This window comes from Pelophylax lessonae (genome assembly GCF_965119305.1).
Source record: "Pelophylax lessonae genome assembly, chromosome: 3".
Taxonomy (NCBI): domain Eukaryota; kingdom Metazoa; phylum Chordata; class Amphibia; order Anura; family Ranidae; genus Pelophylax; species Pelophylax lessonae.
Genome location: NC_138770.1, coordinates 140,285,222 through 140,429,400, shown reverse-complemented (window position 1 = coordinate 140,429,400; position 144,179 = coordinate 140,285,222).

The following is a 144,179-nucleotide window of genomic DNA, read 5'->3' as shown; positions in this document are numbered from 1 at the left end:
GGCACTGATAGTAGGCACTTATGGGCACTGATTGGAGGCACTGGTGAGCGTGAGCACTGATCAGGAGGCACTGATGATGAGGCACTGTTAGGCACTGATTGGCAGCACTAATGGGCAGTGATAGGTGGCACTGGTGTGCACTGATTAGCAGTACTGATGGGCACTGATAGGTGGCACTGGTGGGCACTGATAGGTAGCACTGGTGGGCACTGATTTGCAGCACTGATGATCACTAAGGGGACCAATGTCCCTCTAACAAAATCTGGTTAACTGCTTGCTTCTTACTGACAGTATGAAGAAAAAAAAGCCGGAAACAGCTGATCACGTGGTAAAGGACCCGCTGTGAATGGGCCTTTACCCTGCTCTGTGATCAGCCGGGTCTCAAGGACTTGGCAATCACAGAGCGCACTTCGGGAGGGGATGCAAGGGAGGGATGAGAATAGGAGGACCTCTATATGCGCCCTCATGGCATTTTAAGCCCCTGCTGTATCCATCTTTCGGCTACAGCATGGACGCAAAGTGGTTAAATTCACATGGTCAATTTTACATATGTATCTGTACCTGTGCAGTATCCATACAGGGCAAAGCAAAAGTATGCTTGCCTTTTGCTGTGAGTTCAAAAGAAAGCACAAACATCCTTATTTATATTGTGCAATCTGCCCATCTCATCAATCTATCATGTAGTGGAAGGGAACAAAGGCAGACATTTTTTTTTTTGCGATAAAGTGCAAAATCTGGTGCAGCTTTGCACAGAAACCAATCAGCTTCCAGCTTAATTGAACAAGCTGAAGTTATACGTTGATTGGCTATCATGCACAGCTGCACCAGATTTTGCACTCTCCAGTTTTAGTAAATCATCCCCTAAAGCTGGCCATTTATAATACAATTTTCTTGTTCAATTTTCCTTTAGCTTTACTAAAACCATATAATATATCAAGCCTAACTGAGTAGACATGCCAGCTTAGTGCTCTACTCCTGAAGGGATGCTTCTGCCATTTTCTATCATGTCCCAGCTCGGCTCCACTGTCAAAAATTTGCTGCCTGACCAGCGATAAACCCCCGCTACCTCAAGTGATGGTTCTCGGATGTACACGCCCGAGAATGAAGCCAAAAAATGTCAAACATGCGCTGGCCCGGGCTTCAGTCAAAGTAGCACCAACTCAGTCCTCTCCTCCTGGTACCTCATGCTCTCCCTCTCAGTGCTCTAAGGTAATAGCTGTAACACAGGAGGAAAATTACTCTTATTCATCAACACAAGCACCACAATTGACATCTTTTACAGACCCTGCTGATTCTACTATACTGAGGCACTTTGAGAAAATCCTTCAAAAAGCCCTTAAACAGACTTCAGATCATATTACAGTTTGACTTGGGAAATTAGAGAATTGGGCCAATGCATTGCTAACCTTGAGTTAAGAGTTGATGAACTGGAAAATAGCACACTAGTTTATATGACTAAGATCAAAAATCTCAAAGAGGAAATTTTAGTCCTCCAATTCTGTTTAGAGGATTATGAAAATAGGGCAGATTCAGGAATTTGTGGGATTCCTGAATCTGTCACTGATTTACAAGCTACAATGCTAGCCTCATTTCAAGAACTACAACCATCTATACCAGTTGAATATATGGAAATGGACAGGGTTCATAGAGCCCCCAAACCACGTAAAGCTGATGGATTGCCACGCAATATAATCGCCAAATTTCACTATTTTCACACCAAAGAACAACTCCTGTCCTGACTGCGGCTAGAGTGAAAGATACGCTGACCTTGCAGGGACATACTTATCAGCTATTTGCTGACCTCTCCCAGATCACTATTTCTGTTTCTAAAAGATGGGCTTTGAAGCGCATATCAATGGGGTTTCCCATTTTCAATTTGTTTCACGCACCAAGGCTCTAAATACGTCTGCCGTTCTGCTGAAGAGCTTCAGCTTTAGAATGCCCTCTCAACCAAAATAGCATGCAAAGTTGATCAGCCTCCCACTCTCTGCAGAAACCAGCGGCTAATGGATGTGATAAAAGTTGCCAGGGGCAATCAAAGCATGGTCGTTTTGCTTTTCCTACACTGGTTCCTGAAGACTCTATGGACTGATCATCTTCATTTCTTGATCCAATGCCAGTTGTCAATATACCTGGCCCATCTAGTCATTTAGATGGCTAAAAATGTATCTTGCCTTATTTGTTTTATCTTGCTTTTTGAAAGTACATAACTGTTATTTGGCTCATATACTTCAACTGCTGGTCTCCCTTTTACTAATAGCAGTATGCTACCAGCTTATATTTTATGCTTTATGTTACGTGGTTGCTCCTTACCCTAATATTTACGCTCCCCCTCTTGGGCTTTTATAGCGCATTTTTAGGGTATGGAAAATACAAGGACGTAGTTATCAACTTTGTATTTTTTTTTGTATTGTTGGCAGTGCTCCCTTTGGAGGTGTCTTTGTGCCCCCAGTTAGCTAATCTCAGATCCCCATTATAATATGTGGGTATCAGACGGTAGTTGGCCTCTGGTGGACCGCTTGTTGCTCCTCCAGTATGCCCCTATGTTTTGTCCTTCACTCTCTATACCATATTGCAAATCTTAAATACCTTTGCTCTACGAGAGCTATTTCTCCTTCTTTTCTTCTATTCTTTCTTCTTTCCTACTTTTCCTGAGGTAGTCACTGTCCCATTATATATTGTTAAACCATCTTTTATTCAGTTCCTAATATCATTTTTATGGCCCCCCCTAAATGTTTTGACTTTAAATGTCCAAGGTCTTAATATACCACATAAACGTACCAAGGTATTTCGCTCTTTTGCTGCAGCAAAAAAACATTATCTTTGTCTACAAGAGACTAATTTTACAGCTCAAGCCACCCCCAAAAGTTTTAGTACTTCTTATCCACAAGAATTTACAGCCTTAGCAGCTACTAAACAATGAGGGGTTCTTATAGCTTTCCACCATGCAACCTCATTTGTACCAACATCTGAAATTAAAGACCCCAAGAGTCGTTATCTCATACTTACTGGATACATTTCAGATGTAGCGGTTACCATAGTGGTAACCATATATAATGCTCCTAATAGACACCCCACCCATGTGGAGATTCAAACTTCTTTCCTATTTAGACAAATCCCCACCCTCCCTCTTCCAGTCCTTGTAAACTTTAATTTCAACAACTTATTTCTAAATATAACTTGTTTGACTCCTGGCGTGAGCTTAACCCAGCTCGCAGATGCTTTACCTACTACTCTCATCTACAAAAATCATTCTCTAGGAATGATCATATTTTCATAAATATTGGTATGGCACCGTAAGTCCTTTCCCCAATCATTATACCCTTTACCTGGTCTGGTCATAGTGCAGTTTTTACTACCATCTCCTCCCCTGTCCCAAAAGCACGAGATACATCCTGGTGTATAAGCAATTTGATTTTAACTCACCCACCCCACTAATTCGATTTCAAGCTCACTCTTAATGACTTTCTCACTGATAACACTTCTCCAGATATTTCACCACTCACTCTTTGAGAAGCCCATAAACCTGTAATCCAGGGTGCACTTATCTGACAGGCATCATTTCTCAAACGTGAACGTAAACTCCTCCTCCAAACATTAGAAATTTAATTCTTTCTACCAATTTTTATGTTTTTCTTTTTTTTTTTGGGGGGGGGGGGGTTGCTTGTGTTTTTTTTTTCTTCGTTAACTATGTTGTCTGACTATAGATCTATGTTTATCCCAAGCATGTTTGAAGCCAACGATTGTTGACTGTCTTACTACCTCTGCTTGTGGTTTATTCCAAGCATCAACTACCCTTTCAGTAACATAATACTTTCTAAGATTAGTTTTAAACTTCCGTTCCCCCTGAACTGGTATTTGGAATTAACCTTTAGCTCATCCCTATTGAGGAGTCCAGGGACCATTGGAAGCCCCAAGCAAGACCACTAAAAATCAAATAAATTTAACATTTGTGAGTAACTACATTTAATTTTGCCAAAATGGCAAAAAATTGCAAAAACCGGTTTTTGACAAAATGTGAGGGAATGAAAACGTTGCTTATCCATCTTGTGTCCCATAATTGACCAGTCAAACATAAAATAAAACATAATAGCAAGTAATACCATAACCTCTCTAGAGGGGAGTGAAATTCAACTAATGATATAAAATATTACAGTTCAGAAGGCATTGTTCTGGTTTTAAATAAATGTGTTTTGAATGCTGAAGACACTATTACATAATTTAATTTCTAGACTGTTACTGTATGAGATCCTTATTTCCTGCTTGTCGGTGTACTATTTTATACACAATAACTATTTTTCTTGCATCTTTTACATGTTTTGATAAAATAATGAAATGCATTGAAAGAGATTCTTATTTCATTTTTGTTCTCCTTTTCTTTTTATATACAATTATTATTATTTTTTTTATTTTTTTTCAGAAAGTCAGTTCCTTTTCGGGGGCATCACCAAGTATGGGAAATTGGGAAAATGTAAAAAAAAAAAAACAACTTTAATTGAACCATAATGGGCTTATTTCACATTCTGTTTTTATTTAGATAATCTCACTTTCAAAGCAGGTTTATTGACTAGATGAATTTCTTCAATTACCTGATAACGATCAATCCTCTTGTGAAACACATGGCTCGAGGCCTTCGCACGATTAATTTGACAAAATTCTGTTCTGTTGGTGGTTACTGATTACCTAGAAAATCTGATGTGTTCAGAATAGGGAAAATAGATCATGTCAGTTCAATTACCAATTATGACTCCTGAGCAAAACAGACTCCATACCATCTGGCTTAAAATAAAAATATCCTTATTGCAGTTTGAAATGTTGCGAATCGGGTTCATCAAATTGGCCTGGATTAGATCTGTAATTATATTTTGCATAATTCAAACAGAGGAAATGCCTTATTTTGTTTTACTGTTAGGAAAACACAGAGATTCAAAAACACAAAAAATCTTTGCAGTTAAACAGGTAGTAGAAATCACCTAGTAAGCTCTTTGTGTAGGCTAAGTAGACTGATAGTAATTACAAAGTAGGGATAGGATGGCATTTAGGTTGTATGTGGTTGGGTTAAACTGCTAAAACGGTCCAGACATGCTGGTCTTCATTAGTCAAAGTCTTGGAAATGGGGCCTCGCACACTGGGTGTTAAGCCACTATTCATGAAATCCTGGTGTATTCATGCGGGCAGAAGGCAGAATGGACACACTGTCCAGCCCCACTGTTGACAACCTGTAACACTCTATGAAAGGCTGAAAGCTGTTGCGACTGGATAAGGCTTGATGTTGTACTAACATAGGGCAGTATGTGCACAGAGACGAATGCCTGGAATGCAAGAAGTCTGCATTTTGACCATTTGCCCCCAGGCACATACTGCCCCAAATTTTTGTACCACTCGAAGCACCATTCAGCCCTGTCCACCTTAGGATAGCTGTATTTTTTTTCCTCAATACTCTTTGATTGCTGAGGCTAGCCAGCTGTATTTTGCTGATAAGGTAAAGGTCGGTCTAGTCTTCAAAGCAATTCTAAGCTCTGACTGGATACAGGATGGCCTTTTTTTTTTTTTTTTGCAAATAGTCTAGGACTCAGTTTTGGAGCTCGTGGTACAAATACCTTGACGGTTACTTCAGAGAGGTTCAAGGGGTATTTTTGTTTTCCGATATGAATTTACAATGGTTTTACTTGAAATAGTAAATGTTTAAAACTGATTCAACAAAGTATGTTAACTTAAAGTATATGTGAACCTTGGAAATTAACATCAGCTGTGTTAAACATACCTTTGAAAGCATTTTGTGGTAAATATGTTCAATAAGTGCATAAAAAATACCTGCTGATCCTGCCAGAAATCTTAGAAGCTGATAACTTCTGTGCTCTTCGCCTGTTTTGGGTTCTCATCAGTTACATTGTTACCAGCTCTCTCTGTAGACTATGGAACACCTCCCTCTATCTTATGAATATGGAGAGGGGGAGTTGCTCTAAAGTCCTAAGAGACTTTCTGTTATAGGGAGACAATGTTGTTCTTCCATGAATACAATACTGTAAAAAGGCGTTCTCTATCTAGGAAGTATGTTATTGGCGCACTTGCCAGATAAAATGAAGGGCACATTGCTTAAAAAGAAGAAAAAAAAATGTATTTGTCACATTAGAGTACTTGTAAGCTGCACTATATTACATTTTTGTTTTTTTGGTTAAGCTATACTTTAAATCAGTAACCAAGTTTGGCCATAATCTCTCAACTTCAAAAACATAAGGGACTTGTGGACACAATTTCTTTTTTTAATATTAAAGTGTCATGTCACAGACAATAAATGCACTCATGTGAGAGGTTTTTAAGCAAACTCAAGAGGGCTGAGCTTGATAAATATTGGCTTTCATGAAAAGGTAATTTATTAAAGTTGAACAAATCAAATTAATGGTTTCACTAGCTTTACAATTAATCACATGAGTTTTAATGTTTTATATGAGTGTTTTGGTTGGCTACAGATAGTGCTAGCCTTATTAATAGTCTCTATTTTGATGGCTACAATCTGCACCAGCCTCATGTATTGTATTGATGCAGACAAAAGAAGATTAAAATATTATTTTGCTACATGTTCGTTTACAATCTTTGATGGTTCTAATTCTCTGATTGTGTAATCTAGAACATTTAAAGTCCTAATGTAAATATGTAAATATATTCTAAATATGTAAATATGTTCTAAATATGCAAAATATTTTTCTGAACACAGTTTAATTTAAATGTGTGAAGGTACCTACTTCATATATGTTCTCCCAGGCTTGTAATGACCTGGGAGAGAATGTACTATTGGCAAACAGTTGCCAATGGTAAATTTACACAAAATATTTTACGTGATCCCATGACAACAAACAAAATCATATTTTTTGTACCTCGAACAACAGGATGACGATGTAGGAAAAAACATGCTGTTACGACTTAAAGTGGAAATTGACAGGGGATGGCTGCGGCAGCATTTGCCAACTTGGCACACAAACATTTGTGTTTGCTCTCTTCTAGTAATGCAAGGTTTCTGCTTCCTGCCACCATTATTATTCTGCTCTTCTTCAAGGTTTAGTGTCATCTTTTTTTGGCAATTAGGTTTCTCCAGATGATATTGCGCCTATGCATGTGTGCTGGCCTTAAATACTCCAAAGCCCGGGTCCATTTTGGCATTTTTTGATGCCAGGAGAGGCTAAAACTTTACACTGCATTACACATGTGCCAGTCATTACAAATACATACAAAAAAAGGGGTGTAAACATTTTTTTTTTGGCAAACAGACATCGAAAGGCTTCACTACCAAACGTAACCTGCTAGCATTTTTTGTTTTGATGCACCTGATTTAAAGCAAAACTAAACCCATTGATTTACCTGTTTAGAAAAAAACTGTTAGGCCTGTTGAACACATGATTTATAAATGCTGAGTTTTTTACTGATCCAAAAAGAAATGCATTGTTGTCTATGGGACATTGCACACAGCTGAGTAACGATCAGTAATACAGCGTTGAGTACAGAGCAGTAAAACAAAAATAGAAAATGTTACATTTGAGTATAGTAATTTACTTGCATCTTTACTCGTTCAATGTTTACATGAGTATAAGTGAGTATATTACAATACTGGCAATGAAAAATAATTTACTCATTTATTCTCATCTTATACGCTTTTACACAATTACTGGCCTATACTCGTCTATACTCAACATTACTCAGGACTTTACACACAGTTTTTGGCCACTTGAACGTGGGCATCACAAGTTCCTGAGTAAACATCAGTAAATTATGACGTTCGTTAAATGGCTGTTGTCATAACTGATCTCATGTGCAGCCCCATGGCAGATAAGACCAAATAGACCAAAAAGGATAGGAGGATTTAGTTCTGCTCTAAACTGAAAGTTCACTTGAGCTTTTCACAAATGGAATGAGTGTGGGCCACACCAACTGTCATGTCAAGGAACACCTGCTAGAAGCAAAGTTAGCTTGTTCAGCTGCAGGGATTAGAAGTGGTTACGAAATGAAGGGGAATCCACATAAAGATTGTGTTTAGAACAGAAATGAAATGACAGATTGAAAGAGTGGAAGCTGTTGATGATATGGAAGTTAGATATTATTGAAAAGTGATGAGAGAAAATGTGGTTCTCTAAAGTACAGAACGTGGGTGGAGAATAATGAAGGATGACAAGATTTTAAAGAGTGGGAGTAGCAAAAAAAATGCTGAAAATTTAGAAAAGGAAATAACATTTCCTGTGTGTTCTGTAACGGACAGTATTCTTTTGTTTGACTTTGGTCATTACCATCTGCTATATATAGTAAAAGTTGCACTAAGAGCTGGTTATTCTGCATAAAAGCTGCACTATTCTGCATAAAAAACACATGGACAGTGTTTACGATTGATTCCACGGGCCCTAGTTCACACAAGTGCTGTGCATCCCTGCGCAATTAACAAAAATAGAACATGTTGCATTTTTTCTGTACGAATTTTTAACAAAAAATATGTGCAGCATGTAAAAAGTTTGATCATGTGAGGTATCTACTTAATTTTTCAAAATATGCCATTTTCAATGTAAAAAGTAGGCTGTAACTGCATTCACCTAGAGGAGAAGATTTACTAAAACTCGTGCACACAGAATCTGGTGCAGTTGTGCATAGTAACCAATCAGCTTCTAAATTCAGCTTGTTCAATTAAACATTGACAATAAAACTTGGAAGCTGGTTAATTTGCACAGCTAAACAAGATTCTGTGTGCACCAGTTTTATTAAATCTCCCCCTGTATGTCACTGTGGCAATTTTAACTGAGGGTAGCTTAAGCCAGTGCCCTTTCTTTTCTGGGGAATTGGTGCCACTTTTCCACCATCTGCAGGGCTAAATCTTGTGCATGTGCACTACACAGCGAGGGATGAGGGAAGTGGTGGAATACTCCAAGATAAGAATTATGTACAACTGAAGACTTGATCTTACTTTCTGAACAAGCTATGATGAAGTCCGGGCTTGTAACAAACAGTAGACTTCAGCTTAAGTAGTCGTACAGCCTCTAGAGCAGTGGTTCTCAACCTTCCTAATGCTACAACACTTTAATACAGTTCCTCATGTTGTTGTGACCCCCAACCATAAAATTATTTTCATTGCTACTTCATAACTGTAATTTTGCTACTGTTATGAATTGCAATGTAAATATCTGATATGCAGGATGTATTTTCATTGTTACAAATTGAACATAATTAAAGCATAGTGATTCATCACAAAAACAATATGTAATTATATATATTATATTATTATATTATATTATATTATATATTAATAATTTAACAATAGCGTTAATAATACAAAATATGACACATGGCTTAGTTCAGTCAATACAGTTCATTAAAGTTTCCTATGATTTACCATTCTGTTGTTTTTTTTTTTACATACCTGTTACTATCACAAGGGGGCAATATTCACATCAAACACAGCTAAATATATAAAGAGTAGACCAATCAGCAATCCAGATTAAGTTCCCATGGTACAGATATTTTTTTTGCAGTAGTTGATGATTTTACAGTACATGATTTTACATTTACCCAGTAATTATAATTCATGAAGTGTTGTTTTACCTCCAATACTGCTGCTTTATACACAGTAGCTGCTCTCTAGTCTCTACACATGCGTGACTGGTCCGCATAAGTACATTATGGTGCCAACCCTGTCACATACACCTGTATTTTTATGTCATCACGCCGGGTACTCGTATGTGGGTGTATCTGCATGTGGGCGGACCCCCTGTAAACGGATAGAGGAGTGGTGTCTCAGTTCCTAAGACCATCGTAAATATGTGTTTTCCGAAGGTCTTAGGCGACCCCTGTAAAAGGGTCGTTCGACCCCCAAAGGGGTCGTGACCCACAGGTTGAGACCCGCTGCTCTAGAGCAAAGTCCTTTTTTTAAGTGAGCAAATACCTGGACAAAGCTCTTCAGGACACCAGCCAGTGTCCCCTTTAACAAACACACAGCTGACTATAATAGGCACAAATGGGGTAGTTAGAGAACAAAGTCCCCAAGATCTTTCAATGTCTGTACTAACAAGGCCCAAGGACAGATGAAGCCTCCTTCCAATCTTCCAACTGATGCATTCCAGTGATACCAGACTGATCTATGGCAGACAGCTCCTCTCAGTGAGCTTCTTCTTAGCACCTGGGTCTCAGCATTCCTCCCTTTAGGTCGCACAACTGAGGGCAGCGTGCCCCTCTCAGGCTGGAATCCTCCACTCTGGGACAAGACCCAGAGCTCTGTGTGCTCCCTGAACAAATACAGTCTCCCAGATTGCCTTTAGAGCCTGCCTCTATGGGATTGGCTGAGGCTGTATCAATATTCATACTGCAATCTGCATATATCCACACCTATCATCCAGAAACTTCTAAAGTTACCCAGATACTGAGGAAGCTTTCCAAAAACACATGACTCACCAGACAGCAGCAGTCTGGGTCATTATATATATCACCTGAAGAGGCCCCTATCCTACATTTAAATCATTGGATATGGAAAGGTTGGGAGACAAGGATTTCGGGCACTAAATTTTCATAAAATTGCTTTTTATTAAACAAACACTTTAAAAACATCTAGTGATACAAGCAGATGAGAGAAATCTACATTGAACATAAGACCAGAAGACGGTCGACAGTATGAGATATAATATTACATGAGGTACTAGACCTTCATATAGTATGGGAACAGTTGTGTACAGAACAAGTTGTATTATGCATACATCCAATGTGATATACTTCAAAGCAGACAGAGCCTGCCGGCGGACACCTCGATGCTCAGGGTGCCAGTCAGCAGGGTCGGCTGAAGTTTACAGTAAACACATGGTATACATTACTCATGACAGTTTGCTCAACATGTTTCGCCTTCTCGGTGAAGGCTTCGTCTGGAGCTTAATAATTGTTTTGTCTGTATAAAAACATAAGTAATTTTAAGGAGACAAAATGTATTATTTAATACATATTCCATAACTGAGAATAATGCATTTTATATGTGATATACAATGTCAATGTAAAAGAAAACGCATTTGACACATATGATATTACTGTTCTAGCCAGCAGGGGGGGGGGCCCGGTGGGAAGGCAAGAGGACAGCCATTGGGACACATGTGGGGACACACACCGTATGAAATAGGTAACACTATTATTTAGGCATCAGTATATATAAATGATAAAGGAAACATATCTGTATAGGATATGAACATACCTGTACAGTGTATATTCTGAACTTTTTTGGTACTGTAACGAGGAGGACTAAAAGACGGTCCTCCTGTATGTTTGTATCTGGGTTGGATATAGAAAGTGCGCTAGTTATAATATGTCAAACCATTATCGGTAGGAAATAGCCACACCCGGTGCATGTTGATACACAGATAGGTGAAGATAGAGTTGTTTGTATATAAAGAAGAAACCCATTGAAGAAAGATGCATGGACATATACCAATCAAGGGGAGGGAGCTTCTACTTTATGTTTTCATGTACCGCAGTAATTAAAGATTTTTATGAGAAGAGTTCTAAAAGGGTAATTACCTAGGCATAAACCGCTTGTATGGTCCTAGATCTCCATACAAGCAAAACATAGGGTACTTGATTCCCTCATGTGAGGTACATCATTATTCGGCCTTGAGTGTATAATGGATTAAAAAGATTGCTTTTGGTACCGCATTTCTCTCAATGAGCCCAGCGGTGGTAGTCCATGCATGTTTCAAGACAGTTTAAAAATCACCAATGACTACATGCGAGTGTATTGGGGGCTCTAATAATTGAACATGCTCACCGGTCCTGCGGAATACTTTGTTTAGATAGGGATAATTAGACCTGCCTTGTAAGTGGCAGACACTATTGGATTGAGAAAGGATTAAAGACAAAGTTGTAAGTAAAGTGGTGTGCATAATCCAAGAGATAGCAAAGATATAAGTTTGTCGGCTTACCCTGTTGAGCCAAATTCCGTCATAGATGTCCTCCCCGGATGGGGAACTGCCGCCATACTCGGACGCTTGTAAGGCGCCCTTTTATGGCGTGGGTCCCGGGCGGTTCGTCAAAACGACGTCGCCACCCCGGCCACACCCCACGGATATGACGATGCGGCGTAGGCGGAAGTGACTCCGCTGCGGCCACTCGTAGAGCTCCGAGAGGATAGGTCAGACTCTCAGAGCTGGCAGGCTCCGGAAAGTCTGATCTGGTGCCACAGGAAACGATGCTCCTAGGAGCGGAAGTCCACTGTGGCTTACCAGGCCGCACATGTATCACCAGATTGGCTAAAAACTCTAGCGTCCCACAGCGCCCCCGGAGGTTACTAGCATGGCACACTTGAATACAAAGCATCTGCAAACACATGATAACAGAAATACATTGATCTGAATAATAATTACAGAAAAAAATATACATAGTTAGATATCAATAGTTAACAAAGAGTGATAAGAACAAGAAGAACCGAGAATATAATGATATATTATATTCTAAAAAAAGATAAAAAGGAAAAACAGAAATGGGGAGAATATGTTAATAAGGGAAAAAAAGGAAATAATAATAATGATATATCTAGCACCCAGGCAGTTTGGTGCTTAAAAAATGGAAGGACGAGTATGAATGGGGGCGTGGCTTGGCACCGGACCTGAATGGCCGCATGGTAGAGGAGCTCTCTGCACTGGGGGATTAAAAATCAGCTTTTCGGTGTCTCATCTTCACCCCAACATGGTCAGATCGGGTCGCAGCGCCTCAGCCAGCCGAGTACCACCCGACCAGACTATCCAGAACTCTGGCAACATTCCAGCGATCTTCAGAGCTCAGCGGGAAGGCCTACGAGCGGCCTCACCATCTCCAGCACCCCGCTCTCCTGAATTGCTGCCTGTCTCCTCCACACCGCTCCAACTAGGGACGAATATGGCGACTCCACTGCCCAGCCTGGCAGACCTACAATCAGTTGCAGCCGACATTAAGCATACCCTGGGATCAGCTATCACAGAGCTTTCAGTTGAGCTGCGTTCTGTAACAGCCCGCCTCACTGAGACAGAGAAGTCTTCAGTCACCCAGGCTACTGCCATTAAACAGCTCCAGCGTTCAACAGATGCCCACACAGCACACCTTATCGAGATCAACAGACACATGGAAGATCTTGATAATCGGGGTCGGAGGCACAATATTCGCCTGAGAGGTCTCCCTGAGTCAGTGGAACCCCCTGCTCTGGTGCCTGCACTGACCGCCATCTTCAACGATCTACTTGAGCGCCCAGCAGACACTCCGGTAGAATTCGAGAGAGCCCACCGTGCCCTCCGACCAAGAGGAGCAGAAACTGATCCCCCGAGAGATGTGGTGGCATGCCTGGTTAGCTATCAAGTGAAGGAGGCTATCCTGAAGAAAGCGAGAGCCCGAGATCACATCTCCTACGAGGGGTCCGAGGTAAAGCTTTTCCAGGACTTATCAACCATCACCCTGCAAAACAGACGGGCTCTTCGTCCCCTGCTAGAAACCCTGCGTTCTAAAGGCATAACTTACAGATGGCGCTTTCCCTTTTGCCTATCTGCATCATTCCGTGGCAGATCTGCAGCTCTCAGAATCCCAGAAGATCTCCCCGCCTTTTGTGAAGCCATGGAGGTCCCGATAATGGACTTACCTGACTGGTACAGCACCTTCTATACTCCGGAACCCTGGATCTCAGTAACATCCTCATCAACTCCGAAGTCCCAGCGCCATCGACACAGACGTCGCCAATCACATCCTGGCTCAACACCCAACCGTGGAAGAGATGACCATCGGAACAGCCCCCTCCGTTCCCCAGCTCAGCAGAGGGAACATGCCGATCTCTGACTCCTCTCTTTCACCCAGCCTGGATGTCTGCAAATGTGAGTTTTTTCTATCTCCCTGCTTTCCCCTAAGATGCCCTTTCCCCTGATTCACAGACCTCCTAACCATTTCATACCTACTATGGATCCTGACAATACTGCTCCCCTGTCCCCTTGCCCGATCACAAGCCCTGAATTCTCCCCATAGAAGCTACAATCATACTCTGCCACATCCACTTGGAGTCCTCTCCCCCCCCCCCCTCCGGCCCCCGCTATCAGTCTGAGCATGAGACTGTCACCGCAGCCTGCCGCTTATTCCCTTACACACACAAGCCACTATCATACCGCACCTAAGCAATAAATCTTATCCCTGACATCCTGAAATACCGATGTCACTGCTTCCAGCTGAACTGATTACAGGACCTGTCTGACCCCAGAGAAGATCTCTAGAAAGCATTTCCAGACCAGATCCTCAAATCTGAAACTTTCTACCGATCGTAGGGGCGGCTGAACCCTGCTTCCTGAACCCCTGCTGTAAGAAGGTTACTGTCCCCACAGCAGGATTTAATGTAAAGTATGATATGGGAATATTGTGCATGCTGGCGAAATCAGGCTTCTACACCTCTCAACTGTGGTTTAAATGATGGTTGGTGGTGTTGGTGTGGTTGGGGGGGGGGGGGAGATATGGATATGAGTGGGATTTTATATTCTGACAGTTAACTGCAGAAAGTGCAATTGTGCTATATGTCTCCTCTGATAACTGTCGGCTGACACTTTTCTATCTTTCCACTCCAATCACTCCATCATCTCATCCACCTCATCCCCCCTTCTCTTTCCCCTTCCCCTCCTTCCCTTCCCCCTGTCCCCTTATCTTTAATTCCCCCTCCTCGGATTCTCACCTCTCCTACTCCCCAATCCCCCTCCTCACACTAGCCCTTCTCTGTCAAACTCCTACTCCTTTAATCTATGGGATTATGTGTGTATATTATGTTGTGCTATTTAGTGTGATATAGTATTGTACTACATTGTGTCACATTATACTATATGGGTTATATATATAGTCTACAAGACTCCTATAAATTCCTATAATCCCCTCAGTGATCTGACCTTGCTTCTTCCCTACTTAACCTTGCTAAATCTCCCATCGGAATACAACTTTACATCCAGGCTCACTAGAACTATACTGCTAAATCTGAGGTACTCTGTTAAAAGTGCATATGTTGATAATAACTATCATCAGGTTAACTAATGTACTGCAACTATTAAGGTGATATATGTCTAATGTCCTAACCTGACTACAGAACACAATCAGACGGCTCCAGAGTCGACACACAATATAGTAATCCAGACATGATATGATCTAAGGTTATGGAATATTGGACCCATAGATTACTTCCCTCACCCTCTCCTCATTCCTTTTTACCTCCCTCCTTTCCACAATCCCCCCTTCCCCTTGTCCCTTCCCTCACCCTCTCTCCCCTTCCCCCCTTCTTCCCCCTCCTTTCCTCATCCCCCCTCCCCCCCTCCCTTATTCCTTCCCCCCTCCCCCAATCCCCCTCCTCTTGTTCTCACCTCCCTACCCCCTAAAATACCCCACATCCCAATAGCCCCCCCCATATCCCATTCATTCCCCTGTACCCTCCTCTGTGATCTAGCTTCACTCCCTACCCGCTTAACATTGCCGGACCTCTCAGTCAACCGCAACTTGACATCCAGGCTCACCAGAACTTCTTTGTTAATCTTAAATACTTGGTTAAAGGTTTATACACTGTTACTATCTTTTGCCAGGTTGATTCAAATACCTTAACTGTTATGCAATTTTTATTTGATGTTACATCCATCCTTACAGTTTAGATATACTGCACTGTTTATATATCACTGATCTGCGCCCATCTTGAGCCGGTCACCGTTTCATTTGACCTGGATCCAATATGGGCGTGGGGGTGTTCACAACCTCGTACTGCACAGACCCCTAGGTCTTCCCGAGACAATTTTCTCCTTTAGGCACTCCATACAGACTCCTAGAAGACCCTCTAATGACTATGGCTCTACAAGACCATTATCTGTATCTGTCACTGTTCAAATCACTTTTTATCTGCTTCTAGAGACACCGAAATTATTATTTTTCTTATCCTTACATTACCCTGCTATCCCCCAGTGCCGTGCAGTCCCACGGTTATCTAGTTTCTGTTCTAAGACCCCTCCCCGCACCACAACGGGTGCCAGTGTTTCACTCCGGACCCCCGTTGACCCCTAGCACCAAGTGCGCATTTCCTCGCCCCTTAGAATAAGGCTTTCCCGGTAATCTTGGTAAGCTTTCTGGGGGCATTTCCTTCTATATCACTTTTCTGATACTTCTAATAACTCCTCCATCTTTCATATCTCGACTTCTTCCTTCTTTATCTTTAATTTCCTGATCTTTCCTTTCTTCCTCACTCCCCCCCCCCATCCCCCCCCTTTTTTTTTTTTTTTTTCTCCCTCCTTTTCCGAATTAGCTCCCCTTTCCATACTCTCCTTTCATCATGACCAACCCCAAGTTAACACAAATACAAAATCGCGTCAAAATTCTCTCGCTGAACGCACATGGCCTAAATGTGCCAGAAAAACGTTCGCAAACACTATCAGAAGCCCATAGACTCAGGGCACAAATTATTTTACTGCAGGAAACCCATTTTCGAACTGGTGACCCAATTTATCTCTCCAACAAACGATACCCTACGGGATTTCACTCCACGACAGAAGGCACCAAATCACGAGGAGTCTCGATTCTACTTGCACGTCAACTAGACTTTAAACTGATTGACATTAAAAAAGATCCTAACGGTAGATTCCTTTTTGTAAAGGGACTTCTTGCCTCCCGCCCAATTACAATCGCAAATGTGTATGCCCCTAACACCAAGCAGGTGGCCTTTTTTCGCTCAACCTTACAGGAGCTTCAAGATTTCACATCCGGCCTTTTAATTCTTGGAGGTGATTTCAATGCCCCTCTGAACCCCTTACTTGACTCCTCCACAGGCAATTCAGTCCTCCCCTACAAGGCTTTGCGACAAATCATCACACAACTTCAATCCCTCCGACTCCATGACACATGGAGATTGACCCATCCAGATACTAGGGATTACACCTTTTTCTCTTCACCTCATCAGAAATTCTCTAGAATCGATTACCTTTTTCTATCCCAACCAGACCTTCCTTACCTCTCTTCCTCCTCAATAGAAACCAGTGTGCTATCAGATCACAATCCTATCACCTTAACCTTGCTGTTTCCAGAAGTGGAGACAAGATGTAAGTCTTGGAGACTTAATACCTCACTCCTAAAAGATGCGGCGGCAACCACAAGGATTCAAAACACCTTGAAAGAATATTTTAATCTGAATGATACCCCAGATACCTCAGCACTGACCCAATGGGAGGCGCACAAGTGCGTGATCCGGGGAGAATTCCTTGCATTATCAGCAACACTTAAACGGGCCCGGCAGAAGGACCTCACGGATCTTTATTCCAAACTCGAAGGACTTGAAAAATCGTTTAAACATTCGCAGGCACAATCCACTCTATCAGAACTAACCGCGGTGCGAACTGAACTGCGAGATAAGTTGGGCTTGCAAGCTCACCGCAGACTCGTTCTTTCCCGCAAACTATTTTATGAGCAGGGGAATAAAAGTGGTCGCCTTTTGGCACGTTCCATACGCCCGCAGCATACATCGTCCCAAGTACACCTCATAAGAGATGCTTCTGGTAAGGACCACCACTCTAACCCTGACATTGCAAAGCAATTTGAGTGCTACTACAGGAAATTGTACAATCTTACTGACTCACTTGCTCTTAAACCCTCTTCAGAAGCCAGAAAAGCTCAACTGGATAAGTTCTTCCAAGATCACGGCATGAGTCCCATTTCTGAGTCCGATGCGATTTCCATGGAAGCCCCCATAACTGGAGAAGAACTGCACCGCGCTCTTAAAGAAATGAAGCCGGGGAAATGCCCGGGCCCGGATGGGCTTACACTTCAGTACTACCGTTCCTTTGCTGATACTCTCACACCACATTTTCTCCGTGCGTTTGGGAGCTTAGCCACATCCCCTAACCACCCACCCTCACTCCTGGAGGCACATATTTCTGTTATCCCGAAGTCAGGAAAAGATCCTTCCCTGGTTACAAGCTATAGACCAATCTCCCTTCTAAATGTTGACGCCAAGCTATATGCCAAAATTTTGGCTAATAGGATACTCCCCTTTCTGCCGTCTCTCGTCTCCTTAGACCAGGTTGGATTTATTCCTGGTAGGGAGGCGAGAGATAATACCACAAAGGCCCTCAACATTCACCACTGGTTGACCACAAAACAAGCCCCTGGGTTCTTTCTCTCCTTGGATGCAGAGAAGGCGTTCGACAGGGTGGCCTGGGACTACTTAATGAAGACCCTGGAGTCCATTGGATTCCGAACTAGGATGCTATCAAACATTCAGGCGCTTTACACAGATCAAACTGCTAGGGTCAGGGTCAATGGCCACCTGTCGGACGCCTTCCGCCTATCCAACGGCACAAGACAGGGATGCCCACTGTCCCCCATCCTTTTTGTTTTGTCCCTCGAACCCTTTCTGAACATGCTTCGCCAAAACCCTAACATTCATGGTATACAGATAAGTAATACCAACCATAAAGTAGCTGCGTTTGCGGACGACATGCTCCTTTTTCTGTCACAACCGCACATTTCTATCCCGAACCTAATGAAAGACCTGGAATACTATGGTTCTCTATCCAACCTTAAAGTTAACCATTCAAAATCAATGGCCCTAAACATCTCCCTTCCTTCTGCTGAGGTTAGTCGGTGTCAATCTAATTTCCCTTTTCTTTGGGCAAACACAACACTCCCATACTTAGGCATACATATCCCTCGCGACCTGTCACATCTGTATGCTTCCAACTTTCAACCCCTTTTGTCATCTATCAATACAGATTTGAAATTATGGACAAACATTCAGGTATCATGGTTCGGAAGGGCTGCTATTCTTAAAATGACCATTCTCCCCAAACTATTATACCTTTTCCAAACAATTCCCATACATATACCCTCAGCCTTTTTTTCTTCTCTACGCACTTCATGGCGGACTTTTATCTGGCAAGATAAACCACCGAGGATTAAATTTTCCCGCCTTACAGCCCCTAAACATAGAGGAGGTCTCAACCTGCCAGATGTGACCAGTTATTATAAAGCTTGTCTTCTCACCAGAATAGTTGATTGGACCCTCCATGCCGACCAAAAAGAGGTGGTTAAGATGGAAAATGTCTGGACAACTACTCCGCTACATCTTCTACCGTGGCTTCCTCTGTCAGACATACCTCAACCTCTCAAAATACACCCTTTTATTGGGCCCCCGCTACTCATTCATGATGCTTGGCGTAAGAAGATGAAAATTGATCCCCGTTGTAGTCCATTGACCTCCCTTAGGTTAAATCCTGCCTTTCCGCCAGGCATGTCTACCTGCTTTTTGCGCTCCCTATGGCCGCACCAGGAAGTTCTAGCCAAACATTTTTACAAAGATGGAGCACCCATCTCATGGGAAAGACTTAACTCCTCATTACCCCCCCCAGGCATACCACTGTGGATATTCTTTCAAGTACGCCACTTCCTCTCCTCCAAAGGCACCCCAACATTATGGTCGAGACCCCGGTCACCATTGGAAACCATATGTGAACGCACCCTTCCTCAAAGACATATAATTTCAGAATTATATGGTCACATTCTTGATGCCCCGTCTGCATCCTCTGCCACTTTTGCCCTTGCTTGGTCGAAAGACCTACAATTATCCCTTTCCGAAAAAGACTGGGAAACGATCTGTCGCTCACCCCATCGCACCTCGATTAATGTCACTGCACAAGAAAATGGATATAAAATCCTTACCCGTTGGTACAGGACGCCAGACAAAATCCACAGATTTGCCCCAACAGTTGACAACACCTGTTGGAGATGCACTGAGTCTCCGGGTACCATGCTTCACATATGGTGGGCATGCCCAATATTGCAACCCTTCTGGGAAAAAGTGCAGGAAACCATAAAAAAAGTCACATCCAGTGAAATTCCATTCACCCCGGAAAAATTTCTTCTTAACTACTCCCCTAGAACCTCCAACTACCCTCAAACAGTATTGGCGCGACACATGATGAATGCTGCCAAACTTTGTGTTCCGTGCCACTGGCGCACATCTGATATACCCTCACTCAAAGAATGGTTCCGCAGACTAAATAGAATTGAAGAAATAGAAGAACTGATAGCTATCTCAAGGGAAGAAATATCCAAGTTCTCTGCGGAATGGCTGGACTGGATCCGTTACAAAGAGACAGACGAATACAAATCCTTCATCAGCTCTCCTTAATTTGAATCCATAGATTTTAATATTACTATGGAGCCGGTTTCCCCGGAGGAATAAGAGCAGGGAAATTATGCTCATATTCACCATTAGATTCACTCCCTCCTGATCTCCTCTCCTGATCCTCATACCCACAAACCCCTCCAATCCCCCTCACCCCCCCCCCCCCCTTTATACCTACATTTTTATTTTTTTTTCTCTCTCACCTCTCCCACCTTCCCAACATTTTCTTCTCTATTTTTCTCTCTTTTCTATTCCTCTCTACCTACCTTTTCCTATCTCTTTGACAAGCTATATTTCTGCACTCCCACAGATGGTTACCAAGAAGCCAGCTCCCTTGTTTCAGACACATGAAGGAAGCAGACTCATGAACCGTTGCGGCAATCCATCTGTCCGCAATAAAACTTGCCCATCAAACTTACTTACTGTACAACAAACGAGATCACCCACCCTATCAGATGGACACTAATCCCCAATAATTTTTTCTCAACACATCTCTCTGCCAGAATATTTGAAGCTTCATCCCTTTCTTTAATAGAGTGCTTCAACCTTATAAGTTTTTTGTTTTGATTATGTCTTCTTGTGTCTGTAACCACGTGATCTCATAAGTTTTTTGTGCTATTATGTATCTTGATATTATGTGGGTTCATTATCTTCCAATTCACTGTATTGTGTACATTTCTTGTTACATCTTGCTTTTAACAAAATAAAAATTTGTTTATGGAAAAAAAAAAAAAAAAATGGAAGGACTAGAGCCGTTAGGCCCAAAAATTGAGGACACTACCCTCAGTAGCTTTCGAACATATGAAGAACTGAATTTGGAAATTATAATTCTCCAGAACAAAATCCCATAAATATCGAAGAGGCATAGAGTCAGCACATGGACATTCATTGGGCTCCATATGATGCGATATTGATTCCTCTAATGATTATCAAAAGGCAAATAGGGGTAAGAGGCAAGGAGGGAAGGGGGGGGGGGGGAAATGGAAAAAAGGGGGTGGAAAGATGATCACGCCAAGCAAGCAGACACCCGTCCTACCATCCACAGATAACAAGCAATAAAGAAGGCAGAAAAAAGTTTTATCTTAAATCATTAAGAAATGCACGGTTTATAAAAATGGTTTGTAAGATTGGGTTTCATTCAAACCCGGTCTAACGGTGGCATTGAGACGTTCAATCCAGATGGTTTCCCTCTGGAGAATTCTTTTGTCCCAGTTGCCCCCTCGTGGGTCCTGGGGGATCACATCCAGGACATAAAAACGTGCTTTTTTTGGGTTGAATCTGTGGTAGAGGTCTAGGTGCCTGCTCACGGGCGTGACCATCTTTCCTCCCTCTGATATGTATATATGGTCATTTATCCTCTGACGGAGCTCTCTAATTGTTTTCCCAACATAGAACATGCCACATGTACAGTGCATGAGATACACCAATCCACGAGTGTCGCAGTTGGCGCGAAAGGTAGGGGAAAAATCTTCCCCATTGGGTAGAACAAAATGGGAACCCTCCTTAATCCATGGACACATGGCACAACCACGGCATCTATACGTACCCCTATTAGTTGTTTTAGAATTTTTTATGGGTTGGTAGTGGCTAGCTGTTAATTGATCTCGTAATGATCTAGTACGTTTAAATACAATTTGTGGGTATTGCCCCACATATTTGCTCGTGATTGGATCATGACTGAGTAAATGCCAGTGTCGTCCAAGGATGTTTCGGAGTACATTCTGGTGGCTTGAAAACTTAGTTATGAGTTTCACCGTGGGTTGTGTATCTCGGTCTTTAACTCTAAAAATTAGGCTATTCTGATCTTGTGAGAAAGCTCTATTATATGCTGTATGTAAAAGGCGTTTACTGTAGCCACGGGCTTTTAAGCGTTCACGTAGTGAATTGGCTTGGATTTTAAAATATTTCTCGGTCATGCAGTTACCCCGAAGGTGTGCGTATTGGGCATAAGGAATACTGCGTATTAGTGCCGCTGGATGGGCACTTGACGCATGCAATATTACATTACCAGATGTTGGTTTGCGGTAAAGGTTCGTGGTCAGTTGGCCATTTTCATGCTTCAATACCGTTAGATCAAGGAAATTAACTTTTGAAACGTCTACAGTACATGTGAATTTTAGATTGAAATTATTAATGTTTAACGCCTGAACAAAATCATCAAATAACTGTCTGGAGCCTGTCCAAACTACAAACACATCGTCTATGTAACGATACCAAACCGCCACATGTGTAAAAAACTTTGATAGAGTCTCATCTGATGTAATGTGTCGTTCCCACCCCCCCAGGTACAAGTTGGCGTAGGCCGGGGCACAACAGGTGCCCATGGCCACGCCTTGCACCTGGAGGTAGTGGGACCCATTGAAAGTAAACCAGTTGTGCTGCAGGATGAACAGGAGTAATTTCAAAAGGAATTCACAGAAAGGCCATGTATGGTGGTTCTGTTCATAGAGGAAGGTACGTACTATCCCGACGCCCTGCTCGTGAGGGATGCTCGAGTAGAGAGCCTCTACATCCAAAGTCACGAGCAAGGCGTCGGGAGGAACGACCATATCCTCAATCATTTTTAGAAATTCAAGTGTATCCTTGACATAGGACGGTAAACGAACAACAGAAAAGAAAGGCCCAAATATTTGGATTTGTGGTTAAATCTGGAAAACTATTTGATTTAGGTTTAAAAGGAATTTGTCTCTCGTTATGAGAGGTGCTAGGTGGAGGTTGGCTGGAGGATTGGGATTCCGAGGGATCCCCTTCCTCCAGTAGCAGGATTAGGTCCCGTAGAGCACGGAATTCTTGCATTGTGTAATTTTTTATTTTTTCAGAGATTTCTTTATCTTGTGCAGTTCGTTTACGTTCAGGATCATAAATATGTTTGTACGTTAGGTTCCTAGCAAACATATAAATGTCTTTTATTGTGTCATATTTGTCCAACGAAGCTGATGGACAGAAGGTGAGGCCCAGTTCTAACACTTCTACCTCTTGTGAGGATAGTTGATAGGGAGTGAGGTTGATGATAGAAAATTTTAAGTGGGTAGATTGAGTGTCGTGTTCAATTGAAAATTTGAGGTTTGTGCCTGTGATGCCGAAAAATGAGAGTCCAGGGTCGTTTGTTTTAGTGTACCTACATAAGGTGTGGTAGTTGAGAGTGTACTGGTCAGTGGGGCGAGTGAACTTGCTCCTAGGGATGAGGTGTGAGGGTTGGGTGGTCCAACAGGTGAAGGAGTGACGGGGTTAGTAGTGGATGGCTCTAGCATTTGTATAGCTTGAAGGGCCAAACCACCAAGATATGGGTCTTGGGTATCCAGGGCCTCATGTGTTGTGATATTATTTAATTTAGATGTGGGTCCAACAGGACCAGATCCAGATATGGGGGGCTGGAACTTGGACCCTTCATCTGGTCGTTTTTTAGAGCGTGGTGTGTACGTGCCATTTTCTTGTGGACCACACTTTCGTGTGGTTGGGTCAGTTTTGGGTCTTGTATCCTGATTAGATCTTGCCGATACTTTAGATCGGTCAGATTGCATGGAGATTGAAGATGAATCCGATTCCCAATCGGTTTCTTTATGTCCTGAATTAGATGGATGGCCACGGGGGCCACGTGGGTAGCGAGATCGTCTAGGACCATTAGGTCCTGGCCATCGATACGCATATCCTTCTGTGAATGCCATTTTGTCTTTAAGAAATTTAGTTTGTTTTTTACATATAATCTCTTTATTTAATTTGATTCCATAGTCCTTTACTAGGGTTGAGCGAACACCTAGATGTCCGTGTTCGACGGGTTCGGCCGAACTTTAAAAAAAAGTCCGGGTCCGTGTCCCGGACTTTTACCGAACTTTTCCCGGACACCGAACCCCATTGAAGTCAATGGGGACCCGAACTTTAAGGCACTAAAATGGCTCTAAAACACCAAAGGAAAGGGCTAGAGTGCTGCAAATGGCAGCAAAACGTAATTAAGAGCATGGCAAGTGCTCTGCAAACAAATGTGGATAGGGAAATAACTTAAAACAACAAAAAAAAAACAGAAAAATAAAACAATGTTCTTCTTCATCTCTGAAGGACGAGGCCCATATGGAGTAGGAGGGAGGTTGAGGTGGTGGTGGATGTGGCGGTGACATAGGCGTGCGCACAGGGTGTGCTGGGTGTGCCTGGGCACACCCTAATCACCTAGGGCACATAGCATTGCCAGTGAGGAGATGGGAAAGATCTCCCTGGGACCTGCTCTGCTCTATTTCTCCTTGCCTACAGGTACATGGCCCCGATACATTACTCTCCCTGCTGGCAAACACATGCATGTGTATTTCAACTTTGGGGTGCACACCTTAATGCAATAGGCTGCGCACACCTATGGGCAGGGTAGGTGGAAGCGGCGGTGGAGGAGGACCAGGGCCGGATTAACAGCATCATGGGCTTGGTGCTGAGGATTTTGAAGGGCCTTAAGGGCCGTGCCTTGCCATGCACCCAGAGGAGGAAGGGTGCAGCCATGCATGCCTAATTCAACATGGGATGCTGTCTCTGAAGCCCATAAACACATCCATGCATCGCCAACTGTCCCTCCTTGTCCGGCCTTCACGCTGTGTGGGGAGGTTCTGAGGGTGCTGCCTGGGGAAGCGAGCATAGAAGCCAGACTTCTGTGTTTACAAGTGACAGAAGAGCGGTAACAGTGAATATGGCCAACCCGGGGCCTATATAAAAGGTAGGGGCCTGGAGCTGCAGCTCCAATAGCCCCTACATTAATCTGGCCCTGAGGAGGAGGACGAGGTAGCCAACACTGCTTCTTTTCAAAAATTTTAAATGAGGGTACACCCCAAAAGAGTGAGAAAGAGCAAAAATGGAACAATGGGTGGGTAAGGTCGGTATCCATTGCTATTCTGCATAAGGTACGGAAAAGTCCCGTGGGATCCATGCCTGGTTCATTTTAATGAACGTGAGCTTGTCCACATTGTCTCTGGACAGGCGGCTGCGCTTGTCTGTTATAACGCCCCCAGCCGTGCTAAATACCCGTTCAGATAATACACTGGCTGCAGGGCACGCCAGCACCTCCAAGGCGTAAAGGGCAAGCTCAAGCCATGTGCCCAATTTGGAGACCCAGAAGTTGAAGGGGGCAGACCCGTCATTCACTACATGTAGGCGTGTGCACACATACTGCTCCACCATGTTGGTAAAATGCTGCCTCCTGCTAAGACGTTCCATCTGAGCTGCTGGTGCTGCTGTTTGTTGTGGCGTGCTGACAAAGCTCTTCCACATTTCGGCCATGCTAACCCTGCCTTCTGAGGTGCTGGCGGTGCCCTGGTTGCGTTGGCGACCTCCTCCTCCTCCTCCTCTGCCTTGTGCTTCCACTGTGGCCCCGCTGTCAGATGGGAATGCCAGCAGCATGGCGTCTACCAGCGTGCGCTTGTACTCGCGCATCTTGCGATCGCGCTCCAGTGAGTGAATTAAGGACGGTACGTTGTCCTTGTAACGGGGATCCAGCAGCGTGGCCACCCAGTAATCAGCACAAGTTAGAATGTGGGCAACTCGGCGGTCGTTGTGGAGACACTGCAGCATGTAATCGCTCATGTGTGCCAGGCTGCCCAGAGGCAACGAAAGGCTGTCCTCTGTGGGAGGTGTATCGTCCGTGTCCTCTGTATCCCCCCAGCCACGCACCAGTGATGGCCATGAGCTGGCCTGGGTGCCACCCTGCTGTGAACATGGTTCCATCTCCTCCTCCAGCTCCTCCTCCTCCTCATCCTCCTCATCCTCCAGAACTGTGCCCCTGCTGGACAATTGCGTCCCTGGCGTTTGCGTGTGCAGGAACCCACCCTCGGAGCCCCTTGCGAATGACTGCCCTGAAAGCCTTGGAAATGTTACCTCTTCATCCTCCTCCTCCTCCTCATCCTGTGCCACATCCTCTTCCATCATCGCCCGAATTGTTTTTTCAAGGAGGCATAGAAGTGGGATAGTTAAGCTGAGAACGGCGTCATTGCCACTGGCCATGTTGGTGGAGTACTCAAAATAGCGCAACAAGGCACACAGGTCTCGCATGGAGGCCCAGTTAAATTAAATAGCGGAATAGAAAATATGATCCAAAAAAAGTGTATGTATATCACACGTACACAACCACACTGGGCCCCAATTACTATTGTTTGTACCCCTAAAAGGCTAGATGAGGAGTAGGGGGAGTATGGAACAGGCAGCACCCTCAAACCTTCAGAAGTATGAGATGAACCCCAACAACTTGGAAAGGTGGATCTCTCTCACACGTACCGACACAGACTATCCCGCAATTCAATTGATCCTCAAAGGTTTTTATTGAATAGCGGAATAGGAAATATGATCAAAAAAAGTGTATGTATCTCGCACGTACACAACCACACTAGGCCCCAATTACTATTGTTTGTACCCCTAAAAGGCTAGATGAGGAGTAGGGGGGGTATGGAACAGGCAGCACCCTCAAACCTTCAGAAGTATGAGATGAACCCCAACAACTTGGAAAGGTGGATCTCTCTCACACGTACCGACACAGACTATCCCCCAATTTAACTGATCCCCAAAGGTTTTTGATTAAATAGCGGAATAGAAAATATGATCCAAAAAAAGTGTATGTATATCACACGTACACAACCACACTAGGCCCCAATTACTATTGTTTGTACCCCTAAAAGGCTAGATGAGGAGTAGGGGGGTATGGAACAGGCAGCACCCTCAAACCTTCAGAAGTATGAGATGAACCCCAACAACTTGGAAAGGTGGATCTCTCTCACACGTACCGACACAGACTATCCCCCAATTTAACTGATCCCCAAAGGTTTTTGATTAAATAGCGGAATAGAAAATATGATCCCAAAAAAGTGTATGTATATCACACGTACACAACCACACTGGGCCCCAATTACTATTGTTTGTACCCCTAAAAGGCTAGATGAGGAGTAGGGGGAGTATGGAACAGGCAGCACCCTCAAACCTTCAGAAGTATGAGATGAACCCCAACAACTTGGAAAGGTGGATCTCTCTCACACGTACCAACACAGACTATCCCCCAATTTAACTGATCCCCAAAGGTTTTTGATTAAATAGCGGAATAGAAAATATGATCCAAAAAAAGTGTATGTATATCACACGTACACAACCACACTAGGCCCCAATTACTATTGTTTGTACCCCTAAAAGGCTAGATGAGGAGTAGGGGGAGTATGGAACAGGCAGCACCCTCAAACCTTCAGAAGTATGAGATGAACCCCAACAACTTGGAAAGGTGGATCTCTCTCACACGTACCGACACAGACTATCCCGCAATTCAATTGATCCTCAAAGGTTTTTATTGAATAGCGGAATAGGAAATATGATCAAAAAAAGTGTATGTATATCACACGTACACAACCACACTGGGCCCCAATTACTATTGTTTGTACCCCTAAAAGGCTAGATGAGGAGTAGGGGGAGTATGGAACAGGCAGCACCCTCAAACCTTCAGAAGTATGAGATGAACCCCAACAACTTGGAAAGGTGGATCTCTCTCACACGTACCGACACAGACTATCCCCCAATTTAACTGATCCCCAAAGGTTTTTGATTAAATAGCGGAATAGAAAATATGATCCCAAAAAAGTGTATGTATATCACACGTACACAACCACACTAGGCCCCAATTACTATTGTTTGTACCCCTAAAAGGCTAGGAGTAGGGGGAGTATGGAACAGGCAGCACCCTCAAACCTTCAGAAGTATGAGATGAACCCCAACAACTTGGAAAGGTGGATCTCTCTCACACGTACCAACACAGACTATCCCCCAATTTAACTGATCCCCAAAGGTTTTTGATTAAATAGCGGAATAGAAAATATGATCCCAAAAAAGTGTATGTATATCACACGTACACAACCACACTAGGCCCCAATTACTATTGTTTGTACCCCTAAAAGGCTAGGAGTAGGGGGAGTATGGAACAGGCAGCACCCTCAAACCTTCAGAAGTATGAGATGAACCCCAACAACTTGGAAAGGTGGATCTCTCTCACACGTACCAACACAGACTATCCCCCAATTTAACTGATCCCCAAAGGTTTTTGATTAAATAGCGGAATAGAAAATATGATCCCAAAAAAGTGTATGTATATCACACGTACACAACCACACTAGGCCCCAATTACTATTGTTTGTACCCCTAAAAGGCTAGGAGTAGGGGGAGTATGGAACAGGCAGCACCCTCAAACCTTCAGAAGTATGAGATGAACCCCAACAACTTGGAAAGGTGGATCTCTCTCACACGTACCAACACAGACTATCCCCCAATTTAACTGATCCCCAAAGGTTTTTGATTAAATAGCGGAATAGAAAATATGATCCCAAAAAAGTGTATGTATATCACACGTACACAACCACACTAGGCCCCAATTACTATTGTTTGTACCCCTAAAAGGCTAGGAGTAGGGGGAGTATGGAACAGGCAGCACCCTCAAACCTTCAGAAGTATGAGATGAACCCCAACAACTTGGAAAGGTGGATCTCTCTCACACGTACCAACACAGACTATCCCCCAATTTAACTGATCCCCAAAGGTTTTTGATTAAATAGCGGAATAGAAAATATGATCCCAAAAAAGTGTATGTATATCACACGTACACAACCACACTAGGCCCCAATTACTATTGTTTGTACCCCTAAAAGGCTAGGAGTAGGGGGAGTATGGAACAGGCAGCACCCTCAAACCTTCAGAAGTATGAGATGAACCCCAACAACTTGGAAAGGTGGATCTCTCTCACACGTACCAACACAGACTATCCCCCAATTTAACTGATCCCCAAAGGTTTTTGATTAAATAGCGGAATAGAAAATATGATCCCAAAAAAGTGTATGTATATCACACGTACACAACCACACTAGGCCCCAATTACTATTGTTTGTACCCCTAAAAGGCTAGGAGTAGGGGGAGTATGGAACAGGCAGCACCCTCAAACCTTCAGAAGTATGAGATGAACCCCAACAACTTGGAAAGGTGGATCTCTCTCACACGTACCAACACAGACTATCCCCCAATTTAACTGATCCCCAAAGGTTTTTGATTAAATAGCGGAATAGAAAATATGATCCCAAAAAAGTGTATGTATATCACACGTACACAACCACACTAGGCCCCAATTACTATTGTTTGTACCCCTAAAAGGCTAGGAGTAGGGGGAGTATGGAACAGGCAGCACCCTCAAACCTTCAGAAGTATGAGATGAACCCCAACAACTTGGAAAGGTGGATCTCTCTCACACGTACCAACACAGACTATCCCCCAATTTAACTGATCCCCAAAGGTTTTTGATTAAATAGCGGAATAGAAAATATGATCCCAAAAAAGTGTATGTATATCACACGTACACAACCACACTAGGCCCCAATTACTATTGTTTGTACCCCTAAAAGGCTAGGAGTAGGGGGAGTATGGAACAGGCAGCACCCTCAAACCTTCAGAAGTATGAGATGAACCCCAACAACTTGGAAAGGTGGATCTCTCTCACACGTACCAACACAGACTATCCCCCAATTTAACTGATCCCCAAAGGTTTTTGATTAAATAGCGGAATAGAAAATATGATCCCAAAAAAGTGTATGTATATCACACGTACACAACCACACTAGGCCCCAATTACTATTGTTTGTACCCCTAAAAGGCTAGGAGTAGGGGGAGTATGGAACAGGCAGCACCCTCAAACCTTCAGAAGTATGAGATGAACCCCAACAACTTGGAAAGGTGGATCTCTCTCACACGTACCAACACAGACTATCCCCCAATTTAACTGATCCCCAAAGGTTTTTGATTAAATAGCGGAATAGAAAATATGATCCCAAAAAAGTGTATGTATATCACACGTACACAACCACACTAGGCCCCAATTACTATTGTTTGTACCCCTAAAAGGCTAGGAGTAGGGGGGAGTATGGAACAGGCAGCACCCTCAAACCTTCAGAAGTATGAGATGAACCCCAACAACTTGGAAAGGTGGATCTCTCTCACACGTACCAACACAGACTATCCCCCAATTTAACTGATCCCCAAAGGTTTTTGATTAAATAGCGGAATAGAAAATATGATCCCAAAAAAGTGTATGTATATCACACGTACACAACCACACTAGGCCCCAATTACTATTGTTTGTACCCCTAAAAGGCTAGGAGTAGGGGGAGTATGGAACAGGCAGCACCCTCAAACCTTCAGAAGTATGAGATGAACCCCAACAACTTGGAAAGGTGGATCTCTCTCACACGTACCAACACAGACTATCCCCCAATTTAACTGATCCCCAAAGGTTTTTGATTAAATAGCGGAATAGAAAATATGATCCCAAAAAAGTGTATGTATATCACACGTACACAACCACACTAGGCCCCAATTACTATTGTTTGTACCCCTAAAAGGCTAGGAGTAGGGGGAGTATGGAACAGGCAGCACCCTCAAACCTTCAGAAGTATGAGATGAACCCCAACAACTTGGAAAGGTGGATCTCTCTCACACGTACCAACACAGACTATCCCCCAATTTAACTGATCCCCAAAGGTTTTTGATTAAATAGCGGAATAGAAAATATGATCCCAAAAAAGTGTATGTATATCACACGTACACAACCACACTAGGCCCCAATTACTATTGTTTGTACCCCTAAAAGGCTAGATGAGGAGTAGGGGGAGTATGGAACAGGCAGCACCCTCAAACCTTCAGAAGTATGAGATTGTGTTCACTGTACCCCACAAAGATTGAGTTCACTGCACCCCACAATGATTGTGTTCACTGCACCCCACAAAGATTGTGTTCACTGCACCTCACAAAGATTGTGTTCACTGTACCCCCCAAAGATTGTGTTCACTGCACCCCACAAAGATTCTGTTCACTGTACCCCACAAAGATTGTGTTCACTGCACCCCAAAAAGATTGTGTTCACTGCACCCCAAAAAGGATGTTGTTCACTGCACCCCAAAAAGGATGTTGTTCACTCCACCCCAAAAAGATTGTGTTCACTGCACCCCACAAAGATTGTGTTCACTGCACCCCAAAAAGATTGTGTTCACTGCACCCCAAAAATGATTTTGTTCACTGCACCCCAAAAAGGATTTTGTTCACTGCACCCCAAAAAGGATGTTGTTCACTCCACCCCAAAAAGATTGTGTTCACTGCACCCCACAAAGGATTTTGTTCACTGCACCCCAAAAAGATTGTGTTCACTGCACCCCAAAAAGGATGTTGTTCACTGCACCCCAAAAAGGATTTTGTTCACTGCACCCCAAAAAGATTGTGTTCACTGCACCCCACAAAGGATTTTGTTCACTGCACCCCACAAAGATTGTGTTCACTGCACACCAAAAAGGATTGTGTTCACTGCACCCCAAAAAGATTTTGTTCACTGCACCCCAAAAAGATTGTGTTCACTGCAGCCCAAAAAGATTGTGTTCACTGCAGCCCAAAAAGATTGTGTTCACTGCAGCCCAAAAAGATTGTGTTCACTGCAGCCCAAAAAGATTGTGTTCACTGCAGCTCACACACAGAAAAATGGATGTGGATCACTGACACCTGCCTATCTCCAATCCCACACCACACAGCAATATCGATTGTAGTTTGTAGAACACAGTTTCCCTAAAATTCAGCAGACTCTGTCCCTAACAGGATTGAGAAGAGATCGTAGATCAGGATTGAGTGCAGATTCACCCCACCCCCCACACAGCAATATCGATTGTAGTTTGTAGAAGACACTGACCCTATAATTCAGCAGACTCTATCCCTAAAATGCCTACAACTCGCCCTGCCTAAACACTCCGACCTGTCCCTCAATTCTATCCGGACACAAATGGTTTTTTCCTGCCTATCTTTCCCTAATCAGCAGCCAGCACGTTGATGTGTGCTCTGTCCCTGAATCTAAGCAGCATAATGACGCCGCTGCGGCTGCCTCGAACTTATAAAGACTTGGTCACATGCTTCAGACGGCCAATCACAGCTACTGAGACATTTGCAGGCATGGCTGGGATGGCTTAAGGCACACCAGTTAAACGATTGTTGATTGGCTGTTGAAAGCCCGCCATGAAAAGAGCGCCAAAGCATGCAAAACCCGGAAATAAAACGACCGAACACGGATTTTTACCCGAACATACAGTAAAGTGTCCGTGTCCGTGTTCGGGTACAAAAAATCCAATTATTCGGTACGAACACGAATAATACAGTCCGTGTTCGCTCAACACTATCCTTTACCTCTTTCCACCTAGATTCATACTGTGTATGTTTTTTTAGACCTTCATGTTTAGTATATAAGGAGGAAAGTTCTGCATCTAAAGTGGCCAAGTCAAGTCTATACTGGGACACCAAAAGCTGACATAGGTCTGTACTACATTTTGTTAGGATGCGTTCCCAAAGTGTCTTAAATTCATTTGATACATTGTCAAATGACGGGAAAAGATGGATACGTAAGCCCATAGGGCATACATTCGCTTGAATATATTTTATAAAGAATTCAATGTGCCAGTATAGGTTTGACTTTCTTTTGATTAATTTTTTGACTGTGCCTATATATTGATTTAGGCTAATATCATCTTTGGCTGGGATATTGCATGAGGACTCGATCTCACTCATGAGACCCGTCCAAGCATTACCCACAAACTCCATGATGTCCTAGATATTGTCTCTTATTCAATTTGCACATCAATTGCCTATAGCCCGTATATTTATATATTTGGTGTTACCAAACACATCAGAGAAGAGGGGGAAAAAAAAAAGGGGACAGAAAAAAAAAAACAACAAAAGGGGAAAACCAACCAAGAACCCAATAAACGACTTTCGATGAGAGAGGGCCAATGACCCAAGAGGGGATAATTAATTGAAAACTGTTGTTGCGAGGGGTGTCTTCAATCCTTCCATATCATGATAATGTACTTATATAAGCATATATCAAGTTAATATTAGTTAGTTATTCCATTATAGTATTGCTGCTTGCCATTATCCCAAATGGCTGGTGCTTCCACCTCAATGTCAAAATTTCCAAAAACACATGACTCACCAGACAGCAGCAGTCTGGGTCATTATATATATCACCTGAAGAGGCCCCTATCCTACATTTAAATCATTGGATATGGAAAGGTTGGGAGACAAGGATTTCGGGCACTAAATTTTCATAAAATTGCTTTTTATTAAACAAACACTTTAAAAACATCTAGTGATACAAGCAGATGAGAGAAATCTACATTGAACATAAGACCAGAAGACGGTCGACAGTATGAGATATAATATTACATGAGGTACTAGACCTTCATATAGTATGGGAACAGTTGTGTACAGAACAAGTTGTATTATGCATACATCCAATGTGATATACTTCAAAGCAGACAGAGCCTGCCGGCGGACACCTCGATGCTCAGGGTGCCAGTCAGCAGGGTCGGCTGAAGTTTACAGTAAACACATGGTATACATTACTCATGACAGTTTGCTCAACATGTTTCGCCTTCTCGGTGAAGGCTTCGTCTACTGAGGAAGCTATCAGGCAGACAAGCAGCAGCAGCAGCAGAGCACACAGATCAGACCTAACGAAACAATCACAGCTCACTGGACACAGTGAGCCAAACTATGCTTTTACCTTCACAGAATTATAGTCTACAGTGTGGCAACTACATTTACCTATCAAAAACACATTCTAGCACTTACCAAACTATCCTAGCACCTACCCAGGAGGGTACTTCATCTATATGTGTCTGTATATGATAAGGTTACGGGTTTTCAAAATGAAATCCGAGGACACCCTACTGACTATGTCCACAAAATCTTCACTAAAGTTTTTAGCTGCACCCACAAATTCACCCATTTTTAATATGCCCTGAAACAATTGGTCACAAAGGGAAGAATTTGGTACACTATGCGAGCCATGATGACTTGTTGGCGCCCTAGAGGTAAAGTTTGTGCAGTCTGACAAGTTGAAGCCTGATAACTGCAAACCTTACAGTGCCTGGCTCCCAAGGACAAATCCAGAGACGCCTGTTTCTGGGAAACAGGGAAGAATAGCAACTTTATGATAGATTATGTAACTATACTGAACAAAATAATAAATGTAACACTTGTTTTTGCCCCCATTTTTCATGAGCTGAACTCAAAGATCTAAGAAAACCGGGATTCATCCGTGAAGAGAACACCTCTCTAAAGTGCCAGATGCCATAGAATATGAGCAATTGCCTACTCAAGTCGGTTACAATGACGAACTGTAGTCAGGTCGAGTCCTCGATGAGGACGATGAGCATGCCGATGAGCTTCCCTGAGATGGTTTCTGACAGTTTGTGCAGAACGTCTTTGGTTATGCAAACTGATTGCTGCAGCAGCTGCCTGGGTGTCTGGTCTCAGACGATCTTGGAGGTGAAGATGCTGGATGTGGAGGTCCTGGGCTGGTGTGGTAACACGTGGTTTGCGGTTGTGAGGCCGGTTGGATGTACTGCTAAATTCTCTGAAACGCCTTTGAAAACAGCTTACAGTAGTGAAATGAACATTCAATTCACGGGCAACAGCTCTGGTGGACATTCCTGCAGTCAGCATGCCATTTGCACGCTCCCTCAAACCTTGGGACATCTGTGGCATTGTGCTGTGTGATAAAACTGCACATTTTATAGTGGCTTTTATTGTGGCCAGCCTAAGGCACACCTGTGCAATAATCATGCTGTCTAATCAGCATCTTGATATGCCACACCTGTGAGGTGGATGGATTATCTCTGCAAAGAAGAAGTCCTCACTAACACAGATTTAGATTTAGACAGATTTGTGAACAATATTGGAGAGAAAAAGGCCTTTTGTGTACATAGAAAAAGTCTTAGATCTTTGAGTTCAGCTCATAAAAAATGGGGGCAAAGACAGAAGTGTTCCGTTTATAATTTTGTTCAGTGAAATACAAATGTGACTGTGTGGGTGCCAGATTATAGGGCAGGACATATTTCTGAAATGAAAAAAAAAATATATATTTTGCCATTAGGGGAAATGGATTTGGTATTGAAGAGGTTAAACAATAATTATTATATGTAAAAAGGCTGAACTGTAAATATTACATCATAACCGATCACAGAAGATAATAATATTTTAAAGATGCCTTGCAGGTATAATAATGCAATAACACCGTGTGGCATGTATGAAGACAAATTAGAGGATCTGTCATGTTTAGCCTCTAGAAAAATGAATATGATTTTTCCCACACAGATGAAATGGTATAATATTTGGTCAGAGAACAGGAAACTTGCTAAGGCTTTGATCTAGGATGCATCGCTTTGCTAAATGATTTGCTCAAGGTCTCAAAACAGTCATTTTTAGACAGATGGACCTTTTTTCTTTAGGAGCAGTGACATTTCCTCAGGTGCAAAATCACTGAAAAGGAGAACGCTTTCTATTTTCTGTCTTATCCCTGCTAGTATTCTTGCTATTGCTCAAAAATTTCAGGCACATAGAACTGTATGAAAAGAACAAGTATGTGGTGAAATTTGTCGTGCAGTTTCACAGCTCTTGCTACAAGAAATGGATTAAAACTCAAAAAAGTGAAAATTTGCTAGTATACGATGGGTCTTCAAAATAATACCTGAAAATGTATTATAACTAGTGTTGAGCGAACACGGACTGTATTATTCGTGTTCGTACCGAATAATTGGATTTTTTTTACCCGAACACGGACACGGACACTTTACTGTATGTTCGGGTAAAAATCCGTGTTCGGTCGTTTTATTTCCGGGTTTTGCATGCTTTGGCGCTCTTTTCATGGCGGGCTTTCAACAGCCAATCAACAATCGTTTAACTGGTGTGCCTTAAGCCATCCCAGCCATGCCTGCAAATGTCTTAGTAGCTGTGATTGGCCGTCTGAAGCATGTGACCAAGTCTTTATAAGTTCGAGGCAGCCGCCGCAGCAGCGTCATTCTGCTGCTTAGCTAAGGGACAGAGCACACATCAATGTGCTGGCTGCTGATTAGGGAAAGATAGGCAGGAAAAAACCATTTGTGTCCGGATAGAATTGAGGGACAGGTCGGAGTGTTTAGGCAGGGCGAGTTGTAGGCATTTTAGGGATAGAGTCTGCTGAATTATAGGGTCAGTGTCTTCTACAAACTACAATCGATATTGCTGTGTGGGGGGTGGGGTGAATCTGCACTCAATCCTGATCTACGATCTCTTCTCAATCCTGTTAGGGACAGAGTCTGCTGAATTTTAGGGAAACTGTGTTCTACAAACTACAATCGATATTGCTGTGTGGTGTGGGATTGGAGATAGGCAGGTGTCAGTGATCCACATCCATTTTTCTGTGTGTGAGCTGCAGTGAACACAATCTTTTTGGGCTGCAGTGAACACAATCTTTTTGGGCTGCAGTGAACACAATCTTTTTGGGCTGCAGTGAACACAATCTTTTTGGGGTGCAGTGAACAAAATCTTTTTGGGGTGCAGTGAACACAATCCTTTTTGGTGTGCAGTGAACACAATCTTTGTGGGGTGCAGTGAACAAAATCCTTTGTGGGGTGCAGTGAACACAATCTTTTTGGGGTGCAGTGAACAAAATCCTTTTTGGGGTGCAGTGAACAACATCCTTTTTGGGGTGCAGTGAACACAAACTTTTTGGGGTGCAGTGAACAAAATCCTTTGTGGGGTGCAGTGAACACAATCTTTTTGGGGTGCAGTGAACACAATCTTTTTGGGGTGGAGTGAACAACATCCTTTTTGGGGTGCAGTGAACAAAATCCTTTTTGGGGTGCAGTGAACAAAATCATTTTTGGGGTGCAGTGAACACAATCTTTTTGGGGTGCAGTGAACACAATCTTTGTGGGGTGCAGTGAACACAATCTTTTTGGGGTGGAGTGAACAACATCCTTTTTGGGGTGCAGTGAACAACATCCTTTTTGGGGTGCAGTGAACACAATCTTTTTGGGGTGCAGTGAACACAATCTTTGTGGGGTACAGTGAACAGAATCTTTGTGGGGTGCAGTGAACACAATCTTTGGGGGGTACAGTGAACACAATCTTTTTGGGGTGCAGTGAACACAATCTTTGTGGGGTGCAGTGAACACAATCTTTTTGGGGTGGAGTGAACAAAATCATTTTTGGGGTGCAGTGAACAACATCCTTTTTGGGGTGCAGTGATCAAAATCCTTTTTGGGGTGCAGTGAACACAATCTTTTTGGGGTGCAGTGAACAAAATCCTTTGTGGGGTGCAGTGAACAGAATCTTTGTGGGGTGCAGTGAACACAATCTTTGGGGGGGTACAGTGAACACAATCTTTTTGGGGTGCAGTGAACACAATCTTTGTGGGGTACAGTGAACAGAATCTTTGTGGGGTGCAGTGAACACAATCTTTGGGGGGTACAGTGAACACAATCTTTTTGGGGTGCAGTGAACACAATCTTTGGGGGGTACAGTGAACACAATCTTTTTGGGGTGCAGTGAACACAATCTTTGTGGGGTGCAGTGAACACAATCTTTGGGGGGGTACAGTGAACACAATCTTTTTGGGGTGCAGTGAACAACATCCTTTTAGGGTGCAGTGAACACAATCTTTGTGGGGTGCAGTGAACAACATCCTTTTAGGGTGCAGTGAACACAATCTTTGTGGGGTACAGTGAACAGAATCTTTGTGGGGTGCAGTGAACACAATCTTTGGGGGGTACAGTGAACACAATCTTTGTGAGGTGCAGTGAACACAATCTTTGTGGGGTGCAGTGAACACAATCATTGTGGGGTGCAGTGAACTCAATCTTTGTGGGGTACAGTGAACACAATCTCATACTTCTGAAGATTTGAGGGTGCTGCCTGTTCCATACTCCCCCTACTCCTCATCTAGCCTTTTAGGGGTACAAACAATAGTAATTGGGGCCTAGTGTGGTTGTGTACGTGTGATATACATACACTTTTTTTGGATCATATTTTCTATTCCGCTATTTAATCAAAAACCTTTGGGGATCAGTTAAATTGGGGGATAGTCTGTGTTGGTACGTGTGAGAGAGATCCACCTTTCCAAGTTGTTGGGGTTCATCTCATACTTCTGAAGGTTTGAGGGTGCTGCCTGTTCCATACTCCCCCTACTCCTAGCCTTTTAGGGGTACAAACAATAGTAATTGGGGCCTAGTGTGGTTGTGTACGTGTGATATACATACACTTTTTTTGGATCATATTTTCTATTCCGCTATTTAATCAAAAACCTTTGGGGATCAGTTAAATTGGGGGATAGTCTGTGTTGGTACGTGTGAGAGAGATCCACCTTTCCAAGTTGTTGGGGTTCATCTCATACTTCTGAAGGTTTGAGGGTGCTGCCTGTTCCATACCCCCCCTACTCCTCATCTAGCCTTTTAGGGGTACAAACAATAGTAATTGGGGCCTAGTGTGGTTGTGTACGTGTGATATACATACACTTTTTTTGGATCATATTTTCTATTCCGCTATTTAATCAAAAACCTTTGGGGATCAGTTAAATTGGGGGATAGTCTGTGTTGGTATGTGTGAGAGAGATCCACCTTTCCAAGTTGTTGGGGTTCATCTCATACTTCTGAAGGTTTGAGGGTGCTGCCTGTTCCATACCCCCCCTACTCCTCATCTAGCCTTTTAGGGGTACAAACAATAGTAATTGGGGCCCAGTGTGGTTGTGTACGTGTGATATACATACACTTTTTTTGGATCATATTTTCTATTCCGCTATTTAATCAAAAACCTTTGGGGATCAGTTAAATTGGGGGATAGTCTGTGTTGGTACGTGTGAGAGAGATCCACCTTTCCAAGTTGTTGGGGTTCATCTCATACTTCTGAAGGTTTGAGGGTGCTGCCTGTTCCATACCCCCCCTACTCCTCATCTAGCCTTTTAGGGGTACAAACAATAGTAATTGGGGCCTAGTGTGGTTGTGTACGTGTGATATACATACACTTTTTTTGGATCATATTTTCTATTCCGCTATTTAATCAAAAACCTTTGGGGATCAGTTAAATTGGGGGATAGTCTGTGTTGGTACGTGTGAGAGAGATCCACCTTTCCAAGTTGTTGGGGTTCATCTCATACTTCTGAAGGTTTGAGGGTGCTGCCTGTTCCATACTCCCCCTACTCCTCATCTAGCCTTTTAGGGGTACAAACAATAGTAATTGGGGCCCAGTGTGGTTGTGTACGTGTGATATACATACACTTTTTTTGGATCATATTTTCTATTCCGCTATTTAATTTAACTGGGCCTCCATGCGAGACCTGTGTGCCTTGTTGCGCTGTTTTGAGTACTCCACCAACATGGCCACTGGCAATGACGCCGTTCTCAGCTTAACTATCCCACTTCTATGCCTCCTTGAAAAAACAATTCGGGCGATGATGGAAGAGGATGTGGCACAGGATGAGGAGGAGGAGGAGGATGAAGAGGTAACATTTCCAAGGCTTTCAGGGCAGTCATTCGCAAGGGGCTCCGAGGGTGGGTTCCTGCACACGCAAACGCCAGGGACGCAATTGTCCAGCAGGGGCACAGTTCTGGAGGATGAGGAGGATGAGGAGGAGGAGGAGCTGGAGGAGGAGATGGAACCATGTTCACAGCAGGGTGGCACCCAGGCCAGCTCATGGCCATCACTGGTGCGTGGCTGGGGGGATACAGAGGACACGGACGATACACCTCCCACAGAGGACAGCCTTTCGTTGCCTCTGGGCAGCCTGGCACACATGAGCGATTACATGCTGCAGTGTCTCCACAACGACCGCCGAGTTGCCCACATTCTAACTTGTGCTGATTACTGGGTGGCCACGCTGCTGGATCCCCGTTACAAGGACAACGTACCGTCCTTAATTCACTCACTGGAGCGCGATCGCAAGATGCGCGAGTACAAGCGCACGCTGGTAGACGCCATGCTGCTGGCATTCCCATCTGACAGCGGGGCCACAGTGGAAGCACAAGGCAGAGGAGGAGGAGGAGGAGGTCGCCAACGCAACCAGGGCACCGCCAGCACCTCAGAAGGCAGGGTTAGCATGGCCGAAATGTGGAAAAGCTTTGTCAGCACGCCACAACAAACAGCAGCACCAGCAGCTCAGATGGAACGTCTTAGCAGGAGGCAGCATTTTACCAACATGGTGGAGCAGTATGTGTGCACACGCCTACATGTAGTGAATGACGGGTCTGCCCCCTTCAACTTCTGGGTCTCCAAATTGGGCACATGGCCTGAGCTTGCCCTTTACGCCTTGGAGGTGCTGGCGTGCCCTGCAGCCAGTGTATTATCTGAACGGGTATTTAGCACGGCTGGGGGCGTTATAACAGACAAGCGCAGCCGCCTGTCCAGAGACAATGTGGACAAGCTCACGTTCATTAAAATGAACCAGGCATGGATCCCACGGGACTTTTCCGTACCTTATGCAGAATAGCAATGGATACCGACCTTACCCACCCATTGTTCCATTTTTGCTCTTTCTCACTCTTTTGGGGTGTACCCTCATTTAAAATTTTTGAAAAGAAGCAGTGTTGGCTACCTCGTCCTCCTCCTCAGGGCCAGATTAATGTAGGGGCTATTGGAGCTGCAGCTCCAGGCCCCTACCTTTTATATAGGCCCCGGGTTGGCCATATTCACTGTTACCGCTCTTCTGTCACTTGTAAACACAGAAGTCTGGCTTCTATGCTCGCTTCCCCAGGCAGCACCCTCAGAACCTCCCCACACAGCGTGAAGGCCGGACAAGGAGGGACAGTTGGCGATGCATGGATGTGTTTATGGGCTTCAGAGACAGCATCCCATGTTGAATTAGGCATGCATGGCTGCACCCTTCCTCCTCTGGGTGCATGGCAAGGCACGGCCCTTAAGGCCCTTCAAAATCCTCAGCACCAAGCCCATGATGCTGTTAATCCGGCCCTGGTCCTCCTCCACCGCCGCTTCCACCTACACCGCCCATAGGTGTGCGCAGCCTATTGCATTAAGGTGTGCACCCCAAAGTTGAAATACACATGCATGTGTTTGCCAGCAGGGAGAGTAATGTATCGGGGCCATGTACCTGTAGGCAAGGAGAAATAGAGCAGAGCAGGTCCCAGGGAGATCTTTCCCATCTCCTCACTGGCAATGCTATGTGCCCTAGGTGATTAGGGTGTGCCCAGGCACACCCAGCACACCCTGTGCGCACGCCTATGTCACCGCCACATCCACCACCACCTCAACCTCCCTCCTACTCCATATGGGCCTCGTCCTTCAGAGATGAAGAAGAACATTGTTTTATTTTTCTGTTTTTTTTTGTTGTTTTAAGTTATTTCCCTATCCACATTTGTTTGCAGAGCACTTGCCATGCTCTTAATTACGTTTTGCTGCCATTTGCAGCACTCTAGCCCTTTCCTTTGGTGTTTTAGAGCCATTTTAGTGCCTTAAAGTTCGGGTCCCCATTGACTTCAATGGGGTTCGGTGTCCGGGAAAAGTTCGGTAAAAGTCCGGGACACGGACCCGGACTTTTTTTTAAAGTTCGGCCGAACCCGTCGAACACGGACATCTAGGTGTCCGCTCAACCCTAATTATAACAATCACATCACAACAGTAAATTGCGATGTTATTGGACCACGCAGGACACCTTAATCAGGCATGTAAGTGGCCCCAAAACATCACATTCACAACTGTGATGGGATCGCTTTTAAAACTTTTTGGACATTACTTAGAAGATCCATGGCATGTTGGCAATATGCTGTATGTTATGATTAGTGTTGATACCAGTTTCCAGCTGGTAGTTGCTATAGCACCCACTTGCGTCAAGCCCCCCCCCCCCCCCCCCCAATAACATTTATGTGTGAGAATATTTTCGGGGGTTTTGCTATGGTATAGGGAATGCTTTAAAATGTTAATTGTGCCTAAGCAGTATCCCCAAAAAATGTACATTTTGTCTTGATTATTTCTGAAAAATAGGCACACAGACACCGTGTAAGATCAAAGGCAGTGTGCAGTATAAGATCTGTCACTGATTGCGAGTCTCTGAAGTTTGGGAGTGAAGTTTTATAATGTAACTTTTGTGCTGCTCCTTGCTAGAGGCCCTAATGTAAAGAAGTGAAATCCTGCCTCTCTTATGATGGCTACCTACACAAAGAGACATGGGATGGAAAAAGGCACGGTGAGTCAGTAATGGGGAAAAAGATCCGCTGCGGGGAGACACTGGTGGATAGTCTTTTGCTCTCTGTCTGACTTTTTTTGGGCATAGCTTCAAGAGTTACATTTTTCATTAAGGAGAATGTTGCCCTAGGCAAGATAGCAGTACCCTTAGATTTACATTATAACAAGTAACCTAGACAGGAGCACTAGGGCCTGGTGGATGATTCATCTTTGCCTGCTACATCAGTAAAAGATGAGAATGGTATCCTCCAAATGTGAGATGAAATAACCTTGTCTACGAAATGCTTCCTGATGCTATTGGAAACCATACATGGATGCAGAGATTGGAATCTACATGCTGTTTCCTTGGTCTCCATCGTGATTGGAATAGTCAGGAAATGCAGATGAGCTTCCAGTTGGTGGGTCTAGGCACAATTTTTTTTTTATCAGTGCTGCCCTGGGCATTACTATGCACAGGAAGAATCCAGACTACACACATGTTTATGTATTGAATGTTATCAGATGATAAATGAAGTGTTTAAATGGTTCTACAATTATTTGTAGCTTGTATTGGCTACATGCCATGTACTCTTTCTGCCATTGTTGCTTCAGTTCATTTGCCTCATAGCAACTTAACACATTAAAGTGGAAAAAAAAAACATGGTAAACACGCAGAATTTTATTGTCTCTTCTACATTAAAGTTACTTACCTCCCCGGTGATATTGACAAATCTAGAGCAAATCCATGAATTGATAGTCTATACAGTTAAAGGTGTCAAAAAGTCCCAACAAAAAAAAGCGTGTACAAGCTGGTGAAGTATGATGTCAGGAAGAAACAAACAAGCAGATCTACACCTTCACAGATCACCCTCAGTCCTCCACCACAAGATCCCTTAGTGAGAATAACTCAACTGACATTTTTGCCTCCCATTGATAGCTAAGCAAACTCAGCTTGGTTTATAACTCTACTCCCGATGTACAGACTGACTCCTAGATGTTCCACATGCTTTAGCAGTTAATCTTTCAAATATTACTCAAATGCCAGAAAAGAAAGTTCCCATAGTGCATTACAGTTAATATATATTAATATGTATGAATCTTAAAAACAAACTACTCACAAACAGATTAAAATCTTAGACATGTCACATCTGAACAGTCTGTAGTATTCCTGCCCACTATACTCTTCCCCCTATCTCCCAGTAAAGCAGATAATCGGCATCTCACCCGACTGTTTCGGCGTTCTGGACTCTGAATCACCACTGGGAGGGCACATGATGTCATCAAAAGTCACCGCCCGGCTGGGCCCTGGCGCAGCCTTTCATCAAACAACTTCTTTAAAGGGCAATATTAATTAAATATATAACTAATTAGCACAAATGATGGTTATTAGGTTGGCACATATATTTTAATCTCCGTATATTAAACTCATATACTTGTACATAAGTATAAAAGCGAATATATGTTCACAACTACAATAATCTTCTAAAAAAAATATATGAGTACAATTATGTTTCCTAAAATAAAAAACTGGAATAGTGACAGTGCCTCATGTGCTTTTGTTACATACCTACTGTAAAATCTAAGACACACTCCAACGAAGCTTGCATTTAGAAAAACTGTATAAATGCACATGATTTTGTAGGTAAAAAATATGCATTTAATATTTTTTTACACTGGAGCCTGCAAACATGTATTCCACCATAAGTGGATTGAGAGTGCAATGCCAGGCTCTTGCAGATACTGCTGACAGCTCTCTTCCTGTACGTCTGTGTGGACAGACAGTTACTCAGCTGCAGGAAGTGCCAGTAAAATATGAGGGCACTGATCAGCACCCTGGTAGTTCATTGAGAACTACAAGTTGCCTGCCATGGTGGCAGATGAAACGCGGGGAGAAGAACTCCTACCTGTCACAGGGAAAGGAGGGTGAGGTTGGGGGTGCTTAACATGTTCAGAAGCTGAAAACATCTTTTAAGGTTGGGGAGGTCACCCCAAACCTAACGTGGGAATAGAATCACACCATAGGTCACACATTTTAGGGAATTTTAGGGGACAGTTCCTATTTCTACATATAACTTTTTCATAAAAGACAATTTAATTTGCTACTAATAGGGAGGGAGGAGCTCATCCATTTAAAGGTGTATAAGGACACAGAGGTGTGACCCACTAATAATCTACAATACATGTTATAAATTGGGAGTAATAATTGACACTGTCTTTATATGTTATTGCATTTTATTTGTTTTAATTGTGGTATTAAAAAATTTGGAGGGATAGGCAGAGAGGGTTTGTTATATGTGATCTCAATTTTTTTTATACAAGTGTGAAGTGTGAATCTGTGCTGAGTTGAGGAATTTAAAGTACAGGTGCCTCAGTAGTAGTCCCTTGCCAGGAATTAAAAGCACACTATCGCAAGTAGGTGGTTAAATATTTTAAAAAAATGGCACACATTAACACAGATCACAGACTACCCTGTACCTATTCAGGGGACCGATAATATATGGGATTTGGACTGCCCTTCACCACAATTTCAAAAGTAAAATGACAGGCCCAAATGAACTGGCAGCCTGGGCGAGGTGGACGAATGAAGTCTATTCAAAAACCTAAAAAATCCTGTTGGCAGTATTGCCAAAGTAATCAGAAGAAGAGGGGCACATATCAGAAGAGATGGTTATGAGCACCCATTTATTGGCTAAAACTCTCATAAGAAACCCCAGCAGCCCAGCTGTAGAGGAGGTGTCAAGCAGTGTCAGAGGTAGCTGGTCATGATGGCCGTCCACCCCCATATTTAGCAGCATCAGCCCTTTGGGGGTGAGAGGGACTTCATCAGGAGAAGGATCTAGCATGAGATAATCACATGAGGTGAGTGGATATAGTGGTTCACCAGGGGAAGTGTCTCCATATGCTTTAGATTTGTATCCCCCTTTGCCACCTGGTAAGGAGTGGGATGAGGAGGATGCTCCTGATACCACTGGGGAGGCAAATAGGGAACTTTATTATAATCTTAGAAAAGAAAGGATATTTAAGGAGAGATTGTATCCAGTAACAGAGGGCATATGATCAAAACTAGCATTTGACAGGGGTAATAACCCATCATGTTCCTTGGACTCCCGGGGAAATGAATACATTTTTAAATACAATTCCAAAACCAAGGCACAGCCCTCACCTGTTCTCTCAACAAGTATGTAACATAGCAACAAGTTACAGAGCGAACTGGGAAGATATTCTACACATAATTAAGGTGATAGCTGGAGCAAGTGACTATACGTTAATAATACAGGAAGCAGAGGTATACAAGATGGAGGATCTAGGTAACTGCCCAATTCCAGAAGATTCCCCAGAAGTGGCTATAAGTCAGTGTACTAAGATGAAGGGGGCAATAGGGAAAACATTTCCTGTGGAACAAGGTGAGTACAATGTCACAAGGGATTAAGGAAGAAGTACATGAATATACTATTTTTTGTAAAAAAAAAAAAAAAAAAAGAATATACTAATAAATTCAAAATGAATGTTACAGAGACAGGGCAGGACCCAGATTCTGCTTCCCTTGCTCCCATGTTAGTCACAATGTGGGGATCAGGACTCAGGAAATCTATTCAGAATAAGCTAACTATACACTATCCAGAGTGGAAAACCATAAGTCTGCAAGCTTTGACCACTGTAGCATCCAATAAACAAAAGTATATGGATGATAGGACCTGGGGAGGGGGGAGGAGAAAGAAAACGGTTCTCCAGCCTAACTTGTTACAATTGTTGCAAGTCTGGACATATGGCACAAGAATGCCATCTGTTTAAGGAGACAGTTTAGAAAATTGGGGGTTAAAAGAGATTGACTAGATACAATATTTCCAGTAATCTCAGAAACAGATGACCAGGATGTTTTTGTAAAATTAACCTTAAAAGAAATGCCATTTTTTTTTGAAGAGAGGGAGTTGACCTTCTTGGTGGACTTAGGGGCCAGTAAAAGTGTAATATATACGCAAACAGTTTCCCCTCTGCCCACCAGGCACACTGTGCCAGTGGTGGGACTAAATGGTTCCACAATGATATTGCAGGAAACTCCCCCTCTTTAAACACTTAAGCCCCGGAAGATTTTACCCCCTTCCTGACCAGGGGGTATTTTGCGATTCGGCACTGCGTGACTTTAACGGACAATTGCGCGGTCGTGCATCACTGTACCTAAACGAATTTGGCGTCCTTTTTTTCCCACAAACAGAGCTTTCTTTTGGTGGTATTTGATCACCTGTGCGATTTTTTGATCACGCGCTATAAACAAAAAAAGAGCGTCAATTTTGCAAAAATAGCAATATTTTTCACATTTTTTTATATGAAATTCCCCCCCAAAAAAATGTAAAAATCAAAATTTTTTAACAATTTCGGCCAATTTGTTTTATGCTACCTATGTTTGGTAAAAAAAAATCGCAAAAGCGTATTTTGATTGGTTTGCGCAAAAGTTATCGCGTTTACTAACAAAGGGAAAGATTTTTGTCATTTTTGTTGTTTGTTTTTTTAGCGCGTAATGGCGGCGATCTGCGATTTTTTTTGCGGTACTGCGACATTGGGGCGGACAGATCGGACCCTTGACTGACATTTTTGACACTTTTGGGGTTACCAGTGACATTTCTACAGTAATCAGTGCTATACATATGCACTGTTACTGTACAAATACACTGGTAGTGAAGGGGTTAACTTTATTTGGGAGGGAGGGGCTGTGTGTGTGTCCCTAGGGGCGTGCTTTCTACTGTGATTGGCTGTGGCTTGAGCTGTAAGGACACTGATCAACGGATCTACATAGTAGATCCGTGTGATCAGTGTCTTTACACCGAGGAGAATGACAGGCAGCTTGTTTACACAAGCTGCCTGACTTTCTCCCTCTCCCCCGCCGATCGCAGAGTGGCCGGCGGACATCGAGTCCGCCGGTCACACGCGCGGGGGGGTCCGTGACCACGCGGGAGCGCGCCTCCGGGGGCGCGCGCTCGCTCCCTAGACCCTCACAAGCAAGCGACGTAGACCTACGTCAGTTTGCCTGTGAGGGGCTGACCGCCGCCGTAGATAGTCGTGCAGCGGTCGGCAAGTGGTTAAGTGAAATTGGGAGATGTTTCTTTACAGTCAACTTTCCTGTTGTCTGACATAGTACCATGCAATCTGTTGGGAAGAGATATTTTATGGAAATTGCAATGCTCCATAACTTACACTCCAGAGGGAGTTTTTGTGACTTTACCACTGGCTGAAGTAGAACAAAATGTGTATGATAGTCTGCATGTGTTAGTTGAAGCAGCACAGGAAACAAACACACCACCTGTCTTAGCAGAGTGACCAGAAACACTCTGGGCCATCTCTAGAGAGGACGTGGGAATATTAAATGTAACTCCAGTCAATGTGGAAGTGAAACCAGGAGTTCTTTTGCCGAAATTACCCCAATATCCATTATCTCAACAGCAAAAGGATGGTATCAGAGAACAGATTAAATTGTATTTGGAAAAAGGGGTGTTGGAAAAGTAAATTCTCCTTGGAATACACCTCTGTACCCAGTAAAAAAGAAACCATTAGACCATAATGCTCCTGTTAAGTACAGAATGGTGCAAGATTTGACAGCAATAAATAAGGTAATAAAACAAAGTGTCCCTCGCCCTAATCCAAATACAAGGTTTTTTAATATCCATAGTGAGGCAACATGCTTCACAGTGATAGACATTGTAAATGCATATTTCTCAGTAAGACTGGAAGAATCATGTACATACCTTTTCTGCCTTCCGTTTAAAAATCAAAGCTATACATGGAAAAGACTTCCACAGGGCCTGTCCATATCACCTAGTGTATTTAACCAGGTGCTCAAACAGGTGTTAGATCAGTGGCAGATACCACCAGGGGTCACTCTACTACAATATGTAGATGATCTCTGTTTATGTGCAAATACTTATGAAAAATGGCAAAAGGCATCTTTAAGTCTCTTAGAATTTCTGGGAGAGCAGGGATGTAAGATATCAAAAGAAAAGTTACAATGGGGCCAGGAAAAAGTAATTTTCCTGGGACATTGTATCTTTGGGTGGGGAAAGCACCTCACATCAGAATGAAAAGATGTGGTACCTGAGGAATCAGGCTAGCTTAAGGGATGGAGGTCTCGGAGGGGGCCCCGGATATTGGCCAGCGGTGCTTATGAAGTATATTACCTGTGTCCCCATTTGTTTCTAGAATAAATCATCTGTGCAGAAGAAAGATGGAAGCAGGGCAGGGTGTCCTGATGATATTAATCCTGGGTCTGATATATGTTGGGAGCCAAACCTTCTTGAACAGGAAGATCCAAATGCATGAGGTTATCACTGATAACCAGTACTCAGTTCAATCTTTCAGATTGTTGGATATGCACTATGGCTCCCCCTAGTGTATGTCACAAACCTATATTTGCTATGGCAGTAATGAGTCCAGACTTATACCATGCTTTATTGGTAAATTTTTCTAATAGTGTGTTAACGGTGCAGCAGGGCAAAATAGTCAAATAAGATGATTTATTGATCCAAGGGATATCAGGTAAAGGGATAGGTATTGTGACGAGACCAGTCTCGCCACATTGCATTGGAGGAGCCTGGTTGCCCGCCTGCTGCAATATGACTATGGACCTAGGGGCTTTTACCCATTTAAGACTGTATTTGGGCATGAAAATGTGCCTGCGGTCGGTCAGAAAAGGACTTACGTCTAACTTTTTAACGCCTGGAGGGATTTCTATGATTTTTGGTTATGTTTGCATTTGAAGTATGCTGATTCTGAAAATGTAAGTTTTATTTGAATGTGATGCATATTTTAGAAGTTATGTAAATGTTGCTTTTGGCATGAGGTGGCTTTGCCACACCTATTGTCGGGTGTGCTAAGTATTCCTGTTCCATGCTAATGACCTTGCATTGTTCTGGCCAGGTGGCTAGATAATTAGTTTAGTGTTATTTTGTGCCTGTTTACAAATCTATCTGCATATGCTAATGCAATGAGACTCACATTACCTGATAGTGTATATAATGTGTTTGTGGGGATTTAATAAACAGTCCACTGCTTGAACTTCACACGGAGCCTTGTCTCGTGCTTGGGGGGATTCACTGTATGCTGTACGAGACTGATTGCCAGGAGTGTAAGCTGATGTATGCTTTTCCTGTTCATCTGCTAGCAGCTATTCGTGAGGTTCCAGGTTGGAGTGCTATTTTGTACCCAGTTCGGGAGTATGGTGTTCCTGCAAGTAGCTGTGCCTGTCTAGCAGAAAGGGGCATATCTACTAAATGGATTTTAACCCCTTGTCTGCTGAAACGGTCAGTTACATTTGGTGGCAAGCGGCGAGATCGTTCCTACGGCCAGAAGGACAGCTACAGGAGACACCATTGCTCTGGATTTTACAATTGAGGGCAACGCATGTCCCAGTACAGCGACCCTGACAGCACCAGCATGGAACCAGCAGTGGAGTTCGATGAGGGTGCCATGGATGACCGAGATGCAGTCCGTAAAGGCATCTGGTACCAGGCACTGGGCATTGTGGAGTACCAGCGGGGTGAGAGACTCCCCAAGGAAGACCAGCGGTTGCAGAAGCGAGTAGCCCTGCGGATGCCCTTCCTGGGGGAGCAGCCCTGGGAGGAATGGGTAAAAGAATTGGAGCTCCGGGTATGGCAGGAGATGTGGCTGGAGGATGCCTACCAGGCGCTGTGGTGGTGTGTTGCACAGTACCTGCCCTGGACAGCCGAGCATGACAAGCCAGAGGGAGAGGAGTTTGATGGTCCTGGCTTGTTATGGGAGTCTTTTTCAGAGCTGGAATTTGGAAGCCCTACACAAGCCCGGTTCAATGATCTCTTGGAGTGGAGGGAGAGCAGGTATGACTGGGACGACGCTCACGAAATTGAGCAAGACCTGGTCCACCTGGTGACCCGGGAGATGGAGCTAGAACAGGGCTACCAGCAGCTGTTCCAATACTATGAGAAGGCTCAGCAGGAGAGAAGCAGGACAGACCCAGAGCCAGACCCATTCAGAGGGGACGAGGTGGTAAAGTTTTACTGGGAAGAACCCCAGGTGGCCGGTAGAGATGGGACCGAGGTCTCTCCACCGGTCCTGCAGGGAATTGGGAGCCCAGTCTCCATTCCCCAGCGGCAGTGTAAAGTGCAGGGAGAGGAGAGCAGCGTCCTCCCTCCCCAGCGGCTGGCTGAGTTACAGGGGGCAGAGGTAGTTGTTCCTGCCCCCCAGCAGCAGAGTGATATGCCAGGAAGGCAGTGTGAAGTGCAGGGAGAGGAGAGCAGTGTCCTCCCTCCCCAGCGGCAGCATGATTTTTTGGGAATTGGGAGCCCAGTCTCCATTCCCCAGCGGCAGTGTGATGTGCCGGGAATTGGGAGCCCAGTCTCCATGCCCCAGCGGCAGAGTATCCTACAGGGAATAGAGAGCCCAGTCTCCTTTCCCCAGCAACAGGACACTGTATTGGGAGCAGAGACAGTCGGTCTCCCTCCCCAGGGGCTGGAAGTATATTTGGGAGAGGAGCTTGTTACCCCCTCTCCCCATTGGCAGAGTGATATCCAGGGAATTGGGAGCGCAGTCTCCATCCCTCAGCGGCAGATTGAGTTACAGGGGGCAGACACAGTTGGTCCTGTCCCCCTGTGGCAGATTGAGCTATTGGGAATTGGGAGCCCAGTCTCCATCCCACAGCAGCAGCTTAACATACCAGGGGGAGACAGTAAGCCCCCCAACAGTGCAGATGGGACCGTGGTCTCTGCACTCACAGCACAGGGGGTAGGGACAGTCGGTCCTGACCCCCAGCAACAGGGCTGTTTAGCCAAAGGGGAGACAGTCGGTCTCCCCCTCCAACAACCCGTCTCCAACCAGGCTACTTCTGTGGTAGTGCTGGCACCAGGGCAGAGTACCGCTGGTCTCTGCCCACTCAGCAACCCACCAAGGCAGTCTGCCAGTCTCCCACACAGCCAAGGTGAGGCACCTGGACATGGACAAATTTCTCTTCTACCCAGGTGTAGTAGCCAGTTCTTTTGGGTGGGCTGTACTGCTGTTTCTGTTTTGTGGGTGGGCTGCTGGACTAACAAGGGCACTGACCGGCAGAAGGTCAGGTACCCTGTTAGTCTTTTTGGAAAGGGGGAGAGATGTGACGAGACCAGTCTCGCCACATTGCATTGGAGGAGCCTGGTTGCCCGCCTGCTGCAATATGACTATGGACCTAGGGGCTTTTACCCATTTAAGACTGTATTTGGGCATGAAAATGTGCCTGCGGTCGGTCAGAAAAGGACTTACGTCTAACTTTTTAACGCCTGGAGGGATTTCTATGATTTTTGGTTATGTTTGCATTTGAAGTATGCTGATTCTGAAAATGTAAGTTTTATTTGAATGTGATGCATATTTTAGAAGTTATGTAAATGTTGCTTTTGGCATGAGGTGGCTTTGCCACACCTATTGTCGGGTGTGCTAAGTATTCCTGTTCCATGCTAATGACCTTGCATTGTTCTGGCCAGGTGGCTAGATAATTAGTTTAGTGTTATTTTGTGCCTGTTTACAAATCTATCTGCATATGCTAATGCAATGAGACTCACATTACCTGATAGTGTATATAATGTGTTTGTGGGGATTTAATAAACAGTCCACTGCTTGAACTTCACACGGAGCCTTGTCTCGTGCTTGGGGGGATTCACTGTATGCTGTACGAGACTGATTGCCAGGAGTGTAAGCTGATGTATGCTTTTCCTGTTCATCTGCTAGCAGCTATTCGTGAGGTTCCAGGTTGGAGTGCTATTTTGTACCCAGTTCGGGAGTATGGTGTTCCTGCAAGTAGCTGTGCCTGTCTAGCAGAAAGGGGCATATCTATTAAACGGATTTTAACCCCTTGTCTGCTGAAACGGTCCGTTACAGGTATTATCTTGAATGGGACAGTTAGAGTGGGTATCAGAGATTATTATCAAGAACCAGGTGAGACCCAGATTGTTCTGAATGGGTGTTATAATGTCCTGAATCAAACAATGTGTCAATGTGAAAATGATTGCTCCAATTTTTATAACGAAACCTTGAAGCAGTCATTAAGGGCTTTGAATATATGAGATGAGTGCAACAAGATATATATAGACACTGATATAAATAAGTATAATCAGTCCTTGAAGGAGTTTGTGGATTCAGAATTAAAAAGTGTTGTAGCAAGAGTCTAGCCTAATCCATAGTATTGTGTGTGGACGGAAAGCAAGAAAAAGAACATAGGAGAGGTAGACAAAAGAGATCTAAAGAGAGCAAGGTCTATTCAATAAAGGCTGCTGCAGATGCTATGACTGGCATTGCACAGAAGTATAACATATCAGTGTTTGGGGAAGCATTTAAAGTGTGGACTTAGCCCCGGTTCACACTAGGGCGACCTGTGAGGCGACCTGGTCGCCTCACAGGTCGCCGCAGGTCGCCTCCCATAGGAAAGCTGCGGACCCGTTCTAATAGGAGCGACACAAGTCGCTCCGACCTAGAAAAAGGGTCCGGAGCTTCTTTGGGGCGACCAGGAGGCGACCGCCATAGACTTCAATGTTATGAAGTCCGTGGCGGCCGCTCCGAGGTCGCGGCGCGCTGCTCGCACCGCGATCTCGGAGGTCGCCCCTGAAAGTAGCGTCTCTCCTATGTGAACCGGCGCTTATTCTCCCTCCTTTACTGGATGGGGACATGAGATGGCAAATAGGATTACTAGTTATGCAAATGTAACTAATATAATGTTGGGTAATGTTCTAGCAGCGCTAAAAGATGAAGCAGAAGAATTATTAGAGGTAAGGAGACAGGTGATTGCTAACCATATGGGTTTAGATATCCTGTTTGCATCCCAGGGAGGACTATATGGTAAAGCAAGAGTGTGGCACCTATATAGTTGACAATAGTTATGATATAAATGCCCACCTTTCAGCAGCAGAAGGGTTACAGAGTAATGCGCATGATATTCTCAAATGTAATTTAAATTTATCTGAGTGGGGTGGAGGTGTACTGTCATGGACATCTTGGTTGAATCCGGCTAATTGGTTTAAGGGAATTGGTGAAGTTTTTAAGACTTTCCGGATTGCTGAAAATAGGAGGAATTGTGTTAGGAGTAATAATATGTTTGTTTCTGTGCTATAAACTAAGTTTATGTGCATGAAAGAAGATTTATCATCAATTTAAATGTAAGAAAGACTCAAATGTGTTTGTCACTTCATTTCAAAGGAACAATGGAAAACAGCAGAGGAGAAAGTGAGATGCCTGAGCTGTCACCCATGTCTGAACAATGCTTTAACGCACTCGTTGATAGGTTTTTTGATGCTATGTGCCCTGCGATGCCTGCACTGATACCAATGTCTCCTGCAATCCATGAGGGGGAAGGCAAGCCTGACCATAATGAAAGTGCCCAAGATGGAATCCTTCCTACTACCTCCTGAAGTAACATTGACTGTGCCTGCCTTGATTGATTTGCCAACCATTAGTGGGGGACTTAAACAGGAATCTGACCCAACTCATGCTGAATAGTCCTCAGGAGAAACTCAGTCCCCTCAGGGAGACAGTAAGGACATTTTGATTATTGGACATATATATATATATATATATATATATATATATATATATATATATATATATATATATATATATATATATATACTGGGCACATTCTAGAACCACATGGCAGAATAAAGGAAATTTGGGTTTCACTGAGCATGGGATTAGGATCAGGTGGGTAGGGGAGCAAGGAATGACTTGGTGACAGTTGAAACAGCAGTTGCAGGAAGAAACATTCAGTAATCCACCATTTGCCATATTAATACACTTGGTAGGTAATGACATAAGGAGAAAGGGGTGGATGGAACCTCTAATAAGAAGAGTGAGGGAAGATATGCCTTGGATAAGAGAGAAGTTCCTGACTACACATATAGTGGGTTCACATAACCCGACTCTTATGGAAGCATAACAGAATCTCACGTGCACAAAAATGTAATTGGGAGTGTTACAAGGTTGTAAGAAAAATTAGTGGAGTTGCAGTTCATCACTTTCAGGGAGATGCACGGAACCCACATTTTTTCAGGGGGGACTTAGTGCACCTTAATGACAGGGGATGTGACATCTTCCTGGAAGGATTGAAATGCACAATTGCTATGTGTCCTACCATAGGAACTCAGGGGTGACAGGTGGGCAAACAAAAGTCAATAAGGAATTATTATTAGCTAGAGTGTGACAGCATTGCACCTGCTAAGTGTGAAAATGCAATAATAAAGATGGATGCTTGCTGGTGTGGCTGCATAAGGTCGGTGTCCTTTCGTTCTGTTCCTGCCTTGGTTTGAGGCATTCCTCTGACATGTAGAGGGTCTAGCCTACGTATTTGTCCCAGTAGGGATAGGGATGGGTCATTGATTACCTATAGGCAAGTTAGTAAGGATGTATTTTTGTAACATCTGCTGATGGAGGGCTGAGTGGAAGAAGGACTCAAGAGTGGAAAACCATGCCTTGGAGGCAGAGGAAGTACGGGTGTAATGAAGGTAAGAGCAGCATCACAGGGTTTGCCACCTCCGGAAGTCATGTTGCGAAGCTCTTCCAGTAGTGGATGAAAATCAAAAGAGAGGTGGGGTTTTGTTGATCACCGGATGATCAGAAAGAGGTAGAAATGTAGGGAATCCTAACATTCTCTTCAACCTTCCTGATGGTGTAGGGATCTATCAGCCAACATGTCCTTTAATTTTATTGTAATTGCTAAATAATATTGTGTGATCAATTATTAGGAAAATAAAAGTAACAAGAATAAATATTTGAGCCTTCCTTGGCACACTAGTGCAAAGAACGAGATGTATGATCAGTAATGATCAAATAAGGGAGTTAATGTATAAGGATAATGTGATCTTTACTGATTCTTACATCACAGAGCATGATGAATACACAAATATGATAATGATAATAATACTTACATAAATATATTTAAACCTATATAGTATTAATATTATAACATATGATAAGTTAGGGTGATTTTATATATATATATATATATATATATTGCTGGTGAGACCAACAAAGAGGAGCATATATCATCTCATTCCTCTGTAGACATAGTAGGTAGTAGGGTCTGCCATTTAGTTTTAATGGCAGCTATGGCATTATATCCAGTTTAGTATATAGCAAGTGGGAACAGAGAGTGGATATCAACCCTTTGGAGCCTTGGGACTTTAATGCTCCTATTAGTGTGTATTCAGAGATGGGTTTATCATGGTCCCTGAACAGTGCCTTAAAGCCATGGTACAGTTGTAAAAATCTATAGAAAAAATACAGGGTAACTTGTGTTTTGCCTGTATTTGCATGAATGAGTGCATCGTTCCTCTTGGTAAACTTCTTCAAGAGTTACAATAACATGAGATTTTCATAATGCTGTATTTGGAATCGCACTAAGTTGTGCTATTATAGGGTTACCTGGGAGGTACTGGGAGGTACTGAAATGAAATGAGGTGTTTAACCTCAAACCACGGCAATTTGACTAGTTTCAAGATGGATGGGGAGGGGGGGGATAACTTAGGGGGGCCCCAGGCATATTAAAGGAGAAGTATGGCCAAAGCTTTTTTTGGCCTCACTTCTCCTATGGATCACAGAAGTGCAGTTCATTCTGCACTCCTGTGACTCGTTTTCAGCCAACAGTGGGCTAAATCTACTGTTGGCTGATGTCACTCAGCCAGTCTAGGCCCTAGACCATTCCCAACTTTACAGTCGGGATCCACCCAAAAGCCTGGAAGCCACTGGGAGACTGACCCAGTCGCTCCCACCCCCTGTACAGCCCGGCACTCCAGTGAGTGCTGGAGGGGCAGAGCAGAGAGCCGGTGACTAACATTCACCACTCTCTGCTCAGAGCAGAGGGGAGAACTGAGTGATCAGTGGTGTTTGATAGCTCAGTTCTCGGCCTACAGGCAGCAGTGGACAGATGCAGCAAAAGAGTGATGCTGCATCCATCTAGATGAGTCTTTTTTTCTTTTTTTGGAAACCCAAACAACTCTTTGATCCCAAGAACATGTACTAAGTGTGCTTTCAATTTATGGTAAACTACTGTACAAGGAGGACCCATGTGATGATCAGGTGCTTTAGTTGTCCTCCAAAATATAAAAAAAACATATCCTACAGTGTCATACTGCCTTCCTCTTTAGGCCTTTGTATTGTGACCATTTTCAATGTAGGTATAGTGGTACCTAATATAAAGGATGAGAATAGTGAGTAAGGTTCACTGAAGAAGGATTTTGGTACTCTTCTAGGCATATGTGTATATTCACATTCCATAAGATTAGAGGAAAATATTTGCTCAGGACAATTCTCTTGATTCATATTTGATTTAAGTGTGGTAAAGGGACTGAGATAAAAACATTCTAAGAGAGACCTGTGGAGTCTAAATGGAGCTTGCCTTAGTATTAAAATGGTTATCTGAAGTATATCTAAGACAAAAACCTTATATTTAGTTCTTTGATAGGGTTGAGAATGGTTAAAATCCCTGTCCCAATGGGCAGTTTTTTTCTTCCTGTCTTGTGGACACAACAGAAGATGATAGGAAACCTTTACAAAAACCTTCTCTCTTGGGGCTCTTTCAGTCAGGCGGTAAGGCTTACGGCCTTTTGAAAAGTGGTCTGCAGGGGAATGCTTTTCAGAGGGCACCTGACACCTGTTTTTTGAATGGCAATTTACTATTGCAAAACCTAAGCATTTGGTTAGAAATTGCAGTGGGGTCACATTGATCACAATGGGCAACATTGACAGGCAGTGCCACCTGTCAAGCTCTGCAGCCTGATTTAAAATTGCCACGACTGAAAAACAAAGAATCATGACTACAGCATATGCACAGCACTGTCAGCTGTATTGTTGAAATTCTGGTGGGCCACCAGTGTGAACATGCCCTTAAACAACTGTTACTACCAACACTACACCACTGGTAGATTTTCCTTCAATTCCCTCTATTCATGTTCTGGTCACAATGGATGTTAGAATAAATAGACAGCAATCAATCTGACAGGGGTTCACCATTATTCAAAACAAAAAAAAGTTTTAGCTTAAGAGTGCTAAGCAAACATTTCAGAATTGTTTTTGAGTAGGGATGGGCTTGGGCATCTTCTGAACTTCTCTCTATCTGAACATTAAAATCAAGCTTTTTTTTTTTTTACTCCAGTCAACTGTGGGTTGGGTCATTCCCCACCTATCAGCACATGTAAACAAAGGGGCAGGAAATTGGTGACCTCAGTGCTATTTTTGGACACATGCATAAATTTAGCCAATGTCATTATCTTAATATGGGCTTGAGTCCATATTGTCACGGCTCTCGCCATGCCTTACAGACAGCCAGGCTTGGCCGCCGTTAAGTATCTAACATGGGATTTGAACCTGGGTAAACTTTGATGTTCTGTCCTGTTATCCTGCCTCTGAGCCACACTTCAGCTCATATGGATCCAGTCTTGTTAATCTGGTATTGCCTGCAGCACTAGGGGGCTGGGCTTCACCTGAGTGTGCTCCTGTCTCTCATTGTCCACCTGAAGCTAATTGCTCATTTAGGCAAGCTATAAAACACTGCCCAGGTTTAATCTAGGGTGGGTTTGCATTATGCTGCCTTTGATTTGAAATGAGGCATTTGACACGTTTTTTAAGTTTCCAATGGCTATAAATTTTTTCAATTAAAGCGGAACTTCACTCTAAAGGGGTAGTTCCGCTTTATGTTCTTCTCCCCCTCCTCTTCCATTTTTGTCTCTTTTCCCGTGGATGGGGGGGGGGGGGGGGTGAGCCAGTATCTGATTCTGATTTTGACAGGTACCCACTTCCACTTCTATTTGGATCGCTGTGGAGAGCCACTGGAAGTTCCCCCTGCACCCTTCTGGGACATATCACATGTTCCTGTTGCGGGAACATTCATAATACGCAGTGCGCATGCAGGCGCTGGGGACCTAAAGACTGATGAAGAGCGCTGAACCCCTGGACAGATGAATGTCCTTTTATTAAAAGTCAGCAACTACAGTATTAGTAGCTGCTGTCATTAATTTTTTAATACAGGGCGAAGATCCTCTTTAAGAGTAAAAACAATGGCAAGTGATGCAAAACAACACAAATGCACTCGGATTTTTGTGTGTGTACTAGACCATTAGCTTTTATGCTTCAAAACAGGCATTGGCTTTGCAAAACCTTTCTATAGCTTCACAAAAGCGAAGCAAATGCCTTTTCTTTACGCCCTTGTGAACAGCATCTAACGCTGCTACTGAATATTAAACACTATATTCACCATTAATCTAAAAGCTGTATAGCTTCCTTGCTGTGAATTGAGCTCTGAGGCTGTGATCCAGCTGTCATAATTAAATGAAGTAAGTACTCTTCACCTGATGAGCACCACTTACCCCCTGCTAGATGACACTATAAGGCTGTCAAACCACCATGGAAGCTCTTTAAGTGGTGGGACAGATGAGTGTCGGTCTCTATTAAAAAAAATACATTCTCCTATCGTGGTATGAAGTGCTTTATACACATGTTCTGCACTGCCAACTGCTAGATTGTGGTTGTCCATTAGTTATGCATTTCACACTTAGCCTTGCAAGTTAATTGCAAATGCCACTATCACAATGCTTGGGGGGATGAGGAAAGGGAAGATGGACTATTGAGAAGGTACCCCAACTTCCACAGATTCATGCTCTGTACAAAGAAATGGGCAACATGTACGTACAATAGATAGATACATGAAAATGGTTCTATTCTGTAACAGCACATACTGTACAGCCTTTAGGCATTCCTCAAGCCTGTAATTTAAAGGTTTTGCATTTTTCCATATCACCCTCAAAACTACATGAAAATAATCTCCCCCACTTTACAGTATAAAAAAAAAAACTCATTTTGCCATTTGTGTATGTTCCACGTGACAGTGTCCAGCTCCCCATGCCTTTATTTTTTTTTATTGTTAATTATTATTAGCCCTGAAAATGGATAGAGTTGATCAGCAAGATCTGGGTTCTCCATAATTCAAACAGGTTATGCCAAACCCATGAGAATCATACCTGGCCAAATTCAATCAAATTCTATTAAGGTGTTGCTAACCAGAGAATGAGCAGCTAAAGGGACCATTTCGGGTGGTTGTTGGTAGAACATCTTAAAAACAGCTCAAAAATCCATCTGTTGACCCTTTTTTTTAAATAAAGAAATACCTATTTTATTATTATTTTTTTTTTTAAAAGATGAACATTTGTGCCTGAAATAAATTTGTGACAGATCTTTGTGACAGCACATTGCAATCTGAAAGCATGGCTTTTTTCTTTCAAAGGTCTTTCTAAACTTAAATAATTTATTTTGCCTTCAGCAAAAAGTAAATAAACCTGAGGGAGCCTTGGGGCTAAACATTACCTTAATAGATATAGTTGAAAATACACCCTCCACCAGGAAATGATTAGGTAGGCTTGGTAACACAGAAAACAGCTGACACCGTTAGTGAACAGTAAAAAACTCAATCTAAGCATAACCCAGCTCTATTAAAGTGCATTTTTAATTGATGTATTCTTTTTATTTCTCTTGATTATTGTTTTAACTGAAATTCCAATACCAACTCCTTCCTACGTGGATGCATGCTGAATATAAGAAGGAATGACAACCAATATATCAGTTCAAGAATGAATAAAGTTGTGAAAATGTGGTCAACCTAAAGCAGGTTAACATTGATAAGCTCTTTTATATTAATAAAATGAAGTGTATCCAAACTAAAGAAAGAAAATCTAAAATATTATGGGTTACCACTTACCAGTACTTAGATATGGGGGCTGCATCAATGTTTTTTCTATATTAAAGACACTCTAATTGTATCTAGTGACAGATATAAACTAAAGTGGGCCTGGCACCAATATCCAAGGCCCCCTTATTATATCAGGCCTTCTTCATGTCAAACTGTCATATGAGAGCGATTACAAAAAAGTGAAAAAATATACTTACTTTATTCCTTGCTACAACCTGTGGCATCTAGGCAAGGGGGAGGTCACAATCCTTCTGGCAAGATCCTGGGAGCTACTAAGATCCCAAATTTCAGGAGAATCTACTCCTGCGATGTGTTGGAGTGTCAACTCACTCAAAGTTTACCCTAGCCTGTGAATGGACAGTAAAAGAAGCAGCGATGAGCTATTTTTTCTGCCATCTGTCCTTGCACTGCAGGCTTTCAGTAGAAGTCAACAAGACGAAACGTGTCAGAGCTGATGTGTGCGGTCACCCATCTTATCTACATCATGCCGGACATCATCCATGTTCCCTTTACCTTAAGGAATTGGAATTGGTGGCCAACCAGCATGCATATGTTTTGACTCAATGCCTTCATTAACGGCCTTCCTGTAAGTAGACATCTGGAGGGGAGAGGGGCTCAGTTTGTGTTTTCCATTAATAAATTGTTTTGCGGAATTACACTATTGTCGCTCCCACTCTGTTCATTTGCATGTGGTTCTGGACGGAGTAATATTTGGAAGGAATGAGCTAAGCGTTTCCAGTCTTGAGTCCTGCACCCGCTGATTGGTGGATACTTTGAAGGATCATTTTTCACCTGTCTCTGGTGAGTTTTGAGAATAGGGGGGGAGCACCGAATGGTGGTGGAAGTTTGGTGGATAAGTCAAGACCCTTCACTCCCTTACCCTTTCTGATGGACTTTATGTGACCCACTGGCTTATGGACTGGACTGCTTATATATATACAGTGGGTACGGAAAGTATTCAGACCCCCTTAAATTTTTCACTCTTTGTTATATTGCAGCCATTTGCTAAAATCATTTATGTGTGTGTGGGTGGTTCCTGCGCTATCTGAGGTAATATAGGTCCCTTCTTATTGCTGCACCACGAGACTGGTACCAGGAACCAGTTGATACAGTAATTTAAATATGGGGGTGTGTGGCGCGCTTCAGAAGTGAAAAAAGTTAAAACTATTAATTGTGGTTAAAATATAATAAATGTGTAGTGTAAAAATAAAGTGCTGTTGTTACACAATTCCTTATCCTTGTGATTGTGGATATGTTGAACTTCAATCAAACCGTAATTAAATAAATAAATACACAATCTATAGAAGTGTTAAACTAAGTATTCCAAACTATAAGGTGCTGGGTGCTTTCAATCTTCAATAGATACATATCATGCCAACAAAGTCTTTAAACTCATTTAAATTAATAAAGTGCGATATCAGTAAATGTCTGTTTGTTTCCATCACCACAGAAAAAATATATATTCAGCTGTGTATCTTCAACTTAAATCACAAAGTGCTTCCGTGCAAAAAACGGTGCTGTGACTTGCTCCTCCACCAGGTGTCACTTCTAGGTGCTCTAAACTCTCACCTTAATGGAGTATATAAATCGCCTGTGTATATATATTTGACCCCCGGATTGGTGATCAACGGCTTGCGTATCCTGTCTCCAGAATCCTATTCGTGGTCCCCGGGATACCTCTCAGGGTCCGTATTGGGGTGCTTTTGTCCTAAGGGGTCCTTAACTCCTAACATGACCTCGGGGCTCATCAAACACAGAGGGCCATCATGGTGCAGTATTTAAAACCAATTTATTCATAAAAAAACGATTGCACTTACATTTAGTCAACTTCTTATAAGCGTAGAAACAATCTGAATAGCGTTGGGAGAACTTCGCCAAAAAACCGGAAGTGACGTTACGGATCGGAGCAAAGTTCTCCCAACACTATTCAGATTCAGGGCCGAGTGGAGCCAAGCCGGTACTTGCAGTGGAAAAGTGCCATATGTGTACAATATATATATTTTCTGAAAATGTAAAGGTCCCATAAAAAGCCATATGTAATTAAAATGTAAAGTCTTAGTAATTTATTGGTTTTTTTTTCTTGTTTATCCCTAAAAGTTTTATTCCATTAAATTAAAGACGACAATGAATGCATTAAAAAGCAAACACATTACCTTTTTATAAATTATGCACAGCCCAGCAAAGCCATTCTTTTTTTGTTTCCACAGGTTAGTAGCAATTAAGCGTGACGGCCTAATATGTATATTGTCCTTGAAAGTGAGCTGGCTTATTTATAGCTTGTGTAGGCCAATGGCTATATGTTACAGCAGCTACATACAAATCTACAGTGGTTACAGCTGATTCTGGTTTTCTGCTGATAAGTGAAACTAATAACTGTGACAGTATTTGCCTTTGTGACTTGTCACATGCTCTCTCTAGCTGCATGGCACACCATTCAAATGACCCTGGACTATTCTTAGAATACAGAAGTGCCGCCACCATGAAAACAAAAAGGAAAAGAAATCACCTAATTACTCTGCCAAAGCTGGAAAACAATATTTGCATATAAACGATCAATTCTTTTTATAGTGCTTGCTTTGCTTATTAAAATGTAACCGTGGCAGGCATTTGAGACAAGCTTTGGCTTTAGTTCAGAGCCCAGGATTGCAGGTGTGCTTAACTCTTTGGGGCTCTGAATTAATAATCTTGTTTCTGATCTACAGAATATCATAGTCCAATTCAGATCTATTTTTTATAGCATATGTATTGCATAACTCCCAACTTTCTCAAATTATGATAACGAGGGACAGCTTTTAGCACACAGTATGTGGACAATGGACACGCCCCTGCCACGGTCCAGGTGATAGGACCACAAAGACCTATATAGAAAATGACTGGCTAAATCACACAAGTGCTTTTTGACCTCGATCTTTTCTTTATATTAGCTTTTCAAAATAACAAATGCATTAATATAGAGGTTAGATAAAAGGTTTAGTGCATCATAACACTTTAGTAGTAAAGTAATATATGTTGTATAGATATCTGCACATTGGACCAATAAAAAGGGGTATTTTTCCAAATGAGTGACAGTTTGGAGCTATGTCTATTGTCAAACTAAGATCCATTTATTCCACTGCCTGAAAGTAAAGCAGTCACAAGGGAAGCACAAGACCTCTTTTTGAAAATGCTAATAGCCTGGTTGAGTGTGGCTTCAAACTTTTTTGTGTCATTGGCCCAAATATAGAGGTAAGGGAAAAACTTAAAGTTAAAGCGAAGCTCCAGGCTCCTCCGGAACAAATTAAAAGTCAGCAGCTACAAATACGGTAGCTGCTAACTTTTAGTGTTAGGACAACTTATATGTCCACGAATCCAGAGGTGTCTTCATCCAAGCTGATTTTTCAGTAGGCTCCCGGGTGCTGCCACTGCCATCTCAGCTATGGCAAACCGGCAGTGAAGCCTTTTTTGCGATTTTACAGCTGGTTCCCTACTGTGCATGCAATAAGAGAAGGAGGAAGGGGGTTGAACTTCAAGCTGAGTGTGCCATGCAAAGTCAACCTGAAGTGTCAAAACCAGGTACCCGCTCCCCCCCCAAATATGGCAGCGGAGGGGGTGGGGGGGGGGTGGGAGTCAAACAAGCAGAGTTTCCCCTTTTGGGTGGAGGTCCGCTTTAAGTGTGGAGTTATCTGCATACTTGTTCCATGGAAATCCCCTTTAAACGTATACATTGTAGCAGAAGCCACAATATACTTTATACACTGCCTGGCTTTGATTACAGCACGCATTCGCTGTGGCATTGTTTCGATAAGCTTCTGCAATGTCACAAGATTTATTTCCACCCAGTTTTGCATTAATTTTTTACCAAGATCTTGTATTGTTGATGGGAGAGTCGGACCACTGTGTAAAGTCTTCTCCAGCACATTCCAAAGATTCTCAATGGGGTTAAGTTCTGGACTCTGTAGTGGCCAATCTATGTGTGAAAATTATGTCTCATGCTCTTTGAACCACTCTTTCACAATTTGAGCCTAATGAATCCTGGCGTTGTCATCTTGGAATATGCCTGTGCCATCAGGGAAGAAAAAAATCCATTGATGGAATAACCTGGTCATTCAGTATATTCAGATAGTCAGTTGACCTCATTCTTTGGGCACATGCAGTAACTATCCAATCGGATAGTTACTGCATGCTTAGTTTAGTAAGTTGCTTAGGTAATTCCAGGTGGCTGCTTTTTTTTTTTTTGGCCAGGCAGTGTACCTTTGATGATGGCTAAATTCATAGACGTTTGACCACATGATTTATGCTGAATAGGATTATCAACCAATTTAGATTTTGATCATCCTCTTCAGCAAAGACCACATAACCAAATTAATAGGCCTAGGGCCTACTGTCAGGAGTCAGAGGTCACCTAAAATCTGACTGTTGCTGCCCTGTTAACCTTCTGATTCCACACACTTCCTCCAAACTCATACAGTAAGAGCATCAAACAGTCAAATAACAGATTCCCATGGTTTTCTGTATTACATAGGTACATAGTTTGTCTGGTTGAAAAACCAATGAAAAGGAAAAAACATTTTTTTTACAATTGTGTGTATACACAATCCTAGACCCACAGTTGATCCAGAGGAAGGCAAAAAAAAACAAGCAAAGCATGATCCAATTTGCTCCAGCAGGGGAAAAAAATCCTTCCTCATCCCCCAAGAGGCAATCGGATATCCCTTGGATCAACTTTTCCTATAAATATTAGTATCCAGTTATATCATGTACATTTAGGAAAAAACCTAGGCCTTTTTAAAGCAATCTACTGAGCTGGCCAGAACCACCTATTGAGGGAGTCTATTCCACATTTTCACAGCTCTTACTGTGAAGAAACCTTTACATATTGCCAGATGAAATCTCTTTTCCACTAGACATAAAGAGTGCCCCCTTGTCCTCTGTGATGACCTTAAAGTGAATAACTCAACATCAAGTTTACTATATGGACCACCTATGTATTTACACATGTTGATCATTTCCCCCCATAATCTCCTCTTCTCAAGAAAGAATAAATTCAGTTCCTCTAATGATTCTTATCTATCCTCATAGCTAAGCTCCTCCATGCCTCTTATCAGTTTGATTGCCCTTCTCTGCACTTTCTGCGGTTCCCCGATATCCTTTTTGTGAACTTAAGCCCAAAAATGAACTTCGCATTCAGATGAGGTCTTACAAATGAATTGTACTGGGGCAAAATGATATCTCTCTCTCTGCAGCCCATACCTCTTTTAATACAAGAAAGGACTCTCCTTTCTTTGGAAACCCCAGCTTGGCATTGCATGCTATTATTAAGCAAATTATCTACCAGAACACCCAGGTTCTTCTTCACTATTGATTCCCTCAGTTGTACTCCCCCTAGTATGTATGATGCATTCATATTCTTAGCCCCCAAGTGCATAACTTTACATTTATCAACATTCCTCATTTGCCACATAATTGCCCAATTAAACAGTGCATTGAGGTCAGCCTGTATGTTGGAGACGTCCTATAAGGAAATTATTCCACTGCATAGCTTGGTGTCATCTGCAAAGACTGAAATGCTACTTTTAATCCCAGACCCTATATCATTTATAAATGTATTAAAAAGTATTCTCAGGGCTTTTTCAAAATGATGTATCTCCAGCCTTAAAGTGTCGATCTTAATTATTACATTTATTTCCTAAAGCTGGGCTAAATTTTACCAAGAGCAAAACACCTCGCTATAGCTTTGAGTGTACTAGTAGTATTATGGAGTAGAGCTGAGGGGGCCTTATGGGAATTGACCTCTTACATTCACCAACCATTAACCTCCCTGGCGGTATGATTCTTTTGGATTTTAGGTGCTGAAAGCGGTACCATTATTTTGCATGTAATTCTTGTGAATGAGCAGCCCAAACCAACTGTGTACATTTATTATATTATATATGTATACATATATTTTAAATATATATATATATACACGTATGTATGTGTGTATATATATATATATATATAAAAAGTACAGTAAAACTGCAGGAAAGGGCACTGGGGGGCAATCTAATGTGATTTTTTTTTATTTTGAATAGTATCAGTGTGTTTGGTGTGTTTTACATTTGAATTTGCCGCCGGTTCCACCCCCCTGCGAATGTCACGTCGCAGGAGACGGAAGCTGGGGCACGGAGACGATCGGGAGGAAGAACCGCCGCTAGACACCGCCGGGCACATCGCTGGATCCCGATGACAAGGTAAGTAACCCTGCTTACAGGATCCAGCGATGCTTCTGGCGGTACCCCGAGTGTGGCTCCGGGTTACCGCTTTTGGCTCTGAAATTTAACCCCGAGCCACGCTCGGGAATACCGCTAAGAAGGTTAATAGTCCCCAATCAAAGTTTTTTCCATTTTTTTTTAATGGTGACTCTACTTTTGTGGGAAAAAAATATCAAATAAAAAAAATAATATAGTGTATACAACTGCTACAGAAGTCATTTTTATAATTTAATATTATTAAAAATTACCTTTAATTTTTTGTAAAATTGGAATGAGATGTAGCAGTACATTCATTCTTACTTATCATAATTAACTTCTTGAGCTACAGGCATTAATATGTTTACCTAATGAAAGTCTGTACAAAAGCAACGAATATGTAATCTTAGAACAAGTGAAGGTCAAATTTAACATTCTTTGGGTTAATCATCCAAATCAATGTGTTGTGGTGTAACTTAATAATTAATGTAACAAATTTCAATAAAAGCTTTTCTGCGCAATACACACTATTCATATTTGTTTTATGCTTTTCTAAATATATCTTTTAAGCTAAAGATATATGAATCGGAATTAAATTCATGGATCTAGATTTTCACTACAGTTGGTCTCCTGTCCAATATAGGTATAAGCAGAACGATTCAGGCAAAATTTGCCAAAGTGGACACTTTCACTTTTTCTCATTGATCTGCTTAGGTTAAATATGTGTAGCACTGCCCCCGTAGGAGCTTCTTAAATTGGATTCCACTGGGTTACCCATAGCACCAGTATGTAAAATATTCCTCACTTTACACATGGCTCAGTCAATGAACAGTCCAGGGGATTTGTTTTTTTGTGTTTTTATTTTATAGTGGGATGGGAAAAGGGATGAGTGGGATACACCTTCTAGTAACTATGCACAACTTGACGACCACTATCTGCAGAGGATGCGGCAAGGCCGCTGCTTCACTTTGCCACTGAGGTGAAGATTTAACTGATGAACTGTACTTTAGCTTCTCTTCAGGGTCTAACTTGGCACCCATTTTTGACCCACTGTGTGTGCTGGCTTCTGTCCACTGACATCCCTGGAGTTGTCCCCTTCCTGGGCAGACCCCTGGCAAGTTCCCTGTTACTCACGGACACTGTCTTTCACAGGAACCTCTGCCACTGCTCCACCGTCAGTATCTCCTGGACCTCACAGCTCAGCTCCATACTCTGGTCCACTAGGCTGACTGCCTGTGACCACTTTCCTTGCTGACAGGAGGAAAGACAGCCATCACCCTCCTCTTGGGATTCTGCTTCCTGCCTAAAACGCCCTGCCTCATGTGCTCTCTGCTTTTATTTCCAATCCCATCATGCACCTCTCCAGGTGCCAACCCACTGGGATGGTTACAAAAGCTTGTGCATCATTGGCCAGGTTTCCTCCACTGTCCAACAGGCCTCCCTATTGGATGCAGTGGGGACACTCCCTCGGGCCAAATGAATACACACAGAGCACAGAGAGCAGGTCTAACTAAAGATCAGAGGGTGTGAGGGTGTTTAGAGGGTTTAGATTAGTGGGTGTGCTTTTTTGGTGGGCTGTAGGGGGGGGAATCATGGGTGAAAGTTGTATAAATATTGGGCAAAAACATTGATAAATCGACCTTTTTACTGTTATTTGTGCTATTTATGTACTGAATGATGCTAATAAGGTGCCATTTTTTAACAAAAGATCAGGTCCAGGAAAGTATGAAGGAGCTTTCATAACCTTCAGGATTCATTTAAAGCCAAGTGCATTCTTAAAAACAACCTTTCTCTTTACCTAATTATTCCAATGTACAGTATTTCAGTAAAATTTCCACCAAATCTTTCAACTTTTGCCATCATTTTGGGCATAAAAACTTTGCTTATCTCTAGCCCCAAGTTTACATCCTTCTTGCATATGAGTAAGCACACAGTTCAGCTTTTTGTCTGCATTTATTCTAAGGGTTTGAATGACCAATTATTGAATTTTTCATTTGGTATGCGTACCCAATAAGCACACACTCATGGATTTTGTGGGTGACTTTTTTACCAAAGAAGAGAACCAATGGATCCTGTAACAATAAAACCTGACCATTTTGTGTTTGTACCTAATCTCCTTACTCTGTCATTGTTGGACATCTTGAATCACCCTAAAAAAAAGTGTCCATTAGCTACACTATATGAATACTGAAACTTTTGTGTAACATTGGCAGTTGCTATTGTGATGTATCATTTCATTCTATTATACACACATTTGCTTGCGATTGATATGTTACCTAATTATGTAAACTATCAATCTAAAAGATCTGGAGTTTTTAAAGGAAATTATAAAGGTCACCTGTATGGTGAACAAGTGAACATCACCTTGTCTATATGCAAAAGGACCATGAAACAAAGCTGTCCCATACAGCCACAATATACTCTATAAAAAGAAAGTCCAAGGCTTTACAATTTCAAACAAAGAAATACGAAAAATTAAAAAATGTTCCTATAATGCATTCATCTTGTAACCTTTTTTCTTTTTTTGTGAATAAATTGTTTGAAATGCTGCAACCTCAGACCTTCTTTTTATATATTGTATCTGCTTAGGATAGCTTTGTTGCATTTTTGTACATAGTTAAGATGCTGTTTACCTGCTCACCCTCAAATTCACTGTATATACAATTATTTTGTATTTTATCCCTGGCCATATTGAATAAAGATATATACAAATTCATTGTTCGTATAAAAATGTGTGCATCTTTGTGCTATATATTTTAAAAATAAAATAAACCTCATGGGCAAAACTTAGTTGTGACTCCAGATGTGCTTAGCGATAGTATTACTAGGTCTAGACTCCTGGGGATATGTGCTCCCTAGTTGTTGTCCCTTAAAATAAATGTATGCTCAATTCACTACCAAACAAAAATCATTACAGAATAAGCCATGTGTAGCTTTTAAGTGGAGTTTATTTTTGAATAATTACTAAGCACAGTAAGCAAAAACATTGTATTTGTCCTGTTAAAGGCCAGCTCTCTGCTCCAGTTTGCCCCTCCCCCCCGAGTGTTTTATACTTTTATCTTATACCCACCTTTTTCAAGTCTTTAAGCCAGTGATATAAAAAGCACAGGGTATCTTCATCTACAGATTTTCTCTGCACAAATGCACTGTAGGTGACACACTCCTAAGGGCAGGTTCATGACATCCTGCGAAGACTGAGGACATCTTGTGGTAGAGACCACTGTGGGGAGTAGCACTATAGAAATGCTCACTTTAAGAACTTTGTTTTAAAGAGGTTGTAAATAGAGTTGAGCGGACACCTGGATGTCCGTGTTTGGCGGGTTCGGCCGAACTTGAAAAAAAAGTCTGGGTCCGTGTCCCGGACTTTTTCCGAACTTTACCCGGACACCGAACCCCATTGAAGTCAATGGGGACCCGAACTTTCAGGCTCTAAAATGGCTCTAAAACACCAATGGAAAGGGCTAGAGTGCTGAAAATGGCAGCAAAACATAGTTAAGAGCATGACAAGTGCTCTGCAAACAAATGTGGGTAGGGAAATAACTTAAAACAACAAAAAAAAACATAAAAATAAAAAAAATTTTCTTCGTCTGTGAAAGACGAGGCCCATATGGAGTAGGAGGGAGGTTGAGGTGGTGGTGGATGTGGCGGTGTAGGTGGGAGCGGTGGTGGAGGAGGACGAGGTAGCCAACACTGCTTTTTTTCAGTCATTTTAAATGAGGGTACACCCCAAAAGAGTGAGAAAGATCAAAAATAGAACAATGGCTGGGTAAGGTCGGTATCCATCTCTATTCCGCACAAGGCACGGAAAAGTCCTGTGGGATCCATGCCTGGTTCATTTTAATGAACGTGAGCTTGTCCACATTGTCTCTGGACAGGCGGCTGCGCTTGTCTGTGATAACGCCCCCAGCCGTGCTAAATACACGTTCAGATAATACACTGGCTGCAGGGCACGCCAGCACCTCCAAGGCGTAAAGGGCAAGCTCAGGCCATGTGCCCAATTTGGAGACCCAGAAGTTGAAAGGGGCAGACCCGTCATTCACTACATGTAGGCGTGTGCACACATACTGCTCCACCATGTTGGTGAAATGCTCCCTCCGTCTAAGACGTTCCATATGAGCTGCTGGTGCTGCTGTTTGTTGTGGCGTGCTGACAAAGCTTTTCCACATTTCGGCCATGCTAACCCTGCCTTCTGAGGTGCTGGCGGTGCCCTGGTTGCGTTGGCGACCTCTTCCTCCTCCTCCTCTGCCTTGGCCTTGTGCTTCCACTGTGGCCCCGCTGTCAGGTGGGAATGCCAGCAGCATCGCGTCTACCAGCGTGCGCTTGTACTCCCGCATCTTTCGATCGCGCTCCAGTGAGTGAATTAAGGACGGTACGTTGTCCTTGTAACGGGGATCCAGCAGCGTGGCCACCCAGTAATTAGCACAAGTTAGAATGTGGGCAACTCGGCGGTCGTTGTGGAGACACTGCAGCATGTAATCGCTCATGTGTGCCAGGCTGCCCAGAGGCAATGAAAAGCTGTCCTCTGTGGGAGGTATATCGTCTGTGTCCTCTGTATCCCCCCAGCCACGCACCAGTGATGGCCATGAGCTGGCCTGGGTGCCACCCTGCTGTGAACATGGTTCCATCTCCTCCTCCATCTCCTCCTCCTCATCCTCCAGAACTGTGCCCCTGCTGGACAATTGTGTCCCTGGCGTTTGTGGGTGCAGGAACCCACCCTCTGAGCCACTTGCGAATGACTGCCCTGAAAGCCTTGGAAATGTTACCTCTTCATCCTCCTCCTCCTCCTCCTCCTCCTCCTCATCCTGTGCCACATCCTCTTCCATCATTGCCCGAATCGTTTTTTGAAGGAGGCATAGAAGTGGGATAATTAAGCTGACAACTGCGTCATCGGCACTGGCCATGTTGGTGGAGTACTCAAAACAGCGCAACAAGGCACACAGGTCTCGCATGGAGGCCCAGTTATTGGTGGTGAAGTGGTGCTGTTCCGCAGAGCGACTCGCGCGTGCGTGCTGCAGCTGAAACTCCACTATGGCCTGCTGCTGCTCGCACAGTCTTTCCAGCATGTTCAAGGTGGAGTTCCACCTTGTGGGCACATCACATATGAGGCGGTGAGCGGGAAGGCCGAAGTTACGCTGCAGCGCTGACAGGCGAGCAGCAGCAGGGTGAGAACGCCGAAAGTGCGCACAGACGGCCCGCACTTTCTGCAGCAGCTCTGACATATCGGGGTAGTTTTTAAGGAACCTCTGCACCACCAAATTCAGCACATGCACCAGGCAAGGGATGTGCATCAAACCGGCTAGGCCCAGAGCTGCTATGAGATTTCGCCCGTTATCGCACACCACCAGGCCGGGCTTGAGGCTCGCTGGCAGCAACCACTCATTTATCTGCTGTTCCATGCTCCTCCACAACTTCCTCTTTAAATAGGGCCAATAGAAACTGATAGACTTGTAAAATGCAGTCACTGTGCAGCACTATTACTATGTTATAAGCACATCTTACATATTGTATATGGCTGCTGGCATTCATGTCCCAAAGCTTAAGCTACATTGTGCCAGGAAGGACAGAACTCTTGGTTGACAGCATAGAAGGCTCCCCTGTAAGTTCTGCTGAAGTATGGTAAAGTCTGAATCACCGATTGATTTAAACAGCGGGCAAAAACAAATAATTCTGAGTGATTCCGCGTTCCCCAGTGTAACGTCTCTCATAGGCCACGCTGGGTGAATGATGACACTGTAAGTAATAATCATGAATGTGATCCTTCACCAGGCTTCGGCAGGACAGAACTTCTCAATGCCATAAATCCTGGGAGTTTCAAGGAGAGTCTATTTATTCAGGTGTCACAGCTTCTCGCTGGGGAGCCTTATTATTTCTTACACAATGTTCCTTTGTGATTTATGAAGGGGATTTGTCTGATGGTCAGTCATGTCTTCTATTCTTCATGTTTTATGTTCTACTGTCAGCTAGTCATTCCAACATTTATTTTCTGATTGTTAGTTTTATTCACAGGTTGGAGGTCTCTGTCTAATTAAAGCGCAGGATGTTGGCATATACTTCTGAAAAAATGCAATTTTAGTCAAAAGTGTAAAACCTTGAACTTAGAAACCCATTAATTGAGAGTTTAGGAGGCTTACAATCTATTCAACGTAGCATAAAAAATGTGCCGCAAAATTCCCGAGGCCCTTTACACTGAATTGCCAGGGCCAGTGCTGCTAAGGATACAGTAGAAGCCATAATCTAGCATACAGTCACAGATGCTAAGAGACTTAAAACTTATAAATGATTTATTTAGTAAATTTAAAGTGGAGTTCCAGTCATTCTAATGTCAAATGCTAGTGGATTAAGGTTTGGATATTGATGTGTTTAAATTTCTGCAGAAAGTACCTTTTTTTAGTAGTGTATTCTGTGACTTCCCATCGCGGCCGTCTAGGCAATTACGTCATCAACCTGGCCCATTGACTCCTGGGATTTCTATCTCATCAATCCCAGAAGTCTTCAGGGAATAATCTTATTTAATGCATGTACAGAAAGCACGCTGAGTGTCATTACTGCGCAGGCGCAAGATCCCAAGGTGTATGCTGGGTAGCCAGCTGCACAAAATCCAGAAAATTAAGCCAGGCCGGCTTAAGCTGCCTAAATCCTGCATGGCTGCAGCCATAATAGAGGGAAAAAAAAAAGAAAAATAAACAGTTTTTAAGTAGATATAATGTGTACATTGTTGTCCCACAGCTGAAACCTCAAATAACAGCTACTCAGTCCATGAGTCGGTCCCAGAGGCTTTGGAACCCTCCCTTAAAAAGGAGACAATATCTCTAGGGCTCCAACTATTTATCATCTCCCCAGTCACATTCTGGACATAACCCTCCAGGGATCGGCTAGAGCAGGATAAATATTTAGACTGGTCATCTGACTTTCCCAGCCCTATATTCTGAAAACTTCTTCCACAGGCAGGGGGAAGCTGTCAAACAGCCAGCCTGTAAAACGCTGAATAGATCAGAACAAACAATCACTCTTCACTAGACGATAAGAGGAGCCAAAAACTAAATGTGCCTAGCATCCTATGCTGGGGGATGCTACACTTATACAAATATTCCCAGCAGAATATTTCAATTCATTATCTCCTTATATTCAACTCCAACAGCAAGTGTCAAGGTAAACGGTTGCCTGTCAAATGCCTTCTCCATAGGCAACGGGACAAGACAGGGATGTCCACTGTCCCCTATTCTATGTATCCTTACCTTAGAGCCCTTTCTACGTTCACTTGCAACCAATCAAGATATTCAGAGTGTTCATATCGGCTCCAGCATTTACACGATACAAGATAACGGCATTTGCCGTTGACATATTGCTCTTCCTTGGAAAACCACTTCTATCTATTCCTACTCTTTTACGAGAATTTAAAATCTTCTAAAGCATTTCAAATTTCAAAATTAACTTCTCCAAGTCACAGGCTCTCAACATTTCACTACCCCCAGATCTAGTCACCCAATGTAAAAACAACTTTCCATTTCAATGGCAACGAGATTCCATAAAATACATCTCCCAGCTAATCTTTCAGATATTTTCTCCAAGAAATTTCACAAGTACTCAAAGCCATTAGAAACTATATAAAAAAATGGAACAAACCCCACTTCTCTTGGTTTGGCAGAGCAGCCATAATTAAAATGAATATTCTCCCCCGCCTCCTGTATCTTCTTCAAACGATTCCAGTTAAAATCCCCTTATCCTTTTTTCAATCCTTTAAAACCTTATGCACAAAATTTCTATGGAATCAGAATCACCCCAGACTTTCCTTCAATTTACTGGCCAAACCAAAACTTGTTGGAGGAATCTAAAGCATGTATACCTGTACATTGGAAGTCCCATACCCCTCCCTCTATAAAGGAATGGCTACAAAAAATTGGCAAAATTGCAAAACTTGAAGAGCTGATCGCCATAGCACGAGATACAACCGACAAATATGCCCACATATGGGATCCATGGTCCTCATTCACCACATCACCACTATACACTTCACTAATGGCATTGCCACGCTCCAATGACATACTCACCTCCAACGATCAGCTGTCACTGGTCAATCTCCCCTACATTCTCTCCCCTGAACTACATCAATATCACGCCTTACTTAAGTGATACGAGTGGAGGATCTTCTAGATCTGTTTATCTACTACACATGGTTACTCCCGCCCCTAAACAAGGGATGAAGGCGAGAGGTAACCCCAACACTTCCTTCGCTCCTCCATGGGAAACCTTTCTCTCCTTTACATACTGTATCTCTTCTGGTAATATTCAGCTACTGGATGCCAACGGGACAGAGACTGGAATGGACACCTCCCCCTCTCACCTCCTTTCCTCTTCTCCAACCTTATTATTCCCCCCCCCCCTTCCCTTCCTATCTTCACGTATATTATCATATGATCAGGAAGGAGACTTGGAAGGAGACTTGGACCCCCTCTCTTATGCCCTCTCATACAGCCGATCAAACTCAATAGACTACTATGAGTTTAGGAGTTGACGTACGTACCTTGCTGACTACGCATAAACCCATACATCTTTACCTATATTTATTGTTAGACCTTAAAATGATGATACTTCTGACCATATTATGCTGCTGGTTTCCACATTATATACAATTCCTTTTCCCGAATATCTGCTAAGCTCTTGTCCAACCTTGGGTTTCTATATATTTCATACTAATTGTTATATAACTTCTCTGGTTCCTAACCAGTATATACTTATGTCTATACCAAGCATCTTGTTTGCTTCAATAGTCTAACGTGTTCACTGTTATATTTTGTTTATTCTGTTCAACTTGTTGATATACACTTGTCGTTCATTTTGACTTGCTGTATGACTCTCTTCTTGTTATTCAATAAAAATATTTGGGGGAAAAAAAAGAAACATATCAATACAAAGTGAAAAGGGAAATAACAGTGTTTACTAAAAAATGATCATCCATTGAAAAAGATTTCTAACGTGACAGATATATAAATAAACGGTCCAAAGACGTGCAGTGAGAGAAATCCAACCTCAGAGGATGAAAGTGTCCTGAAGGACAAGTATGAAATCCACCGCCTTATAGTTATCAGGAAGGCTTACCAAACAGCCATGACCTCTTTATCATAGGAAGGTCAGGAAATGCAGAAAAAATAGATAACCTCTTAGAGCTGGGGTAGTTCGGCTTCACACATTGAGTATCTTAATATGTTCCCAATCAGGGGATTATATGATCTTGCCCAAGGGGAAAGAAAATCCACATAGTGTATACCAAAAAAATCTGTAGTTTATTAACCACTTTAAGACTGGAAGGATTTGCCCCCTTAATGACCAGGCCCTATTTTGCGATTCGGCACTGCATTACTTTAACAGACAATTGCGCGGTCGTGCGACGCTGTACCCAAAAAAAATGATGTCCTTTTTTTCCCACAAATAGAGCTTTCTTTTGGTGGTATTTGATCACCTGTGCGATTTTTATTTTTTGCGCTATAAACAAAAAAAGAGCGACAATTTTGAAAAAAAAAAAAAAAACAATATTTTTTTACATTCTGTTATATAAAATTCCTCAAAAAAATAATTTAAAAACCAACATTTTTTAACATTTCAGGCCAATTTGTTTTCTGCTACTTTTTTTGGTAAAAAAAATCGCAATAAGCGTATTTTGATTGGTTTGCGCCAAAGTTATCGCGTCTACTAACTACGGGAAAGATTTATGTCATTTTTATTGGTTTTTTTTTTACTAGTAATGGCGGCGATCTGCGATTTTTACCGGGGCTGCGACATTGCGGCAGACAGATCGGACCCCTAACTTACATTTTTGACACTTTTGGGAGTGCCAGTGACATTACTACAGTAATCAGTGCTAAAAATATACACTGTTACTGTAATAATGACACTGGCAGTGAAGGGGTTAACAGTACAGGTGATCAAGGGGTTAAATGTGACCCTAGGGGAGTGATTCTAACTGTGGGGGGCGTGGCTTCTGAGATAACCATAGAGACATGTGATCCTATATAGCAGTATGACATAAGCTCTGTGATCATTTCAGGTAGAAGGACGGTCGGCTGTGTTTACAACAGCCAACTGTCCTTCTCTCTCAGCGGGGAGCAATCACGGGTGTCAGGCGGCAATCGGAGCCGCCTGACCCGTGCATTAGCCTCCCTGCTGCCGAGTGGGGGCAGGAGTGCGCCGCCAGCAGTGTGCGTTCACCCCCTAGCTTCCCGCGCGCGACCGATGTAGACCTACGTCGGTTTGAGCAGGAGAGCCACCCTGCCACAATAAAAAGGCGGCGGGTGGTCGGGAAGTGGTTAAAAGAAAGTATAGAACTCACATATCACAGGAAGTAGAATGGCAAAAAAACAGTCCGGCTGGTCTAACAGCATCCAGACATTTGGTGGCCCGATGATGGTACAACAGGCTTCACCCTACTTGCTTCATCATACTTGTTGTCTTCATGGGGTGTGGAAGCCATGTCGAGTCATCGTGGCTCTTAATTATACAGCTTAAAACCAAGCCTCACTCCAGATCTCATAGTTAACTCAAGCCACGGTTTCTATGGTCTAAGGCATTGTTTTCTAACTTTTTTCCAGTAGGGGAAAAGTGTTTACAGTCTTGAGGCACCCCTGTCCAAGGCTTGGTTTACATTACTGCATGTCGCGGAACACGCTCAAAATAGCGTTAGTTCCTGACACAAAGACAAATGCTCTGAGGATTAAAGTAACATACATGTACACACATACAGACACAAACAGACACATGCACACACACATACAGACACATGTATATATGCACACATACAGATACGTACACATGTACACACAAACACATGTACAAACAAACACACACATACAGACTTGTACACACATGTACACAAACACACAAAGTACATACATACAGACACATATGCACACACACACACACACACGTACACAAATACAGACACATGTACACACACACATATACAGTACATACATACATACATACACACAAACACACAAACACACACACACAAGTATAAAGCTCTTTTAAAATGTTTTAGCACAATACCTTTCCTCATTCAGCCGGTTACTGCACTGTAGGGGAAAGCAGAGAGCACAACACACTTCCCCTTCCCTTCCCTATACTTTCACTTTGCTGAAGCTGACGGAGCTCCCTCACAGTGCCCATGTACAGTTCAGCAGGGGATTGGGAGATCAGGCTCATCTGACAGCCCGTAGATACATATTTGCCAGCACACCAAGGATCTTGCAAAAGCAGTCCAAAAACTTTATTCAAGATAAGATCACATCAGAAAAATATAGTGCAACGTTTCGGAGCCGCACAGGACCCCTTCGTTAGTCATCTGACAGCCCTTCTCTCCTATCATCCCGCGGCACACCTGAGGACCTGCCGCGGCACACTAGTTGAGAAAGGCTGGTCTAGGGATCCCTAAAAATAGCTAACCAAGCCTCATTTGAGATGCACCACTTCCATTGGGTTTTTCATTGGGCGTCATGGAATCGAAGGATGTAAACATTCAATCTGTTTACAGTAAGTGTCAAAACCCTATATAAGAGGACTAGAGGACAAAAAAAAAAAAGAGTATCGGACAGCAAGAATTATAGCAAATATGTAAAAGACATATAAAAATATATATACGTTTTTTTAAAAATAAATAATAATCTTCTTCTATGTGTTGGTTTTTGGCCATCTTCATTGGCTGGCGTGGGATGATGTCACTCCTGCCCGGAGCCTGTCATTCTGGCACATAGAGGTCAGTAATCACTGTGAGAAGGCAGGAAGATGTTTTTTTATTGCAGAAGAGACATTGCATGTCCAGTTGATATAGGCACAGTCAAAATGTTTAAGCCCCCATGAAGGGAGATTGTGTTTGTTTTATCATTAAACTACTTTGGACTCTTGGTCGCCCCAGTGTGAACGGGGACTAATAAGATTGTATGTATGTGGACACAATCTATAGTGACAAACAGTGGTGGCTGGTGCTCCATGGGCCGGGGGGGCAGCAGACAGACCACACCATACCCCCCCGGACCACACCAGGCTGCACACCATACCCCCCCCCCCCGCAGGACCACAGCAGGACCCCCGCTCTCTCACCCTCCTCGTCTGGACATCTGCTGCAGCAGCGGCGGTGGCAGCTTCGGCTTCTTCCCCCTCCTCTGTGGCTCCTCCCTCCTCCTCCTCCATGCCCAATGGCGTGGCTTCTCCTTTCGGCCATTCAGGAAACTGGTCTCAGGACCCGCTTCCTGATTGGCCAGGAGGAGGACCTGTGTGACAATAGCGAATATTCATTTGCTATTGTCATACAACTGGGTGGGCTCGGGGCGCAGTGCTCACCCTTTTTTTTAGCCTATTAGAGCCTCCGGCTCTTATCATATGGGTAAAAAAAAAAAAAAAGGGGAAATGGTATGTTATATACTCCAAATTGGTGTATATCCCTCGCACCTATGGTAGTCCTATTTTGAGGGAGGGGGATGGTAAAAGTGGGTGAAAAAAAAAAAAGCCCTATTGAACTCCATGCGTCTGGCGCCCTGCATGTAGATTAGGGGGCCGGACACATGGATAGAGGGGGAGGTGCCCCTGCGCCCCAATGTATCAGCCGCCACTGGTGACAAGTCCTGCAGGCAGTGTACATAAAAATAATTGCAACAAGAAAGAGGAAGGCACTTTTTGGTAGAAAATATATGCAATGTCTCTTCTACTAAAAATCCTACCATTTAGTGGATTAGGAGTGAGTCTTTAATTTGGTCCATGGTTCTCACTGTCTTGGGCTAGACATTTAATCCAGATTTTTACTGGTTTGTCAGTAATGGAAGCTGCATTCAGATTTTACTTATGTGACCTAATGAAATATGATTGGTTGACATGGGTTCCAGTGCTTCATGCACACTGATTACAGTTTGCACTAAATTATTCCAAGTTTTCAAATGTTAAAAAAATACTTACTTGTCTCTGCTTTACCTTTTGGATGTATTCTTTGATATGTAAACCATGTTCCATCCAGATTTGGGTCTGTAGAAAAATAATAAAGTCTGATGTCAACATCCAATGTCGCTTCATTCCAGGCACCAACTAGCTGTTGCCCACAGTGCAGTTTCACGTAACAATGTGGCTTTCTTCTTCTAAGTCCTTTACTTAGAAACTTGCAGTCACCTGCTGGAGACTAATTTAAGACATTTGGTACAGATTCCTCTGCAACAGTAAAGAAAAAAAAAAAAAAAAAATATATATATATATATATATATATATATATATATATATATATATATATATATATAAACATATAAAGTCACATTTTGTAGGTTTAGTGGTTAATCCTATCCTCACTGGACTTCTCACCTTGTCTGGCGAAATGAAAAAAAATTTATTTCTGTTTTATTGGCTGTGCGTTACTATGGTAACTGTATAATTGGAAAGAATTGCTCTTTTTTTGCTTTTTTTTTTGGATAAATAAAGTTCTAAACCTAAAACTTTAATATGTTTACCAGGATGTTTGGAAAAAAAAAACCCCATCAGTTTTACCAGCTACTGAATTCAACGGCACTGCAACTACCATTGGAAGAAATTTCATCTAACCTGTTTATAGATTGAGTGACGGAAAAGTCATCATTTTTTATCTGTTTTTTGCATTCACAATTAGAATTGCTATCTAAAATTGCAGTGCAGGTGCTGTAATAATTTAGAAAGGTGACATGAATCAAAAATGAGCACTAACAGCCAAATAGAAAAATGGGGGCACAGACGTGATGGAGTTTATATGGACAGAAAGTGCTGAGTTTTCTCAGCTTTATCTAGTCTTTTATTATGCAACGCATTCACAGCAGTCTGATCACTTCTACAGCACATATCTACTGTGCTTTATAGTGATTTGACCTACAACAGAGGGAAAGCTTTCTGTAGTTAGCGATCACACTATGGCAGAGTGAGAAATCTTCTTCAGGTGATTTACCAGGAGCACCTAATGGGTCTCTCAAACTTTTGGTGTTTTTATTTACCAAGTACAGAGCCTTGCTAGGCCTTTTGGAGCTAAGCTCCCCCTGATGTCTCTACAGCCAGCATCCCTCTAAGGAATTTAGTGAATGTGGTGATATTTCACTTTGTATAGAATACCCAATTCCATGCAAGGAAAATAAGGACAATAATAAAAACAGCATTTTTCTTTGCACATGACTGAATGATAAAAATCAGCAGAGCTGATTCACTAACCTCTGGGGCAAATTCCATTGCAAAATGAACAGCCTATTTGCCTTTAGTGAATCAACCCCCAGGACTTATGTTTATGTACTAGTGTCTCTCCCACGTGGGCAGTAGACCATCCAGTCCCTTTTCCTAGTACAAAGGCCTCCAAGATGATCAATTACAGCCAGGCTCTCTTGCCTGAGCTGATTCTCCAGTGACTGTGTCACATATGAGGAGTCCGAGCTAACGAGGTTGAGATCTTGCACAATTTCCGTCTACGCACCCTTATAAAATAGTGCAGGTTTCAGGCAGCTGGGACTGAAGACTAGTGGTCAACCAGACTACATCAAATTTAGTTATGAGTCGAGACAGGTTACAAGCCCAGTTTAATAACAGTCAACTAGGAATGCACCAAATCTCAGGCAGGATCAAGGTTAGGAAAATGGAGAGATGGGCAATGCCCAGGCAGTAAGGTATAGAGTTGTTGGGAAAAATCTTGGTCAAATGTCCAGACCGAGGTTGGTAACAGATGAGATAAGCAGCAATTATAGGCAGACAAGGGTAATTCAGAAGCAGGGCAAACAAAAGCTATGTCAAGAAAATATACACCAATAGAAGGAGTGTCAGATCAATTGATAAAAGAGCCCTTATTATTTTTTGGTTTCTATTATAAAGATGGGTCAATAAGATGATCAAGCATAAGGTTCAGGATCAGGAATTGCAGGAACTCAGACTGAAAGACCATTCAGAAACGATCCTGTGCAGACCTTAGGTTTAAATAGCCCACTAGGTGCAGGTATCTGTTTTGGGTGTGCAAAGTTACATGTTAAGTGACGGCTGGCACCTTCTTTCTAATGGCTGGCATGATGCTCCTTACAGTTTGCAACCATCTTTGCATGTTCTACCTATCTGTGGTCTTAGACCCCTTTTCCCTCCTCAACTAACTGCATTACCTTCAGACCAAGTGTTTGGTTGAGGTCGTGTGACGAGGTAGCGGGGGCAAGGCTGAGCTGCACTTAATTTCCCAGAGCAGATAAGTATACCATGTTTGTTTTTTTAGGAAAAAAAAATTAAACCTTTAATATAATATAAAAAGTCACTCACTCCACATGGAGGACCAGTTAATTTCCCATCCCACCCCAAGAGAGGCATGATCGATGACCCTCAGGGGTTGCACAGTCCACAGTGCGATATTTCTTTCATTTTTGACTACATGACATATCACAGTAATTGTTCAGTAATTGTGGATGCTGTGATAAGTGATGGATATACATTCTAGGACATTTGTTTCTGTTTTTCTAGGAATTTTGTTTTTTAATAAAGGCCTTGTCAAAAACTGTGTAAGTGTCTTTATTTACTGTTTACATTTTATCTGTGTAAGGAGACCTTTATCTGCATCAACATGGGGAGAAACGGGGCCCCCTGGCAAGGTAGTGTACCCTCCAATGTTGAAGGCATGCCACCTGGTATGTTTGAGCAGGGCCGGCCTTAGGTGTTCAGGCGCCCTGTGCGAGCTAAACCTGTGCCCCCCCCCCGCCCCCCCCAGCGCCCTGCACATTTTCTTGCACTTTTTTTTAACTTAATTTGACTTTTATTTTTTATGATCACTAATAACTTAGCCCCCCTTACATCAGAGACCCCCCCACGGAACCCCCCTTACATCAGAAACTCCCCACAGAGGCCCCCCTTACATAAGAGACCCCCCCACGGAGCCCCCCTTACATCAGAAACCCCCCACAGAGGCCCCCCTTATATACGAGACCCCCCCACGGAGCCCCCCTCTTACATCAAAGACCCCCTTACATCAGAGACCCCCCACGGAGCCCTCTTCTTACATCAGAGACCCCCCACAGAGCCCCCCTTACATCAGAGACCCTCACAGAGGCCCCCCTTACATCATAGACCCCCTACACAGAGCTCCCTTACATCATAGACCCCCACACAGAGCCCCCCTTACATCAGAGACCCTCACAGAGCCCCCTTTACATCAGAGACCCCCCACACAAAGCCCCCCTTACATCAGAGACCCCCCACACACCGAGCCCCCCTTACATTAGAGCCCCTCCACACAGAGCCCCCCTTACATCAGAGACCCCCACACAAAGCCCTACTTACATCAGAGACCCCCACACAAAGCCCTACTTACATCAGAGACCCCCACACACCGAGCCCCCCTTACATCAGAGCCCCCCCCACACAGAACGCCCCTTACATCAGAGACCCCCACACAGAGCCCCCTTACATCAGAGACCCCCCCACACAAAGCCCCCCTTACATCAGAGACCCCCCACACAAAGCCCCGATTACATCAGAGACCCCCACACACCGAGCCCCCCTTACATCAGAGCCCCCCCTACACAGAGCTCCCCTTACATCAGAGACCCCCCACACAGAGCCCCCACACACACAGAGCGCCCCTTACATCAAAGACCCCCACACAAAGCCCCCTTTACATCAGAGGCCCCCCACACAGAGCCCACCTTAATCAGAGACCTCCCACCCAAAGCCCCCCTTACATCAGAGACCCCTCACACAAAGCCCCCCTTACATAAGAGACCCCACACACAGAGCCTCCCTTAAATCAGAGCCCCCCCCACACACACAAAGCCCCCCTTACATCAGTGACCTCCCACATAAAGCCCGCCTTACATCAGAGACCCCCTTCACAGAGCCCCCTTTACATTAGAGACCCCCCACACAAAGCCCCCCTTACATCAGAGACACCCCACACAGAGCCCCCCCCCGTACATCAGAGACCCCCCATACAAAGCCCCCCTTACATAAGAGACCCCCACACAAAGCCCTCCTTACATAAGAGACCCCCACACATAGCCCCCCTTACATAAGAGACCCCCACACAGAGCCCCCCCCTTACATGAGAGACCCCCCCACACAGAGCCCCCCCTTACATTTGATGCAGGAGAGAGCTTACTTACCTTAGTATGGAGGCTCACCATGAGGAGAAGGGCAGGAGGAGGAGGAGAAGGGGCGGGAGGAGAAGGAGCGGGAGGAGGAGCTGACGATCTCACCTCTGGCGTCCCTGGAAAGGAGGGTTCTGTCAGTGGCAGCGGATCGGAGGCTAAGCTGTGTGAGACATACACAACTCAACCCTGGAACAATAGGAGACCGAGGCACAGCGGGAGGTAAGTGATGGCTGTGGCCTGTGTTAACCCTCTCCAGGCCACGGTCGCCGCTTACCTCCCGCTGTGCTGCCTGATAATGTGCGAGTTGTGATGGCCGCACGGCGCCCCTGTTGCCCATGGCGCCCTGTGCGGCCGCATAGCTCACACACCCCAAAGGCCGGCCCTGTGTTTGAGGAGGTGGGGGGGATACACGTTCTACCCCCTTCCCATGCTCAGATAAGGTATCGTATGCTTTTTTGGAAGGGACCTTCAAGTTATATGTGGGATCCCCCTGACCATACCAGGCTTCATGACGGATAAGGTATGTATCTATCTGTATGTCTTGTATGTATCTTAGGGAAGCCCACACAGTTTTTTGTGGGGGTCCCCCAGGATAAGGGTCTGGTATAGATGAAAGGAATCCCTGGCCAGTTGTTTTCAAACAGAAGTAAAGCAGCCAAATCTGTAATTTCCAGTTAATTTAATCACTTGACCTCAAGAAGATTTACCCCCCCCCCCCTTCCTGACCAGGCCATTTTTTGCCATATGGCACTGCGTGTAACACTCCTAATAAAATTTATGTTCTTTTTGTTCCACAAATAGAGCTTTCTTTTAGTGGTATTTGATTACCTCTGCGTTTTTTTGAGCTATAAACAAAAAAAAAAAAAAATTACAATTTTGAAAGAAAAAAAACAATATTTTTTACTTTTGCTAAAAAATATATCCAATTAAATAAAAATAAAAAAATCATATTTCTTCATACATTTTGGCCATTATGTATTCTGCTACATATTTTTGGTAAAAAAAATCCCAATAAGCATATATTGTTTTTTGCGTAGAAGTTATAGCATCTACAAACTATGGAATATTTTTATGTCTTTATTAATTTTTTTTTCTTTTTTACTAGTAATAGTTACATAGTTCGTCTGGCCGAAAAAAGACATAGGTCCATCTAGTTCAACCAATAGAAGTAAAAATAAAAAAAAAAAAATATATATATATATATATATATATATATATATATATATATATATATATAAACATATATACACAATCCAACAATCCAATATATACAATCCTATACCCACAGTTGATCCAGGGGAAGGCGATAAACAAAAACAAAACCCCAATAAGGCATGATCCAATTTGCTCCAGCAGGGGAAAAAATTCCTTCCTGATCCCCCGAGAGGCAATGGCAGCGATCAGATTGGACACTAACTGGCACTTCTGACACTTTTTGGGGACCATTGACACTAATATAGTGATCAGTGCTAAAAATATGCACTGTCACTTTACTAATGACACTGGCTAGGAAGGGGTTGAACATCAGGGGCGATCAAAGAGTTAACGGTGTTCCTAGTCAGTGTTTTAGTGTACTGTGGGAGGTGCTTTTACTAGGGGGAGATAGATCCTTGTTCCTGCTTTGCAGAGACACAGGATAAATGCCTTCCCTTCTGTCAGAATGGCAATCTGCCTTGTTTACATAGGCAGACCTCCGTTCTGCCTCTCTGCTGGATGATCAATGGATACCGGTGGACATTGAGTCCGCAGTACCCACAGATCAGCTCCTGCTGTGTATAATCACAGTGGGAGTGGACGGCTGGCGGCACGCATGCACGCCCGCTACCCGGCAGTGTCAGATCACATACTAGGTATGTGATATGACACAGCAGTGCCATCTTGCCGCCGTATATGTAAGTTATACGGTCGGAAAGCAGTTAAACAGCATTTTTCTTCTTTGCAAATGTCAGTTTTGCTGTAGTAGGTTATATACATTGCACAGATGTGCCACTTCACAGGCAGGTTAAAGGCATCCCCCGAGGCAAGTTACATAAAGGAATTTTGGATTTTTTAATGTGTCCCTTAAAGCCTTATTAAAATTGCTGCTCCCCATGAAGAGGGATTATTTTACAAATTCAGCTGATTTTGCAGGATCTCAGCTGCAAAATTTCAGAGGTTGGATGAAAGGTTTATTGTAATATGACATATTTGGTAATTAAATAGTACATTTTTATAGTTTTATATATCAGACCAAAAGAGGACAACTAAAGAGTAATGGGAAAGAGGAATTTGATCCAGATGAGAAACAGTTCCTCCAACTAAGGGACAGCTGGGGGCTATGTTAGTCTCTACTAGCCTCAAGTCCCTGGTCTCTCATTTTCCTTTGTGGCATGTCTGCAGCATTTGACCATAATTTCCTCTCATATGTCCACAGTCTCTGGTAGTCCTTTCTAGTGTAGCACACTCCTAGGGAGGTGCTAGAAGAGAGAGTATAGTTTTTAGGTCTTTCTACTTACCAGAGAGATTGCAAGGTAAATTTATATTGCTCTCTGCCTACCAGAGAGCGGGGTCCAATGGTAGGATTTTCTCATGGTGCTCAGGTGCAGCTCAGCTTGTCTGAAATGTATAGGGAGGCATATTGGACAGTGGGAGGAAACCTGACAAGTGAGGGCACACGCATTGTTAAAGCCCTGGTGATTGGCAGAGGAAAGTACCTTGGGGCATGCTGAGTGATTGTATAAATGCCAAGGGCACATGTGCTCAAGGTCTGCAGCTGGAGAGAGGGGTCATGGAGGAAAGGGGCAGCAGCCCCTTCCTCTGTAGAAGCTGCCATGCGGCCTTCGGGTGGATGACTTAAGGGCCTGGAGTCATATAGAAGCTGACTTGAAGAGAGACACTGGAAAAGATCTGATTCTGCCAACAGTGAGTACAGATCTGTGTCGTGGGGCCTGCCGTGTGAGGACCATCCCTTCAGAGGAAGAGTCAGTATACCGGTGTCAGCCAAGAGGATGCTAGAGAGTGTCCTGAAGATAAAGTAGTTGCATCAAGTCTTCCTCTTCCATACACATGGCAGTATGGTTAAAGCAGTGTGTGTCTGTTTCCACAAGTAACCAGGTGAGGCCAAGTGAGAGTTGTCCTTATCTACTGTGAATAGTTCAGTTGGAGTATCGCACTATTTCCTTCTCCCATCCAAGTTCCACAATACATTTAAAAACCAAGCACCATGGACTGTTTATTGTGTAAAGAGCAAATGGGAGTAGAGATGAATGTGTGAAAAGTCCCCTAGTGACTGTCTGCAGGTAAACAGAGGGAGACCCAAGAAGTCATCACACAGAAACCCCTAAAGGGACAGTGCTACACCAGCAAAACAAATACTTAACATTGTTTGCAGCCCTTGGATAGACACATGCAATTCGTTTTGGTCCACATATAAATTCGAACACATTTTTGGTTATTCTGAGATTAGGATATATCTGAATCTCTGAATGAAATAGTAACAAATTTCCCTCTTCCTCACAACCCTGGCTGGTGGTTGAGGGGGTCTGCAGATAGGGGCTTATCAGAATCTGGAAGACCCCTTTAACAAGAGGACCCCCAGATCCTTGCCCCTTCGCATGTGAATGAGTAGTACCCCTACCCATTCACTAAAAAAGTGTAAAACGTGAGTAAACACATTTTAGGAGTTTTTGACAAGTCCTTTATTAAAAAATAAAAAAACAAGCATCCCCTGGTGTAAATCCATCGTCGATCACAACTCCAACCACATCGCCGGACCCGAAAAAAAGAAACCTCCAGTCTCATTGGGGGAAACAAAATTAAACTAAACCAATTTGCGAAACAAATCAACTAAATGAAATTACCAGCATAATGAATCAATACCAAACAAAACAAATTTTTCCGTTCTGCACATGTTGAGCGCCTCAGTTGGGGCCACCTATACCTCGTAAGTAGAAAACCATTGCTTTACCTGTCAAACCCAAAGCTGGTCATATACAGATTTTCATAGAAAATGTATTGAAAAAAACGTTTGACAAAACATTCTTTGTTACCATAATTGAGTCATTTGAACGCCCTTGAAATTTTGTCTATACCTGCTTTTGAAAGGGATCTCACGTGTATTAACCATGATTTATTACAATATACACTGTCTGGCCGTCACCAAAAAAGTCGTTACGAAAAAAAAACGTCACACACTCTAATATTTTGTTATACAAATCTTGTATTGATGATGAGAGAGTCGGACCACTGCGTAAAGCCTTCTCCAGCACATCCCAAAGATTCTCAATTCTGGACTCTGTAGTGGCCAATCCATGTGTGAAAATGATGTCTTATGCTCCCTGAACCACTCTTTCACAATTTGAGCCCGATGAATCCTGGCGTTGTCATCTTGGAATTTGCCCGTGCCACCAGGAAAGAAAAAATCCATTGATGGAATAAACTGGTCATTCAGTATATTCAGGTAGTCAGCCGTCCTCATTCTTTGGGCACATGCAGAAACTATCCAATAGGATAGTTACTGCATGCTTAGTTTAGTTAATTGCTTAATTAATTCCAGGTGGCGACTTTTTTTGGCCAGGCAGTGTACATTTTTCTCAAGTGAAAAACACATTTACAGTTGGAATTTTGTTTGTTTGAGAAAAAATTTCCAATTAATTAAAAATGTTCTTGTCACAGTGGGGGGAGATTTAACAAAACTGGAGAACTCAGACTTTGGTGCAGCTGTGCATGGTAGCCAATCATCTTCTAATTTCAGCCAATTTAATTAAGCTTTGACTATAAGGCCCTATTCACATTGGTGTGACATACGCTCCAACTTTGAGAGCACATGTCGCATGATGCGCATAAATCAATGATTCCCTATGAGATCTGTCTTAAATGGTCCTACTTGTCTCGGTCTGACTCTGAAAAAGGCTCCTGCACTACTTTGGTCTTACTCTGGTCCGATTTTAGCCCAATTAATATCACTGAAGTTGTTTCCAAGTCAGATCAGCATCTTAACTGGTTTGACTTGTGACATGCGACTTGAGGCAATGTTAGCGTTGCAAAATGTATGGAAAAAAAAATTCATACCAGACCCAAGTTGCACTCATCTTAAGTCAGGTTCTGTTCATTAAAAGTCTGACCGATGTCTGACCGATGTTGCAGAGCAAAGTCAGATTGGAAGTCATGGGACTTTCATGTCAGAGCAGTGTGAACCTGGCCTAAAACCTGGAAGCTGATTTCTCTGCAGAGCTGCACCAGATTTTGCAGTCTCCAGTTTTAGTAAATGTCCCCCTATGGTTGAAAATTCACTTTTTTGAGGAACATTCTACTGGTATATAGTCAACTTAACTTTTAGCCTTATCTTAATGCTGCCATGATGACTATTCATGGAATTGTGTCCACCTTAATTCCGTGTAATCTTATTGATTAGATCTTTGCACTGGTACCAACTCTGCTGTATATATATATATATATATATATATATATATGTATTTTTTACATTAAACTAAATTCAACTTAGACAACAGACATATCAGTTCCTTGACAGAGCAACTTTTTATGAAAACTTTAAAATTATAAAAGGCCTTTGAAAAGTCAGAAGGGTCAGCTATAGATAAGGATCTGTTTCTTCGGTTTCACAGTATCTCTAATGATTTACTTTAGATTTACACCTAAAATAACTTGCTTGCTTGTCATTTAGAAGTGACAGTTGCAGTGTTACCGCTGCAAAATGACAAAGCCTCAACCAGGGTAGTGCCATCACCAAAAAATGACAAATTTCCAACCGGTTTCTGTTTGTAAAATGGCTTCTGTTAACAATTACATAGTTAGTCAGGTTGAAAATAGAGAAAGGACTATCTATTTTAACTAATAGAGAACAAAAAAAAAGAAAACAACCTTCATATACACATTTCTATACTCACAGTTGATCCAGTTCAGCAAAATCTCCTTTTTTTTCGGATGTAAAGAGTGTCCCCTTGTCCTCTGTAATGATGACCTGAATGTGAAAACCTCAACATCAAGTTCACCATATGAACCATTTATGCATTTACACATGGTTATTAGTGTTGGGAGAACGGTTCAGCCCGAGCATAGGTTTGGGCTGTTCGACTGTTCGAACACGCCAAACACCCTGCAATGCACTGCGAACTGCACAGTGCATTCTGCGCCCTGATTGGGAAAAGCTTTGCACAATCAGGGTGCAGTGGAAGCTGGTTGTTAAGGAGCGGGGCTGGGAAGCCAGCCATGGCGTCCTTTACAACTGATGAGTCATTAGCTGTCAAGGGGCTTCCCTGCTGACAGCTAGTATGGATTTTAAGGAAAACCTCACGCCAAAATGTAAAAAAAGCGGTCAAATAAATAAATGATTTTGGCCATTGAAATTAATTAACGCTGAAGTGCTAAAAGCCTCTAACGATAATATGCGTTTAGACACGCTTAGATGTGTTCACACTCGTCAATCGTTTTTCTGCCAAAACGCTGCTGCTCCTGAATGCCCTGGCAGTGTTTTTTTCTCTGCCTCTAAATGCCCATGTGTGCATGGACACATAAGCTTACATGGGGGGGCATTTAGAGGCAGAAAAAGAAAATGCCAGAGGCCACTCAATGTGCATGAGGCATTCGATATACACACAGGCCTTCAGTGATACTGTAAAAACGAAAGAATAAAAATGGCCAGCACATTAAAAGAATGTCCTTTACAGTTCCTTTAATAAAGCATTAATTTAAAAAAAAAAAAAAGGGATTAAAACAGCATTCCAGCATTGCATTTAGGTCCCTTTGATCAAGATGAAGGAGACTAATGTGTATAAACTTTGCAAAACTTAACACAAAATAAGAAAAAAAAGGTTTAGACATATTTTTAAAACAGCAGTAAACTTAAATTTGCACCTATAGGTTAGCCTTATGTTGCACTGCTTAGGGGATATTCAAATCAGCCATAGCCAATGACGTCATCTGTGCATGCATAGTGATGCTCTGCATTCAGGGCACACATCAGACATTGCGACCCAACCAATCAAGCGGCCAGACTGCATGAACCTGGAAGGAAGACCGGGTGACGATGGAAGCACCTGCATTGGTGACGCTCCGTATTCGGGGCACACATCGGATTTTGTGACCCAACCATTTAAACGACCAGAGAGCGCAAACCTGGAAAGAAGACCGGGTTGAAGATGGAAGCACCTGCATCAGTGACACTCCATATTCAGGGCACACATCGGACATTGCGACCCAACCAGTCAAGCGGCCAGAGCGCGTAAACCTGGAAGGAAGACCGGGTGAACATGGAAGCACCTGCATCTGTGACGTTCTGTATTCAGGGCACACATTGGACATTGGGGCCTGTATATTTTTTTCTTTTTACTACCACTTTAAGATAATGTCTGCCCCCCTAAGGCCAGGTTCACAACATTTTAAAGCAGATGGTACCCCAAAGTACACACATTATTATACGGCAGTGCAATTCAGAATGACCTGTGTTACAGCGCATGTGTAGCATACTAAGTGTTAACATGTGTACAATAATGTACCACAGCTCACTACAAACGTGTTAAAGAGGCATAAAACTTTACTAACAGTGGACCTATGTAATCATTCTTCAGATCCATGATTCTAACTATGTATGGGATGTTGCTTGTTTTACCATTCTGACCAGTGAATCCCAAAGAAGAAGGGGAAAGGTAGACCTTTCCATATAACTCAGGAGCTACAGCAGACAAAGTAGAGTTCCCTGGAAAGAAACTATGACAGCGATAGAATGGTATTTCAATATACTGTAGATATTTATGTCTCTGATAAAATGTCATAAATATTTTCAGTACATTTGCAACAGTAACTTGAAGAAATCAGGCACTTAATAATCTGTGCACACAGGGACTATCTGTTAATATGAACTAAGGCATCAATCATTTGCTTTAAAACTCAAGCTTACACTGCAGATTGCCAGGAGTAATGCACACAGCGATACAGCAGACGTGACCCACAAAGACCTTCATGTCTATTTTATGCTCCCAGCAATCTGTAATATAACTTCACTAATGTCACAGATAGCACATTCCTCTGGGAGTAGTAGGACAGCCAGCTGAGAGCTGTTCAGAAGGACCAACATCAGCAGTAATATGTCCAAGTCATTAGTAGTCATTTAAAGAATTGGCCATCTAAAATAGTTACCTTTGCTGCACCAGCACTTGAGATAACTGGCATTACAGTTGTAGGTAGAGGTGGCCCATTGCTCCATGTTATCTTGTTTTGAGTAGGCCAGGGCGTAATTGTAACCACAGTAACCCACATGACTGTTATAGTCTGGTCTAAGTCTAGAAAGGGACTGCAAGAAAAAATCGATCACCTATTATAATCATTTCCACACCACATTGAAAGCACAGTGTGATTGCTGGCTGAGTACAGACTACTTTTACTATTAGAATAGCTTTGGCTGACCCCAAACAAGAAGCTTTCCTCATTTGATATCCAAAGTAGGCTCACTAGATCAGCAACTCAAGAGAAGAAAGCTGATTATCTGAAAGCCCTGCCTGTCCCTGTGGATTGTGGAGTGGAAACCTCATATTTCCAGGTTACACTGTGTAACTGTGTTCATTTACAGTGGCTTCTAGTGTTTAAGGGTATAAACAGGACCCCTATAAGCAGGGCCAGATTTACCAATAGGTACTATAGGATTGTGCCTATGTCAAAAGTTAGCCTGTAGTTTTGTTTGTATCTCTTACCTCCTTGCTGCTATTGCCTCTATCTTGCCTCCCTTCACATGTGGTGTTTGGCTTCTCTGTTCTCCTATGGGTGTCGCCTGCTCCACTGTGGGTTGTATCCTGTTCCTGTCTATTAATTCCTGGGTCACCTCCCTGTGTGCTTCCCTATATATACACATGTTCAGTGCACTGCTCCTTGCTTGAGCAACATCGCTGTTCTCTGAGCTCCCATCCGTGTACCCCTTGGCTATTGTATCTGATCTCCTGTGTACCGACCCGGCTTTGTTTCTCCGTCTATGTTTGTCTGCTGCCTGTCCTGACCTCGGCTTGTCTCTTGGATCTCCTTATAGTCTCCTGTTTACTCTGCACACGCCAGTGGTCTCCACATCCTCAGCTGGGCCTACCTGGGGGCCGCGACCTGGTTCCAGTCTGCTGCAAGTCCATCCCCACCATCAGGGGCCCTGGTGAAGAAGCAGGCTGGGGAATCCTGAGCTGGGGATCTATAAGGGCTCACTATCACAGACTCGTTGACAGCCTATGGGTGGCAGAGATGGCTTTTTCTTTTAAATGTATTGGCTGCATATTTTTCCCATCATCAACAGAAACACAGGTATCTTATAATACCTTACTTACATATTATTGTAATATTCTGATGCAATTTTGTACCAGCAAAACAAGAAAATATTTTTAAAAGGGGTGATCCTAGCAGAGGGGTGTTGCTTAAGGTACCAAAGGCTGTGTGCCTACAAGCACCAGAGAAGGAAATGAGGTCTTGTATATAGGGGTGCCTTATAGGTTGCCCTCCTGTGTTCACCAGTGTTAAAATAGTAGTAAAGGCATATTGTAATTTTGGATAGAGTATGGGATTGCTATAACTCCCTGTCCATTTTTTTCCATAGTTTTCCCATTGGGGAAGTTTTCCTTCACTTACCATCTGTAGCGCACCCCCTTAGGAGCCGCAAGTAACCCCCCACCCTGCATAGCCAGGCACACCAAATTTTCACAGACACTCCAGAGTCAGAGAACAGGTCCGTGACTTTTATTTGTTTTATTGAGGGTAATGAACTTGGATAGGGATGGGAGTTTATGGGATGCCCACTTGACTTCAAACAAACTTCAGGGGCAACTTCGCATATATACAGTCCTACATACAATTGCTATAAATAGCTCCTCTTCTTTATCCAGCACGCTCTTGCTTGCAGCCTCCTCAGCACTCCATCTTTCACGTGACTGCCCCTGCTGGTAAAACCAACATCTATTTATGGGGTGTCTACCCCCTTCTGGCCCCTTTTTGCTTGGGATTGCTTGGGGGCCTCATAAATATGCCAAACAGCCCCTCCTAGCTTCCACCCACTACATCTAGAACCTTCTCCAAGGTTCCAGAAAACAGGGGAAGGCACCAGAAGAGCTGTCTGCTGAGGCATCCAGCCTCCGTGAGTCACTCAACCCTGACTCAGATTCAACCTAGGCCTTTCTCTCAGCCAAACCAATTTATCTACACTAACAGCTAACTATATACACTAGCTAGAGGGTGCTACACATCCCATAGCCAAAACAGGAAATGAGAGGAAATCCCTACAAGGCCCAAGGGGGGCACAGACAGCAATAAAAACCTGACTATAAACTGTGCTATAAACCCCTTTCACTGCTTCCAAAGCTTAAAAAAAGTTCTGCATTTGCTTTTCTGTTCTGTTATCCTTTAACTGCTTGCTGACCTTATAGAGTAAATATAAGGCGGCAGGGCGGCTCTCCTGCACAGGATCTCATACCTAGTATGTGATCTATGTGCTGGAGTAGGGAGCACGCCCACGTGCTCCCGCTGCCTCGGTTGGGCTGCGATTGGCTGTAGCACAAACCAATCAGCGGGTGCCAGCTGCTGATTGGTCACCAGCACCTGATGATCGGCTTCCGACATTACCAAAGAGAGCCCTGTGTAAGTAAACATTGCTTTCTAAAAACAGCACACACAGTACATAGTAACACACGCTAGTCACAAATTTAACCCCTTGATCGCCCCTGATGTTAACCTCTTCCCTGCCAGTGTCATTAGTACAGTGACAGTGAATATTTTTAGCACTGATCACTGTATTGGTGTCACTGGTTCCCAAAAAGAGTCTCAAGTGTCAGTTATGTTTTCTGATTAGTCAGCCACAATATCGCAATCCCGCTATAAGTCGCTGATTGCCACCATTACTAGTAATAACGCCAATAAAAAACAAATGCATATACATATAGAAAATAAATGAACATAAAAGCAAGCAAATAGCAAGTGAAAGTTAATAAATTATTCCACAATGCTCCAAGAAAGTGCGGTAGTGCCAAAAAACCTCCGAATGAGCATGCAGTGAACTGTGCTCTTCACCCTTTTGTGCTTGAACTTACCAGATGTTGTGGACCCCTTAGCAATATTGCATGTGGGTCTAACAGGCTGAGTCTGGTAAGAGGGAAGATGTTATATCCTGTGATAGTTTATCACTCGTACATTATATAGAGCAGAGAGAATTCCAATAGTGTAATACGTTCTTGTTTATTAATAGAAAGCATTGAAATCACACTTACAATGTTCCAGAGTAAACATCACCTTTAACAAGCAATTGTATACAGGGCACTCATTCTGTCACCCATAGACCTGTGCTAGTGTTGTTGACGTGGTTAGCAAACCTCTGCGTGCGCTCCACCGCTGACCAGACGTTACGCAACTGAGAAACTTAAACGCCTCCCATAGGGCGTTTTCAAAGACCTAGGTCTTTGAAAATGCCCTATGGGAGTGACGAAACGCATCAACATAGATTCCGATTCCTCAGTTGCATCACATCCGGTCAGCGGTGGCGCGCACGTGGAGGTTTGCTAACCACACCAACTACGATAGCACAGGACTATGGGTGATGGAATGACTGCCCTGTAAAAGATTGTTTGTTAATGTTTACTCTGGGATTTTTTTTTTTTTTTTTTAATTTAAAAGTGTGTAACAGAATACATTTTGGCCTAAAGATGAAGCGCTGATTATGGGTTTTATAGCAAAAAGTTAAAATGTATGCTTTTTTTTTTTTTTCAAAATTGTCAGTCTTTTTTTGTTTATAGCGCAAAAAGTAAAAACCAAATAGGTGATAAAATACCACCAAAAGAAAGCTCTATTTGTGGGGAAAAAGTTTATTTGGGCACATTGCCGCATGACCGCTCAATTATCAGTTAAAATAACGTAATGCCATATTGCAAAAAATGGCCTAGTCATGAAAGGGATAAAACCTTCTGGAGGTCAAGTGGTTAAAGTGTAGCTAAACCAAAAAAATCTAAAATGTAATATATTGCAGCTTACTTACTATAGATATGGTGTCCATGTTAGTTTCAGTTTTTCAACTTTTTTTTCTTTAAATTTCTTTGGTACACCGGCACACAACACATTTTCTGTCCTTGGATAGATACACTCACTAACTCCACTGTGTCAATGAAGAGAGCCATAGAGCCATGGTTGTCACCAGGATGCTCTCCTACATTTGGACTACAAAAATAATTTATTCTCCATTAAATGTGGGAGTGGAATTAGTAGTTTACAGAAGATAGCTTGGAAGGAAAATAAATCTGTGTTTGCTTTCAGTTCAGTTTCTGGCATGGTCAACAGATATTTTTTGCACTTGACTAAAAATGTTCCTAGCATGAAAAATAAATGTCATTTTTTTTTAGATTAATGCCTCCTTTGTACAAATGTTATATTCTGTTGCCCACTGACTAGCTTTACTATTACACTAACACATTCAGTCACCATAGCTCCACAAGCCAAGCCAGGACTGAGACAAGATGCCCACTCTGTGTCAATACAACTACAACCATCAACTAGCATAGTAGTGAAAGCTGTTACACTTTTATGCTAGTGGTTCTCTTCTATAGGTACAAGCACAAAGTGGTTCACAGAACACTGTTCAATCAAACTTTTCAGGAACAGCAATGCAAAACTCATCCGACAGAAGCTGCTGGATTTTAAAGGCCTTCTACTGGAGATTTGCCGTGAAGCTGAACCCAAACACTCATTGACCTACCGGTGCTCTCCAAATGACAGATTTCCACTCCATTAATCTTTTTTTCCAGATTTTATTGTTTAAACATCTAGGTCAATAAGAAATACCATTAAAGCCCTATTCACCCATAACGTGATGACCTGCATTTTACCGCACTGGATGAATGCAGGTCACTGCTAGCACACAAATAACAATTGTTTTCTATGTGTCTTGCTCACACTGCAATGCAGCTCGCAGGTGCGGTGCAATGAGCTGCAATAAAATGCAGACATTGCATTTTACCGCAGCGTACAGGAAGGCATTGCATGTCACTGTACAGCTATCCAACACACTGTGTTGCTGTGCAGTGACATGTCACCTTGTGCACTTCAAATCGATTTGACACACAAAAGAAAGGGAACTGTGTGATGTGCTGAAATGAGCATCACATCATCCCCTACCTCTGCTTACTGCAGCCGGAATGGAGAGTTGCCTGCACACTAAATTGCTGTGGTTTAGTTTGGGGGCAGTACAAATGGGCACTAAACATTCAGCTTTCTTCTAGCCTATTCACATTGTGTTCAATCAAGCCCTGATGAAGGGGGTGTTTTTTAACCACCAAAATACATTGGAAACTCTTTGGACTGTCCCCTAATGTTTATTGGAATAAAGTTGTATCTGGACCTCGTAGCAGTGGTGTGGTGCTTCAATTTCCATTTTTGTTACAGGCCAAAGTCAAACACTTTTACCTCTGGCACAGATTGGTGTAGAATAGGTAGGCCAGACAAACAGCTACATTCAAGTACCTTCAGCCCTCCTTACAGGCTCATTGTGGATCTAATGATAAGAAGCTGGCAATTGACTAAGCACAATTCTCCCTCAGCTTTTTTTCCCAAGAAGTCCTGAGAAGCTTGAACCAACTTATCTGGAATATACCCTCTCCAGGCAGCAGGCCTTAGAAGCAAGGACACTCTTCTCACACTCAATCCAGGCAGCAGTCCTCGGAGGGTAGAGCCAACCCCCAACCCCTCCAGGAAATGCATTGGATACAAATCACATGGGTTCCTCTCCATGTAAAGTATGGAAGGGAAGAACCCTTCTAGAAGGTCTCCCCAAATATATATGCCCTTCCCCCGCCTAAATAACTGGCATAAACTTTCTACTGAATAAACAGGGTGAAACAAACATTTGTAACCTACAACATTGTATCTTTTCACCCTATCTGCTGGAGAACACTACTCATTAGCAGGCTGAAGCACAGAATGGCCTGGGCTTAGGGAAACCCCAAGAAATCAGATAACAACAAGCTCAGGCTGACTACAGCCTAGCTTCTAACACTAAATTTATACTAGGGACACTACAGCTTATGGCAGGGTCCATACAACAACAAGGAGGACACAGTGTGCACTTCATTAAACAAGCATCTGAATTCTCCCATCCTTCAATTTCCAAATTTATATTGCAACAAAGTACATTCCCAGATGATAGTTGCACTTAAACATTTGACAATCTTAGATATGCAAAGTACTGATTTTTTTGCAATGATTCTCATTGGAAACCATCAGTGCTCAGTAATCTATTCACATTTGTTATACTGTACATTCTGTTGATTCCGCCAAAAACACAAATGGCATTTTTCTGAAAGCACTGGCTACAAAGCATCAGGAGGGCGAATGGGAGTGATCATGTGATAATTGATGCAAATTTAGCTGCACAAATGTGAATAGACTTGCCTCCTTTTTATAAATATGCTCCTTACTGTCATTTTTTTTTCATATATTGCAACATGGGTAGTTTCCTAGAAATGCTAAAACAAAATGTGTTAACTTAATCTGTTGTGTGTGAGAGCAAAGTTCTCTTTACTTTCAGTTACATAAACTGACATAGCTTTTCTACAAATGCAGCATGTCAGGGTTCAGAGATGAGCCTGGAGGCACCGAGTTTACAGCAATAAAAAAAAATGAAAGCACACAAGATAAAGACGGCACATCTACATAATACCCACAATGCATTGCACTTAATATCTTTGATGTATGCAGCGAGCTCCCAAAGTAAATTCTCTTATCGTTAGTGAATGGAAAGTTGGTGTTACATTGGACAGGGTTCTTTTCCAAATGTTGATTTCTTAATGCGGGCAGATAAGCCTCTCTAAACTAAAAAGGACTTCTGGGTAAATGCCACATTTCTGTGACCTAAAAAAAAAAAAAAATAATAATAAAAAATAATGCCCAAAACTCTAGGTAGTTGAAGTAAAATTCCAGTTTACCTAAGAAAAAAAATATATACATAAAATATACCTATATATATAAGGTAACCATACACTGCAAACATTTCAGAAGCCTTCCTGGCAGCTTCTTACCTGCAGTAGCTTAGTAGTTAGCACTGCTGTCATGCAGCATTTGGGTCATCGTCTTGAATACCAACCAAGACACTATCTGCATGTTCTCCCTGTTGCATGCATTGTCTTACTCCCATGCTCCAAAGAATGCTGGTAGGTTAATTTGCTCTTGTCTAAATTGGCCCTAATATGTGTATGTATGTGAGAAAGGGACCCTAGATCCTTAGGGCTCTTTCACACACACTGTCCGTTGGACGGACTCCGTTTTTCTCAGCGGGGGATCGATCTGCCGATCCCCCGCTGAGCAGGAGAATGACAGCTGTTCTCCGCACAGCGGGGGATCACAAAGCTGTCAGAACCCCTTACATCTCTATGAGGGAATCAGATGGGAACGGACCGTCGGTCCGTTCTCATCCGATCCGATCCAATCTGCTGGATGGATGGAAAATAGGGTTTCCATCCGTCCAGATTTGACGGATCGGATGTCAGCGGACATGTCTCCGCTTACATCCGATGCCCCATAGAGATGCATGGGGGGGCCATTCAGATCTGCCAAAAAAAACGGACAGGCAGATCTGAACGGTCCACCTATGTGAAAGGGGCCTTAGTTTGCAAGTGAATGTACAGTATATATATATATATATATATATATATATATATATATATATATATATATATATATATTTGCTGTCCCCTCAAAATAACTCAACACGCAGCCATTAATGTCTAAACTACTGGCAATAAAAGTGAGTACACCCCTAAGTGAAAATATCCAAATTGGGCCCAATTAGCCATTCTCCCTTCCTGTTGTCATGTGACTTGTTAGTGCTAAAAGGGCTCAGGTGTGACTGAGGAGCAGGTGTGTTAAATTTGGTGTTATCACTTTGACTCTCTCATACTGGCCACTGGAAGTTTAACATGGCACCTCATGGCAAAGAACTCTCTAAGGATCTGAAAAAAAGAATTGTTGTTCTTCATAAAGATGGCCTAAGCTGTAAGAAGATTGCCAAGACCCTGAAACTGAGCTGCAGCACAGTGGCTAAGACCATACAGTGGTTTAACAGGACAAGTTCCACTCAAAACAGGCCTCGCCATGGTCGACCAAAAAAGTTGAGTGCACATGCTCAGCATCATATCCCGGGGTTGTCTTTGGGAAATAGATGTAAGAGTGCTGTCAGCATTGCTAAAGAGGTTGAAGGGGTAGGGGGTCAGCCTGTCAGTGCTCAGACCATACGCTTCACACTGCATCAAATTGGTCTTCATAGATGTCGTCCCAGATGATGCACAAGAAAGTCCGCAAACAGTTTGCTGAAGACAAGCAGACTAAGGACATGGATTACTTGAATCATGTCCTGTGGTCTGATGAGGCAAAGATAAACTAAGTTGGTTCAGATGGTGTCAAGAGTGTGTGGCGGCAACCAGGTAAAGAGAATAAAGACAAGTGTGTCTTGCCTACAGTCAAGCATGGTGGTGGGAGTGTCATGGTCTGGGGCTGTATAAGTGTTGCTGGCACTGGGGAGCTACAGTTTATTGAGGAAACCATGAATTCCAACATATACCGTGACATACTGAAGCAGAGCATGATCCTCTCCCTTCAAACACTGGGCCACAGGGCAGTTTTCCAACATGGTAACGACCCCAAACACACCTCCAAGACGACCACTGCCTTACTAAAGAATCTGAGACTAAAGGTGATGGACTGGCCAAGCATGTCTCCAAACCTAAACCCTATTGAGCATCTGTGGGGCATCCTCAAACAGAAGGTGGAGGAGCGCAAGGTCTCTAACATTCACAAGCTATGTGATGTCATCATGGAGGAGTGGAAGAGGACTCCAGTGGCAACCTGTAAAGCTCCAATGAACTCCATGCCCGAGAGGGTTAAGGCGGCGCTGGAAAATAATGGTGGCCACAATATTGACACTTTGGGTCCAATTTGGACATTTCCACTTAGGGGTGTACTCACTTTTGTTGCCAGGTGTTTAGACATTAACCACTTTAGGACCGCTCATGTGTAACGCTCTTGCGTTTTTTGTTAGTGAATGGATTTGCAGCTGCAGAATTATTACACTCAGTAGTCATGTAGAGATGTGTTGAACAAACATATCCAACTCTCAGGACTCATCACCGTGCACAGCCTGCTTTATGCAAATATACATACACTCAATATGATGTTCCTGGAGTGATAGGATGTATATGATAGTATAGAGGTGAGAGACAGGCGTTAGAAATGGTGAGCACTCAGTAGTAATATTCAGGAGAGTGGTAGGTGATGATAGGTAGTATGCAGATGTGGATAGTGTAAGTTAGTTAGGAAGAAATCCCCTGTGGGGTACTTATCACTAGTTGGGTTAGTAGTAGCAAGGTCCAGTAGCAGGAGAGTGATCCGGTAGCGAGATACGGGATCGGTAGCGAGGTTCCGGTTTTGTTCAGGCAAAGGAATAGCTAGAAGCTTCGGCAGCATAGGACAAGACTGGTCAAGCATGCGGTTTGAACGAGCAATGAGTGAGAGAAAACCGGAAATTTAAATAGCCGCTCATAGCGGCGCTCGGCGATGATGTCATCGTTCTTAAAGGTGTATGCGTTCCACCTAGTTAGCAAGGTGGGACGCAATATTAAGGTAGAAATGGGAAATAAGGGTACCAAAGGTACCAGAATCTTACATCATGTTGCTGCTACTGCAGCAAGGTGGCAGCAAGGTGGCAGCCTAGGCTCGCTCCCGCTGTGCTTAGACACAGCTGGAGTTGGGCCAGAGGAGGAGAGATGGCAATCACCGTCTCTCTTCCCCGATCGTCGGGGAAAGACTGAGAAAATCCGCCCGCTTGTGTAAACAAAGCGGGCGGATCTTCTCTGTGACAGGCGGGGACAGATCACAGGATTCAGCATAGCTGAACCTGCGATCTGTGTCTGTGTCACACAACCCCCTCCCCCCACACACGTCAGTAAGCATGAGGCACTTACTTAACCCCTTGATGACCAACAGCGTTAACCTCTTCCCTGCCAGTGTCATTATTACAGTAACATTGCATATTTTTAGCACTGATTATTGTAGTAATATCACTGGTCCATCCAAAAGGGTCAAAAATGTCAGTTAGGGGTCTGATCTGTCCGCTGCAATGTCACAATCCCGCAAAAAATCGCAGATCGCCGCCATTACTAGTAAAAAAAAAAAAAAAACAATAAAAATGACAAATTGTTCCCGTAGTTAGTAACTTTTGCCCAAACCAATCAAAATACGCTTATTGCACTTTTTTTTACCAAAAATATGTAGCAGAAAACAAATTGACCTAAAATGTTAAAAAATTTTGATTTGTACATTTTTTTGGGGGAATGTTATATATCAGAATTGTTTTTTTTTTTTTTTTTTCAAAATTGTCGCTCTTTTTTTCAAAAATTAAAAATCGCATAGCTCTATTTGTGGGGAAAAAAAGGACATAAATTTAATTTGGCTACAGCGCCACACGACCGCGCAATTGTCCATTAATGTAACACAGTGCCGAATCGCAAAATATGGCCTGGTCAGGAAGGGGGTAAAATCTTCTGGTCTTAAAGTGGTTAAAATACGCTCATTGAGAATTTTTTTTGTCAAAGGCATGTAGCTAAATACATTTTGGCCTAAATATATGACAAAAATGTAATACATTGGATATTTTTTAACTGTCAGATTAGAAAATGTAAATTTTTCGCAAAATTTTCGCTCTTTTTTTATTAATACCGCAAAAAATAAAAAGTGCAGAGGTGATCAAATACCACCAAAAGAAAGCTCTGTTTGGGGGGGGGGAAAATTTCGTTTGGGTACAGCATTGCATGACCGCGCAATTGTCAGTTAAATTCGCTCAGTGCCAAGTTGAAAAAAGTGGCCTGGTCAATTGTGCTTGTGGGTCAATTGTTGCTGGAAGAGATCTACTGTTAAAGGAGGGGGTCTATTAGTGCTATCTTCTGGAGAGTCTATTATTGCTGGCTGCTGGGAGATCTTTAGTTGCTGCTGGGGTGGTATTTTGATGTAGAGATCCATTGTTGCTAGGGGGGGGGTCTATTGTTTCTGAGCAAATCTATTGTTGCTAGGGGGAGTCTATTGCTGCTGGCTGTGGGGAATCTATTTAACTACTTTAACAAATTCTATACAAATCACTTAGCAATACTGACTAATACCTGAAATTTTACATAAGTATATCAAACTGGCAATAGACTCAGACTACACTGGACGAAGGGTGCGTTCCCTTACGTACCTTATGCCATGGGTATTAAAATATAACTTTTATTCATTTCTATAAAACATATTCTGGACTGTATATGTACATAAAGGGAGGATGTATTTATTGGTTGGCCAGCAATATACTAGTGATTATTACATACGTATCGGAAAATAGAGCGAGAGCAGAAAAGGTATAAAACTCCCCTTCTATTAGCCAGGAATTTAGTCGATGCAAGCCTCAACTTTCTGTTCCTGCTGACCAGATCTAAAGGCTGCAAAAAAACACAATCTCTCTAACTTCTATACAAAGTGTCCTCTCTACAACTGATTGTCCGCCAGTAATTGGTGTCTGTGTGTAGATATTGCTTGCAAAGTAATTCTTGGGCGGTATAAGAATCAATCTCACCTGACTCAAAAGGCTATACTGGTCACTGAAAACCTGCCTTATTGAAGCTCTCACTCTTTCAAACTCTCCAGTCACTTCATATTATCCTGCCTATTGAATTCTGAAGGCTGAAATAGCTACTCAGGCTTGCCTCATGAAAATGCTAAGGCCCTGAGCACTTTTCCCAAACTTGCACTATCCAACAATGGCTGACTGGCAGCTAAACTCACATAACAAATTGTCCTGCCTAAAGCATTCTAAAGGTTAGAAAGGTACTCAGGACTGCCTCATGAAAATGCTAAAGCCCTGAGTACTAACATTGCCTGCCACCCTCCAAAAACACCCTCCCCACCAGTGGCGTGGTGGCCCACCCGCCCCCCCCAACATCTATGCAGGGCGCCGAATGCATGGATTCCAACAGGGTTTTTTTTTTTCATTTTTTTTAAGCACCTGATTAGAGCCAGAGGCTCTAATAGGCTTTAAAAACGGTGGGCTCGGGGCACAGAGCACCGCGCTCTGAGCCCACTCATTTGTATGACAATAGCGAAATAATATTCACTATTATCACACTGATTCTCCTCCCAGCCAATCAGGAAGTGGGTCTTTAGTCCACTTTTCCGATTGGCTGAAAAGAGAATCAAATTTATTGGCCACTGGCCAGGAAGAGGAAGGAGACGCATGGCCAGAGGAGACTCGCAGCCACTCGGGGAAAGAGGAGGTATGGAAGCTGGTTGTCCGGCTGGCCAGCCGTCCGTCTGTCCCAGGGGGTGGTGGATTTGACTGCAAATCACGCTTAACCCAAATCATAAAGTTGCTCCCAAAAACTATAAACTCTAAATGTTTCGCTTAATAAATAAGCTTCGTCAGAAGTGAAAAATAAATGTGCCAAAATAAAAGTGTCAAAGAGAAATACAAAAAATTTTGTGGAAGGGACCAAACTATCCCCACATGGTTAGAATAATAAAAAAAAACATGGCATAAGGTACATAAGAGTACAAATCACCTAGTTCCACAAAATGATACTTGGCTCTGTATTCTCTAAAAGGGGCGCTTCTGGGAGGTGGGTAGGGGGTGGCTAGATGCCGGTTACAGATCTCATAGGAGCCCTGGATTCATTGGGATTGATGTCTTTGCTAGGGATGCTCGAACGGTTCGGGTCACAGGCGTTTATAGGGATTTTTTGAGGACATGTTTGGAGTCAGGCATGACATCTGAACATGTGTATAGGGGGTATATATACACACCCATGTATGTATATATACAGGGCCGGCCTTTGGGGTGTGCGAGCTGTGCGGCCGCACAGGGCGCCATGGGCAACAGGGGCGCCGTGCGGCCATCACAGCTCGCAGATGATCAGGCTGCACAGCGGGAGGTAAGTGGCGACAGCAGCCTGGACAGGGTTAACACAGGCCGCCGCTTACCTCCCGCTGTGCGGCTGTGCCTCGGTCTCCTATAGCTGCATGGCTGAGCTGTGTATCTGTGTGGGGGGTCTCTGATGTAAGGGGGTCTGTGTTGGGGGTCTCTGATGTAAGCGGGGCTCTGTGTTGGGGGTCTCTGATGTAAGGGGGTGCCCTGTGTGTGGGGGTCTCTGATGTAAGGGGGGCTCTGTGTGGGTGGTCTCTGATGTAAGGGGGGCTCCGATGTAAGGGGGGCCTCTGTGAGGGTCTTTGATGTAAGGGGGGCCTCTGTGAGGGTCTCTGATGTAAGGGGGCTCTGTGAGGGTCATAAAAAAAGAAAAGTCAAAGTGCAAAAGGTGCAAGAAAATGTGCGGGGGGGGGGCGCACGCACAGGGTGCACAGGGCGCCTGAACACCTAAGGCCGGCCCTGTATATATACACCTGCACATATATAGGTGGGGAGCAGAACACTATACTTGCGCTAATTAAATAATTAACAGGCATATGGCTCCACTCCTATAACACCTATATATGTGTAAGTGTAAAATACATATAAGGGTGTGTGTACATATATACCCCTATACAGATGTTCAGATGTTTTGCCTGCCTTCCAAAGAACCCAAAAAAAGGCCCAAAAAAAACGCTAGCGCCAAAAAAAAACGCCCAGGTGTGTTGCTGCAGGCATTTTTTTGGGGTTTTTGGAGGCAGGCAAAACATCTGAACTTGTGTATAGTGGTATATATACACACATACTTGTATGTATTTTTACACTTACATATATATAGGTGTGAAAATAGCGAAGCCATATCCCTGTTCTATAAGTGACATAATACAAACAATCTTTTTTTTTATGGTTCTGGACATGCTACAGAGCTGAAACTTCACAGGTACATTTTTTAGACCTCTCCAGACACTAAATCCAAAGTCAAAATCAAAAAATCTATTTTTTTTTTAAATGTTTTCAATAATTGGCTCTCTGACAATTTTTAAGAACTTTTTTTGTGTGATTAATAGTCCCTGGGGCATGACCCAGAACCCTAGGCACTTTTTAGGGGCATTCATTGGGTTTTAGGGCTTCAAAATGGTGTTTTTTGATTACCGAAGTTCGGGTCCCATTGCTTTCAATGGGGTTCTGAAAACCGGGCCGAACTTTCGGGAAGTTCGGATGTTCTGGCCGAACCGAACCCTAGTCTTTGCCAGCTTGACTCTGGAACACACGTGGATGGAGTTTATTCATCAGGACCAGTAGAGTGGTGAGTAGCCCTAAGGCCCCCTTAGACTATATGTCTTTCTTGAACCACCACATGTGTGACCAGCCTCATACTTTTGAACTGAATTATTACTGTATCAGCAGCCACAGGTGCCTTTACATTAAGTGCAAGTAAGATCCATGCACTGAGGTGCCTCATGTCACTAACTGTGTTATGTGGATGCAGGGTCGATAGGTTCACCACTTGGATGAGGTGATTCGGGGTTTTATGCCATTAGCAGCCAGGGTCTCAACATATTCAATATGAAGCAACCCTAGGTCATACATCACCCAATGCGATCCTGCATACTTTAGTTCCTGCACATCGGAGCTGGCTCTGGAGCCTCTTTTTTTAAGCCTTTTTTCAATTTGCACTAGCATATCTGTGATTACATTCCGACTGCTTCACCTGCTGAGTGGATTCCACAGCCATATGGACTTCTCCTATGTGATGTATAGATTTTTCACAGTTTTTTCAAACCTTTTTAATTAAAGATCAGTGATTTGCAATTTACACCATGTTGGGTCCTCCTTTACAACATCTCCCACATAATGCCCCCTCCTGGGCCACCTTTGGGTTTTTTTTTCTTTGTTCGGGGTGTCCACCCCAGTTGTGGAGGTACCCCGTCCTATTGAGGATGAATAGGTGATTTTGCAGTCCTTACATTGTCATATCATTTCATTTAGATGGTAAGGCCACTGTGTGTTTTCACATATTTCTGATTTATATCTGACACACTCTCCTGGGTAAGGCCTGGAGCAAAGCAGGGGGAGGGGGGGGGGTGGTCTGTAGTATCAACTTCCAGCAAGTTGACTTGTCTCAGCATAGATAAGAACATATATCCCCAGCACAACATGATGGATCTACAATCAATAGTTCAAATGTTTATGGAAGTGATCACATCAATAGGTACAAGCACAAGCGCAACATTTCGAGGTTGTGGAGGACCTCTTTGTCTAGTGTGTGATCACATGCCTCATGAAGAGGTCCCGCTTGGCCTTGAAACCTTGCTCTCGCACTTATTGTGGTATGACCATTTCAATAAACCTTTGGAGTATTGATCGTGAATCCATGGTGTACTATTGACATATGTCATCTATTATTGTGGGAAAAGACTATTTACATTATTCAGTTTGTGAAAATCATATTGGCTGCTGATTGAAAGAGATGAACACTAATTCGTATTAACTTCAAAATGGCATGTGTAGGAGCTTTATATGTTATATCATTTTTATTGGCAGAAGTCATTTTCGTTGCCTTTGATGAAGCAACCCACTTGGCTTTATTAGCAATGGGATGAAGGACATGGCATGGGGGGGCAGAACAAATATTATTTGTTGGGCTGATGGCCATGAATGGAGATACTCTCCCATTCTGCTCTTAAAGCAGTCTGTGACTACAACTAAAGCCTCGTACACACGCACCGATTGTTGGCCGACCGATCGGCCGTCTTTTGTCCAGTGTTGTTGTGTTGGTTGAAATGTGCTCTAGACTGCACATGAATTTTGTCGGCCAACAACAACCAACTGCAGAAGTGATGTCATGTTCTGGTTTACTTTCCGTGTGTTTTTTCTTCTCTGAGCATGCCCAGTCTTGCTCATCAGATTTTTGTCTGCCGAAATCTGTACTGACTGACGGAAAATCGGCCGTTGTGTTGACGGCCAACAAAAATTTTATAGCATGCACACCAGATTGTGTTCGGCCGAAAAGTCGCAGTCGGTTGTCGGAAGCATCATACTAACAAGCCGACAATCGGCCGATCGGACGTTGGCCGAAATTTCACGGCCAACAATCGGTGCGTGTGTATGGGGCTTTAAGCTGGATACACACTATCCAACTTTTGTGGTTAGATTTCCTTCAGATTTACCTTTTCTATGTAGTGCAAGGGCCTGCCTGATTGCATACAAATTGAAAGTGTTTAGGTTTGACCTCATATTATATGGTTTTGGTAAGTCTAAAGGAAAAAGTCTTCAGAAAATCTTATAGTGTGTATGGCCCATAAGTGCCTTAAAGCTATTGGCTCCCTGTATACAGTTTGATTGCAACGCCTGGCAGAGGGGGCTCTTTTAGCATTGACTTCTCTTATGGGATAAAATACAAAGAGGTGCAAAGGGAGTACATTTTGGAAGCAAGCAAAACTGGTGTTACGCTCCTTTTTTTTTAAAGTTAGCTTAATAATTAGGATTATTTGTGGTGACATTTTATTTAGTATTTTATAGGTGAGTCTATATCATTTTGCAGAATAGCAGGTTATAAAGTGCTTCTTTATTTACATTTTTTTTTTTTTACAATCCCCATATATATGTATGTAATGTGTGCTCAAATAAAACAGTTTTTTTTTTTTTTTTTTAACTTCAATCCTACATTCAGTCTTCAGTTACAGTTGAACAGGCTCTACCCCTGTATTGAAATTGCTTTCTTTGATTTCATTGCACAATTTGAGCTTCCCACAGAGTGCATTAGAAGCTGCAGCAAGTCAGATAGAGCAAGCAAAAGCATTGCATTTGGGGTGTCTTTAAATTAACCACTTGCAGATTGCCTAACGCCGATCTATGTCGGCAGTCAGCCCCTCACAGGCAAAGTGACGTAGGGCTTGTGAGGGTCTAGGGAGCGAGCGCGCGCCCCCGGAGGCGCGCTCCCGCTCCCACGTGGTCACGGACCCCCCCCCCCGCGCGTGTGACCAGCGGACCCGATGTCCGCCGGTCACTCGGCGATCGGCGGGGGAGAGGGAGAAAGGCAGGCAGCTTGTGTAAACAAGCCACCTGTCATTCTCCTCGGTGTAAAGACACTGATCACACGGATCTACTATGTAGATCCGTTGATCAGTGTCCTTACAGCTGAAGCCACAGCCAATCACAGTAGAAAGCACGCCCCTAGGGACACACATAGCCCCTCCCTCCCAAATAAAGTTAACCCCTTCACTACCAGTGTATTTTTACAGTAACAGTGCATATGTATAGCACTGATTACTGTAGAAATGTCACTGGTAACCCCAAAAGTGTCAAAAATGTCAGTCAAGGGTCCGATCTGTCCACCACAATGTCGCAGTCCCGCAAAAAAAATCGCAGATCGCCGCCATTACGCGTTAAAAAAAAAAACAACAAAAATTACAAAAATCTTTCCCTTTGTTATTAAACGCGATAACTTTTGCGCAAACCAATCAAAATACGCTTTTTGCGATTTTTTTTACCAAACATAGGTAGCATAAAACAAATTGGCCGAAAATGTTAAAAAATTTTGATTTTTACATTTTTTTGGGGGGAATTTCATATAAAAAAATGTGAAAAATATTGCTATTTTTGCAAAATTTACACACTTTTTTTGTTTATAGCGCATGATCAAAAAATCGCACAGGTGATCAAATACCACCAAAAGAAAGCTCTGTTTGTGGGAAAAAAAGGACGCAAAATTTGTTTAGGTACAGTGTCGCACGACCGTGCAATTGTCCGTTAAAGTCACGCAGTGCCGAATCGCAAAATACCCCCTGGTCGGAATGGGGGTAAAAATCTTCTGGGGCTTAAGTGGTTAACCTTGACACCCGCCGCAGATCGCAACTGAATCATGGTTGTGAACGGGGCCTAAGAAATTATTTCATGAAAAACTGATTACAGGACCACTAAATATTGGATGTGTAAAGATTATTTTCAGAGAATAAAGATATCATTTAGTGTCACTTTAACTCAAACGTAAAAAATAAAGATGATAGCTCAATGGAAAAACTGCTTAGAAACTCATTTGTGTGTAACCTGAACTTTGGCTGCTGACCCTTCCCACCACAGTTTTGATGACTCTACTGTCTGTAGGATCATTATTATTACAAATCGTTCCCCTGATCGAGGAAGAGTGAAGCATAATGTTTGGGTTAGATGTTCTAATACTAAAGAATAATATACCTATATAATCACACATAGCTGCAACCTTCTACATATACATAGGTAAGAAAAAACGACATAATGTATAGACACACAACCAAAAAATATGTAAAACAAGCAGATCACATACAGATATATTGCTAAAAGTAAGATCCCCTTATTATAACACATGGTTTGATCTTAAAGCCGAACTCTGGACACAAACTCTTTCATTTTAACAACTTCAGCCCCAGAAGATTTTACCCCCTTCCTGACCAGGCCCTATTTTGCAATTCGACACTGCGTTAATTTAACGGACACTTGCGTGGTCGTGCAATGCTGTACCAAAACAAAATTTACGTCCTTTTTTTCCCACAAATAGAGCTTTCTTTTGGTGGTATTTGATCACCTGTGCGATTTTTATTTTTTGTGCTATAAACAAAAAAGTGCGACAATTTTGAAAAAAAAAACAATATTTTTCACATTCTGCTATATGACATTCCCCAAAAAAAAAAAAATTAAAAATCTAAAATTTTTAACATTTTAGGCCAATTTGTTTTCTGCTACATATTTTTTGGTAAAAAAAAAAAAATCACAATAAGCGTATTTTGATTGGTTTGCACAAAAGTTATCGTGCCTACTAACTATGGGAAAGATTTATGTCATTATTATTGTTTTTATTTATTTTTTACTATATTAAGGCTTACCTACAGGTGCTATAAATATCTCCTGAACTTGCACTGTTTAGGAGATATTTACAGTGCATGCAGCCGATGACATCATCTGAACGGCCATCTGGGCAGGGCTGGACCAAAACATTGTGCTGCCTGGGTCAAGAAGGAAATGCTTCCCCCCCCCCCCAAAAAAAAAAATCATGCCCATCAAAGGGCATGAGCAGGCGGGCCGGGGCACGAGGCCAGCTGCATCTACTCCTCCAGTTCCACCCAATAGAAATGCAAGCTGTGCCTGAACATCTGCTGCTGGTGGAGCCAGTGGGAAAGGGATCTTTGCTCTCCTGTGGGTTCCCCGCCCCGGCAGTACACACACTTGAGCTCTTCATGTGCGCTCGGATGTTTACCAGCCGGTGTTAGACTGTGTGTGAGCACCCTCGTGCGCAGCAACTATGAGTATGTGTGTTGAGGGCAGCAGGGTGGCATTGGAGCGGCCCAGGGGGGCAGTTGTCACACTCAAAACTGCTGGGAAAAAAATCTTGGGTGTCAGTTTGCTGCCCCTCTCAAAGTGCTGCCTGGGTCAAATGGACCAAGAGGGACCCATGGTAGGGCTGGCCCTGCATCCGGGCCGCTCCTTCAGAGCCCTGTGCCATGAACGGCGGCTCCCATGCACGCTCGCCCCTCCGGCCAATCAGATGGCGAACCAGGAAGCAGGATGGCCGAACATGTCGGCCATCCTGTCGCTCAGCGGGCGGCACTGCGGGGGCTTCGTTTTAAGATAAGTATTTCATAATAAGCCAGTATGCGATGCATATTAGCTCATTATGCCTTTGTCTTTACAGGTTTTTTTTTTTTCTCATTTTTTTGCAGAGGGTTTACTTCATTTTTAAGCTTTAAACAACAATACATTTTCTATCGAAAAACACCACAAACAATTCCAGTTTTCTGCTACAGATCATTTCAAAAGAGACTCAGAATCAGAAAATGTATCTGCTTTTTAGGTAGAATTGATACATGAGTTTGAATCTTTATGGTGACTGTAAATCATTTTTTATTGCACAAGGTTGCATGATGTAACTTCATGTGGTTTGCAAAACAAGTGTTGTGCAACCATAACAGTTTTATCTCCTGGTAGTTCTGAGTAACCTTGCAGGTTTGATTTGACCGAAAGTATCTACCCTTGCACAGTCTTACAAAATACTGTCAAGAGGTCAAAAAAGAAAAAAAAAAAAAGGTTAGGCAACCCTTCAAGGTTTAATGTACAAAGTTGTTTGGCCTATGATAATGTTATGGCTGCTTGCTGGTGATAGCACATTCTGTGTACTCTAAATACTTGCAGTATGCTTTCAAGTGTTTCTAAAAAATTTTCGAAGTTTCTCTCAACTGCTTAAAGTCCAACTCCAGGAAACTTGAAAGATCTGCCTTGCAGTGGAGCTGTACCTGCCCTGCAATGGCTAACTGCTCGTTTAGGTCAAAGAAGATTTTCCTGACCCTCCACTCCTCCATGCTGTTACAGTAATCCCTGCAGCATCTTCTACTCAATGATCTGGCAGTATAAGGTCTTGATGTTATCAAGATCGATGCAATGTCTACAGCCCTGCATTGGATGTGAGAATGCAAGGGGACAGTCCACTGCCAGAGCATAGGAAAGCACCATCTGCCAGGGGAGTGGAGGATCAGGTAAGTAAATATGCTCTTACTCTTCCTTAGACTTAAAGGGGAGTTTAGGTCAAATTTCCCAGAGTTAGGCTTTAGGAAATTATATCGGTTTACTTCTGAGTTACATCAAGCTGCTTTTAAATGATGTTGTACATTAAAGTGGAGTTCCACCCTCATTTTATACTTACCTCCATTTTCTCGCTCCGGGTCACCTGAAAAAGAAATGGATAATCGCATTTTTTTTTACTTACCTCGTAGCGAAGAAAATATACTTACCTTACTTCCTCCTTCCTCGGCCGCGGCCCGTCGTCACTTCCTGGCTCTGCAATGATTCCTGGGAGCTGAACGTCATAGCTCCCAGGAATCATTGCGCCTGCACCGGCCCCGATGTCAGTTCCGGGCCGTGCGCCTCATCCCCTTCTAAACAGCTTCTGGGCATGCCCAGAAGCTGTGGAGGGATGACACGCGCGACCCGGAAGTGACGGCGGGGCCAGCGCAGGGCATCGTGGGACCGAAGAAGGCAGAAGAGGACGCTGAAGAGGATCTCGCTGGCTTCAAGCTGCCCACACCTGAGATGGCAGCGCTGGACAAGACGTTTTCAAGGTAAGTATTTGTCCTAACAGGTAAGTGCAACCCGGGACAGTACAGAGGCTAGCCATTGTGGAATGCACTAGCCCTGACTGTCCCGGGGTTTTAGCCATTGTGGAATGCACTAGCCCTGACTGTCCCGGGGTTTTAGCCATTGTGGAATGCACTAGCCCTGACTGTCCCGGGGTTTTTAAAAAAAAAAAAAATTCCAGGGTGGAACTCCGCTTTAAGCTGCTTCTGAGTTACATTAAGCTGCTTCTTGGTTACACTGAGTTGCTTCTGAGTTACATTAAAATGGTTGTACAGGCTCAAGGTTTTTTACGTTCACAATGAAGGTAAAAAAACCCTTCTTTGTGCAGCCCCCCCCCTCTCCAGCCCCCTCTAATACTTACCTAAGCTTCATCTCAATCCAACGATGTTTACAAGACTAGCGGCTCTCCCAGGTCTCTTCCTCCTCATTGGTTGAGCACCCTCCTAGGTAGGTGCTATGTATGTCGTTTTTGGTTTCTCTGCTTAACAGGGAGACAGTCAGGCAAATTTAGTTGCTGTCTGCTTAACAGAGCTGTGATTGTTTAGTGAGGTCTGCTCAGTGTGCTCTGGTGCTGCTCATGCTGTCCTGATGTTTCACACTGATACAGTAGCTATGAAGTATATTGGAGAGTGGGTGGAAACCTAGCAGATGAGATCATGGATGTTTGTACAGCCCTGGCCAATTAGAAGAGGATATGCCCCAAGGCATGCTGGGCACCTGTATTTATATCTGAGGAGCACATGGGGTCGTGATCCAGTCTACCTCTAGGGAGAGTGGTCCAGGTGGGGAGCGGGCTGCTGCCTCTCCCCAGCACAGGCTGCCATGTGGCCTCAGATGATCGACATGAGAGCCTGAAACATTGAAGTTGCAACCCATGGTCCTTATGAGAATTGAATGAGGGAGGATGTCCGTGGATCCTGTCTGGCACTGCTGAGGAGCCTTGTGAGTACAAATCCCCACAGGGGATCCTTGGGACTTGTGCTTTTAGATCCTCCTCTAGGTGCTAGAAGTCAGTTACTGGGTGCAAGTTAAAAGAGGCACTGGCTGGTGTCTTGAAGAGACAATGTAACTGAGTTCCTTCAGCTACAAAGGGACTTGTTCATCTCATACAGGCGCTGTATGGTCCTGCAGATGATCTGCTATAGAATTCTATTGAGAGAGTTTTCCTCACCTGTGAATAGTTAGTTTGGAGTACCATACTAAATTCCTTCTCCTATCCAAGTTCTCCAAATAAAATGCAAAAACAAATCCCCTAGACTGGTCATTGAAGATAACGAACAGAGGAGTGTGTGCACCTGGCTGTGTGAAAATATCCTGTATCTGGCTATGGAATAATCAGTGGGAAGCCGGGGCAAACCAATATCCAAGCGGCTCCTGTGGGGGTTCTGCTACATAAAAAAAATCTGCCTTTAATATCACTTTAAGTTGCTTCTGAGTTGCATCAAGCTGCTTCTGAGTCACATCAAGCTGCTTCTGAGTCACATCAAGCTAGTTCTGAGTCATATCAAGCTAGTTCTGAGTTACATCAAGCTGCTTCTGAGTCACATCAAGCTAGTTCTGAGTTACATCAAGCTGCTTCTGAGTTACACTGAGCTTCTTCTGAGTTACACTGAGCTTCTTCTGAGTTACACTGAGCTGCTTCTAAATTACATCAAGCTGCTTCTGAGTCAAGCTACTTCTGAGTAGGGATGATCGAACGGTTCGGGACGACCATCGGTTCGACTCGAACATTGGGTGTTCGAAATTCGGCCCAATTCCAAACCTTTTGCAGTAAAAGTTCGGAATTCGGTCACCAGAACCGCCCAAGATGCAATGGGTCAGGAAGTGGGCTTTAAAAGCCCGTGGTTGGCCCAGAAACGTCAGTAAAAGACAATGAAGGGGGCAGGAGTCTGCTAGGAACGTGATTGGAGTGACTACAGGGTCCAGAGGCCAATCAGGAGTGAAAAAGCCCCCCAGTATATAATATAGCCCCGCCTTACCTCTAGCACTGTAATACAGAGGCTTTTGAAGAGAGTGGAAGCATGTGTGTTTCTCCTGCTGTATGGAGCTGTTCTTTTAGTGTGAGGAAAGGGATATGCAGTGTAGTTAGGGTACTATATACCACTATAGTTAGATTCAATAATCTAGTTTCTGTAGGAATACTTTTAAGTGTCAGGGTGACCGGCATTTAGGGTGACCTAACTCTGCAATGTCAGGGTGACCGTAGTGTAGTTTAGCTGACTCTGCCTGCCATACCAGGGTGACCGTCAGGGGCTGACTGGCAACTTTCTGCCCAGGGGCCAAGTACAAACATGAGGCCCATGGTGCAGCCACTGGGCCCCCCTCCCACTCTCCCAATCCTCCTCCTGACCTCGATTCCCAGCGGAAGTCCTGCTCCAGATACTCTCTAATTACCGGCTGACCTGGCCAGCAGAGGGAGGTTGGGGGAGTTGGGACAGCTCAGTTGGGGCTGGCCGGGGCAAAAGAGTCTCCAGTGGGGCATGGAACCAGCCTCTGCTCAGACACAGTTTACACCATCAATGCTGGGGAAGGGGGGGGGGAGGCCTGTACTTTGTCCTTGTCTTCAACCCGCACTCAGGAATCCTTTAGTCATGTCTGTAGCAGAAGCGGTGCAGCCTTTTTATGGGGCATCAGAGTGGCCCAGGGGGCAATTGCCCCCCTGCCCCCTGGCCCATCCTCCCCTGGTGACCGTAGTATAGTTTAGCTGACTCTGCCTGCCATACCAGGGTGACCGAACTCTGGCATGTCAGGGTGACCCCATTATGCAGACTTTGGGTTAGGGGTATACATATATACAGTAGATATATATATATATATATATATAATATGTGTGTGTGTGTATGTATATAGATATATATATATATATATATATATATATATATATATGTATATGTAAATATATATATACACATACACATATATATATATATATATATATATATATATATATATACACACACACACACATATATATATATACCCCTATACAGAAGTTCAGATGTCATGCCTGCCTCCAAACACCTTCAAAAAACGCCTGAAAAACGCCTGAAACAAAAACGCCCAGGTGTTAAAGGAGGGTAACACCATCCCTGTGCTACTGAAATGCTAAGAAAAATAATCTGTTTTTTTTTTTTTTTCTGGTTCTGGACATGCTACAGAGCTGAAACTTCACAGGTACACTTTTTAGACCCCCAGACACTAAATACAAAGAAATCTCTTTTTTTTTTTTTTTTTCAATAATTTTTTCAATAATTGGCTCTCTATCAAAAACGACAATTTTTAAGAACTTTTTTTTGCCTGATTCATAGTCCCTGGGGCATGACCCTGAACCCTAGGCACTTTTTTAGGGGCATTTATTGTGTTTTAGGGCTTCAAAATTGTGTTTTTTGATTACCGAAGTTCGGGTCCCATTGATTTCAATGGGGTTCTGGAATCCGAACCGAACTTTCGGGAAATTCGGGTGTTCTGGTCGAAACGAGCTTTTCAAAAGTTTGATCATCCCTACTTCTGAGTTACATCAAGCTTGTTCTGAGCTACATCAAGCTTATTCTGAGTTACACCAAGCTACTTCTGAGTTACATCAAGCTGCTTCTGAGTTACACTGAGCTGCTTCTGAGTTACATCGAGCTTGTTCTGAGTTACATCGAGCTTGTTCTGAGTTACATCGAGCTTGTTCTGTGTTACATCAAGCTACTTCTGAGATACATCAAGCTGCTTCTGAGTTACATCAAGCTGCTTCTGAGATACATCAAGCTGCTTCTGAGTTACATCAAGCTACTTCTGAGTTACATCAAGCTACTTCTGAGTTACATCAAGCTACTTCTGAGATACATCAAGCTGCTTCTGAGTTACATCAAGCTACTTGTTACATCAAGCTACTTCTGAATTACATTGAGCTTCTTCTGAGTTACATCAAGATTTTTCTAAGTTACATCAAGCTACTTCTGAGTTACACTGAGCTGCTTTTGAGTTGTATGCAGTTGTTACGTCAAGCTACTTCTCAGTTACACTGAGCTGCTTCTGAGTTACACTGAGCTGCTTCTGAGTTACAGTGAGACTTCTCCCAGAGTGACTTAAATCCCCAACTATGATACAAACAAAGTATACTACATTGTTGTTAATGATGCATTGCTTACATCATTTACCCTCATAGTTACAAAACCTAATAAGAAACTGGAGGTCACCTGTAGGCAGGGATAATTGCTGGGGTACCCAGTTTGGGAAAGAGGACACACAGGGTCTTTGACAATGTAAGTTATTTTGTATATTGTATTTAGGTTAGCAGCAATGAATATATACAGTTCCTGTAGGCATTGATATCCAGGCACTAGAACAGTTGGTTTCTGTACAGTATCACAATATAGCTTTAGCCTGTATTACTGGACAACAACTTCCACTGTCTGGAAGGGTGTCAGTTACCAGTTTTCTGGGGTGACACTCTGTTCTGCTGTGAAGGGCACCACTTCACTAGTCCAGAGAGTGGAATGTTTCCTGTGTACTGGTGTTATACTTGAGCTGACTCTACTCACTAGGAAACTCTCCCTGCACTGTTCACTCTCTCTCTTAAGTGGGGTCTCTGTACCTAAGCTACCATTAGCTTCAGATGTGCCTGATTGACACTAATGTATGTAATCCCACACCAAAATGGCTGCCAGAGGTCACTAGAAATCGCGGCGTCCAATGATACAGCTGCTACCTCTTAGACACCAATGGAGTCAATTCCCTCTAAAATACTCCACCCCATTTGTATAATGGCACAGTGCCACATGCTGGACAGAGAAAAACCTGCACCTGCCTATGAGCTGAGATCCCCTTTGGAGTAAGGGAAACTGAGTCTTGATGTCACCTGCCAGATATCAAGGTGAAGAATAAGACAAGTCCTATCCTTATAGGATAGTAGGTGTAGCACAGTATTCACAATGTCTCAGGCTGGGTCAGGACAAGCAGTTCAGGTTGGAAGATGGAGGGTAAGTTTTGCAGGCAGCAAACAAATGGTGGTCAGACAACAAGCTATTTTACTCCTTCTTTGCCAAGTAAAAAGTTTTACCTGAAGCCCACCTTCCATATTACTGATGATCCTTCCTTTCCTCTTGTTTCCCTGCCACCCCGTTTGTTTGCCACGTCACTAAGTAAGTTCAGTGCCTGTTTTTATCAGAGTTTACACAGGCTGAGGACTCTCCTTCTGTGACTATGTGTTTTGTGAGAGAATGAGTAGAGGATTAAATGCTCCTTCGTGCCTTGACATACTGGATATTTCACCCGTCTCCACTTAAAGAATGAGGTATGGATGACCAATAGGAAGGTAAGTATCTACTGAGAGGATAGCCTGAGGGTGACAACAGACAAGGCCTAAGTACTATTAGAGAACTGCCAAACCATGCAGTAATCAGTTTGTCACCTATTATCCAGGCTTTTCTCCTTTTGTGAATGCTTAATGATTCCACTGTTAAATGGGGACTAAACCCTTCTATCCTATTGCAGCCAAAGAAGCTGCCATCTTAGCCTCTGTTTGATCTGCAGTTGCCATGGTGCTGCAAATGTGATCAGTTTTGACATCAGCCATTTGATGGCTTGGCATTCTGGTTGAGAGCCCAAGCACTTATGACCGTTATTATTCACAGCATGCCTTTAATTTAACTGTTTTGGGAAACAGTTAAATTAACCACTTGCTGGTCGCCCAGCACAGATATACTGCAGCAGGCTTGCTCGGCTTCGCAAATCACCGTACCTGTACAGCGATCTGCAGGAGCGATCCTGGGGGTGCCCGAGAGCGTGCCCTCATTAGCCAGCGTGGAAGCTGACTCATCCGCGATTGCCGCCGGGCACCTGCGATCGCTCCCCGTGGAGAGAGAATAGCAGTCTGCTGTTGTAAACACAGCAGACCGTTGTTCTCTCAGGAATCAGAACAGAGCACCTGTGATCCTCCAATTTAGGAACACAGGTCTCTGTGGTGATTCCACAATCCCATCCCCCTCACAGTTAGAAAACACCTGCCTAAGGCATACACTTAACCCTTTGATTGCCCCTGAGATACCCCTTCCCTGCCAGTGTCATTATTACAGTAACAGTGCATATTTTTAGCACTGATTACTGTAGTAATGTCACTACCCCCCCCCCCCCCCAAAAAAAAAGTCAAAAATGTCAGTTAGGGGTCCGATCTGTCCGCCGCATTGTCGCAGTCCCGCTAAAAATCACTGATCGCCTCCATTACTAGTAAAAATAAATAAATAGAAATAACATAAATCTTTTCCCTAGTTTGTACAGTAGACGCTAGTTTGTAAAAGCTTTTGTAACTTTTGCACAACTCAAACAAAATACGCTTGTTGGGATTTTCTTTGCCAAAAATATGTAGCAGAATACAAATTGGCATACAATGATGAAAAAATTAGATTTTTACATTATTTTAATTAGGAATGTTATATAGCATGCGAAAAATAATATTTTTTTTTCAGAATTGTCGCTCTTTTTTTGTTTATAGCGCAAAAAAATAAAAATCACACAGGTGATTAAATACCACCAAAAAAAAAATCTCTATTTGTGGGGGGAAAAAAAGACATCCATTTTATTTGGGTACAGCGTCTGTTAAAGAAACACAGTGCCGAATTGCAAAAAATGACCTGGTCATTAAGGGGGTAAAACCTTCTGGTCCAGAAGTGGTGAATGGGTTTAGAAATAACCAAGGAAAAAAATCTATGTGGTAATAATGCTTTAAAGTTTTCCTTGTTTGATAAATCAAGTAATTCTATCACATGTGAAAATATTGCTTGATACGTCATTTTTGCACACATTATAGATCACAGACCACTAAATATTTCTCAAATATTTCTCAAATACAATTAGTACTAAAAAAATGTTCTTATTTTGATAAAGACTGAATTAAGAGATAAGAATCTTTCAAGTAGCGGATGCCTATTGAACTACCTGTAACACCAAATTTTACAAAACCCAGTCTTTGTTGTGCTTCACTGAACTGCTATTAATCAACTTGGCACATGAACAGGACAGCAACTACTTTAAAGGTTTGATTTACTAAGAAGCAATTTTAAATCTTATGCTACTTTCACCCAGTTATGTGTAGGGCAATTTATAATGAAGGAATGTCTTTTCCGCATTGCTGCATGTTTGAAGCAAGCACAGATTCATTTTACTGTGAACATTGTAGTAAACCACCCCCAAAATTTATCATGGCATCATAAGCCAGAGAGCTGATTTTTTTGTAATTCCTTTATTTATATATAGAACATGAACATTTGACACCATACAAGGTCACCAAAAGGCATTGTTCCAACATTACAGACAGGGTATATTTACGGAACATGTGGCAACAGAATAAAAACTAACCCACATCCGTTACCTTAACAGTGACAACTTAGCCGGATATGGAAGAAGCCCTTTGCAGAGCTTCTTCTAGAAATACAATTGTATTAAAACAGAGTTTCTTGAAATCAGCAAAGCAAAGCTTGGGTGAAGAGTTAGAACAAGTGATTCTGACCGAGAGAGTCAATTCGGAGTGTTAGAGTTACAAAGGAGAAATGTTAAACTAGCCTGGGTTCGCACATAACTCCAGGTGGACTCAGACTCTAACTTGCACGCAACAAATCGATATTGTTCCACCCGAGGAAGATTAAGCTTAAGGGGGTGGTGGGATGAGAAATGCAAGATGGATTAAGAACATAAAAGTAGGGGAAGAGAAGGAGAAGCAGTGGAGGTTAAGAAGAGGATTGGTAAGAGGAGGGGAGAACAAGAAAGAAGTAAAAGATAGGGTGAAAGGATATTAGAAACAAGGATAGCAGAAAGAGGGGGGAGAGAACTTTCCCCAGCCAGAGGCTACCGGCCATCTCCCAAGGCCAGCTACGCATGATGAGTTTTTCCAGAGATAGGCATCCATGGAGATGAAATGTAGCCAAGGTCCCCAGATATCTTGAAAGGACTCTCTGTTATATTATGTGACTGTAAGATCCTCCATGTCCCGGAGCTCATTTATTTAAAAAAAAACACAGAGACCTCAAAGGCAGATTCACAGACCTCCAACACGCTGGGATACCGGCTTTAGCCAAGTTCATTAGTTGAATGGTGAGAGATGACTTGATGGGTCGGCACATGAGGTGCCAGAGAGCTTATTTTGCATATTATCCATTTTTACCTAAACCCCTCTCCCTTAAAAAAAAAAAAAAAGATACTCATCTGTATTAGGTGTAGCACCCTCCTAGATAGGTGCTAGGAAGAGAGAGTAGTTTGCTCTGCCTGCTTAACAGGGGAGTCACAGGTAAAACATAGCCTGCTTCATCTGCTTATCAGAGGAGCCTAATCAGTAGGTATGTTGCATGTGTCCATGTGTGATTCATCTGGGCTGAGGGAGTGTCCCCACTGTATCCAATAGGGGAGCATGTTGGACAGTGGAGGAAAGCTAGCCAGTGATACACAGGCTTTGTAACTATCCCAGTGGGTTGGCACAAACCATGGTGCATTCTGGGATATGTTATAAAAGCCAAGGGCACATGTGACAGGGTGTCTTTGGGCGGGAAGCCAGGTTCCAGGAGGAGGGTGACAGCTGTCTCTCCTCCTGTTTTCTGTGGAAGGTGGTCACAGGCGGTCAGCCTAGTGAAACAGGAGTGTGAAGCTGAGCCAGGAGGTTGAGGAAAGCTGACAAGTGGAGTTGGAAGTAGAGCAACCTTGGGAAAAACAGTGTCAGTGAGTACAGGGAAGCTTGCCAGGGGTTTGCCCAGGAAGGGGGATCGCTCCAGTGGAGTATCAGTAGACAGGAGTTCAGCACACACAGCAAGTGAGAAAGGGGATGCCAAGTTAGACCTTGAAGAGTAACTTAAACAGGATCATACTTTCTATCTTCACTTTAGTGGCAAGGTGAAGCAGCGGCCTTGCTGCACACTAGAGTCGTTTGTTCTCAGAATTGTGCATAGTTCATAGTTGGAGTATCCCACTCATCCCTTCTCCTATTCCAGTTCTAAATAAAACACAAGAAAACAAATCCCCTGGACTAATCATTGTCTGAGCCAAGCATTTAAAGTGATACATTTCCACAGACTGTTGATACGGGTAAGAAAAGAAATAGCCGCACATCCAGGGATTCCAATAGGTTTCAAATACCTTTATTTCCAAAAAGTTGCAAGCGATGACACCAAAGACACCAGCATGAAGTCTCGTAGACGCGTTTCACACATACATCTTGTGCTTAATCATTACCAATTGATACGGGTAACCCAGGGGAATCCAGAAAGTGCAATTCTCAGCAGTTCTCTAGGGGGCAGTGCTACATAGGTAATTTTAAAATGTGAAAAAACGATAACGCTAATTTATAGGGGAGAGTGGATATTGTTATCTTCGCTCCACCATACTTCACATTACCACTGCAGTTCATACAATGAAACAAAAAAAAACGCCAGCCATGGTAGGCAGCATGTGGTATCCTACAGAGGGACCACAAGAGGCCAGGTTTTGTTTTTCAGGATCCTTTCTCACTAATATACTTGTATTATATATTGTATTTACTAGCCGTGGTAGTTTTAAACAAACATTTTCGAGAACCATCGTGTTTGAAGGTATTGATTAGGAAATGAGTCATTCCTTCACTGCCAAGTCACATGTAAGTCTTTAACTAAAAATGTTTCAGTTTCTTATGTAAGACCAAAAGAACTGTATAAACAGATGTTACATTTAAACTGACATATAATGTTTTACATTTCTGGATACGATGTAACTATAATATATGTAGTATTTGCTATTTCCCATGGGGTCATAAGGTTAGGCATAAAAATAAATTGATGGAAAAAAAATACATTTGACCTTCTTTTACTAAAAAGAAATGTGATAGCTGCACCCAGACCATGTAATATTTAGTTATGCCTCATGTTTACATTTAATTAGAATTTTCTTGAATGACCTCAATACCAGCATGTTTCTTTTTTTTCCAAAATTTGTGGCAAAAGAAGGATGACTTTGGGGCCATTTTGGGGGTGTACATATAGTTCTGGTACTTTGATTAATATGTTTTAAAACAATAGGTTAAGCAAACAGTTTTTTTTTTTTTTCAAAAATGTCTGTCTTTATTTTCTTTTATACAGTAAAGAATAAATTAAAAAAATAGTTGCTTTTAAATACCACCAAAAGAAAGCTAAATCGGATTTGGGTGCTGCATAACTGAATAATTGTCAGTCTGACAGTAAGCATTACAGCACTGAAAACAGAAAAATGACCTTGTAATGAAGGGGGTGTAACATGCTGATATTGAGGTGTTTAAAGTAGGGATAGACCGATTATTGGCAAGGCCGATATATCGGTGGCCAATATGCACTTTCCCCGATATATCAGTATCAGCCCCAGGACTGGTCCATATTGCAAATATTTTTGTGACGTCATTCTGCCTTCTTAGGCCACCTCCCTCGCCTTGGACAGCCTCGTCTGGAGTCGGGACTAGACTCGCGGGACTGTATCACAGCCATACACCCACCCACAGCAGTCCGGTGCCAGCCAGCCACCCACATCCACAGGCCCTGTACCAGCCAGCTAGCCACAGGCACTGTACCAGTGAGCCAGCCAGCCACCCACAGGCCCTGTACCAGCCAGCCAGCCACCCACCCACAGGCCCTGTACAAGCCAGCCGCCCACAGGCCCTGTACCCACAGGGTGCCAGCCAGCCACCCACCACAGGGTGCCAGCCAGCCAGCCATCCACCACAGGGTGCCAGACAAGCCAGCCATCCACCACGGGATGCCAGCAACCCAGCCACCCAACACAGGGTGCCAGCCAGCCATCCACCACAGGGTGCCAGACAAGCCAGCCATCCATCACGGGATGCCAGCAACCCAGCCACCCAACACAGGGTGCCAGCCAGCCATCCACCACAGGGTGCCAGACAAGCCAGCCATCCACCACGGGATGCCAGCAACCCAGCCACCCAACACATGGTGCCAGCCAGATATCCACCACAGGGTGCCAGCCAGCCATCCACCACAGGGTGCCAGCAAGCCAGCCATTCACCACAGGATGCCAACTAGCCAGCCATCCACCACAGGGTCCCAGCCAGCCACCCACCACAGGGTGCCAGCCAGCCAGCCACCCACCACAGGGTGCCAGCCAGCCAGCCACCCACCCACCACAGGGTGCCAGACAGCCAGCCACCCACCACAGAATGCCAGACAGCAAGCCATCCACCACACGGTGCCAGCCAGCCATCCACCACAGGGTGCCAGCCAGCCATTCACCACAAGGTGCCAGCAACCCAGCCAACCCCCAAAGGGTGCCAGACAGCCAGCCACCCACCACAGGGTGCCAGCCATCCACCACAGTGGGCCAGACAGCCATCCACCACAGGGTGCCAGACAGCCATCCACCACAGGGTGCCAGCAAGCCAGCCACCCACCACAGGATGCCAGCAAGCCAGCCACCCACCACAGGGTGCCAGCCAGCCAGCCATCCGCCACAGGGTGCCACCCACCCACCCACCACAGGGTGCCAGCAAGCCAGCCACCCACCAAAGGGTGCCAGACAGCCAGCCACCCACCACAGAATGCCAGACAGCAAAAAATCCACCACAGGGTGCCAGCCAGCCAGTCATCCACTACAGGGTGCCAGACAGCCAGCCACCCACTACATTGTGCAAGCCATCCACCACAGGGTGCCAGACAGCCATCCACCACAGGGTGCCAGAAAGCCATCCACCACAAGGTGCCAGCAAGCCAGCCACCCACCACAGGGTGCCAGACAGCCAGCCACCCACCACAGGGTGCCAGCAAGCCAGCCACCCACCACAGGGTGCCAGCCAGCCAGCCATCCACCACAGGGTGCCAGCCAGCCATCCACCACAGGGTTCCAGCAAGCCAGCCACCCACCACAGGGTGCCAGCCAGCCATCCACCACAGGGTGCCAGCCAGCCATCCACCACAGGGTGCCAGCCAGCCATTCACCACAGGGTGCCAGACAGCCAGCCACCCACCACAGGGTGCCAGACAGCCAGCCACCCACCCACCACAGGGTGCCAAACAGCCAGCCACCCACCACAGGGTGAAAGCAAGCCAGCCATTAAGTATTAAACAAAAATTAACATGTTCAGTACCAGATTTGTGTCAAAAATTGTCTTTATTTTTCAAAACTTTGTACAAAATATCGGCCCATATTGGCCTATACCGATACGTTGTGACCAAAATATCGGTATTAGCCCTGAAAAAAAACATATCGGTCTATCCGTAGTTTAAAGCCCAACTACAGGATATCTAAAAATGTATCTTACAGTGGGACTGCACACACACTGAAAAGGTTGCCTGCTCATGTACAGTAGGTCTAGAAAGGAGCAAAATAATTTTTACTTACTGTATCCTTCGCTCCTCCTACAGATGGCACTTCCCCATGCTCTAACGGTGGCCTGTCTGCTGATGACACTACATCCAATGTAGGGCTATGAACCCATACATTGGATTTAATAATGTCAGAATCTAAAATCACTGTAGCATGTGGGGGAAGACGCTACAGGGACCAGTCTAGCAGTGCAGAGGAGCCAAGATCTTTTCTATGCTCCCAAGACCTATAAGAGCAATTAACTCCTGCAGTGTGGGCACAGCCCTACTGCCATGGATGATTTTCTAGTTTCCATGAGTTGGTTTTTAGTGGGAGTAAACTCCCATGTATGATTTTTACCTATAGGTAAGCCTATAATAAGGCTTTCCTCTAGGTACTGTAAATATTTCCTAAATGTGCACCATTTAGGAGATATTTACTTTAGATGCAGCCGGTGACATAATTGGTGCATGCGCTCTGAAGGAACGGCTGACCCGTGTCATTCCTTCAGAGCCATGATGTAAACAGCGACTTCATCGCCGGCTCAGCCAATTAGATAGCCGATGCCTGCGAACCCGGAAAGAAGACAGGATGGAAGCGTCTTCAGTGGTGACAGCACGCCACTGGAGGGTTTTCATTTTCAGGTAACTGCTCGGGGGGTAAACATTTATTTTTTTGGCTGCGGTTTACTATGGCTTTAATGTCCCTTTACATGCCGTTTTGTTGTGGTACGTTACTGCATAAACCTTAACATGCAGTACTTTGCATATTAATGAGTATTGTTAACAGCCCATTCATGCAGCTTGGGCTGACAAAACACAGCAACGAAGCAGAAACTGGAACTGCAACTTGTTTTTGTAAATGTAGCACAGACAGGGCATGTGCGTTGTATTGGGTTTCAGTGCCATTCCATCGCACCTACTGTATGTGCGAGTTGGGATGGCACTGTAAATAAAAATCAATGCAAGGCACTGCACAGAGAGCATGCTTTACTGTGTATTTGATTTTAGTGGGGATCACTGCAATGCAGAGATCTAAAGCCAGCCCTATTTTTTTTTTTTTTTACAGCTGAAAAACCTGTGTTGCACTTCAGGCTTTTCAAAATTTACATTTGAAATGTTTAGTAGGGATGGGCTGAACACCCCCCTGTTCGGTTCGCAGCAGAACTCCCGAACAGGGGAAATGTTCTAACCCCAACGTCGAACCCCTTTGAAGTCTATGGGAGCCGAAAAGGAAAAATCAAAAGTGACCATTTTGAAGGGTTTATATGCAAGTAATTGGCTATAAAAGTGGTATGGGGGTCTGGAAACTGCACTGGGGGACATGTATCAATACAATTTTTTTTTATTTTTTAAATGATTGTTTTTTTTAGGAGCAGTGATTTTAATTATGCTTAAAATGCAACAATAAAAATGAAAAATGTATTGAAATATAGTGCCTAGGGTCCCCTTAATGTACCTGTAAAGTGGTGCATCTGTAGCATGTAAAGGTCTTGCTACAGCAAAAATGACATTTCTAAAGAAAAATAAACTAGTCAAATCCCATTTAAAATGACTCATAGTTACAATTGCAGGCACCCGGCTATTGAAAAAATAAAGAAAAAAATGGCATGGGGTCCCCTCCAAAATCCATACCATACTCTTATCCGAACATGCAGGTCAGGAAAGGGGAGGGGAGGGGACGAGCGAGCGCTCCCCCCATACCATACCAGGCAACATGCCCTCAACATGGGGGGTGGGTGCTTTGGGGCCAGGGGGGGCTCTGCTCACCCCAAAGCACCTTGCCCCCCATGTTGATGGAGACAAAGGCCTCTTCCCGACAACCCTAGGCTGTGGTTGTTGGGTTCTGTGGGCAGGGGGCTTATTGGAATCTGGAAGCACCCTTTAACAAGGGGGTCCCCAGATCCCCCCCCCATGTGAATGGGTATCAGGTACATCGCACCCCTACCCATTCACCAAAAAAGTGACAAAAGGTAATAACCACAAGAAACAGTTTTTCACAAGTTCTTTATTAAAAAATAAAGAAAATTGTGTCCCACCGTCTGACCGCTCTGCACTTTGACGGTTCTTATATAGGCAAGGGGCGGGGCCACCTGGCTACTTCACCTGGTGGCACTGTCTCTTCTGATGTTATGTGACATCAGAAGGGGGCAGTGCAACCGGGTGATGTCGTTGGGTGGCCCAGCCCCTTGCCTTCATAAGAACTGTCAAAGCGCAGAGCAGATAGATGGTGGGAGGCCTCCCAAGAACAAGAGCAGAGCCCCCCCACCCCAAAACATCCCCCATGTTGAGGGCATTTGGCCTGGAATGGATCAGGAGGGAGGGGACCCTTCTACATTTTTTATTAAAATTTTGGTGTGGGGTGACCCCCATGCCATTTTTTCTTTATTTTTTTTACTGGCACTTTTTTGTTTATTCAGCTGCCAGCAGGAAAACCCATTGACAGCTAATGACTCATCAGTTGTTAAGGACGCCGCGGCCGGCTTCCAGATTCCTAATAACCAGCCCTAACTACCAGATTACACTGTGCCCTGATTGGGCAAAGCTTACACTGTGCCCTGATTGGGCACAGTGCATTCTTTGCCCAATCAGGGCGCAGAATGCACTGTGCAGTGCTCAGTGCATTGCAGGGTGTTCGTCGGGGCGACCACCCTGCAAACATCCTGCAAATTTGGGTGTTTGGTGAACGACCAAAAAGGCAAATTTTGCCTATCCCTAATTTTTAGTATTGGGACTTAAATAGATCAGTAAATTCAGTGTGCTTCTGGTAAAATTTGCTTGCATTTGAGATCAGGTTTAAATTGTCTCTTCTAATCTGCTTCTGACCTCCTTCAAAAGCCAGCCATAGACGGTTCCGATCTCGGCCAGTGCAGCAGGGATCGGCCGAGATTAGAACCATATATGGGCAAACTGAATGTTGATTGATCAATGAACCTGGGTACAACTAGACTGTTGGATTTTAAATATGATTAAAACTGCACCTAGCAGTAAACACTGTGTTCTTCCAGTGGGGATAGCTCCCCCCCCCCCCCCCGGGAGGAGACAGTAGCTTAGTGGGAGGGATTCCCCATCAACACAGTCAGTGTTGTGCCAGTCGTGGTTGCAGGAAATAAAATCGCTTCATCTATGGCCAGCTTAAGGTGCATTTCTGTTGACTTTTGTGGAAGAAGCATCTCCACTGTTCTCAAGCACTTGAGAAGGGGAGGGGGGGGGGGGTAGACTTGTATTGGAAAATAGACCTATTGTGTTCAACCTAATTTATAAAATTCCAACTTGATTGAACAGCACAATCTTAAAGTCTACATTTTTTTCTTTAATAATGGAAATTCTCCTTGTAAGTTTCTACACTCTTGGCGCTTACCAAAGCTGAAAACCATTACGCTCAGTGATAGAGTGATAGGTACCGATCATAGTCATAATCATAGATGCAAAACTAATATGACTCCCAATATTGTAGGAACTTTCATGGCTTTATGTGCTCCAATCTCCACTGATAAAACTGTCAAACAAAAATTGCAGAGGAAACAAATTTCTATTTCTAATTTTCTATGGTAGCTCACATTGCATTTTATATCTACAACTCATTAATGCGATATTAAAATAAAAAGAACATTTAGATGCATTACATTGTCTTTAAATATCACTAGAGTGTATTTTTAGCTATTGCAAAAGAAATCTGTCACAAAGCAAAAGATCTGCTTGAAATGCCTCAGTTAGAAGCTGCCATTCTCTGATACTTGTTCTGCATACTAGTTTAGAAATAGCACTGTTACTGGCAGGGAGGCTGTACAGATCTATCTTTATGGATCCTGATTTAGTACTTGCCAGATAATGGAATTCCTACTGTGTAACATCTAGAGATGTTATTTGTAAAAAATCTAAAAAATCTTATGGCTAGAATTTCCGACTGAAGAAATAGAAGTGCACTTTCAGGTGTCACTCCTGCATAGTCACTTCTCTGCATACAATTGTATAGCTGTATATCTGCAATATGAGATCCAGGGCCCTGATGCCTTTAACTACTGGTTTCACAAGATTTGAAGTGGGATCTGTTGATGTCACTTCTGTGTAGCGCACTGTTCTTGCTAGAGAGGAGAGGAACTAAAGCCCTATCTCCTCCAAGATGGCAACCATCACACAGAGACACTGCAGAACAATGCATGGTAGTCAGGCAAATTAGTAATGGGGAAAAACATCTACTTCAGAAGGCCTACCAGCAAAACTGGTGGCATGCCCTTTGTTCTGTGCTAGCCTTTTTGGATACATCCTTCACAGTTATAGAGTTTTCCTTAAGCAACATGTGCAAACACTTTAGAACTCATTCACACCTATGCACACATTACTGCAACAAATGGCAATGCACATTACACTAGTTTGTGCAATGTGATATACAATAATTTTTAAAGGCACCCCAATGTATTAAAGTAATGCATCTGTATTGCAGGGCACCTCACCATATGGTACTACACTATCATGTGTTGTGGTGTGCTGTGTCAGATTTGTAGTTGATTGGTGACCCATTAGGATGAGCACACTACAACAATCTGAATACGTCTTGTACATAGTAACCTTTTGTAGTACAACCTAGTGCTAACCAACATATGTTCCAGAAAAAATTATTCAGAAATAATATAGTTAAACATTATACACATATCACCAATATAATAGCATACAATAATTTAATTTTCCTCCCTTAGTTTGGCATTTTCCATTGTAGGGGATTGTACAAGACAATTAGGTATTCAATATAAAACAAAACAATAATGATTCACTCATTACATTGGCACCTGAAAGTCCTTGTGATATATTAGGCAGCAAGTTCATATGTTGTTGTGATGTGTTGAAAGCAGACAAAATGTGTAAGATAAGAATTTTGAGCGACTGTGACAAGGGCCAAATTGTAAATAGCTAGACAACTTGGTCAGAGCATTTCCAAAACTGCAGCTTTTGTGTAATGTTCCCACTCCGCAGTGGTCAGGACCAACCAAAAGTGGTCCAAGGAAGGAAAACCAGTGAACCGGCGACAGGGTCATGGGTGGCTAAACCTCACTGATGCAGGTGGTGGGCAAAGTCTGGCCCATGAAGTCCAATCCAATAGAAGAGAAATCGTAGCTCAAATTGCTGACAAAGTTAGTGCTAGTTCCCATAGAAAGTTGTCAGAACACACAGTGCTCATAGTTTGCTGTTTACGGGGTTGCGTAGCTGCAGACTGGCCAGGGTGTTCATGGCGACTGGTAATGACAGCCAAAAGTGTCTACAATAGGCACATGAAATTTAGAACTGGACAAAGGAGCAATGGAAGAAGGTGGCCAGGTATGATGAATCACAATTTCTTTTACACGATGTGGATGGCTGGGTGGGTGTGCATCGCTTACCTGGGAAAGAGATGGCACCAGGATGATATATGCTTCGACAGGTCAGGGCTGTTTTGGTGTCAAAAGAGGGACCTATTCAATATTAGGTGGGTGGTCCTAATGTTATGTCTTTTTGGTGTATGTTTTGCTCTCTGGGACCACTAGAGGAAAAAGTTCTTTACATGCCTCAAACAAACATAGCTGCATTGTAATGTTTCTGTAAAAGTACCCATAGAAGTAAAATTCTCAAAATATCTGAATGCCCAACACTCATTTTAAGGAAACATTTGTACAGAAAAGGCTTTGCATCAGCTGAGAATGTATATTCATATACTGTTCAGACATTTCTTACACACACACATGATCATTAACCCTTGTCGATAGATATTTTAAGGCAGAGCAAGAGAAAAAAAAATACATGTTATCTCAGTGCTGCGATGTCAGATTTTTCTGTTAATTTTACTTTAAAATCTTGAATAAAAGTACTTCTTGAGATAAGTTTCTTTGTCTTTATTTAGCATAATTACCCAATCAGAAATGTGTGATAAAAATAATCAGTTGAGCATGAAATTCTTGATCACAGTATTCTTGGAAATATGTTCTATGAATAATAAAATTAATTTGCTCAGTTGGATTTAAAGCTGTTGAGTCTGTGTTTCCTTTTCAGACTGATTCAAGTGTATTATTTCTGAGGAACAAACACTATTGTCCTGTTTTCCAGTGCACAGTTTTAAAAGATTTCAAAGAATAAGCAAAACTCTTTTTTTTTTTGGGGGGGGGGGGGGAATATGCTTTATAATTACACTTTAAAGGGAACCTGTGCCTTGCCAATCAATGCAAAAAAGGCTCTCATATCTTCCACCACATGAACATGAACTCCGAGCGAAGGAAAATGCCAAAACGTATGGGAGAACATTTGACTTTCTCCCCTTCCTTACATGTGACAATGCTGGTGCTTGATAACTGGCTTCTAAGTCTTGATACTGTATATATGTAAGCTCAAAGTCCTCACTCCTGTGGTCAAATGGAGTGGTAAGATAAGGTTTAAATGCAGCCTTAGTAAAAAAAAATTAATACAGAGGAACACTTAACATTTTTACACACCTTTTATGTCCTAGGGAAGTCCTGCTAAAAATGATTTTACCTACATATCATGGTACATTAGCGTTGACTGTAAGAGTACTTAAAGAATGAATAAAAGAATAAGGAATGTGGCGTATTTATTATATTTGGCCCCTAGGGCTGTTCTATACAACAAAACTATTTTCAGTAATAATAATCAAATGAAACAAAGGACAATAATGCCAGAAAAGAAATGCAGACGGTGAATATTGTAGCATTCCCTCGCATGTTGGTCAGTTGAGAAGTGCCTCTTACATTGCTGGTCAGTAGTAAAAAGACCAAATGAAAAGAAAGAAAAATTATGCTGCAGGCTAGTTTATTTTGTTGAAATTTCATTGCAGCAGCTCAAAATGGTACTCAGTAGTTTGTATGGCCCCCACCTGCTTGTATGCATGCCTGACAACATCGGGGCATGGTCCCAATGAAATGGCGGATGGTGTCCTGGGGTATTTCCTCCCAGATCTGGACCAGGGCATGAGGCTCCGGAACAGACTGAGGTGCAACCTGTCAGCATTGGATGGACCGAAACATAATGTCTCAGAGGTTTTCTATTGGATTTATGTCAGACGAGCGTGGGAGCCATTTAATGGTATCAATTCCTTCATCCTCCAGGAATTGGCTGTATACTCTTGCCACATAAGGCCAGGCATTTTCATGCACCATGAGGAACCCAGGACCCACTGCACCACCGTAGTGTCTGACAAAGGGTCCAAGGATTTCATCCCGATACCTAATGGCAGTCAGGGTGCCATTGTCTAGCCTGTAAAGGTCTGTGCGTCCCTCCATTGATATGCCTCCCCAGACCATCACTGACCCACCACCAAACCAGTCATGTTGAACAATGTTACAGGCATCATAACGTTCTCCATGGCTTCTCCAGACCCTTTCGTGTCTGTCACATATGCTCAGGGTCAACCTGCTCTCATCTGTGAAAAGCACAGGGCACCAGTGGCAGATCTGCCAATCCTGACTTTCAATGGCTAAATGCCATTTGAGCTCCACGGTGCCAGGGCAGTGAGCAAAGGACCCACTAGAGGATGTTGAGTCTTCATGTCACCCTCATGAAGTCTGTTTCTCATTGTTTGGTTAGAGATATTCACAGTGGCCTACTGGAGGTCATTTTGTAGGGCTCTGGCAGTGCTCATCCTTTTCCTCCTTGTACAAAGCAGATGCTGGCCCTGCTGATGGGTTAAAGACCTTTTAAAGCCCTGTCCAGCTCTCCTAGAGTAATTGCCTGTCTCCCGGAATCTCCTCCATGCTCTTGAGATCTTCTAGCAATGGCACATATTGATGTGCCATCTTGAGGAGTTGGACTGCCTGTGCAACTTCTTTAGGGTCAAGGTATTGCCTCGTGCTACCAGTAGTGACACTGACCCTAGCCAAATGTAAAACTAGTAAAAAACGCTATAAACAAAAAAAGAGCGACAATTCTGAAAAAAAAAACAATATTTTTTAAATTCTGCTATATAACATTCCCAAAAGAAAAAAAAAAGAAAAATTATTTTTTTTCATCCTTTTAGGCCAATTTGTATTCTGCACATATTTTTGGTAAAAAAAAATTGCAACAAGAATGCATATTTTGATTGGTTTGCACAAAAGTTATTGCGTCTACAAACTAGGGGAAAGATTTATGTAATTTTTATTATTATTTTTTTTTTTATTAGTAATGGTGGGGATCTGCGATTTTTAGCGGGGCTGCGACATTGTGACGGACAGATCGGACCCCTAACTGACATTTTTGACACTTTTGGGGGGACCAGTAACATTACTGCAGTAATCAGTGCTAAAAATATGCACTTTTACTGTAATAATGACACTGGCAGGGAAGGGGTTAACCTAGTGGGTGATCAAAGGGTTAAATGTAAGCCTAGGGGAGTGTTTAATAACTGTGGGGGGAGGGGCTTGTGAAATGACCATAGAGACCTGTGATCCTATATTGAAGGATCACATGCGCTCTTCGATCATTTCAGAAAGAGGAACGGTCAGCTGTGTTTACAACAGGTGACCGTCCCTCTCTCTCAGTGAGGAGCGATCGCAGGTGGCCAGCGGCAATAGGTGCCACCAGCCCCGTGCATCATTATCCCCGCTGCCTAATGGGGGTGGGAGCGCGCCGCCGTCGGCGTGCGCTCACCCCTAGCACCACGTGCGCGACCGACGTAGTCCTATAGTTTGCGCAGGAGGGGGTGATGAGATTTGCCTGATCACAGATCGGAGTAAGGGGGGCGATCACCATGTGATCAGCTGTCAGCCAGCGATCAGCTGTTTTTTTCTCCTCACACTGTCAACACATTTCGCGACTACAGGGCTTCATCAGGACCATTCAGATATAGTGCATAGATAGAGCCTATTGATGGCAATAAAAGAAAATCTACAAATGGAAGAAAAAACACAAGACCCAGTATAATAATAAATGACTATTGTACATTGATATAGCATAATAATACATTGATATAGGTCATAGTAATAAGACAAAATACATACATATATATCGAACCATGCCTCATATAATTTTTTTGTAAAAGGGAAACAGGTGAGACAGTCTGTAATGCTATGAAAAAAATTTGAAAAGAGATATTTGTTTTACTTACCCGGATGGATAAAATAACATACAGAGTGGGTAATAGGGAGAAATTGATGGTCCACCATAAGCATACCGGTTCATGGAAAAATGATCCCTAGGCTATAAGATAATCTGTAGTCAAAGTGCTCACATAAGTGCAATACTAGAAAGGGTGAGAAATTAAATATACTAGTAAAATAGTGTAGAAATTTTGATAGATGTTTGTAGTACCAAGCCCTATAGCTTTCTTTTTCCTTGTTATACCCAACAAGGAAACCAAAAAGGCATTACTGACCATAACATATGTAATATTGGGAATATATACTCTGGACAACCATGGTAGATAAAAGTCAGGAACAAGTTGTATAAAGTGCCTGAAATTTCAGAGCCAGATATCTTTGAGCTGAAATTACCAAAGAAAGGGAATATTATAATGAGGTAGCAGATAATATCTAAGCTCAATAATCCAAATAACAGAGGACTCTTACCCTCAACTGGTCATAACAAATGTATCACATAGATAAGAATCAGGAGACAATAATCCAGCTAAACAGGAGGTATCCATAACTAGATGATAATTGTGTCAACGGTGCATATTAGTATGGGCTGAGAGTAGCACAAAATATCTGTTATAGGAGTGATATAATGACAGAAAATGAACCAGCAAGACCCATATACTGTATAATACAATAAGTCTCAACCAAGAAAGAGAAAGAAACCTTTATCATTATACAGCAATAAATTACCTTAGTGTGGACCAACAGACAAATGTTGAGAGAGATTATTGACAACAACATTTCACAACATCATATTACACAATTTTATTTTCATAGACAGCTGTAAAGACTAAGATAAAATCTAAGTGCTTGGCTTGCATGAGAAAAATAAATGATAAAAAAAATTGCATTTAAAAAACTCTAAATCTAAATGAACAACTTTATTATTGGAGCGTTACAAAGAATACAAGAGCTGGCAGAAATTCAAAATAAGGGCAGGTAATTAAACAGAGCTCTGATTAAGTGCCGGGTCACACTTGTGCGATGCGGAAAGGCTGCGGATTCACAGCCTGTTCCAACATCGCAAACGCACATCTGGCAGTTCACACTGCCATATGCGATACGCTGGGGGTGTCAATGAAATGTTAACGACACCCCAGTTTGATCGCATATCGCAGTGTGAACCACTGTGCGATCCGATCCTGATGCGGCTGAAAAAATGCCTCATGTGCGATTTTTGTGCAGGTGCAGTGCGAATTTAGCCATACAAAGTGTATGGCTGAATTCGCACTGCACATCCGATCGCATGTAGTGAAGGAGCAGTGCGCTCCGATATTACATGCGATCGCCGCACACGCGGAAGTGTGAACCGGCACTTAGGAACAAAACATACATGGACTTTCTTGGTACTCCATAGACATGTACAACAAGTTATTCCAAAATATAAATTTTATTACACAAATCAAGTTATAAATCACAAATATGTTATTAAAAGATTAGCCTTTATGATCATGGGGAGCATTTCCCTTGGCATCTAATCTAATGCCCCAATCCTGGGGTGAGGTACAATACAAGGGGACACAAACTCCAACCATATTATGATCCATTACATGCTTTGTGCTGTGAGACATAATAAAGCAGTAATATTAATAAAAAACACCCACATACACAAAACACTTGCAAATGTGTAAGCGCCAGGCTGAGCCAAAAGGCTTACCCACCGCTTGAATGGCAGGAACCCACTCAGAAATTGAAAGCAGAACCTGGACAAGATCTCTCCCCAGGGGCAAATGTGGGAGTAGGCCAGTACAGGTGACAAAACATAAAATCACAGTCTGCACAAAAAAATATGTATTCGGAATCTTGGAAATTAATTAAATGATAATAGGGCACATGCATAGAGCAGGACAAGCCTGCATATAAGGTAAAGTACTAACCAGCAAGTCAAGACTTGTTCAATCCCACCGAAAGGAAAGGGGAGGCAAAAGAGTATACATGTAAATAAAAATGTTCTCCAAGCATCCAAAAGCATTTCTCTCACAGCGTCCAATCAAACACAGTATGCAGAATCCCTAATGAAGAAAAACAAGGGACTAAAATAGCGATGGCAGTATAATATAACCAAATCCAAATTTTCGGCATGCAAAATTGCACATACAGGGTGCTTTCAGGTACCTGCACCCACACTCACCTGTATGCCATATTAGGACACAGTGGCTGTGTCCATGCAGTCGTGTGCCTCAATAGAAATGAATGGGACCTGGGCATGGGAGTTCAGGCAACACCTATGCAACCCCTTGCTGGGAAAACATGTACCTGGAAAGGGCCCCAAATTCTGGAAGTCAGTCGCTGCAAAGAAGGAAAACAAATGCCAATCCCTATTAAAGACCAGCACCACCAGAGAAGCTCTTACATGTAGCGCACTTACCGCACGCATAAAAACCTGATAAAAACGAAAAGAAGACGTCTAACCAATGACGAAATGCGTTAGATGGAACGCACGCCGTGACGTCATATGCACTCGAGTGGAACGCAAGCCGGAACTACCGCTCTCCGCGGCCTGAGTGCACGGTTCCCGTCCGTTTGTTTGTCACTAGATTTTGGATTTGACACTTTTACCTCACCTTGCTGAATTTTTTGAACTGTGGATGTGCGTGGCACCTGTTTTTTATTCACCTGTTGGAATTTTATGGATTTTATACCGTTGTGTGTACGGGGTGTGTGAAATACATTTTTGAAAGCAATACCACACTATCCGTTTATTTCCCCATCACGGCTTGTGGTGGAGGTGATTTACAGGGGAGCACATCTCGTGTAGTGGATCGAGGTAGGAGGAGACTCATCCCATGGTGGAAGGTTAACCGCAGCGGCTGTCCATACCCAGGGAGAGGGAATCCGAACCGGGAAAGGATCCTTATTTGAAGCACGGTTGGTTCTAATGTCATAAGACATATAGAACCCACAGCATCTGGTGAGTGAGCAATTTATTTATTTTCACGGTGAAGGAAGCACTAAGTGATCAAGGAAGAAGCACCAGCACTTTAACCATTTATACTGAATTTGGACTACATTTAATTTCTGACTGTTTATTCAATTTTTATTCAACTTTTATTGATTATTTATCACTATACACTGGATGGACATTTATTTGAGAGTGATTTAAAATTATTTATGTTATCGATATAATTTATATATGTATTTCTAGCATTAATTTAATATTTATGAATTTCCACTAGGGAATAGCAAGCGCTAGAGGTATCACTATTGTGAATACTTTCTCTTTCAATAATGGGGCAGCATGATATATACGTATGCTCTGATTAAATGGAATCAGACATGTTTCTTGGCTTAAGGTACATTGTCTATGGATTATTCAAGTCTTTTGTAACTGACATCTGCTTGTTTATACTCCTAAATGCACAATAATGAATCAAAACACATTGCCATAAACAAACAGCATGTAGGTTTAGGAACCATTATAAATAATAAACAATTGTTACCGGAGCTGAAGAGAGAAAATCTAGACTGGATTTCATTTTGGTTCACACATTAGGTTATTAGAGTTTTCTACAGCAGTTCCAAGAAGAAATGTCCATGTTGGGCAATCAAAAATGGCTACTATCACCATCCTATAAAGCCCAACTCCAGGCAACTAAAAAAAACGATCCCTTGCAGTGAGGCTGAGCCAACACTGCAAGGGTTAATTGCTTGTTAAAGCCTAGGGGTAACAAAAAAAATGGAGGATATACTTTCCTGATCCTCTGCTCCTCCCCGCAGCTTCTTCTCCCTCGCGGCGCTCCATAGCCCTGCATTGTACATGACGATGCCAAGGGACAGTCCACCATGAGAGCATGTAGAAGCACTGTCTGGAGTGGAGGATAAGGTAAGTCAAAGTGTTTCTTCTCTTCTCTAGACAAAATAAGCAATAACCTTTGTAGGGTGGGACAGCCCCGCTGCACAAAATAATTTAACATTTTTCTGGAGTTGGGCTTTAAATTAAAGCTAAAAGAAAAACATTTATTTTAGTTTTGTACAGAGCGGAGATGGATTAGAACACCTGTTAGTTTTTATTGCTGTCTCATCCACCCTCTCTATGTGTCCTGTTTCCTATATCATTGAAAGTGAAAGCAAAAGAAAACTCTAAATATTGAGTTGTCCCCAAAATCTTCCAACGAGGATACTAGTTCTGGTAACCTGGGGGCCCCAAGGGATTCTCCTATTTTTCACGGATTTCCTCTCACTTAGCTATGGGACAGGAAATGAAGGGAAATCTCCCCAATGGGGCACAGATGGCAAAAAAACCCTCTCTTGCTCTATCCAAAATGAAATGAAAAAAAAAAAAAGATTTGGCCTATAGTTCTACTTTAAGTCAAAATTATGGTGTAACGGTGCTCACCGTCACTGGGAGTGAAAGACAGGTAATGGACACTGAGAATATGGTTTGGATTACTTCAAATGGGACAGTAATATTTATCAACCATATAGCTCAAGAAACATATGAAGACTGCTTCACACAGTCAGACTCATAGCAGATGCTAATATCAGCTCAACCAGCTGTCTTCCACACATTGGTAAATACAGGCGGTCCCCGGTTTACAAACAAGATAGGGACTGTAGGTTTGTTCTCAAGTCAAATTTGTTTGTAAGTCGGAACAGGTAAATTTTTTTAAGTTTAGCTCCAGCCAAAAGAATAATTCTTAAGCTTTTTGGATAGCGTAGGGAAGGGTTAACACCCCTGTACCATTTGTTTTGCTATCTGTGCCCCCTGTTCAGAAGAGTTTGCCTCACTTTCAGTCCCTATGACAACTGTATTTTGAAAATTTTGGGTTGTTGTGGAAACAAGGATTAGTGATAAAGCTTCAGTGGGGACACCTTTTTGCCATGAGAACACTTACAGGAGTGAATTTCCCTTCCTAGGGCTAGATTTTTCCATTTGTAAGTAGGAGTTGTTTGTAACCCGGGGACTGCCTGCATACTCATTTACTCACCCGTTATCTACAATGGGTTCTGTGTTTACACTTATGATGATGTGTATTGTATTTCATGAGCTCGAGGAAGGCAGTCTGCTAGTTAATTGGCTCAGGTTGATTGAATCACTGTCAACTGTTTGTTGCTGAGTGGAAATAGTATACTGTTTGTGTTGGTTGCTCCTTAGATATGTTAATTATATTTCTGTATACAATTTTACCTGCATAGGATAATGTAATCAGGAATGTGACCTGGTGGGGTAATTTGATCAGGAGGGGGATGTCCTCATGTGTGTATACATTGTGTGAGACTGTTCAATAAAGGAGAAGGTTCCAGAACTTATGCAAGCTAAGTTGTTGGCTAGCTTTGCATGAGGTGGGGGGGGGGCGGCTAAAATATCTGATACCTATGTTCAAGACTGGAGGAAGCCGTATACTGACGGAAGCCAACAAACACAGTGTGGGCTGCGGTTCCGTTACAGATGGGTTGTTGTAAAGGCCCGTACACACGTACCGATCGTCGGCATACAAACGTCGGTGGACGAAGGATCTGCCGATTGTACGCGTGTTAGTATGGTGCCTCCGACAGATGTCTGCGCACAATCCGCGGACAAAAGTCTTTCTTGCAAACATGAAAATATTTGTATGCCGACACCAGAACGGACGATTGTTCGCCTGTCAGTACACAATTCTGCCGACACACAGCTACAAATCCCAACACGCATGATCAAACCAAATGAGTTCCCGGAAGAATTTTCTCTAGTAAACTCAACATTTTATTCAGAAAGAACTTTCGGCTCGCGGAAGTCCAAGAAATAGGTGAAATGCGGAGCACATGCTCATCTTGATAAATGTGAGAAGAAGGAAGATGCTGCTCATAATGCCATACTTTTCTAATAAAAAGGCATGTGTTCTGTTATGATGAAGATAATGTTTGTCTATTCTATCTGTTCTATCAAATTTTAGAATTAAATAATTTGAACTCTTCACCATTATTTTTGTATTTTCACACCAAAGATCTAACTATTGATATGACCCTTTATTCTTGTATGAATTAATGTCTAAAACATATTTTTCAGGTTATGCACAATATTAAACATGTTAACAAATTCAGATAGGCCATTTTTTATTTTCAATTTTCTTTATTTTTTGGATCTCAGCAAAAAAAAAACAAAGCAAACATCAATACTTTCCGTATAATAAACTAAACATAAAAAAGTTCCATTTGGACAAAATTAAACTAGAAACTGGCAAACAGGGGTAAAATAAATAATAGGGGGTTACACAAATTAAAGTTGCTGGTAACTGTAATCAGGTTGCCATGAGGGCAGGTTTGGATCCTGCTGGCCATATTGCCACTGGCCATGTGGCATTTGGCGAGGTGGTGGGTGTTGTGGAGGTGGAGGTGGAGGTGGAGGTGGAGGGCACGGGTGCTCCTGGCATGCGTGGCTGTGCTCAGTAAGTATGCCGTTTTCAGCGTTTTGCAGCACATCCAGAATAATTTTTCTGGCATACTGACACTGCCTGAGGTCCACCTTATCCAGGATTTTGGCAGTCATATTCCCGAAGGACTCATTGGCCTCCGGTTTCCGACGTAGGGCTATGGTGGCCTCCTGGATAAACTCGTCGGTGATGTCATCCACGTGCTTCCTCTTTTGCCTCCGTTTGGCAGGAGGAGGTGGTGGTGGAAAGAGTTCCGCAGGCTCCTCAGGCTCCACAGGCTCCCCAGGCTCCTGGCTGCAACCTGGCTCCTCCTCAGTGACACTTCCCTGTTGATGAAATGAACAATTGATTAGAATGTTATAGTGTATATAAAAATGCATGTTTGTTATATTATTGTGAACAAATAGCAGACTTTACATACAGTGGCATATCTAGGGTCTCCAGTGCCCTTGTTGAGGAGCTGTATTTGGCAACAACCCCCCCCCCCCCAAGATCAATGTAAAACTGTAACCCACCCCCCCAAAAAAAAATTAAAGGGCATTAAAAGTTTCTAATTTGCCCCTTGTTTGCCCAGTGTAGAGCTCTCTAGTGGGCAATCATTGTCTCAGGTGTGAAAAAGAAAGAGAGGGTTGAGAGCTAGAGAGAGGGAGAGAAAGAGGGGGTGTGAGAGAGAGAGGAGGGGGTTGCAGAGAGAGAGGGGCCTGAACTTGCAGAGGACTTGATGTAGGGCATTGAGGGTGAAGCAGTGCAGGGAAACATGAATAAGGAAGCCACCTGCCTTGCTGACCCAGAGTGAGAGACCAGAGACATGGAAGCAAGGATGGATGGATCATTTGCAGGAGCTGTTAGTTTTGTATTAAAAAAGGTTGAGCCAGAGGAATGCTGAGGCTACAGCAGTGTTTCTTAGGACCAGAGGTGTGCTGGGGATACAGCAGTGTTTGTAAGACCAGAGGTGTGCTGGGGATGCAGTGAGAGGCAGTCTCAGTCTCCTGGTCTTTTGGCTCAGCTGCTCTCAATGTTTTACACCTGCATGAAGCTGCTCTCAATGTTTTACACCTGCATGAATCCGCCTGCAAACTGGGGGTTCTGGGGTGTGCAGGCTGAGTGGATTGTTAAAATAAACAATAAAACAATGCCAATGTTTTTGTGACCCACCCCCCTTGGCCTGCGCCCCTGGCGGTTGCCTGTCATGCCAACCCCTTGCTATGCCCGTTTACATAAAGGGTCAATTATGGTTTAGCTTATAATTTTGTTACATGATTACATTTTAGCAGACAATATATTGTGAAATGCCATACCTGAGTAAAACTCTCCTCCAGGAAATCCTCATCCTGGCTTGGATCAATCGACACTGAGCCCTCTGCCGAAGTAGAAGGCAGTGTAGAAATTGACGGCCTGGATTCCATGGTGTCTGCCAGGAACCGCATGTTATCATAGTACCACAGCCGTGGTACATATACATTCCGTGCCCCTGCTCCAGACTGGGTGGACTCCTCTATTTTTTTTAACTCCCGCCTGTAGGCAGTGCGAATACTGTTTATTTTTTTGCGGATATAAGTAAAATTTGCCCCAGGACAGACGGGCTTGTAGAAGGCCACCAAATGTTCCATGGCCTGTTTTCTGAGTTTTCGATTTTTATAATCTGCGGACTTGACTTGCCACAAACAGGGCAGTTGCCTGAACTCATCAATAAAACTTATTAAAAAGTTGTGGGTGGTGAAATTGTCCACCATATTGCAGGACAGTATATGCCTGCAAGACACAAAACAACACAAAACATATTAAAATAGCATGTATTTTGGCACATAATAAAGATATTCCTAATAAAAGCTGTATAGGGCCCAAAACACACACTTTCTATTAAAAGAGTCGTACCTTTGTTTGTGTGGAAAAGTCGTGATTCGCCGCTCGATCGTGCTCCAACTCTCGATATGTCCGCTAGCGAATCGTCGGCCGAACGATCTGGCGTCCTTTAAATACAGCGCAGGCGTCAACTCCTCCTCCAGTGGCGGGCTTGTGCAGGGGTGTGTACGTGCCGAAGATCAGGCCTACATGCGGCACTCACACCTGAGGCAGTGGAATAATCATTGTTTAATTACGAACCATGTCTCAACAATCTGGGAGCTCAATTAGTGGGGGCCGAAGTGATTGGGCCACCCGAAAATCAAGGGCTACACCCATGTCAAAGCCAGAAATGGTGGAGATGGTCTCCATTTTAGAAAAAATGGATTACGATGGAAAGTTGGCAAATTACGATCGGCCCAATGCCAGGAAAGATGGCATCATGGACAAGGTGGTGGCCTGTTTGGTCAAAAAATTCGGTGTCGAGCGATCGAAAGATCAGATTCGGAAACGGTGGTCTGACCTCAAACACCGTGAGCAGGATCAGCTTTCCCAAATCCATCGGATTTTGAAAAAAAGTAAGTTTTATTTTTTTTTTTTTTTTTAATCATGCAATATGTTTTTTATAATTTGGTGTATGTTGTATTAACATGTCTAGATTATAATGTCTATGTAAAAAGTTAGATTACTCATTTTAGTTGTCATGTCGTGATTTGATCGATCTATTGTTGATGTTTTAGTATATGACATTAAAAGTCAGGAAGCCATAGTTAAAAATATATGTATTGTGTTGCAACGAACGTTCTTTCCTGCACGAATCTTCTCAGCAAACATTCCTATTAATCACAGATTATTATTCAAACCTTTAAATAGGAGAAAAACGTAAACTCCGTGCCAAACAATGGGAAAGGAGGAGGAGAGGTTTGGCAGCTCCATCGGCAGTTGTGGAAGAAGAGGAGGACATGGGCCCAGATGGTGGCACAGATTCCACTAAAGGTAATTGGTTCCTATGCACTGTCAAACATTAATGTACCATATTTTTCGTAGATAACCATGTACATGTCTTCATATTTGTTACTAAAAGAGCTATCAAGCAGGGCACCATGTCCTAACAAATGTACCTCTTGTGACTTTTATGATATGGCCAATGTTTTGTATTATGTAGATGAAGACATTATGCCTGAGGTGATTCTGGTGGAGCCTACAAGTGACCAGACACCAGAGCAACAAGAAGGTTGGTAGTCACAGATTTTTGTGTAGTGGGATCATAGAAATATGTGTATTTGCAATGATTGTTTAACCTTATATTCTTGTATTCCCTTACAAATTTACATTGCAGATGTTGCGTCATGCCAGGATGTGGCATCCCCAGCCAGGTCTGAACCAATATCTCCTGGCAACTTGCCAAGCAGCATGGAAGCCACTTCAGAAACTGTGGAGGAACCAGGACCAAGTGTCCAAGAGCCAATTGTGTGCCCACGTAGGTTTTTGCAGAATGATTTTTATCAGTGTTATTTTTAGCCTCCAATTTACAACACTAGTTCCCTATGGGAGCCTCTTTATTTGAATGGAAGTCGCACCGTAAGTCGGATCAGGATGCTCTGACTTGCGGGGCCACTTGCGTTGTGAAGATTTTTGAGGGGGAACTACACCCAAAAATTGAACAACCCACCGTGGGTGTCCCCCCAAGTTCACAACCAGGCCTTTTGTGTGTGGTATTGAGTTTGAGGGTATGCCCACAACAAAAAGACAGCGTGGGTTACCCCCAAAACCCCTACCAGACCCTTATACAAGCATGCAGCTTGTCAGGCCAGGAAAGAGAACGAGCAAGCGGACCAAACACCCCCTGGACCACAGCAGGACACATGCCCTCAACATGGGGGGGTTTTGTTGCTTTGGGCCAGGGGGCCTCTGCACCGCACACCCAAAAGCACCTTACTCCCATGTAGAGGAGGACAAGAGCCTCATCCCCACAACCCTGTCTGGTGGTTTTGGGGGGTCATGCGGCCAGGGGGTTCCTAGGACTTTGGAAGCAACCTTTAACAAAGGGTGGCCCCCAGATCCCAGACCCCAATCACTATGTGAATGGGTATGGGGTACATAGTACCCCTACACATTAACCACATAAATGGAAGTGTATGTGAATAACGACAGGAGACGTTTATGAAATGTTCTTAAATATCTTCATCCGGTCTTCTCCACTCTGCTCTTTGGATCTTCTCCTCTCCACTCTTCTGCTGTCCAATCTTCTGCTCTTATGTTGTCTGCTCTTTTGCCCTAGGCTCTTCTTCTTCCTCCTGTCCTCCTCCAATGCTGTTGCCGTGCATTCTGCCCGTCTCTGGTCTCTGCATCTTAATATATATACATTACAACCATGCCCTCACAATGACGTCATCATGCGTTCACACCCCTAATGAATATATAGTAAGCT